At 41.8% G+C, this 114,321-nt stretch overlaps 3 protein-coding genes across 8 annotated transcripts; 1 reads left to right on the top strand and 2 right to left on the bottom strand.

Moving 5' to 3' along the window:
- The first annotated feature begins 5,578 nt into the window (after positions 1-5,578).
- On the top strand, positions 5,579-28,395 carry CHPT1 (choline phosphotransferase 1). Of its 4 annotated transcripts, none has more exons than XM_059681848.1 (9): positions 5,582-5,979; positions 14,920-15,067; positions 15,345-15,486; positions 17,648-17,732; positions 20,163-20,294; positions 22,244-22,402; positions 22,885-23,010; positions 25,688-25,798; positions 28,222-28,395. In XM_059681848.1, the coding sequence occupies exons 1-9, from the start codon at positions 5,707-5,709 to the stop codon at positions 28,264-28,266; spliced, it is 1,221 nt and encodes a 406-aa protein (XP_059537831.1). In that variant the 5' UTR covers positions 5,582-5,706; the 3' UTR covers positions 28,267-28,395. The 4 variants fall into 4 exon arrangements, 2 of the variants coding, with proteins under 2 accessions (XP_059537832.1, XP_059537831.1); XR_009451131.1 differs by having other exon boundaries at positions 5,583-5,979; positions 25,688-25,887; XR_009451132.1 differs by lacking the exon at positions 22,885-23,010 and having other exon boundaries at positions 5,579-5,979; positions 25,688-25,887.
- On the bottom strand, positions 28,248-39,057 carry SYCP3 (synaptonemal complex protein 3). Its single transcript, XM_059681850.1, has 9 exons — positions 38,896-39,057; positions 37,847-38,017; positions 37,091-37,157; positions 36,884-36,918; positions 35,265-35,382; positions 34,364-34,463; positions 29,180-29,278; positions 28,429-28,533; positions 28,248-28,301 (listed from the first exon to the last, which is right to left on the bottom strand). The coding sequence occupies exons 2-9, from the start codon at positions 37,998-38,000 to the stop codon at positions 28,248-28,250; spliced, it is 732 nt and encodes a 243-aa protein (XP_059537833.1). The 5' UTR covers positions 38,001-38,017; positions 38,896-39,057.
- Positions 39,058-48,266: 9,209 nt separating this feature from the next.
- Positions 48,267-108,262, bottom strand: GNPTAB (N-acetylglucosamine-1-phosphate transferase subunits alpha and beta). Of its 3 annotated transcripts, XM_059681845.1 has the most exons (21): positions 107,878-108,262; positions 93,738-93,823; positions 85,969-86,088; positions 83,951-83,992; positions 81,442-81,647; positions 79,957-80,021; positions 79,313-79,447; positions 72,793-72,954; positions 72,228-72,407; positions 71,843-72,013; positions 70,158-70,281; positions 68,871-69,074; positions 66,880-67,985; positions 65,693-65,892; positions 64,330-64,549; positions 63,015-63,128; positions 60,619-60,704; positions 60,272-60,370; positions 59,548-59,715; positions 55,840-55,930; positions 48,267-52,323 (listed from the first exon to the last, which is right to left on the bottom strand). In XM_059681845.1, the coding sequence occupies exons 1-21, from the start codon at positions 107,992-107,994 to the stop codon at positions 52,246-52,248; spliced, it is 3,774 nt and encodes a 1,257-aa protein (XP_059537828.1). In that variant the 5' UTR covers positions 107,995-108,262; the 3' UTR covers positions 48,267-52,245. The 3 variants fall into 3 exon arrangements, with proteins under 3 accessions (XP_059537828.1, XP_059537829.1, XP_059537830.1); XM_059681846.1 differs by lacking the exon at positions 93,738-93,823; XM_059681847.1 differs by lacking the exon at positions 107,878-108,262 and having other exon boundaries at positions 85,969-86,161.
- Between the last annotated feature and the right edge of the window lie 6,059 nt (positions 108,263-114,321).

Here is a 114,321-nt window from a genome sequence, read left to right as displayed (position 1 = left end):
GTCTTCCTCATCCCTTTATTGCCCCAAGTCCTTTCTCTCTTCTTTCTGCCCCTTTCTTTTCCACTTGGGGCTCAAGGGGCTTGCTCAGAGTAGTACCTCCATCCAAGCTTTATAAGACTAGATGCTTCAGGTCCCAAATGTGGCCCGGTGACCAGCAGCAGCACATGGGAGCTTGTTAGAATGAAAACTCTCAGCTCCACTTTCACGCCCCAGCTCCACTGACTCAGACCCTGCATTATAGCAGGATGTCCCGGTGATTCCTGTGCTCATTCTTATTGGAGAGTTGCAGCCCCAGCCTTCTTTCTCTCTAGTTTCTTGTATGAATATGTATATGGAGCCACTCTCTCTCAGCTGTCCCAAAGGGAAGCATTCTCATAAAACACCTCTTACATCCTTGCCAACACTTATATATTTCTTGCCTTATTGGTGATGCCGTTGTAACAGATGTGAGGTATCTTATGGTTTTGATCTGCATTTCCCTAATAATTAGTGATTTTGAAAATCTTTTCATGTGCCTGTTAGTCATCTGTCTGTCTTCCTTGGAACAATGTCTATTTAGATCCTCTGCCCATTTTAAAAATCAGATTGCTTTTTGGTGTTGAGTTGCACGAACTCTTTATAAATTTTGGGCAGTGACCCCTTGTCGGATATATCATTGGCAAATGTCTTCTCCCTTTAGGTTGGTTGCCTTTTTCTTTTGTTGATGGTTGACTTTGCTGTGCAGAAGCTTTTTAGTTTAACTTTGGAGAGGATATGAAGAAAAGGGAACGGTTGTACACTATCTGTGGGATTGTAAATTGGTGCGGCCACTATGGAAAATAGTATGGAGGATCCTCAAAAAATTGAGAATTGACCCAGAAATTTCTTTTCTGGGTATTTATCCAAAGAATATGAAAACACTAATTCAAGAAGACATTTGCACCCCTATGTTCATTGCAGCATTATACATGGTAGCCAAGATATGGAAATAACCTAAGCATCCATCAACAGATAATAAAGAGGATGTGGTATATATATATATATATATATATATATATATATATATATATATATATATATACTAGCGGCCAGGTGCACGAAATTCATGCATGCCGAGGTCCAACCCCAGCAGGTCCAGGGGTCCCCAAAGGTGTGGACGGAGTCGGCGAAGAAGGAAGGACACGGAGGCAGAGTTCAGTTGATCAGCAGCCTAGCCAGGATCTCCAGCCAAGTTCTGGTCTCGATCTCCAGAGAGGTTCTGCTTAGGATCTCCAGCCAGGTTCTGTCCAGGTTCTCCAGGCAGGTCCAGTCACCAGGTTCTAGTCAGGCTCTCCTGCCAATCTCCGCAGTCAGGTTCAGTCCAGGATCCCCTGCCATGCTCTCTCGCCAGGCTTTGCCTCAAAGCTCCGAGGCCAGTCCCTGTCCAGGATCCTCCGGCATGCTCTCTCCAGCGAAGTTCTTCTGTCTCTAGAGAACGTTCTGTGTAGGTTCTGTGCCTAGGCTCTGTCTCTCTTGGTCCTGTCTTCCAAGCCCTGTCTGAGTTCTGTCTCTTGCTGTCTTGTTCTGAGTTCTGTCTCTCTCTGTCTGGTTACATCTATATTTATACCAGTTGATTTTAATCCTGTCAATTTCTATTACAAAGGCTAGGGCGTTTCTTATCTCCATTCCAGGGAGTAAAGATTATGTAGCTTAAGCATGATTGTTTGTAGTGATTAACTACCCGCCTGGCACTTAGTTAAGGAGTTTCATCCCCTCCCTGACTTCAGGGAAAAATTCCTACCTGGGGAAACAACCTTTCTAGGAGAGGTGACCTTGGTTAAAACACACAGTGCTAAGGGGAGCAAACATATTAAGAACAGTATGCCATATATGCCAGGTCCCTTGAAACAGCAAGGATGGACCGGCTCCCGGCACATGCACTCAGGGAGAGGGTCCCTAAGCCCGGATCGCGAGGGGGCACAGGCCAGGCCAAGGGACCCCACTGGTGCACGATCCGGGCTGGCAAGGGACACGGGAGGTTGGCCAGCCTGAGAGGGACCACGGGAGGGATCCAGGGTGTGTCCAGCCTGTCTTGCTCAGTCCTGATTGGCCGGACCCCAGCAGCAAGCTAACCTACCAGTCAGAGCATCTGCCCCCTGGTCAGTGCACGTCATAGCAAAACGGTTGAGCGGCATTAGCATATCATGCTTTGATTGGCTGAACAGCTGACAGGACGATCGGACATTTACCATAATAGGCTTTTATTATATAGGATATATATATATATATATATACCACAATGGAATACAACTCAGCCATAAAAAAGATGAAATAGTGCCATTTGGGACATGGATAAAGCTTGAGGGTATTATGCTAGGTGAAATAAGACAGAAAAGGACAGAAACCATTTGCTTTCATCAATATGTGAAATATAAAGCAAAAAGAAACTAACAAAACAAAAACTGTGATATAGTTAAATTTATTAACCCAGAAAAGGATTTTTCCTTGGATTACTCATGGTACTGAAATTTAAAAAGCAGGTACCTCCAAATTTGCTATCCATAAAACCAGCATAGTTCGAAGTCAGTCTCTGTTATTGTGATTAGTTCCATGCATTTTCAGCATCATTTTTCACATTAAAGATTAAGAAACAGTTTGGCCTGCAGACACCCGCATATGGCTTTAAGGAAGGATTTCCCAAACTTTTTTCTGTAAAGGGCCAGTCAGTAAATACTCTAGGCTTCGCAGGCCATATGGTCTCTGCCACATCATTAAACTTTACCCTTGAAGCACAAAAGCAGTCACAAGCAATATGTAAGGCATACTCATGGCTTTATTCATGGCACTGAAATATGAATTTCATATAATTTTGCATCACAAAAATTTTTATTTTTTTCTCAATCATTTGAAAATGTGAAAACCAGCAACATAGTGCTTACAGTTAACAACATGGTTCTGTGCACTTCAAAATTTATTGAGAAGGTAGATCTCATGTTAAGTGTTCTTACAACGACCACAAAACATAACAAAGGGAAGCAAAGAGAGTTTGCAAGGTGTTGGGTATGTCTGTTATTTTGACTGTGGTGATGCTGTCATGGATGTTTGTTTGCATATGTTCAAACTCATCAAACTGTACACATTAAATATGTGCAATTTGCCCTAGCCGGTTTGACTCAGTGGATAGAACGTCGGCCTGCAGACTGAAGGGTCCCGGGTTCGATTCCGGTCAGGGGCATGTGCCTTGGTTGCGCGGGCACGTCCCTGGCGGGGGGTGTGCAGGAGGCAGCTGATCGATGTTTCTAACTCTCTATCCCTCTCCCTTTCTGTAAAAAAAAAAAAAAAAAAAAAAATCAATAAAATATATCTTAAAATAAATAAATAAATATGTGCAATTCTTTATATGTTCATTATACCTTGCCCGGCTGGCATGGCTCAGTGGCTGAGTGTCAACCTATGAACCAGGAGGTCACGGTTCGATTCCTGGTCAGGGCACATGCCTGGGTTGCAGCTTGATCCTTGGTGCGGGGCATGCAGGAGGCAGCCAATCAATGGTTCTCTCTCATCATTGATGTTTCTGTCTCTCTCTCCCTCTCCTTTTCTCTCTGAAATCAATAAAAATATATTTTAAATATATATATAAATTATACCTTAATAGAGCTATTTACAAAAATAAAAATGTAAAAACCAGGCTTAGCTCATGGGCTGCGTGAAAGCAGGTGGTGGCCCGACCCACCTCCGACGTATTGTGATGAATCCTACGGGACAAACTGCATCTGCTGACAGACACTGCCCAACGCAACTGTCTTGAGCTTATTCTGTGCAGATCAGAGCCATGAAGAGAAAGCAGCCAAGTGGCAGGCTGATCTCAATACAACATGTTTATGGCAGGCCTTCCCTCTCTTAAGTGGGTGCATTGTGAGGTAAGGCCTGTGAACTACCACATGTGGCAAGTGTGATGCGCCATGTGGGGTGGAGGACCCGGCCTGGACCCCCGTCCTCTAGTCCCGCAGAGGGGTATGTGTAAAAGCATCCATTGTTATTGGTATTGTGGTAGGCAGTCAGACAGACATGAGCAGAGAAGGCCAGGTACAGGTGCCAGCAGGGCAGAAAGCCCCAGGTGCCAAGCAACAGGGGAACTGGGAAAACAAGGCCCTCTCCCCCAGGGTAAGCTTTCCTCCCCTAGCCTATGGCCGGTCATGGCATTTTGGCCCCCCTGACCTTTCATACTACTGGTCATGGGGTTTAGAACCCCCCCTCTCCCTCCCTGTCCTCCCCTGGCATGTTGCTAGTCGTGAAGGTTAGACCCCCTTAGAGGGGGAACCATCGAGGGGACCAGAGAATAACCTTCAAGCATTCAGTTCCCAGGAAAATAGGGCTCTGACCTGAATCAAATGAATCTGGGCCTCAGCTGTGTTTCAGCTCCAGGTCCAGGAAAGGAGCAAACCATGGCTGGTATCAGGACCAGCTGTGTTGACCAATGTCTCCCTGGCCTGGCTCGGACCAATCAGTGGAGACCAAGACCCCGAAAGGACACCCCTGGAGAGCTGATGAGTGTTCTCTTGAGATCCTCCCTGGGGCCACCCCTAAGATCCCCACCCTTAAAAGCCCTCAGGACAGGGGACCCAGCAAGCTGTCCCCTTCCAGTTTCCACCAGGAATGTTACCTTTTACCCTTCTCTCTCCTAAGCTCCAAGGGCCCCTTCTTTTGCCTCTGTAACTTGTTTCCTGAGCCCATTTCTTCGACAGCTCACTTATCCTAAATAAACTTTCTCTTACAGTTTGAGCCTTGGTTCTGAATTCTTTCTCAGCCAGGACTCAAGCGCCGAGGTTGCTGGGCCCAGGTCTGGTCAGACTTCACCCAGCACCTGTTGCCGTTTCTGCCGAGGCCAACAGTATCCCATGCCCGGAAAAATGGGCATTGGGTTTCAGGCATTCCGTCTCTGTTCGCGTTTCCAAGTCCTGATTTTGAGTTCCAACACCTTGGTCTCTGAACCCTGACCCCCCTCCCTCCACCCACCCCCCAAAGGGTCCTCCAGAACGAATGTCTGGCAGGGGCCCCTGTCCTGGGGGGTGGGAGGAAGAATTCTCTTGTGTGCTTAGCCCACAGGACCTCTCTTCAGGCTGGCAGATGGGCCATCCTACTGGTGACCCAAGACGTGCAAAGTCAAGTTCTCCCTTCCCGCCCTGCAGGAAGGGCGGGCCTGCGGCGCGCGAGCCAGAGGCCAGAGCAGACCGCACCCTGGAGGCCGGAGCCCTGCACCGACCGCAGGCGAGGAACCAGCTCCTAACTGTCCGGGCAGCCGACTTCCTCCGGGGAACGTGACCAGCCTCCGGAAGAGGAGCTGGACCTGAGCAACATGTGCATCCAGCCCGCGGGGAAGTCAGGGCCCGCGGGGCGCCAATTCCAAAGTGGCCGTGGGCGGGGCCCTCCTGGTGACCCGGTGGCCAGTGGGAGCCCGTCCCGGCCCCCCCGCCGCCTCCCCGGGCTCCCCCACCCTCACCCCTCCCGGCCCCCCCGCCGCCTCCCCGGGCTCCCCCACCCTCACCCGTCCCGGCCCCCCAGGCCCCGCCCCCCGCCTGCCGGCCGCGCCTCGGGGGTGGGCTGAGGGCGGGGGCCCGGGGACCTGGGGCTGCCGGCCTAACCTCGACCTCGGCCGAGCGGCTTCCACCCGGCCGCGAGCCCTCCCTCCCCGTCCCCGCCCTGGCGCCCGGCGCGGGCGGCTCGCAGCGGCGGGGCCCGCAGGCGGCCATGGCGGCGGGCGCGGGGGCCAGGCCGGCGCCGCGCTGGCTGCGGGCGCTGTGGGAGCCGCTGAGCGCGGCGCAGCTGCGGCGGCTGGAGGAGCACCGCTACAGCGCGGCGGGGGTCTCGGTGCTGGAGCCGCCGCTGCAGCGCTACTGGGCCTGGCTGCTCCAGTGGGTGCCGCTGTGGCTCGCCCCCAACTCCATCACCCTGCTGGGCCTCGCCATCAACCTGCTCACCACGCTCCTGCTCATCGCCTACTGCCCCACGGCCACCGAGGAGGTAGGCGTGCCCCCGGGGGCTCCCCCGCGCCCGCCCCCGAGGCTCGGCGGCGGAAGGACCCCCAACTGCTGTCCCGGAGTCCCGCGTCCCCCGCCCGCACCGCCCCGGCTGCAGGCGCCAGGGGAGCGGGAGACCCCCGCGTGGCTGAGCCTCCCGGGGCGGCGGAGGGCGGACCCCGCCACTTCCCCCGCGCCCGCCCGCCCGCCCCGAGCCTCCCCGGCTGCCTAGAGGCGGTCACGCCGCCACCCCAGTCCCGCGTCCGCCCCGAGCCTTGCCCCGGCGGCGGAGGGGCTGTCAAGGTCACTGCGAGCCGGGGGCCCGCCGCCCCGCCGCCCCCCGCCCCGCTGGGCGCTGACACCACCATCCCGGGCGGCCTGGCACCGGGGCTGGTGGTCAGTCAGGTAGGTCATCCCCACGTGCCCTCTGGACACTGACAGGCGTCTGTTTCTCAAGGTTGTGCTCGTGATCCTGAAATGAACCCCCAGAAAGGGTCCTCCAGAACCAGTATCTGTAGCGTTCATCCAAGAGAAGTTACTCTTCTCAGAGGTAACAACTTCCTCTTTGCCTCACTGGCTTTTTCGTGAAACGCCAGCTAAGGTAGCAGCGAGGCGATCATCCTTATCATCACGACCCAGGGAGCATGAAAGCCAGTGGATTTTATTAGCAGCAAGGCGTTGACCTGTGTCCCAAATAAGAGTAAATAATGTGGGCTTGACAGCTGTTCATCGGTAGCACCCCTTGGGCTGTGTGGAGGGTTTTGGAGGCGGGGGTGTGGGGGTGTGTGTGGGGGGACCTCTTCCTATAGCTTTGTAGAGTGCAGGGATAAAGGCTACATTGCACTTTCTATGACATTGTTTTCCTGTCTTTGCCCTCCAAATAGTGAACTCCCTTTATAAACATATTTGAACATAGATCCTGTGGGAGAACGAATGTGATCTGAGGTTGGGTAACATGAATACAGCGGAAATATCTCCTGCTCTCCATATATACATCCATTTAAAAAAATAATAATTAGTGGCTCCTACATTTTCCCCCACTTAGAATGCTTTTTTTTTTTTATTAAAGAAACATTGACCATAGAAATAATACACAGTGGTTTAAAATAATCCACACCCCCCAAAAATCAAAATTAATCCACACAAAATTAAAATACAGTCTTATGAAAAGTGCAAACTCATGTTACAGACTTGATGTGTCAGTTGGACTTAATAATGCTGCAGTTGTGCAGTTATTGCCTTTGTTGCGTAAGGCTTTTTAAAAATTTATCTTTCTTGCTGAAAGTATTATAGCTGTTCCCTTTTTTCCTCCCATTGACTCCCTCAACCCCACTCCCGCTTTAGAGATAAACCAGAGGATTTATATGCATATATGCATAGCCCATGGACAGACAATATAGCGTGGGGAAGGCCTGAGGAGGGAGCCTACATTTTTAAACACATTTTGCTGACTGATAGTTATGTTTATGATAGATGGTTTCTGGGCAGACATTCCTATTGTTATTCATTTCCATATTTTTTGCAAAAAGTAAGTTGTTTTAGTTTTTGGCTAGAATGAGGAAGACTTGGGTTCTACTATGGCTCTCCCACATTAAGAAGAGAACGGCTGGTCTGTTGCCCAGATATAAAATAGAAAGCGCTACCTGCCAAACCAATTTCACAAGGCTGCAGTGAGGACCCAGATAAATCACATGCAGATAAACGTAAAACGTTATAACTTGCTCAACAAATTAAAAATACTACTGTTATTAAAAATGTCCTGAAAATATATAATAAAATGTAGTTCTTCTTTGGCCTAGATTTGGCCCAACGGTATTTGGATGTTTCTGATAATTGCCAGCTAGGTTTTGAACTTTTCAATATTGTTATTAATTTAAGAACCATTTGTTGAGCACTTAGAAAGAACGGGGCATACAAACAAGTCCAAGAGATTCTGTTTAGGGATGTACAGGGAAGGGGAGTGAAGGAAGAGGTCAGAGTATAACTAATTAATTTTTAGGCTCAGCCTCTTTTAAAGGGGGAGGCAATTTTAAAAAAAGTAAAAAAATCAGAATGATCTAAAAAGGGAGGTAAGGGCTAAGATGAAAGCAAGAAGAGTTTCTAAAATATGTCAGTAGATCCTGCACATGCTTCTAAGTGGCTGAAGCAGTGAGGAGAAACACCTTTGCAGGACTCACATGGCCTGTCTGATGATTCCAGCAGCAACATGAAAGAAAAGCACTGTTCTGCTTTCAGATCACAGAGCTAGGATTCTAATCTAAGTCTGCCTGACACCAAAGTTTTTATTTTTTTACATATACTGCCACCTTCTTATCTGGAGTTCCTGCCTTTTTCTATATGGTATGTAGGAAAAAAAACCTTGTATCTTATACAATATTTATTAGGTATGTAAAGTGCTTTCACATCCATTGGTGCATTTGTGTCTTATATCAACCCAAGGACTCTGGCAAATTTTTTCCTTCCTACAGTAGTCTTTCCACCATTTTAATATCCTTCTGTCTATTCATCTTGAAGTAACAGTAGTACTATATATTTTTAGTAGGAGGAAATTGAGGCACAGAGAGTTAAGTGACTTTAATCTGCCTTGGAACTTGTTTTCCTTATGCTTAGACTTAAGAATTCTTCGTGCTTTTTCAGACTTGACAGATTGCTTCCATAAAGGATCAGGAAAAATACATAAGGGTTTTAGATTTAGAGGTTTAGGCTTATCTACCCATATCCTATATAATAAAAGCCTAATATGCAAATTGACTGAACAGTGGAACAACCAGCAGCACGACTGGTCACTATGATGCACACTGACCACCAGGGGGCAGATGCTCAATGCAGGAGCTGCCCCAAGCCCTCAGGCCCCAGGCCAGCCAAGGCGGGTGCCATCAGGGGCCCCCTGATCGCTCTGCAGAGGGAGGCGACCAGTGGTGGCAGCGCCGGGGGGTAGGGCCGGCAAGCAGGTGGCGCCGGGCTGGCCAAGGCAGGTGCCAGCAGGGGGCCCCCTAGATCATCCCACGGGTCCCTCCACAGATCGGCCCTGATTGGCCAGACCTAGGGACTCTACTCATGCACGGATTTTGTGCACCGGGCCTTTACTAAGAAATAATCTTACTCATAGAGGATTACATGTATGTAATGCAGACTACATATCTATATTAATAAGATTTGATCTATTTCTTAATTAGTGTGTTAGTTTTTAGGACATGACTGGGGGATGAAGGGAAATTAATAGGAAAAAGTTAGTGCAAGTACTCTGAATTGCATTTCACACCACCATTTCTGGTAAGGACCTTTCCACTCCAGCCAAATGGAACTGCTTACGATACAGCAAGGCTTTCTCTCCTTGTCCCTCTCTTTTCTCCTTCCTCTTCCGTTCTCCTGTCCCACTGCCATCTTTTAATGCCCAGCTCTAATGCTAACTCCTGATGAAATATTTCTTCCTTCTCTGTAGTCAAATCAACCACTTAATCTTCTAAACTCTAATAATAAGAACTAATGTTGACCAGGTATTGACTATGTTGTACCTGGTGTTATTTGAAGCTGCTTTTGTCTGTTACTTCATTTAATCCTCTCAAGGACTTATGAAAAGGTACTGTTATTATTCTCATTTTATAGATGAGGAAACTGAAGGGAAATTAACCTCTTCAGGGAATATAGCTTTAAACAGAGACCAGGATCCCCAAAATGAAAGCTATGCTTCACCGCAGGACTTTGTTCTCCATTTGGGGAGCCTTTTTTTCTGCCCAAAGCCATTTGGGTATTTATAACATCATTCTCAGGCCATATAGAATTATCAACCTAAAAATTAACCTGTAATATTTGGTCAAGCATTTAATTTACTTAACTCTAATGCCTTGTCAGGGCCAAACCAAATGATATCGTGGGCCTTATGTAGCCTGAGGGCTGGAGGTTCCCTAACCCTGATTTAGGTTATGTGTGTCTTTACTGAGCAGGACAACCTGCCAAATTTTAAATTCAGACAGCGATTGCTCATTTGTCCATTCTCCTCAGCACAGTGCCTTACATAAAGCAAGAGGTTTAGTAAAACTATTTGCTGAATTATTGACTGCACAGATGAGATAACAAAATGTAATCGGGAGATCATGTTTGTCCAACCTTATCCGGTTTTATTAGGTCTTAAATACTTAGCAGTTGTTTGGCCTGGGTAATTTTACCAAGAGTAAGCAGGAGTTGGGGCGAATAGAGAAAACAAGAACTGAATGGCCTCCTCTTTACTTTGATGAAGCAGTTCTATCTTAATGCTGCCTTGTCCTTGGCCCCCATTCCTCGGCTGCCTGATCCTAAGTAGAATCATAGACCCCTAGCGTTTGAAGGGCCTTAGGGCTTATTTAATGTGATTCCTACATTTGCATATGAGAAAACTCAGTGATTCCCATCTAGTTTTTCAAACTCCAGCCTAGTAGCATTTATCTACCATAAAACCCTCATGCACCTGTTTTTGAGTGGTATAAACTGTGGCTCCATTGTTTAAGTTGATTTGAGTAAATGTTTTTGCTTTATCTTTTCGGTCTGTGTACATAAATCCACGTTGGTATCTCTGTTAAGTGTGTTTATAGCAGATGGGTGCCTAGCATAGAGCTAGGTCAAAGGGCACTGAACAATTTCTTTTGTTTATGATAGAAAGTTGAATTGAAAAGCAAGTATATCTGAGAAAGTAAGAAAGACCCTAAGAAATGTTTTATTCCCTGTCTTAATAATTTAGGTTATAGTTGCCTTTGCACTATGAAGAGTTATTTGTTGGGGGAATAAGAAAAGGCAATAATCTGTAGTTTTCAGTTTTTGTATAGATTTGGTTTCTTTGAAATCTGGTCTATTTCCTTTTTTATCCAGCTCAGTAACTTAACAAGTGTCATTTATTAAGGCAGGACTCTTGTAAGGGATTGGCTTCTCCTAAAATAAAATATAAACTCCAAACTTTCAAGAGGTGAAAGGTCTAGAAGCAGGGCAGGGACTTGAGTGAGGCAAGCAGGCACTCAGGCCTCAGAATGTAAGCAGGCAGGTGCACCACCCTGAGAATAAATCGTGCCGCACCCTGATCCCAGCCCTGCCTGGAAGGAACTTCTGCAGGTGATGTGGAAGTAGCTGTGCCGTGGGCTTTGCCCCTTGATTCCTGTGGTTTTCCTGCACTCGATTCCCAGGGACTAAGCTGTTTCTCCTTGAGAATTCTGGTTCAGGTGTGGCTAGAACATGGCATTGTAGTGTGTGGAAAGAGCTTTAAATCAGTGTACACTCCCTGTGTATTTGACCTGGGCATAAGGCTCTGGCCACTTGGAGTTTGTGAAGTTATAAAACCGAGCAGATGTTAGAGCACCAGGTACAGTTGACTTTGATGATAGATCTGACCCCAGGGGTTCTCTTCGCACCCCTCTTCCTTCCTGCTCCCCTTAGCACTGTGGGAGTCTGGCATTTTCAACAAGAACTCTAGTAAGCACTAGAGTTGGGAGTTTTTTAAAAAATGACTTTTCACACAAACTAGAAAAAGAAGCCTACCTCTCAAAGTACAGAAAAAGCCCTGTAGCCCAGAAGTGCTGGCTAACAACGGCATACCTGACTGGCTTCCTTCCCCAGGTGGAGCCTGCCTCACTTCCTGGGAATGGGTGTGCCCTTCTCAAACGCTGGCCCCTAACCAGAGCTGAGGCCACAGAGCCCTGTTGAAGCCAGTTAGCCCCCAGGGCCCTTCCTGAGTGGCTTGAGAACAGTGTTACCCTTCCTGACACCCAAGGCCTCGGGGCCTCCCAGGCATCCTGTGGGAGCCTCCCTGGGTAAACAAGGAAGTACCCCATCCAGCGCAGGTGACCGTGGTAACTACATCACAGGCACATGATATGGGTTAGAACAGGCAGTCTGTTAGAAACCCCAAGAATTTTCTCTCAAAACAATCACTAGAGTCACTCTACTAGGATCAAAGTCCTCCTTTGACACCACACCAGTATTACATTTTTTCACACATGCAAGATCTGTCTTAACAGTTTTCTTTCTCCCTGTTACAAATGCAGTTTCTATTTTTATGGAGAGAGTAGTCAGTTGACGTTTTGGATCATTGAAATGTCCCAGTCGCTACTGGTTATGTAATATCTTGTATATCTGTCAACTATACCCAAGGTTATTTAAAGCCAGGAGGCTTTTTATTTTAAGTATAGAAATTCATACGTATAAATGAGCATTGTATAGTTCCAGTATTTCCTAAATTTTAATTTGGGAAGATTTGCTTTTTGTGTATTACCTATACTATTTTTTATTTACCATTTTTCTTTCATAAACTTTCATTTTTTAAAGACTTAGACTCATTCTAAGCCCTTTAATAACCACATTAAATTTTTCCAAAATACACTAAAATAAAGATGTAAATGTTGAAATGAAAAATTTACCCGTGACGCACCTAAAATTATCTTATGCAGGTAGTACCAGCAATAACAGTTACAATAAATAATTAAAATTTACTGAGCTCCTGCTTTAACGGGTTTGGCTCAGCAGATAGAGCGTTAGCCTGCGGACTCAAGGGTCCCAGGTTCGATTCCGGTCAAGGGCATGTACCTTGGTTGCGGGCACATCCCCAGTGGGGAGTGTGCAGGAGGCAGCTGATCGATATTTCTCATCGATGTTTCTAGCTCTCTGTCCCTCTCCCTTCCTCTCTGTGGAAAATCAATAAAATATATTTTAAAAAAAATTTACTGGGCTCCTTCTGATACCCGTCAGGGAACCTGGCCCTGGGAAGGTCTGCCTAGGGCCAGCTGGTAGTGTGTGGGTTCTTTGTGCAGAAAAGATTTCACAATATGAGTCCAGGTGACTGTGAGGGTATGTTTATTAAAGCTGGGGACAGTAAAATAATGATGGGCGTAGCATAGAAGAAACAACGGGAGAGCCTAGGCTGGACTGCTTTGGTTTCTAAAAGTGTTATAGGAAACAAATGAGCTGAAGCAGGGCTGCTTTGGCTCACTGAGAAGTCAAAAGAGAAAAGAAAGCCTTGGAGACAGATTTGGGGGTAAGCTGGGGACAAGCTGCTCCTGACCACTGCTCCCCTGGTTGCAAGCCTCCTGGGGAGCCTTTGCGTTTAGGAGATGCTTGCCCGAGGGGGAAGAAATGCGATGGGTGCTCCTAGGAGGGAGCGCTTGAGCTGGGTCCTTTGTCTTAAGGGCTTTATTCTCTCTTTTGCCTTTGAGAATCTTAGGGGAGGTCTCAGGGAAGGTTTCAGCAGCATATTCATCTTTCAGGGTCTCTGCTGATTGGTCAGCACCAGGGCAGGGGGTCACTGGTCATTGCAGCTGCTCCTGGCTTCGACCACCTCCTTTTGCAGCTTTTCTGGGCCTGGAGCTGAACTACAACTGAGGCCTAGATGTTATCTCTAGGGAGGTGACCACCTGTATGAAGCTGTAAATTGCTCCGCCAGTTTGTTCAGCTATCTGTCTTGGCTTCCCCATTCCACTTGCCAAGGAATTTTTTTAGCTTACTATCTTGCCTCATTTCTATATGCCAGGTACTTTTCTAAATGCCTTATACGTAATCACCTGAGCACCTTCCTCTTCCGTGCTTTGCCTCACAAATTCTAGCTGCCTTAGCCTTTCTAAACTATGCTATGTTTCTCTTCAACACAGCAAGATCACTGGGCACTGTTCAGGTCCCCCATTTCTTTCCTATGGCCTAGAAACTGCCTCTAGGCCATAAGCTGTTGCAGTCATAGGCTCACCTCATTTGTTTCCCTTCTACAGGGATCACGTCCTGTATTGGCTGCAATTCTGAAAACTGGTGTTTCATTTATTTTATTGCTTTTCTTGTTTTATGAGGTTGGAGAGTAAATCCAATCCCCTGATACTCCATCCTGAATAGAAGCAGGGGTCTGTAATCCATCTTTGTTTGAATAATGTCAAATCTAGTGCCATATATGTATAGTATTGAAAGAATCAAAATCAAGTCCTAATCCTTGCCCAGTGACTTAACTTTGTGCTTCTCACAATGTGGGCTTCTGAGACCTTCTACCCAGATGACTTAGAGCAACTCATTTGATTGCTCAGTTTCATTTTTACCTGTAGAAAGAAGGTTATGAATCTTCTTTATAACATACAGAGGTGATATTAAGTATGAACACAAGAAAATGTATCGATTGGCTTAGATTGAGCTATTGTCAAACAGAAGCTAGCTTACTGTCACTCATTATTATCTATATATATAAAAAGCCAGCGTCTGTAATGACCAGAACGACTGATGATCAGTTGCTGTGATGCCAACCGCCCACAGCCCCTCCCCCTGGCCATCCCTGCCCCCACCACCCTGATTGGCCCATAGCCCCTCCCTCCACCCAGTCCCACCCCAGATCAGCCCCCCCACCCTGATCAGGGGCAGGGCTGGCTGGCCAACCACCCATGGCCCCTCCACCAGGCCACTGGCTCCTGGTCGGCACCCCCAACCCCATTCGGGGGCAAGGACAGCTGGCCCACCGCCCACAGCCCCTCCCCCCCAACCTGCCCCACCCCCGATGGACCCCCACTACCCCAATAGGCCTGCGGCCCCTCCCCCCAGCCAGCTCCACCCCCATCAGCATTTCACACTGATCAGGGGCAGGGCCAGCCAGCCAACCACCAATGGCCCCTCCCCCAGGCCACTGGCCCCCGATTGACCCCCCCACCTCAATCAGCCTGAGGCCTCTCCCCACAGCCAGCTCCACCCCCGATCATCCCCCCCACACCAATCAAAAGTGGGGCTGGCTGGCCTACCACCCACAGCCCCTCCCCATGGCCGGTCTCACCCCCAATTGCCCCCCTACCCCAATCGGGGGCGGGACCCACAAGCCAATCGCCCACGGCCCCTTCCCCCAGCCGGCCTGGCCCTGATCAGCCCCGATTGGGGCTGGGCCGGCCGGACCCCATCTGTGCACAAATTCATGCACTGGGCCTCTAGTTTTATTATAATAGTCTTTATTATTTACATTTATTTTTAGGCACCATACTGGACATACCTACTATGTGCACTCGGGCTCTTTATCTACCAGTCACTGGATGCTATTGACGGGAAACAAGCCAGAAGAACAAATTCTTGTTCTCCTTTAGGAGAACTTTTTGACCATGGTTGTGACTCTCTTTCCACGGGTAAATTAACTAAAGTTGTGTTTGTTTTTTTAATAATGACTTAAACACGAAATGAGCTGTTTGAATGGTTTATTTTTTTTGGATAGGTGTACCTATGGGAGCAATTTTTGCACAGTGTATTTTAAAAGTATCTTCAAGTGTTTATTTTGTTTAGTGTACTTTATTCTAATGCCAATATTATGTTCCTTAAAACTCTGTATTGCTGAATAGTAGATGACGATTTTTTTTCATTAATTATTTCCAATTCTTAATGGTTCTTAAACCTTGTTTCTTTCAGTATTGATGGCAGTTGGAGCTTCAATTGCTGTGCGCTTAGGAACTCATCATGACTGGTTGTTTTTCTGCTGTTTTATTGGGATGTTCTTATTTTATTGTGCTCATTGGCAGACTTATGTTTCGGGTGTGTTGAGGTTTGGAAAGTAAGTATGTATTTTAAGTTGTACATTTAAAAATATAACTGAGTTTATTTTCACTGTCTGTTACAGTTCATATATATGTAATAAGGGGAACAAAGCTTCAATCAGGAATTTAAATTATCTTTTAACTTATTGGAGCATCCATAAATGTTATATCTTAATTTAAATCTTTTAGGTGTTCTGCCGGTTATAAATAATTACATATTTGATAATAACTTTATTTTCTCTGTTTCTCCAACTTATATTAGACAGGAGAAAGAGAAAAATAAGGGACCTGAATAATATAGAAAAAGGACTCATGATCAATGCTCAGTAAATGTTAGTTTTTTCCCCCTTTTCCTCCACAAAGTACCAAACATTTTATTATTATGTTTTCCTTTTCCAACTAACTTGATTATTTCTCCATGAAGCCTGGAGGCCACTGATCTTACTAATACCTGCATGTCATTATTCATATTTTCCTTAATATTCAGTTCACCTTTTCTCCTGTCCCCAAATAACTTAGTTGTGTTTTCTTCCATTTCTGTTTTTTTTGTTGTTGTTTTTTTATCATCTAATCCTCATATTTTTTATATTTGCAGAGCAATAAGTATTCCTTTAGCATCTAGAGCAGCGGTTCTCAACCTGTGGGTCGCGACCATCAGAAAACACATATAGCATATCAGATATTTACATTACGATTCATAACGGTAGCAAAATTACAGTTATGAAGTAGCAACGAAAATAATTTTATGGTTGGGGGTCACCACAGCATGAGGAATTCTATTAAAGGGTCACGGCATCAGGAAGGTTGAGAACCACTGATCTAGAGACTCTGGGGCATCCAACTGGAGATGTAAAGTAGGCTGACAGATATAAAAATCTGGAGCTCAGAAAAGAAGATGGGGATTTAGAGGTCATTAGCATATAGATGATAGTCTTAAGTACAGAGAGAATTGTTCAGAGACTCTAAAAGGAGAAAAGATAGAATTCTGGAAGTAATAGCATTTAAGATGTGGAAGAACAAGCAGTCTAAGAAGGAGCCTGAGAGAAGCTTCCAGCAAGTTAGGAGAATCAGGAAAGAGAATGGAATAAATAAAACCATAGCAAAGCATTTCAAGAAAGAGGGAATGATCAGCATTTTCAGTATTGTAGAGAGGTTATGCAAGATAATAACTAAAATGTATTCCTTAGTTTTGGCAAATTGAAAGACACTGTTTGCATTAAGTAATTTTAGTACAATGGCGCCAAAAATCAGATTAGAGTGGATTAAGCAGCAACTCTGAGGACAGGAGGAAATTAGAAATGTACTACTTTTCAGTTAACCTGTTTATGGAGCAAAGAAGAGAGGAGTCGATAGCTTCAGGGGGTACCGATTAGAGACTGATATTGGCTGGTTTTTAGGGTTGTTTTTTTAAAATTATTTTTATTGATTTCAGAGAGGAAGGGAGAGGGAGAGACAGAAACATCAATGATGAGAGAGAGCCATCGATTAGCTGCCTCCTGCACGCCCCCTTACTGGGGACCAAGCCCACAACCCAGGCATGTGCCCTCCACCGGAACGGAACCATGGATCCTTCAGTCTGCAGGCCGTCACTCTAGCCACTGAGCCAAACCAGCTAGGTCTAGGGGTTGTTTTTTTATACAAAAAATTGAAGCACATTTATATATTAAGAGGAAAATATTTGCATGGGAAAAAAAGGGAACTCTTAGTAACTTAATAAGGAAAACTATTGGAATTTTCCCTGCTTCTTAAGTTAAATTGACTTGAGAATGTTTAAGAATTTGTCTTAAATTATCTGTTGTTTTTATATTTTGTAATTTTTTCTGATTATGAGAGTAATTGTTATAAAAAAATTCAAACTTTACAGAAGTACATAAAATAGAAAGTAAAAAGTCTTCTGCAATCTCAGTGGTAACCACTATTAGCAATTTTATATATGCCATAGAGTTGTCCTCTTCATGCATATACTAATATTTACCTGTATGTGAGCACATGTTGTTCTATAGGTGTGTTTTTTACTTAACCGTGTAGTCATCTGATAATTCAGTGATGGAACTAAAGGTAAAAATAAACTAAGCCTATAGATATTTTTACACCTTTGATATTTAGTATATGGTTAACCTTTACATACAGGAATTTTATTTACAAATATCTTTTCTATTCTTTATCCTTCATCTTTAGAGTGGATGTAAATGAAATTCAAGTAGGTTTAATGATCATCTTTGTGTTGTCTACATTTGGAGGAGCAACAATGTGGGACTATACGGTAAAACTGAATGTTTATATTTACTTTTAAGTACTTTTTAAATATTTAGGAAAAATATTGCATTGTTAATTTTCTTCAGAAATCCTGGGCATTGTACTTAATATTCATTGTATTTCTTAACTTTCTCCTTTTGTTATATAATTTTTTTTTTTATCCTACATACCTTATGACATTTTCCTTTATGCAGGAATATATTAGCACAGAGAAAAAAAAGAACCCCACTTCCCTAATACAAACTTAAACACTAGTTGAACTGCCTTTTCCAGGCCAAAATTTATCTTATACAATAGATGTTTAGAAGAATAAATTCAATAAAATATTTTACATTTGGAACTTGTCCCTCAATATTAGGAAAGAAATGTTGCTAATTTGCATTTTTATACTCTATAATGAGGTGAAGTTTCCCATATTAAGGAGTATTTTCATTTTCTGCTTGGTTGGTAACCTCAGTATTTTGATCAAAACTGACACTCAGAAAGCCACTGTCATACATTCACGCTTTGCAAAGGGAGAAACTAGAAAGAATCAAATTATTGTGTCTCTACAACCTAAGTCCACAACACTGGCTGACTCACAATCTCATTCCCATAGAGTTAAGAAGGATAATATCAATAGCCAACAACTAACGTTTATTCAACACTTATTATGTTCCTAAACATTCTACTATCATTCCTTCACCTGATCCTCAGAACAATCCTATAAAATCGATATCATTAATCTGTTTTATAAATGTTTTAGAATGATTAATTTGTCCAAGAACACATACTAGGTAGCTAGTGAGATCTGGAGCTAGAAATTAAGTAGACTGATTCCAAACTCTATGTTTTTAGTCACTACGCTACATTATACGTCCAGTGAAAATAGTACGAGATACAAAACTAAACATACTCCTACCATAAGATCCCTTGGGATTTATCCAAATAAGTTGAAAACTTATCCACACAGAAACCTGAACATAGATGTTTATAGCAGCTTTATTTATTGTTTCCAATACATGGATGCAACCAAGATGTCATTCAGTAGGTAAATGGATAAACCATGGTACATCCAGACAATGGAATATTAATTACTATTAAAAAGAAAAAGCTACCAAGCTATGAAAAGACGTGGAGAAACTTTAACGGTATATTACTTAGTAGAAAAAGCCAATTTGAAAAGGCTATGTATTATACGACTCATTCGGGAAAAGGCAAACGATGGAGATTGTGAAAAGGTTAGTGATTGCCAGAGTTGGTGGGGAGGAGGGTTAAGTAGACAAAGCACAGAATTTTTATAAGGCAGTGAAACTATTCTGTATGATATAATGCTGGAGGCACTGGGGCCTATGGAGACTCTGTACTTTCTGTACAATTTTGCTGTGAACCTAAAATTGCTCTAAAGGTAATTCTATTAAAAATAGTAATAGGAGACTTCTCTGAGACAATAGTTTCAGAATTGGCTAATTAGAGTTCATATCACTAGGATGAGAAATAGACTTTGAGCATATTTTCTAGTAGTGGTACATTCCCTGAGACATTCATATTTCTTCTCATGTAAGTTTAAATAATAGCATCAAACATATGCTACTATAGGCTTCTAGAATATAGTAGAGGAATGTGATGTGTCTTACTTAGGTGGTAGCAGTTCTGTCAGTACCCATAAGAAGGTGAATGTGGACCTAGAGGCAGTTAGGCATCTCTGGTCATTCAGACGTGGTTGTCTTAAATTAGGAATTCTGATTTAGTTTTAATGGGGAAGAATGTAATTTCATCTTAAAATCATTTCATCCACTCTTTTGGCAATACTGTAGGAAGAAAGCACATCTGCTTATTCTCACCCATAAGGCTATTTATTTTAGATGTAAATTTTCTAAATTAATTGTTAATCTATAGTTTACACAAATTTTGGGACAATATTTCAAAGTCTGTTTTCAGAACACGACAGCCTACAGCTTTTGGCAATTCATTGTTACTGTTTTTTAAATCCTTTGCTGCCTTTGGAAGTTTTCTTGAACAGCATTTGACCAACAGGTAAATATACTGCTAGAGATTTAATCCTGGATCTTAACTACGCAGAATTTTTGCATGGACACACATCATGATTGTCACATTCATGATGCAGATTATGGTGTCTGACTTTCCTGTGATTTACTAAATCCAAGTGACCTATCCTTTTTCATTCATTTAAGTCAGATGAAGGTTTATGAGATTAAATGTCTCACGACAATTATGTAAGTAGACTTAGCTGAATTTGGTGGATTTGTTTTTCACTTAATGAATAAAACCATTAAAAGAGAAAGTTACCACTTCAGGCTACCTTCCAGAAGTTACGGTTTGAGTAAAAGAAAAATGATAACTTATTGTATAGGACCATATTGTAATGTTTCTTTACTATTTAATAGGAAAATAAATTCTATTTTCTTAATGATGTTTCTTTCCTCTACCCCTCAAGATACCCATTCTAGAAGTAAAATTGAAGATCTTCCCAGTTCTTGGAGTTGTAGGTGGAGCAATTTTTTCCTGTTCAAATTATTTCCATGTTATTCTCCATGGTGGAGTTGGCAAGAATGGATCCACTATAGCAGTAAGACATTAATTTTATGCTAAACTTAATTATCACCAGCTACAGAGATACTAAACATATGCTGAAGTTCAAGAATGGGGAAGGGAACAAAATATCTTAAAAGATTCTTTTTAGGTACATAATACAAAAGCATTTTTAAAACAGTGTAGACTGATAATAAAGCACTTTTCCTCTTTGTAGCTTTTCTGAATAGACATTCCTGGCATTTCATTTACTCATCTGTTTCATTACTGTACATAATTAAGAGTTGCCATTTGTTGTCTTGCATTTTGTGCCTTACACTAATAAGGAGAGGAGAGGAGAAAAGGTAGAGACTGAGTTCCTGATTGAATGGCGGGAAAGCTGCCAGAGGTCATTGTTTCACATATGGGGTACTTATTACCAGAGAAGTATATTTCACTGAAATATATATTTTTAAACTATTCTATTTTAAAAGGTAAAATATTTTAACCTTAATTCCTAAACTGAGTGGACAGACCTGGTGCTTTATGAGTCAGAACTCCTGCCAAGATTTTAAATAAATATAACACAGTATCTGTTTCTTAAAAAACATATTGTAATCTTCAAGGTTCTTGAACATAAGGATATAAATACTTACTCCAGTGATGCCATCTTTTATCAAAAACGTTTTTGGAATGTCTTTTTAGAATTACTTTAAGCTGTAAGTCATTCTTGTTAATTTCTTTGGTGTTATAGTTCAATTTTTCTGTCCTTTAAAGGTGGATTTGATTTAGAAAAAAAAGTCATTTGGAGCTTGGTCTAATAAATAAGAGGAGTAATAAACATAAAATACAGCGTTTTTCATTTAAAAAAGTCTTGTCCTCTTAAATGACATGAATGGGCTTTAGGACAATTTCAAAAGAATCCACATAATTCGTAAATTATCCATCTATTAAAATATATTTTATATACATAATTCAAAAGCAAAGTATAAAACTCATTTAGATACATAAGTTCTGATATAGTTGGAAACATTATTTTGATGTTTTTTGAGGTGTTTTGTCTGCTGACCTCAGTACATTACTGTGCTGAGGTGCCTAGGAAGACTAGTTGCTTGACCATGGGTGACAAAATAGAGCACTAGTCCTACTAAAGAAAATATGATTTAGTAAGCGTCAGTGTCCACTTTAGAGAATGTTTTACTAAGAAATAATTGATGGACTGTTTGAAGGAAGGTAAGAAATCAAATATTAGGGCTAAGAAGTAGTTGATTTCAAACTCTTAAACTGGTGGTTTTCCAACATTTTTAGCAGCAGATTTTCTTGAATAAAATCTCCCGAACCATAATACAGATAAAAGCACTATTTTATTAGTGTAAATTTTTATGTTATTACTATATAGTATAATGTTTTATTATATATGGCTTTGTAGTATTGTTACTGTAATTTTATAGTAAGTTATAACATGTAAACTTAAACAAGAATATGTCTGTTTTAATGAACACATTTAAATTGGTGGTTATAGATTTAGTAAGTCTTAAGACCAAATTTATTTCAGTATTTTGTTTAGGATAAGCAATGCTGAGAGAATCCTGATTCACAAAGATAAAAATGTAATGGGTTGGATTTTACAGTGTTACATAAAAGTGCATTTGCAGTCTAAATACGAAAAAAGGCAGGGGAAGGGGGAGTTGGTATTAAGAGAGCGTGGCAGATATTTCTGGACAAAAATATGTTAACTTCGCAGTCCAAGAGTTGATGACCTTTAGCATAGTAAAAGTTGGTATAGAATAAATTATATTATTTTTTAGTGTTTACTAATTGGAATCAAACACCTATAGCACAGAATCTTTGTAACCCTAGAGTTCTGTGAAAGTTTGAAAAGCACAGCCAAGGCCTGTATACTCACTGTTCTTTAGGTCTCTAGTTCAAAACAAAATAGATGCTCAGAAAATGTAATGTAATCAATAGTGTTAAAATGTGATGTTGATTTTCTGCTTTATCCATTAGGGCACCAGTGTCTTGTCACCTGGACTTCACATAGGAATAATTATTATACCGGCAATAATGATCTATAAAAAGTCAGCAACTAATGTGTTTGAAAAGCATCCTTGTCTTTATACCCTAATGTTTGGATGTGTCTTTGCTAAAGTAGCACAAAAATTGGTGGTAAGAAATTATTTTATGATTTATGGTATAATAACCTACTTGGTCCTCAACTCAGAGCTGGAAACTATTTCATACAATGGGTGTTTTGTGTGTGTGTGTGTGTGTGTGTGGTGTTATCATCATAAAATGTAGGTATGTATTTGTCCTCCAAGTAAAATTGTGAATGAGTTAATGTTATATTTAGGGAAACAGATTCTTTACTATATAGCAAGTTCTTTTATTTGTTTAATTATAATTATCAATTATAACTTTCTGATATCAAGAAATTTAAATACTGGAAACTTTAATAAGCTACCCAGTCATCAATCATGAATTTAAGAAATTTTAGATTGAGTATTTCCATATCAAATATGAGATTAAATGGTGTCTTTATCCTTATTTGTCTTAATAGTTAATTAAAGTTATAATCAATTCTGTTCTGCAAGTAAAAGCTAAAATGTTTGAAATTTAATAGTAAAATTATTTTGTTTACTTTTTTATAGATAGCTCACATGACTAAAAGTGAACTGTATCTTCAAGACACTGCCTTTTTGGGCCCAGGTCTTTTATTTTTAGACCAGTACTTTAATAATTTTGTAGACGAATATGTTGTTCTATGGATAGCAATGGTAAGTTCTTTTCTGCTAAGATTTTATTTTTAACAGGTGTCAGATAACACTATTCTTAAGAGTCATTTCAGTGAAATATCAAGTAGTCTTACTACTAGTTTATACCATAAATGTTTCTGTAAAATTACTTATTTAAAGCTGTGAATTGTTTTTTATTAAGTATAGAAACAGCCTACATATCTGGAGATCTTGCTTCCAACCAAATTTTTAAAAATACAACTGTTTACTTAAAAATAACTATATCTTGCCCTAGCTGGTTTGGCTCAGTGGATAGAGCATCAGACTGCGGACCAAAGGGTCCCAGGTTCAATTCCAGTCAAGGGCACATGCCTGGGTTGCAGGCTCGATCACCAGTTGGGGGTGTGCAGGAGGCAGCCGATCAATGATTTTCTCTCATCATTAATGTTTCTATCTCTTGCTCTCTCTCCCTTCCTTTCTGAAATCAATAAAAATATATTAAAAAAAACACTATATCTTTATCCTCTCCCTAAAATACTATTTATACTTAAAGATATCAAAAATGACTTTACTCTGCCAAAGGACTACAGCACTTATTAGTGTCTTTTACTTAATCAAGCTTATTAGAATTAATCCAAGCTTATGGCAGGTTACAGGTAAATTAGATGGAGTTCGTGTTAGCAAAGGTAAGCACTTATTGCTTTAAAAACTGTCAACTAATATTGAGGAAATGAAACAAAACAGTATTACCAAGTACCAGATTTGGGGACCATTTTCTGGTAGCAGTAAGTAACCCTATATATGGCCCTCAAGGATTTATATTCATGATGATGTCTCATCAAGCAAAGGTTAAACTCTTATTGATTACATCCTCCTCAAGAAAGTGATGGATAGTACATATGTTCAAAATATCCAAAATGATTATATAGAATTATGGTACTTAAGAGAGAAGCTTTAGCCATCAAAGGAAAAGAAAATCATTGTTGGTAATAACTTAATCACAAAAATAGATAAAAGAATTATTTTCTTATTTTATTGAGACAACTTTATGGTAGATCTTTAATTATGGTGGTTTCAAACAATTCTGCTATATTTTCTCCTACCTCTGAACCTCACTTGCCTTCAAATTTTTAGCGATATATAAACACATATTAAAGTGTGCTGAAAGAAACCCTGCAGTGAATCTTTTGATAATTTGAATCAACTACCCTATTTGTTAGATTTAGGCACTAAAAAAACTATATCTGTTCTGTGTGGGGTACCACATCTGATAATCCTTTACACTAGGTTCTGGAGTAAATTAATAATATCCATCCGTGGTCCATTCAAAGATTTTCCATTCTTCTAATGGTGGTGAGATCAGAATAATTTCCTTTAATTTGCTGTCCACTTTAAATACTTTTAGAGCTCCAAAACAGTATACATTTAAGAACCGGATGGTTATTCAAAATATCTGAAAATTCAATGTAGGGTTTCTTTTAATGAACTTAAATATTACCAAGTGGAATTGTTTAACATGATTAAAATATCAGGTTAAAAACTCAAGTACCTATTTTGTAATGAGTGAGTTGGCCTGGTTTACACTGATGGTGATTATGGTGAGGAAGTCAAATTCAAAACACTTGTGCCCTTTGGCATCCTTAGGGGAAAGGTTCTTGCTTCAGAGAGAAAAGGATCACACAGAACATTTCAAGTAAATGATGGGGGGTTTTACCTCTCATGGGTGAGAATTCCCTTATACCAACAGAGTTGTGAGGCTCCTATTTCTGAAAGGAAGCATCTGCCTCTGGTCTCTGGGAAAGTTTTTAAATAGTGTGCTTTCCTCAATTTTTTATACAACACAATTTTGTGTATGCCTCCCCTTAACTATGGTATCTTTTCCAGGCCTTTTTGTCCCCCTTGGTCCACACAAGGGACATCTACCTCACTTGCATAGGCCTTTACTTTCTTACAGCTAATCTTAAAGGAGTAAGAAACCTCTATGATGGAATGGTTTTGTTATAATTGATAGCCCCTTCTAGTAGAAATTTGTAGCACAGCAGATAATTGAAAGAATGTGAAGACTTCCATTCTATTACTTTCCAGCTTTTGTGTTTTAGTCTAGGCCAGCTGTGGGCAAACTACGTACGGCCCGCGGGCCGAATCCGGCCCTTTTGAAATGAATAAAACTAAAAAAAAAAAAAAAAAGACCGTACCCTTTTATGTAATGATGTTTACTTTGAATTTATATTAGTTCACACAAACACTACATCCATGCTTTTGTTCCGGTCTAGTTTAAAAACCCATTGTGGCCCTCGAGTCAAAAAGTTTGCCCACCCCTGGTCTAGGCTTTTACCACTGTGCCTCAGATTCTGTAACTGTGAAATATCTTGCATGTTCCAGAGGACTATATGAGGTTCAAATATGAAATACAGTGAGTGGGGCCTTGACTTACGAGTGTCCCGACTAACGAGTTTTTTGAGATACCAGCTGTCTCTCGGCCAATTTTTTGCTTTGAGTTGACAGAGTAATTTGCGTTAACGAGCTCCTTGATGAGCTCTGTCTCGGAACGAATTAAAATTGTAAGTCAAGGCCCACTGTATATTGAAATACTCTAAAATGTATTTTTGTTGAATTTTCAGTTAATTTCGAGATGGGGGGGAGGTCAGGCAGAAAAATAGCTGCTGCTTCAAAAGGGATAGACCATAATCTATCTTATATTTTCTTTTTTGCTTTAAAGGTCATTTCTTCATTTGATATGATTATGTACTTTAGTGCTTTGTGCCTGCAAATTTCAAGACACCTTCATCTAAGTATCTTCAAGATTTCATGTCATCCAGCACCTGAACAGGTTCACAAGCATATTGACTAATAACCCAAGGAAAAAAGGAGAAGCAGTTAGGGGAACCTAGGAGTGAAGGAAATCCCCTTTTGCAGGAGGCTAGTATACTATCAAATAAGGTTATATTTGAATATAAAACATTAAGTCCTGTAAATTCCATTATGTCTATTTCAGTTGTGAAGTCCTCATTGTGTATCAACATTTTTTATAACAGATTACCAGAGTAATACAAATCTATAAATTAGAAATAAAACTAAGAAAGAAATTTAAATTTTCTAGGTACAAGAAAGTGAACCACTATAGTTCTAAATAGCAGTATCTGTCTCAGAAATTCTTATACCCAGGATTTTCATGCCAAATGATTACATAAAAATTCAGAACTGAAAGGATTTTAGCCATGTTGAGGATGATGCTACTTTGCTAAAAATTGATGTGTTCATAATACTGCATAAGTACATGGATTATAATACTGTATTTACTGAGAATGATTTATGATTTTTTTATTAGTCATTTTCAAAAGAGGCATGTTAACCACTATCATATAAAATGAAATACATGCTTTAGTATACCAACTAGAATTTAAAAGCGCTATTGGAATTTTCTATAATTTGTATTAAGTAAAAGCTATTTGTCTTATTAATTCAGAAAAACAAATGAATCTTTATAGTGAGGGCAACTTGTTTCTTGATATTCTGAGTTAAAATTTCATTGTCACAAAAAGATGGGCATTAAACATCCTTTTATGAAAAGTAAAACAGTACTTAAAATACAGTTGACATAAGAAAATCAGTAATTTATGAAAACATGGCAAAACTATCCCCTTTAGAATCCTAGCCAAAGTTACTACAACTACACATTTCATTTGAGGTAAAAGGGGGTTAAAATAAGTATCAGTTACTCAACCACTAAGTGCACTATGTACTGATTCTTATCTTTCTACTCTCATTTTGAAGTATTTTATAGTGTTCATTATGAATAATAGAACTATCACCAGGCTCCTTGGTGATCCAAATCCTCAGACTCCCTCCTCTCTTATCCTACTTTTAATTTTATCCCACAGTTCTGTAGACCATAAGCCATATGATAAAATAAAAAAAATAAAGGAGTAATGAACATGTACTATATCTTAAGCAAGAAAAAGACAATGAAAAAAGTGGAAGTTGATATTCCTTAAAAGGAAAAACTATATACTTACGTGAATTAAGGACACAGAAAACACTCCAGTGTACTTATTTTGTCTCTGTAACACTTGGTAAACTCAAATAAGGACCTTCTCAGACATTTTAGTAGTACCTAAGATTTATATTCCAAAATATACTTTGGCTTACAAGGGAACTCCTCTACAAAATGTAAAAATTTAGGAAGCAAATTGTCCCCCTAATGTCAGTTAGACTATTGTTAGTGGTGGACTAATTTCTTCCTATTTAAGTTATCACAGAAAAAGAGAATTCCCATGGATTTGTTTTTTAAAACTTTGAAAACCTTAAAAGTAAGATAAGAGTGGGTTATGGGGTGGGGGAGGATTAGAATTTAAGACATGGTAAAACAGGAGAAAATCACTTCTAATGGCATGTTTGGGGGGAGATATTTTTTGTTTTGAATGAGTCAATGAAAGCAGTTTGAGCAAAAAAATAGTAAGTTTAGCTGATACTTAAAACAAATGGTGGAACAATTTCTTTATTAAATCAAGTGTTTCATATATTTTGTTTTTAAAATACACATTTTAAAAGACAAGGTATATGAATTAACTGTTCAAGTTTGGAAATGAATGTAAAATCAAACTTCCATATATTTAATCAGTACTACAAGTATGTGCCATTTAATTTTAGACCAAGCTCAATTAAATGGCATTTTATTGTCTTTGTGGAAATGACATTCACAAATCTGTATTTTAAAATCTGTACTTATATCTTGTTCAATCATCTTAATGGTTTTTAGTGGTTTTATTCCACAACACAAATATAAGTTGCTTTTAATACATTTTATAAGTCAATAGATTTTCTTTTGAAATCTTGTCATTGGAATTGGCTATGTAACTTAATGACTTTATACAAAAGGATGTACATATAAAAATAGATTTTTTTTTCTTAAAGAATAACAATGTAACCTACAATACTTGTGCTTTCTACTTTTGGGGACTGATACAGATACACTGAAGTCAAAACTTGAAATTAGATCATCTTTATTATTAAGTTAATTGACAAGTGTCAGAAAAATTCACTATTACTATTAAAAGGCAGAAAGCTTATACATACAATTTAGGAATTGCTGCTACTCACATAACTGTTTAGATTTTATTTGGAGGTTAACAAAGAAGAGGCTTGCACTTAAGCTAATGAGTAACACAATGTAATATTTGAAAATACAATTTTTAAACCACTAAAAATGTATATGCCTCTTAGCTAATGTTATCATTGTATCATATTACTTAGGTTCAAGTTCTCCCTTCAAAGAGTCATCAGAATAACATGGATTGAAGAGACTTTCGAACAATTGCCATCTCCTGCTGCTGCTGTTCATGAAAGGAGATATTAAACATTTGTTTAATTTTTAGATAAGTGTTAACCATATTTCAACAAATAAAATATTTCAATGCTTAAAACATATTAATCCTTTTCAATTGTAATATCATAACTTACAGTATCCATCATAATTTGTTTTTGAAACATAGCCATTTCATTTTTAAGTTCATTTTGTGCATCAGTAACTAGAGTATCACTGTTCTTCTCCAAGTCCTCCATACTCTAAAACACAAAAAACTAGTTTAGTTATAAATCACCATTTTTAATCTCAGGTTCTAAACTTGGGCAATTAATTTTCAAAAGTAGGAACTTTAAAAAATTAAAGAAGTGTACATTATTTATTCTTAATAAAAATATTCTAAGTAATGCATCAAAACCAGAATGCCCACTAGGAATAAAAGGTGCCAGACATGAATCAAATAGTATTACAGGAGGTAACAACTGTAGTGTACTTTGCTTGAAACAGTGGGTTAATGAACTGTTAAGGTTTCAATATTGAACATACTAAAAAAAAAAAAAAAAAAAAAGACTGGAAATCTACCAAGAAATGATTTATGAACTTTCTATTTTCAGTTGAACCGAGAACTATCACAGTGCTTATATTATGTACAAATCTTATGCACAATATATATATTTTTTGGTAAAATTCCCAATTTACCATTTTCTATTTTGAATAATGGCCACAAAAACATTAGAATCTGAAAGAATACATTAGTACTTAAATAAAAAACAACGAATTTAAAATGAATAGTTAAGAATTTTAAATGCGTAAGTAAAATGTTTTTCCTTAAACTTAGAAAAAAAATATATTCTACTTCCAACATAAATTGCTTTATAAGAATATGCTATGTTACCAAATACAACAGACCTTTATGAATTGTTCATATAACTGTTTAATTGTTTTCAGTCTCTGGCTCTGACCAAGTCTAGATTGTTGAAAAATCTGTTGTTGCTGTTGAAATAAATTCTGCAAATGTAAAAGAAAAAAATCATGTGATAATTTGAGTAAACTTTTAAATGTAGCAAAAAAAAAATAAGTTTAAAGGAATAGTTTTAAAGTCAATACTTTTAGGTATTTGTTTTAACAGCTATTACAACAAAATTAGAGAAAATCTGTCTTCACCATGAATATCTATACTAATAAAAGGGTAATATGCTAATTAGACTGCATGTCTTCCAGAGAAGCCACGGTGGCAGGGGCCAAGGCAGAGGTGGTTAGGGGCGATCAGGCCAGCAGGAGAAGGCAGTTAGGGGCAATCAGGGTGGTGGGGTAGGGCAGTTAGGGGTGATCAGGCCAGCAGGGGAGCAGTTAGGGTATCAGGCCAGCAGGCAGAGGTGGTTAGGGGTGATCAGGCAGGGAGGCAAGCAGTTTGCAGCCAGCGGTCCCAGATTGCAAGAGGGATGTCCGACTGCTGGACAGGGGTCAGGCCTAAACCAGCAGTCGGACATCCCCTGAGGGGTCCCAGATTGGAGAGAGTGCAGGCTGGGCTGAGGGACACCCTCCCCCCCCCGTGCATGAATTTCATGCACCAGGCCTCTAGTACAATATAATAATCCTACCAGTCACTGAATAGGAAATCTTAACAATACTCAATATATCTTAATTCTTGGTGCTTTCAATATCAACAGAGATAATCCTTCCGATAATGCTGGTCTTTCAGTTCCTTGGCCTACTTTCTACCCTACTTTAGTCATTCCCTTACATACTTATACCCTAGATCAGGGGTAGGCAAACTTTTTGACTCGAGGGCCACAATGGGTTCTTAAACTGGACGGAGGACCGGAACAAAAGCATAGATGGAGTGTTTGTGTGAACTAATATAAATTCAAAGTAAACATCAACACTAATAAAAGAGAAAAATGGTAATTGGAGTACGACGATACCCTTTTCATTGGCTAATCAGGGCTATATGCAAATTAACTGCCAACAAGATGGCAGTTAATTTGCATATGTAGGCACAATGCAGGGAGGCAAAAGGGAAAGCAGGAAGAAGCCCCCTGCCACTGACAGTGATTGGAAACCCAGGGGGGAGCTAAGAGCTGGGGGGCAGGGCAAAGGCGGCCCCCCAGCCATGATCGGAGAATCAGGTGCCTTTTCCGCCCTGGCCAGTGATAGCAGGAAGTAGGGGTGGAGCCAGCGATGGGAGCTGGGCACGGTCGAAGCTGGCAGTCCCAGGAGCTAGGGGTCCCTTGCCTGGGCCTAAAGCGAAGCCCACGATCATGGGGCTGCTGCAGCTGCAGGTCCCCGCTGCCCAGGCCGGACGCCTCAGCCAGAGGCGTCAGGCCTGGGCAAGGGGCCAATCCTGAGATTGGAGGGTGATGGGGGTCAACGCCTGAGGGCTCCCAGTATGTGAGAGGGGGAAGACTGGGCTGAGGGACACTCCCCCCACACACACACACACACCCAGTGCACGAATTTCGTGCACCGGGTCCCTAGTCATTACATAAAAGGGTATGGTCTTTTTTTTTTTAGTTTTATTCATTTCAAATGGGACGGATCCGGCCCCCGGGCCGTAGTTTGCCCACGGCTGCCCTAGATTCTGTCATTACCAATAACTAGTAACCTGTTTATAGTATGAATAATAGCATACTACTCTGAACTCTTTTAAATAAATTTATCTACACTAATAAAAGACAAAGATGCTAACTGACCATACCTTTGCTATGCCCACCAGCCAATCAGAAGAGTATGCAAATTGACCCAACAAAGATGGCGGTTAATTTGCATACACTGGCGCCCAGTGAAGACTGAAGACAGTATAGAAGGAAGCCAAGCACTGCAGAAGGGAGCCAAGTGGTGGAGAAGGGAACGGATCGGAGGTAGCAGAGATGGAAGTGTAGCAGCGGACACAAGAAGGAGCGAAGTGGCGGAGAAGGGAGGGAGCGAGGCGGTGGACACGGGAGGGAGGCGAGGCAGCGGGAAAGAGAGGGAGCGAGGCAGCAGGGAAGGGAGGGAGCGAGGCAGCAGAGAAGGGAGTGAAGCCCGCCTTGGTGGGCTTTGCTCCCTTCTCTGCTTCACTCCGGTCTCAGGAAGCCCTATTCTTGCAGGAATATTCCTGCAACGGGCCTCTAGTTATATATAAATTTAATCCTCCAAGCAACTCTATGAGATAGGTATTCTTATTTTTCCCCCATTCATAAATGAGGAAACTGAGGGAAAAAGAAAAATAATTTTTCCATAGTTCACAGTTAGCATTTGGTCAAACCAGAATGTGATTCCAAACAGTTATGTTTCTAGGCTCTAACCATTACTCTACTGTTTCTCCATATATCCCTTTGTTCAACCACTCCTCTTTACTGTTCTAGCTCACTCTTTGTAGTATTAAAGCTCAATAATCTCTATCAAGACCTAAAATCGCCCTAGCTGGTTTGGCTCAGTGGATAGAGCATCGGCCTACGGACTGAAGAGTCCCAGGTTCGGTTCCGGCCAAGGGCACATGCCTGGGTTGTAGGCTCGATCCCCATTAGGGGGCGTGCAGGAGGCAGCCAATCAATGATACTCTCTCATCATTGATGTTTCTATCTCTCTACCCCTCTCCCTTCCTCTCTGAAATCAATAAAAATATTTTTAAAAAGACCTAAAATCTATTTATCCTACCTACTTTTCACTGTCCTCTATTCCCATGTCCTCACATTCCTCTTTCCCAGTGTTAATTCTGTGGTCAGTTATTATAATTACTCCTTTCCATCTATATCTTGCTCTCCCTTCTTATTCTGTCACACTTGTTTGCCTTATCTCAACCCTGGAAAATACAACTCTAGCTATCCTGCTTACAATCCTGCAGATGGTCATAGTTCAAGAAAGCAACTACACTAACAGGTCTCTTTAAATCATGATCACTAGCCTAAATTGGACCCTTAGTGGTGTTTGGCAATTATATTTTCTTAGTCTGTTCACTGTCCCACTCTCAAGAAAATATATCTTCTGATTTGACTTCAAAAGGCAACATATTTTCTACCCCCTTATTTTACTAAACAGAAGCAATCCAGAAGAGTTTTCAGTCTATCACCATATCTACATACCCATCTAGATCTCTGTGTGCTCATATACTCTACCTTCTCTCCTATTTTTAAGAATATACTATCCTTACTGAGGCTTTTTCACATGTCCCATCCATTCTCAAGAATTCAGCAACTGTCTCCCCTCTTTCCACTATTTTTTATTTTCCCCTGAAGATTATTTCTATTTGCACACAAACATGCAACTCTTTTATCATTCTTTAAAAAACAACATCAAAACCCCATGCCCTGGCCAATGTAGCAAAATGGTTAGTGTCAGCCCACACACCAAAGGGTTGAGGGTTCAATTCCTGGTTAAGGGCATATTCCTAGTTGCAGGTTGGATCCCTGGCTCTGGCTGGGGCTCCTGTGGATGGCAACCAATCGATGTGTCTGTCTGTCTCCTTTCCTTCCACTCTCTTAACATCAATGGGAAAATGTCCTTGGGTGAGGATTAACAATGCAAAACAAACAACAATATAACCACAGTAACACTTTCTACTCAGGCTACCACCCATTCCCTCCACCCCCATTCTTATACTCATTCTAATTGGGTTTTTGCACTCACTATTCCACCAAAACCACTCTGTTCAAGACTGATCAGAACCATCCTTATCAACACCAATGACCTTCACATCACCAAATCTACCTTATTTGGCCTATAAGCAGCATGTGAAAGTTAATCCTCTCCTTAAAAGGCTTTCTTCACTTTCCTTAAAGTGGTTTTCTTTGTAGCTGTTAGGGCACTCGTTCTCATCTTCTTGAACTCTAAACATTGAAATCTACAGGTCCAGTTCTTAGACTTCTCTTTTACATTTACAATCACTCCCTTGGTGATTTCATCCAACCTAATGGCTTAAATGCTGTCTTTATGGTGAGAGTTCCCAACTTTGTATGTTCAACTCATACCTCTTTCCTGAACTGGCCTCATACCAATGACTTACTCAACATCTCCTCTTGGTATGTTTCATATGCATCTTAACATTTCCAAAACTGAGATGATCAACAAACCCTTAAAATTATTTAATATGAATAGTACCTTAGCTCTTAGATAAGAGATGTGTGATAATTTTATAAACAATGAAAGGATGAAATAAAGATAATGTAGTTTTATTATATAATATATATATATATATATTATATATATATATATATATATATATATATATATATATATATATATATATGGAACTGACTTCCATCTCCCATAGAAATATGCAGGTAACACAAGAGTAAACTATGTTTTGCCCTGGTTGGTTTGGTTCAGTGGATAGAGCATCAGGCTTCAGAATCCGGGTTGGATTCCAGTCAAGGGTCGGTACCTCGGTTGTAGGCTTGATCCCCACGGCCAGTCGTGCAGGAGGCAACCAATCAATGTGTGTCTCTCACATCTATGTTTCTCTCTGTGTCTCTCCCCTCCCTCCCACTTTCTCTAAAAAGCAATGGAAAAATATCCTCGGGTGAGAATTAACAAAAAAAGGGAAGGAAAAAAAAGAGTAAACCATGTTTTGATCATAACTGATTCAATAATGGGCAAATTTTCCAAAGGTATCACTGATATTCCTCCAGAGGACTCTTCTGTCAGGGTTACTAAGAAAAACTCAGTCGACTGGGATTACTAAATTTGTTAAGTCTGGGATTGAAAGAAGCTATCTTGCTTACCACATTGAGAGAGCCTACTAAGAATTGGAGATAGAGCCAAGACTATACTACATGTGCAAACCTCCACCCCCATCCACCTATGCCTGAAGCTAACCTACCCCTGGACTTTTTTTTATATATAAACCAATAGTCCTTTTGTACTTTGGCAAATTTGTGTCACTTGGAACTGAAAGAATCACAACCAATATAGGAAGCAAAGACCATCAGTTTTTATGATTTTGGCATGTGCCTATACTTCTCTGGTTTTCCAATCACCAGGACCAAAGCATAATGCCAGCAATGGATCATGGAACCTGGCCAAATTCTATGGGTCTCCTACAAGGGTAGGCTCTCCATTTCCGCTTGACACTTGGTTAAATAGATTAATTATAATTCTAAGCATGATACTAACAGCTAGTTTTTCTTCTTGTTTCCCAGAATTCTGTATATCTGTCTCCCACTGCTGAAACAAAGTCAGAAACTGCTGAGAATATTCTTGGCTAAGCTTCTGCCTATAAAACATAATAATGATATTGTCATATTTCATACTAGTATGGGAAAAAAACATTCAAAACAAAAGTAACTTTACATACTTCATACTATAATAAAAGAAGGAAATAAAAGCATCTTAAAATTTCAGATATGAAACCAAGAAGTAAAATCATGATTCCAGAAGTGTTTATTTTCCTAACCCTAATAAAAAAAGTCCTTTCACATGCTTTAGCTCTTGTATATATAAAATTTCCAGAAAACCCCATTTTACTGCCAAGCAGTTTATTTTTCATTTATTCTACTGAATATGGGTTCTGATATGATAGATTCAATGAAGTTATTATATTAGTATTTATCATATAAGATTTTCAAATAGACATATTTCACTTAACTTGTGCCCATTTTGGTACGATTTATATAAAAGAATAGTTACTTCAGCTTAAATATACAAATAATTTACAATATCAGATTGATCTTTTTCTACACTGTTAAATAGTTGACTTTCACTAGATTAATGGTTTAATAACATTTACTTTTTATCCAGTTAGTATATTTCTATAACAAATACAAATTACCTTTAGACAAAGAAACCTCAATTTTCATTTAAAAGGAGATAAAGGTAATCTTTATTGATTTCTAGGAAATAGATTTCAAGTCTATGAAGGAATGAAGTTATAGTACTAAAGGACTTAGAGAAAAATCAAGCCAAATATATTTTTTTACTGAAGACCCCAATAAATATAATAGTGTTTTTCATAATTTACACTAATGAATACAATGAAATGATAAAAATGTGGCTGTGAAAGAACCAACAACCATACCTTTGTTCTTGTTGGGTTTTCCAAATATGTTCAATTTTCTGGTTACTGGTTTTGAGAGAAATCTTGGTATACAGTGCTAGTCTTTTTTTCTTTGTATTAAGAGCGTTGCTAATGTTAGCTATGTGGAAAATAAATATTCATTAAAATGTAATATTGAAAAAAATTACATATTTTGTTTCCAAATCCTATATAATAAAAGCCTGATATACAAATTGACCTAACGGGGGAACGACCAGTGGAATAACCAGTTGCTATGACTTGCACTAACCACCAGGGGGCAGACGCTCAATGCAGGAGCTTCCCCAAGCCCATAGGCCCCAGGTCAGACAAGGTGGATGCCAGTGAGGGCCCCAGTTGCCTCACAGAGGGAGGTGACTGGCGGGGGCAGGGCTGGCTGGTGAGTGGGTGGCACCGCCCCCCTATTGCCCCGCTGGCCACCTTCCTCTGTGGGGCGACCGGCGGTGGTGGTGGGGGGCAGGGCCGGCGAGCGGGTAGCACCAGGCCAGCCAAGGCGGGTGCCAGCGGGGCCCCCAGATCACCCCGCCGGTTGCCCCACAGATTGACCCTGATCGCCAGCCTCACCTAGGGACCCTACCCATGCACAAATTTTGTGCACCGTGCCTCTAGTATTGAAATAAATATGAGTAAACGTGGTTCAATAGTTTCAGAAAGACATTTAAAATTAAATTTTAAAATAGGCATATCCAAAAAGAAGGTTATTTGCTCTTTTCTGAGAAAACTTTTCATTATTAATATCCAAGTTCAGATTTTTTAAAAATTTATAGATGATTAAAAAGAGTTAATAAAAGGAAAAAAGGACCTCAAGGACAGGCTTTAATTTCCTCATGAGAAAACACAAAGGCTACATTTTTCTAAATTTATAAAATACCCACCTCACCCCAAATGAAACAACACATTTAGATTAACTGTTATTAGAACTCATTATATGAAACACACAAAACTATTTTTAAATCCAAAAAGGATAAAAATAGTTAAATCAAAGAATAAGAAAATTATTATTTTATTATTTGTTAATCTTCACCTGAAGACATGCTTAGAGAGAGAGAAACACTGATGTGAGAGAGAAACAATTGGTTGCCCTCCACATGCTCCTCAACTGGGGCTCAAACCTGTAATCCAAGTATGTGCCCTCAGCAGGAATCGAACCAGCAACCTCTGGGTGCATGGGAGGATGCTCAACCAACTGAGCTGTTCTAAACGGGCAATTATTTTTTAAAAATATAGTTGGTGATCATTTTAAGCATACACTTTACTAAAACAGACCCATACCAAACATACAAAAATCTTAATTTAAGAAAATATCTAGCCTGGCTGGTGTTGCTCAGTGGTTAAGTGTCAACCTCTGAACTAGGAGGTCACAGTTCAATTCCCCAGTCAGGGCACATGTCCGGGTTGTGGGCTCTATCCCCAGAAGGGGGCGTGCAGGAGGCAGCCCATTAATGATTCTCTCTCATCATTGATGTTTCTCTCTCTCCCTTCCTCTCTGAAATTAATAAAAATATATTAAAAAAAAATGATAGTCTTGCATACACTGATCATTATACAAGTTATTTGGTTTAAAACCATTTTTTTAATACAAAGAATCTTCTAAAACATACCTCCAAATCTTTCCAGTATATTCTGTACTTCACCTCTGTAAAGAAATTACATTTAAATATTTTTAATTAAGGATCCATAAAATATCATGCTTGTTTTGGAAGAAATATCACACCCTTAGTATTTTACATATAATACTCATTTGACAATCAAAATCTACTTTTCTTAAAGTACTATCTAACAGGCAAAACTTATGTTGAGCACTTTACCCCATATCTTCAACTGTTACTGCAGAAGTCCTTTTCTTCCCAAGCTTATCAATTGCTGGAGTCTTTGCTGCATTGACAATAAAAAATCAAAATATTTTTGAAATTAAGTATGCTGTTTGGATAATTTTTAATGAAGTAATATCTTAATTTTGAGATCTTTTAGGCTTTTTGCCAACATGAGTTTTTAAAGTCGATATATAAATGCAATACTTTCTTTGCAGGTCAGGTGGAATTAAATCAAGATCCAGGGCATTTTTTTTTTTTCATTCTTACCTGAGGATATGATTATTGATTTGAGAGAGAGGAAGGGAGAAAGAAGGAGAGAAAGAGAGAGGGGAGGAGAGAAACATCAATGTGAGAAAGAAACATAGATCTACTGCCTCCCGTACCCACTTGGACTGGGAATCGAACCCATAACCTGGGTATGTGCCGTGACCAGGAATGAAACCTGCCACCTTCAAGGTTATGGGAGGACGCTCCGACCCACTGAGCCACACTGGCCAGGGCTCCAGGACCATTTTAAAGGAACAATTTTGCAAGCTTTCCTGTGTTAATGTCATAGCAAAGCCATGCACTATTTATTCGACATTTTGGGAATAATGACTGCAAAGGCAAGATCTGCTATGTAAGCTACTCTAACTCCAAATGAGAAACATGAAGTACATTAAATGCTTGAGGAAGTCTTAATTAAAATGCAGTAGGTTCAAAATAAATGAACTGTAGGACATGGTGACTGCGCAATATGATATACTGTACCGTCAGTAGCATCCTCCTCTGAATCACTCAGATCTCGTTTATCTTCTTTCTCAAAGCCATAGGCAACGACAGCCCGATCCTCCATGGATGTCTTCCTCTCCTTCACTGATGTCTTCCCTGATTTCTTGGTTTGTTTGCTTCCAGGGGGCACCATACTTAGATGCTTTTTTACTTTTAAAAAATAAACATCTCAAACCTTCTGAATCCAAAGATAACATTTAAATAAACTGGTAAATTTCAAACTGAGAAATATCAAATAAAGATGATCTTAGTTGCGTAACATGTAGGAGTCTCCTCCTTTATTTTGATGGAGGGAAAGTTATAACAATGAGAGTAACTGATCTCTGCCCCAGAGGAGGCAACCAATCCATGTGTCCCTCTCACACCGTGTTTCTCTGTCTCTCCCCCTTCCTTCCACTCTCTAAAAAAATAAATAAATAAAAATAAAAATCAATGGAAAAGTATCCTCTAATGAGAATTAACAAACAAACAAAAATGAGAGCATCAACCCTGCTCCCAGGGGTGCTGCTATGGAGAGTTCACACGGGAAGAGCGGGGGTCAGGCTTCTAGTCCGGCCTCTGCCAGAGTCTGGCTAAACGTGGGCAAACCCAGCTTTTGCATTTCTGCCCCAAAGTGAAAACGTGGTTGACAGGATGACCATGAGCGAGCCCGTCAGACCCAGCTCAGCCCCTTTCCGCCCGCCCCACCCGCGGCCTGGCGCCCTCTCCACTCTGCCCGGGGCCCCTCAGCCCGGCCGCCCCCTCAGCCCCGCCGCCCCGTCGGTCCCTCTCCCCTCCGCTGGGTCCCCGCCTCAGCCTCCCCCTTGGTCCCTCAGCCCCAGTCGCCCCCTCGGTCCTCGGCCCCGGTTGCCCCCTCAGCTCTGGTCACCCCCTCGATCCTCACAACCCCAGTCGCCCCCTCAGCCCTGTCCGTCCCCTCGGTCCGGTTGCCCTCGGGCCAGTTCAAGGCCCTGCTAGCCTTTACCTGTCAAAGGCCGCAGGTGGAGCCACTGAGAATGACTTACCTCACAGAGCAAGACCCTCCTCACCTGAAAAAACAACCCGATGGCTGAGGACCACAGCACCGGCCTCCGACGGGTGTTCCGGGCCCTCCAGCTTCCTCTGCTCAGCGCCTCACGGGAGGCGCCCACTTCGCTACCTCGACGCTCCTCGCTCCTCGCTCCCCTGAGGCAGCTGGGAACTGGTGCGCGGAGAAAAAGCTGGCCTCGCAGCACCTCGCCCAGGAGCGTCGCTGATTGGCTGGCCGCAGTGCACGCATGCGTGCCATGGGCCGCTGGGCTCCGCCCCCCTGCGTGCCGGATCACGAGACTGCTGCTGACCCAGAGCACCTTGCGCGCTGGGGCCTGTGGCGAATATATGCTTGAGGCCTGTTGCTTTTAATTTAAATGTTAAAATTTTATTTTATTTGAAAGTTGCAGAAGCATATATAAGTTATGAAAGATGATGAGCACACTATCTAATTTGTGAAGTAAAATTTTACCAGAACCCAAGGAAATCTCCCCCAGGAAATCCTTGCCGACACATTCCCCCATTTTTCACTCAGAGGTAGTTTCCATTATCCTGGATTTTGTGTAAATATTTGCCCCTCCCTCCCTCCCTCCCGTTTCCCAAGTTTTGTTACCACAGATATGTGTCCTTAAACAACCGTGTTGCGTCTCGTTAAGGCAGCACAGGAAATTGTGCCGTATGATTACGCGTAGCCATGGTTCTTTCATAGCCGCGGCTGCATAACGTTCCGTTGTGGCTCTGTCCCAAATGCAGGCACTGACGTGCTTGGCCATGGGCAGGTGGGTTCTTTCAAGAGGCCCAACCGCATACGCCATGCTACTGTGAATGTTCTCATCTCAGGCATGTGTGCTAAGGTTGTTTGCTTTTTGCTTTTCTTTTTCGGTGAATCCTCACCCGAGAGAGCATGGCAAGGAGGGAGGGGCATAGAGAGAAAGAGAAGCATCGGAGTGAGAGGGACACATGGACTGGCTGCCTCCTGCGAGTGTCCTGACTGTGGTTGGGGATCGAACCTGTAACCCAGGCACATGCTTTTTTTTTTTAATTCAATTCTTTATTAAGGAAATCTGATTCTTTTGTGACAACTTTTTAGATGTGTGTTTGCAAACATTTAACATGGGGGTGGGGAGGGGAAACCAAGAACAACCCGCACCACCCTTTTCCCCAGCGTCTGCGGCAGAAGCAGGACCAGAACAGGGCTCCCGATGGGGCTTTCACTGGAACCCGGCCTGGCGCGCGCTCCGGGCCCGAAATGCCGTCATAACCTGGGAACCGGGCTCTGGGTAGCCTTGGGGGAGCTCTGGGTCGCGGCCTCCCGGCCTTTGCCGGGGGAGGCCTGGGCCGCGGCCTCCCGGACTCAGCGGAGAATTCCGGGGCTCGGCCTGCTGGGCAGCGTTCTTCCACGAGCCTTGTGCCCGGAGTTGGCGGTGATGGTGAGCCAAGTTCATGATCACCGTGGATGTCCTTTTGGTAAGAAGGTCGCCCGGATATCAAGATCTCAGCCTCGCCTTCAGGGTCCCGCTGATGCATACGAAGCAGGGTCTGCGACACACACTCGACGTGCGGAATGTGCTCTCCGCCGGGGCCGAAGATCTTCCACCGGCCACGCCTGGAGGTGAACTGTCTTCGGGCTCTTGAGGTTCTCCGTGTGCAACCAGGAGGGCTGCTTCGCGCTGTCACCCAGCACCAGGCACGTGCTCTTGACCGGGAATCGAACCCGAGAGCCTTCAGTGTGCAGGCCCGATGTCTAACCACTGTACCACACCAGCCAGCACAATGCTAAAGGTTTTAGTGTCTAGGTGTGAAGTTGCTAGGTCATAGGTTAGATGATATTCAGGAATGCCAAATTGGTTTCCAATTTATACTCCCACCAACACAGGGAGTGCCCATTGTTCAATATCCTCATCACCTGGTATAGTCAGAGATTCCTTAATTTTGCCGCTTGAATATCTTTAGGGCCTTCTTTTATATTTATCTTAATCACTCATAGGTTTACGATCTTGTTATGCTTATTAGATACTAGGGGCCCAGTGCACGAAATTTGTGCACTGGGTGGGTGGGGGGAATGTCCCTCAGCCCAGCCTGCCCCCTCTCACATACTGGGAGCCCTCAGGCGTTGACCCCCATCACCCTTCAGTCGCAGGATCGGCCCCTTGCCCAGGCCTGACGCCTCTGGCCTAGGCGTCCCGCCCGGGCAGCGGGGACCTGCAGTGGCAGCGGAGGCGCCACGATCGCGCGGGCTCCGCCCCTGCCCCTGCAGGACGTCTCTGGCTGAGGCGTCCGGCTCGGGCAGCGGGGACCCGCAGCTGCAGCGGCCCCGCGATCGTGGGCTCTGCTTTAGGCCCAGGCAAGGGACCCCTAGCTCCTGGGACTGCCAGCTTCGACCATGCCCAGCTCCCATCGCTGGCTCCACCCCTACTTCCTGCTATCACTGGCCAGGGCGGAAAAGGCACCTGATTCTCCGATCATGGCTGGGGGGCAGGGCAAAGGTGGCCCCAGGGCCGCCTTTGCCCTGCCCCCCAGCTCTTAGCTCCCCCCTGGGTTTCTGATCACTGTCAGTGGCAGGGGGCTTCTTCCTGCTTTCCCTTTCGCCTCCCTGCATTGTGCCTACATATGCAAATTAACCGCCATCTTGTTGGCAGTTAACTGCCAATCTTAGTTGGCAGTTAATTTGCATATAGCCCTGATTAGCCAATGAAAAGGGTATCGTCGTACGCCAATTACCATTTTTCTCTTTTATTAGTGTAGATTTGCATTTCCTTTTCACTAAAATATCTATTTTGGCTTTTGCTCATTATTCAATTGGGTACCATGTGTCTCATTGATTTATAGGTCTTTATATATGCTGGATATTAACCTTCATGACCTCTGTATCTTTTAAAAGATATGTATCTTTATTCTGAACTCATAAAAACAAAAAGGTTTTAAAGTTTTTTCATTTTTAAGTCTGTTCATCTAGAATTGATTTTTGTGCATGGTAAGAGGAAGGATTCAATTTTTTTTCTTATATGGAAACCAATTTATTGAATAGTGCATGCTTTCCCTATGATATATGTCATACCTCAAGTTTTTGTATGTTTTTGAGTCTGCTTCTGTAGCCTTTTCCACTGGCCAGTTTGCCTACCCCTATGATAAAACCAGTTTTAATTATTCCAGCTTTATTAACACTTTGGTAACTAACAGGGCAAGTCTCACACCTTGTGTTTTTTTTTTATTCAGGAGTATCCTGTGCACTCTTGACCTTCTGCTTTTCAAATAAAATGTATTTATTTATTTACTTAGGAGTTTTTTTTGTTGATCTGCTGCCTCCTGCACATCCCCCATCAGGATTGAACCCGAAACCCAGGCATGTACCCTGACTGGGAAGTGAACTGGCAACCCTTCAGTGCACTGGACGATGTCCACCAACTGAGTCACGCCAGCCAGGGCATCAAGTAAATTTAGATTCAGTTTTCCAAATTCCATGAAAAAGATATACTGGATTTTGATTGGAATTGCCTTGAATCTATAAATCAATTTGGAGAGAACTGAGTCTTGTACCAAATAACATTTTATTGCTATTTTATTCTAATTGTTGCTGGTATATAGAAATCCAATTGATTTGTAATATTGATCTCATTCTTATACCCAACAACTTGCTAAACACTTTTATTCTAATAATTTTTCTGTTGAGTCACTGGTATACTATTTCCTGAATATCAAACATATGATTGCCTACCAGTGCCAGACACATTTAATAACAAAAACATGAATAAAAATAAGAATTAATGTTATGAACAAATGTGGATTTTTTTAATGGAAAATGTAAGTTCTTTCATATATGAGACTTACTTAGAATATATAAACTGTCACAGGCATTCTGAGTCTTTAAGGAAGCATCAAAAAAGATCTAAGAAATGAATGGCTATTTAATCATGCCGGGGTCCAACCCCAGCAGGTCCAGGGGTTCCCAAAGGTGTGGACGGAATCGGCGAAGAAGGAATGACACGGAGACAGTGTTCAGTTGATCAGCAGCCTAGCCAGGATCTCCAGCCAGGATCTCCAGCCAAGTTCTGGTCTGGATCTCCAGAGAGGTTCTGGTTAGGATATCCAGCCAGGTTCTGTAGCCATGTTCCCTCGCTAGGTTCTCCAGCCAGGTTCTGTCCAGGTTCTCCAGCCAGGTTCAGTCACCAGGTTCTAGTCAGGTTCTCTTGCCAATTTCTGTAGTCAGGTTCAGTCCAGGATCTTTTGCCATGTTCTCTCGCTAGGTTCTGTCTCTAGGTTCTGAGGCCAGTTTCTGTCCAGGATCTTTTGCCATGTTCTCTCCAGCGAAGTTCTTAGGTCTCTAGAGAACGTTCTGTGTAGGTTCTGTGCCTAGGTTCTGAGTGTAGGTTCTGTGTTCTGAGTTCTGTCTCTTGCTGTCTTGTTGCATCTGTATTTATACCAGTTGATTCCAATCCTATCAATCTCTATTCCAAAGGTTAGGGCGTTTCTTATCTCCATTCCAGGGAGTAAAGATTATGTAGCTTAAGCATGATTGTTCGTAGTTAAAATGATTAATTACCCGCCTGGCACTTAGTTAAGAGGTTTTATTCCCTCCCTAACTTCAGGGGAAAATCCCTACCTGGGGATTCAACCTTTCTCGGAGAGGTGACCTTGGTTAAAACACAGCGCCAAGAAGGTGAGCAAACATATTAAGAACAGTATGCCATATATGCCAGGTCCCTTGAAACAGCAAGGATAGACCGGCTCCCGGCATAATCAAAAGGAAAACTGCTTGTAGAGACTGTTGTAGGACCCTGTGGAAAGCACTGCTCTCACAGTCTTGAGGCCAGTCTCTCATATGTTGTCCCATCTAATTTTGCCTGTAACTGGCAAATGATATTGATTTTATTAAAAATACACTCAGGGAACATTTTGCACATCAAACTTTTGTTCTCAATTTCCAAACATCCGTTTAACCAGGGGGCTCTTTCCCTCCAGGTTCCCATAGGAGAGCTTAATAGCAGCTGCCAGTTCTCTCACACTCTCTCTTACTTGCTGGCCTCCCCATTAACACCTCTTCTCTATTTTTGTCTTCTTCCTACTGCGCTGGATCTTCCCTTTTGGGTCACTCTCTCCCTTTCTTCTGTAAACAACATAACTTTCTCATGCTTCTGTTGCATCCCCCCTATAATTCCGCTCACCAACACAAAGGAGCCTCCTTAGAAAGTTTGAAAAGTACAAGATTATACATAACTAGGAGATACTTTTGCCATCACAGTTAGAAAGAATAAAAGTATAATTTGGAAAATTAATCTTTGAGGTAGATGTCCCAAGCAGTCTTGATATCTACCTCTTGGCCTCCTGTCTATTTACTGAACACTTTGGCATCTGGCACAATCTTCTCACCCCAACTCCTGCCCTCAGTTCCTTGATGTCCTCATCTGAAACAACCTGCCTCTACACTCCATTCAAAGTCCCCCAACTTCTATGGCCACATCTGAAGCTGGTCAACCTTCAAAATGCCTCTTTTAGGCATCCTGTCCTCAAACCAGGACCTCCCACCTTTCCCGATCACTTAGTCTCATCTGTCCCCACTCGAACCATTTGCCAGTCTCATCAACTTCCAATCCATGACCTTTTTACTTGTCCTTCTCAGTGAGTCCCCAACCCTGTCTTAGATTCAAATTCCACCCTTTCAGTCAGTTTCTTGTAAATAGAAACCTGCACTTTCATTGCATTTGGCAAAACGTTATTTCTGCAAACATTCAACTGTCTTTCTCTGTGCCCTCCCTAGTGACTCTGGAGAAAATTACCCAAATGAAGCAAACATGTAGCACTTTAAGTTTATGAATTATAGCCTCATCTGGGCCTTTCAACATCATCCCAGATTCTCCCATATCCTTCTAACCAATTCACTCTCCCCAGTTACCATTTTAAGCCTTTGTTACTCTACTCAAACTTCAAACCTGCCTCCCTTTATGCTTAATATTTGACCCTCTTCCTATTTTTTCTGAGGAAGTAGTTCAGACTAAAACTGCCAAGTCTTCTGCCATCAAACCTAGAACCTACCTGCATGTTCATCTAGTCTTTCCTCCTTTAGACTAGGAGAGATGTCCTTCCTCCTTTGTTCTGAGTTCTATGGCTTCTTATCTTTCAAGAATCTTACATTATCCACTATTTTTCTCTCTTTTTCTGCCTCCATTACATTTATAAATACTCAAATCTCTCACAACTTAAAACAGTGCCCGAGTCTTATTTCCAAGAGCTACTGTTCCCCTATGTCTTTCTCTTAGCAGTCAAAGTTTCTAGAAAGAATTATCTAAGCTAGTTGCCTCAATTTCCTCTTCTCCCATGTACTCTTTAAACCACTCTAAACCAACTTTGGCCCTTCCCACTTCAAAACAGTGCTCCCTCTAAAGCAAGCATGTCAAACTTGACACCCACAGGCCACATGTGGCCCACAACGAATAGTTTTGCGGCCCAGCCAATATAACGGCATGTAAGAAACATTTTAATAAAAATTTCATAACTTAATTTTTACAATATCCTGTTATACATAATTATTAATAACGAACTACAATGTTTGCTAATGACTGATTGCTACAATCATGTTGCATTCATTTCCCTTATGTGCCTTACATGTAGGCACACCATTTCTCTCCACTAATACTAGCAGTGAATATTTTAGCAACTGATTGCCATGTCATTCCTCTTGTACTGACTTATTTGGTGTGCGCAACAGGAAATATTTTGCTTTCGGAGAACAAGAAAAATAGGTTTATTTGCGTTACGCTTATTAATTTGTGCAATTATTCAGTGTCTGATAAGTTAATGTTCAAGAAAAAATATTAATTTTATTAAAATGTTCTATTAACGAGAAAAAGTATTAATTTTATTAAAATGTTCTATTAACGATTACTCATTTATTTCAGCCCTTTGTATTCAGCATGTCTCTATCGAAATAAACCAACGTTTCTATGAAAATTGAAGCTTTTGCTTTTTTGCAGCCCACATAAACTTAAACCTTGTTTATTTGGCCCACGTTAGCCTTTGAGTTTGACATGCTTGCTCTAAAGTGACTGGTGACCTCCCTATTGCTAAATCAAGTGAACATTCCCTGGTCCTCATCACATTGGACTCTTGGCAAGAGTCAAAACTGTTGGCCGCTCTTTTTTTCCTCCATTCTGGCTTCCTTTGGCTTCTCTAGCTACACATTCTCATTCTCTTATCATTCAGCTTCCTCCCTCGGGGGCCTCTTGCAGGACTTGCAGTTCCCCAGGACTTGGCTTTATTCCTTTTTATTTCTCATTTTGTATCCTTTCTCTAAATGTTTTAATATATGCACACAGCTTCAAATATCAGAGTTTCTGAAAGTGCGGTTTACAGACCAGCTTGTATCAAGATCACTTGCAGAGAATAAAGTGGGGAAGTCATGTTAAAATTCAGATTCCTAGGCCCCATTCAAGCCTTACCTAATTAACTCTGAAAGTGGGGACTGGGAACCGGCACTTAAATAAATTCTCCAGGTTATTCTCATACCTCCTAAAGTTTGGAACCGCTACCTTCATTTTACATGAACAAGGACAGCTCAACATCTCCCTCTGGTGACTTACTAACACCATCGCCTTATTTTCTCAAATGTTAGGAAACTTAAAAATGTGAAAAACAGAAAGAAAATAAGAAACAAAAGGTATGAATGATCTACCTCAGGAATAATCAAGATTTTTTACTTTTCTAGTTCCAACAGAGAAATCATCTATGTTCAAGTTTCAAATTTTATTCCTCCTCTATCTAAATAAAAACACAAGAATTAGAACGACTATTTCATCATATGGAGTCTATTAAAATGGAGTCAAAGTTTAGCTTTCCTGAGGTTGGCTAACAAAAAACATTCTACTTTCCACTAAAAATTTAATATGGGTTATTAAAATTTCACCTAATATTTACTCTTAAATTGTTATTCTAGTTATAAAAGTAGTAAGTATTCATTGTGAATCAGATTTAGAAGATAAATTTTATGAAGAAAATGAAATTCCCATCATAATCTCATTACCAAGAGATAATACGCAATTTTAAATTTGCTGTATTACCCTTTATTCTTTTTTTTTCTGTGCATGCATGTATTTTCCCCCAAGCAATTAAAAAAAATATATTTTGACTTTTGTTCTGCAAATTTTGTTTCTAATTATATATTTGACCTCTTTTATCTAAGATGTGGCAAGCAAAGCTTCAGCCAGGTGGCTCAGTTGGGTGAGTATTATCCCCATACATCAATAAGGTTGGGGGTTCAATCCCCGGCTAGGGCACATACTTAGGTTTCAGGTTTAACAATGTTTTTCTCCCCCCTCCCTTCTTTTCTCTCTAAAATCAATAAATATATCCTCAGGTGAGGATAAAAAAAAAAAGATGTGGAAAATAAGGGCTTCCGTGTTTTATTGACTTTAATCCTCTCAGACTACCTTGTTCAAGTCTCAGTGCTAATTTTTAGAAGACCACATCATTACTAATCCTTCGTATAGATCATCGCCCATTTATTCTACCTGGATTTCTGATAAAAAGTTTTTTTCATCTTCTTTAGTAACCGGTGGTGTAGAATCTTGCTAAGGTCCTTTGAAAGCCTAAACATTCCATCCCTTATTTCCTTATTCACTGTCTTAAAGAACTCCAGGTGATATAGTCAGTCTCTTAGAAAACTTCTCAGTAGATGAACTACTGGTGATGGACCTTGAGATATGAGAAGATTAACAGATAAAAAGGAAAGGAGAGGTCAAACAATAGTAACAGCATCTGAAAGGATATAGAGGCATAAAAGCAGTGTGTTTGAGAAAATGCAGTGTGGCTGGCACAGTGTGTGGCCGTGGGTGAGACTGGCAGGGGAGGAAAAGTGTAAGATCAGAAAGATAACTTGGAACCAATTGTGAACCACTTACAGAGTATTTATTATGTGGCAGGTAATGTACTGATGCTTTACAAACATTTCTTTGAATCCTTTCAACAATGAAAAATTTATAAGGTCCACTGTATTCTAATCACCAGATTTGATTTTTCTAATTGCTTTCAAGTATGGCAGCTTACCTTCAACTTGAGTAATCCAGAAATTTAGTCTTCCACATGCACCGACTCTTTATTCTGTGAAGCTATAGTGTTTCCGGTCAGCCCAGCATCCTGTCCGCCTTCTTTTGGTAAAAGTCTCCATCCCTCTGGCCACAGAACCAGACTAAGCCAATCAGAGTAACTCCTGCGCACCAGGGAGGACGCTTCCTGCTTCTTGGGGGATGTGAGCCAGGAGCTGCTACAACCCCCCTATGGGGAGAAAAGCTGACGCACGCACGCACGCACCGAGAGGCAAGGATAGGCCATATTGAGTGACAGTCCTGGCAGGGTATCTATCTCCTTCACTCGTCCTTGTTTGTTTTTGTTTGTTTGTTTGTTTGTTTTCCTTAAGCAGGCTACCTTAGATTTGTCCCTTGCAAATCCAAGTGAATCTTAGTGGCTGAGTGTGAATTTTGGAATGATTTAGGTTAAAGGCTGGAGCTGCCACTTAATAATTAGACCTCGGGCAAGGCACTTAAACTAGCTAGGCCTCCATGGTAAAATGGGGATGTGATGAGATGAAATGAGATTATGAACATGAAGCATTTAGCACATAGAATGAGCTCAGTAAGATGTAGCTATGAGCAATGCACATGGGAAGGCGAAATTTGTTGGACAAAAGCCCTTTCATCTCCCAGCAATTGAGGCCCTGTACTCCCGTTTCCAGGAAGTCTGATATTCACTTTAAAATGTATCAACAGCCCTAACCGGTTTGGCTCAGTGGATAGAGCGGACTCAAGGGTCCCAGGTTCGATTCCAGTCAAGGGCATGTACTTGGTTGTGGGCACATACCCAGTAGGGAGTGTGCAGGAGGCAGCTGATCGTGTTTCTCTCTCATCGATGTTTCTAACTCTCTATCCCTCTCCCTTCCTCTCTGTAAAAAATCAATAAAGTATATGTTTTTTAAAAGTATCAACAAATAAATAAATAAAAAGACTAGATAGAGCAAACAAATGTGGCAAAATCTTAGTAAGTGTTGAACAGATGGGAAGTCATTGTGCTAGATTACTTTTAAGTTTTGCCCGGCCAGTGTCGCTCAGTGGTTGAATGTCGACCTGTGTACCAGGAGGTCACGGTTCAATTCAATTCCCGGTCAGGGCACATATCCTGGGTTGCAGGATCGATCTCCAGTGTGGGGTGTGCAGGAGGCAACCAATCAATGATTCTCTCTCATCATTGATGTTTCTCTCTCTCTTCCTCTTCTTTCCTTTCTGAAATCGATAAAAATATATTTTAAAAAAGTTTTATAATAATTTTTTTTTTTAAAGAAAGGTCCGTTGAGATGATCATGAAATTTCTCTTTTCCTGGTCATGTGAATTGCACTGACTTTCCAAGTGCTGGGCCAACCTTGCATTCCTGGAATGGACTCACCTTAATCATAAAGAATTGCTCCTTTGGGGAATATCTGAATTTGGCTTGCTAGTGCTTCGTTTGAGATTCATAGGGTAGATGGCCTATGGTATTCCTTTCTTGTGGTAACTGAGCCAGGTTTTGGTGTGGGGTTGTATTGACCTCAAGGAATAAGTGTGTTTTCCTTCTCTTTTTTATACTCTAGAGGAATTTTTGTGGGGTTGATGCTGTTTCACTCTTAAATGTTTTGATCTGAATTTTGATTAGACTTTCCTTTTAGATCCTTGATTTGTCAGACATTTATTAAAAAATATTTTAATAAAAAAATGTCTCACTTAGCTAAGGGCAATGTAATCATTTTATCCTGACTACACTAAAAACCTCACCTCTGCCCTGGATAACAATCCTTCACACAAATTTTCACATCTTCCATCATCATCACTGACATTTACCAGGCACTGTGCTGGGTATATTACATATGCCATTTCCTTTAGACACCAGTGTTGCCTCCCATGTTTTAAAAGAGAAAACTGAGTCATAGCAAACAATGCCCAGGGTCCAGGACTCAAACCCTGGAAGTCCGACTGCAGACAGTGGGTGTTTTACCTGCTTGTGACATTATGTCATGAGGACTCAACATGGCCTGGAGGGGATGGAAAAAAAGAGACAGACAACCTGGGCACCAACCCACCTTTGCCTCTAACTGGCTGTCAGACCTTGGGCAAGTCACATGATCTTCATGACCCTAGAAGCCTCATGATAAGATGCAGGGCCTGGTCCAGGCAATTTTGAAACTCTGCCTCTGAGGCCTGGGAATTTGGAGGCACCACCTTGGGATCAAGCAACACGAGCAGCTTCCCTTCTTCTGTATTACATACTGGCCTTCAACAGAATGTCATTTGAACTAAAATGATTCTGAGGCTTTAAGAATTTTGAAACCACTTGATTACTCATCAACTTTCAAAGTTCCTCTGTCCTTAGGGATTCTACATAATCATTAGATGAATAATTCTATGAATAATCTATGACCAATCCCATTATCTATTAAACTTTTAATTAGATGTGAATATATCTACCAAACCACAGACATCTCCACCATACCCAAAGGATCATTTCTCTATCTTTCTAGAATAAATTTTTCATTTTTAAAATGATCTCCAGCACGGCTGGTGTGGCGCAGTAGTTGAGTATTGACCTACACACCAAGAAGTCACGGGTTCAATTCCCAGTCAGGGCACATGCCCAGGTTGCAGGCTCAGTACCCAACAGGGGGCATGCAGGAGGCAGCCAATCAATGTTGGTGTTTCTCTCTCATCAATATTTCTATCTCTCCCTCTCCCTTCCTCTCTTTCTAAAATCAATTAAAAAATATTAAAATGATCTCCAGATAGCCCCTAAATTTTTACCATATGATAAATCCCATTTAGAACTTATTTCCCCCCTACAAAATGACATTCTCCAGTATGTTATAATACTACTGTGGCCTTACATTACTTTCTACTTATTTTCACATACCCTGGTACACTGTCCAAGCATTCAAGTGACTACCGAATCTCGATACAATACACTCACTCCTCAAAGATTTAAAAATCAAAGCATCAGACAAAATATAAATTGTTATGAGACTTCAGTTTTTGAAATACATAACTTACAGCACAAACAAAATATTTACATCACAATTTCTTTTTTACAAAATATGTGTCATTTTGAAAGAATACTGTTGAGATCCTGATCTAAAATACCTGCCAGAGTTCAAAAAGACTCATGGAATCTGGTCTCCAGAAATCCACTGCATAATGATATAAATAAAATATGGCTGAATGCCAGGGCTTACCCATACATAAAATACCAATTCTCTATCCCAATGGTCAGCAAACAATGGTCTTTGGGCCAAATCCAGCCAGTGGTCTGGTTTTGCACAGCTGTAAGCTAAACATGGTTATGACATTTTTACAGTTTAAAAAAATGTTTTAAACTAACTAAACTAAACAACAAAAAAGAAACTGCAACAGAGACAGATATGGCCTGAAATATTTACTATGTGGTTTTTTACAGAAACAGTTTGCTCATCCCTGCATTATATAAAATCAACTGGAATATACTGATGGCTATTAAAAAAGACAACACTGTAAGGCCAGTACCATCAGCAGTACTCATTTCTAAAATGAGTCACTTCTGTTCAAATATGTACATTTCCAAAACATAATTACATCTGAAAAGTAGCTCTGCTACTTAAGTCTAGCCCTTTACAATTAGACCTCCACATGAAATCACAGTATTCTTAGGGGACAGAGGAAACAAGGACAAAGTATTCCAGAGGTCAGTCCTTGAGCTTGTCAGTAGTTGTAAGTCATTTAAGACCACTTAATAGTCTTAAACATTAATAAAATAATTTAGATATTGCCAATAGGAGGTGATATTGCTGCATTATTTAAATAACACTGATTAAAAACATGTTTAGATATCCCAATTCATTATTTTCAGAAGCAAGAATTACTAGCTAACTTAGTAGCTAACTTGATTTTAAAAATGATAAATGAAAAAAGAAACACAGACCAAAACTGTAGAACCACAGCAAAGGCTTTGGAATGCAAAAACTAGGGTCTCTCCCAATCACCCAGCAATCCCAAGCTGGCCTAGGCTTCTCATGTTGAAGTTAGTTGATAGTGGTTGCCGTGGGAACTTGGCAGCTGTCTCTTGTCAGTGAGCCTTTACATTAAATGAATGACAGGTCCATGAGCAAATGCTTTTAAAAGTAAAACCAGTTCGGAACTGCTCAACACACAGATGTTCACAATCCCTGGTCAGGAGGCTATACTCACACCACAAAACAAGTATTGTCCTGGATGTTTTTCCTTCTTCAGGCCTGGCTGGCTAAGCTTCACATCATGAAGACATCTCTGTTTTGCCAAGCTTTAAAATGCTCAGTGAATGCCGAGGTAGATGACTTTCGAATGAAGATCTTCTATACCCTGATTCGACTGGGACTTGCTTCTTTCTGTATTCTCCTTCTGGGAAATATCTTCCGCTTAAGGGCAATTAACTGAATGATGAAAGACAGAAAATAAACTTTAATTTCCAAATTGGCAAACTTTAAATTTTCTGAGAGTCATATGACCTTAACTATGTCCACAGTCTTAAACATAAAAGACAGACAACAAATTAGTCTCATTATTCCTCCCTCAAAACAAAACCAACCCCTACTTTTGTTTCACTTTGTAGGGTTAATATACCTAGATGTGTGCCCATAAGATATTTAAATCCATAAGGATTAAAATTATTTTGGTCTGAGCTTCACTTTTTATAGACCTATAGCTACAGATTTTTACACAGCTATTACCAAGCATACTTATTTTCAAGAGGTCTGGCAAGTCTTTCTGTTGAAGGAAAATGGCTCTGTTTAGCCATTAAGACACTGTCTCCAGGCTTGAAAATGACTACAATGCAAGACAGAATTCTTAAAACATTTTTTAAAAACCTAGCTGGTGTGGCTCAGTTGGTTGGGCATTGTCTTGTGCACCGAAAGATTACCGGTTCAATTCCTTGTCAGGGCCATGCCCAGGCTTATGGGGCTCAATACCTGGTGCAAGGGTGGGGGGAGCGTGTGGGAGGCAGCTGATAGATGTTTTGCATTCACATTGAGGTTTCTCTCTCTCCCCCTCTCAAGTCCTTTCTCTCTAAAAATCAATCAATCTTTTTTTAAAAAATATATTTTATTGATTTTTTACAGAGAGGAAGGGAGAGGGATAGAGAATTAGAAACATCGATGAGAGAGAAACATCGATCAGCTGCCTCCTACACATGTCCTACTGGGGATGTGCCCGCAACCAAGGTACATGCCCTTGACCAGAATCGAACATGGGACCTTTCAGTCCGCAGGCTGACACTCTATCCACTGAGCCAAACCGGTGCTGGCAAAAATCAATAAATCTTAAAAAAAAAGAACACCCTACATTATAAAATCTTATCACCATTTCTCCCTATACTTAAACAGAGCAACAATCATTTGAAAATACAGGCAATACCTAATTTATGAATGGGTTACAAGGCAAAAAGTTCATTTGTAATTTACTAGCTTAGAATTGGGATATTTCTTTCTCATCGAAACAGTTTATTCATGTTACATCCGAAATAGAAACTTGACCACTTGATGAGAAAAATAAATGTGTTTTTATGGTTTCAATTTGGAAGTCTACTGTCTACTCCCCCATGTCGAGGTGGAAGCAGAGCTTTACAGAAGCACAGACGTCCATGGTTTGAATGATGAGCTGGGATTCTGGGGCAAAGGAAGAGGCAGGGTTGGCTGGTTTGTTTGTGAGCACGGTACAGGTTAAGGAATTTGATTCAAGTAGGTAAAGAGAAGAGACCCATTTCTCTCATCCCTTTTCCCTCCTCCTCTCTGGTTCCCTTTTCTCTGCTGGTAAAAATGACACGGATAAAAGACCTGAGCCCTTTCACCCACGGTCCCTCTCTGACCTGACCGCTGGCCAGCACAGCAGGCTCACAGTTTCCTCACTGGACTCCTGTTCTAGAAGCAGGTGCAGTCTTTTTAAGATTTTTAAAAAAAGATGTTACCTGCCAGGAAGAATGGCAACAAAAATGAAGAACAAGATTTATATTCCCTATTCTCCTGTCCAATTCTCCATTTCCTGAATTTCCTTCCCTCTGTGGCAGGAAGCCCAGGCGCTGTTTATCCTAAAGCTCTCAGGACTGCGACCTTCTCCTCCATCTCAGTGTAAGTAAACTCAGTGTAAGTTTCCTATAAGTGACGGCTAAAAAGAACTCCACTCAACAGTCACCTGGAAAGCAGGCTGAGACCAGGTTCACTCACCCTGCACAAGTCAGGTCAGTCCAGACACCATTCCCTTCCTTCTCCAGCCCTTTTTCTTCAGAGCATTTCACACCTGTGGCCTAAATAAGGATTCCCTTGTCCCTTTCTTTTTACATCAGAAATCTCCCTTCTACTCCTGGACCCTCGCCTGAAGGAGGTTCTGTGCCTACATGGAGAACTCTTAGCAATTCAAAGGAAATTTAATTGGGAAAAATGAAGATAAGATACTTCAGTCACTTTTAGAAAGGTTATGAGAAGAAAAAAATTGGAGATCCATTTTCAAAAACAATACCAGATGAGAATTCTACTTGGGTTTTGGTTAAAAATATTTAGAGCATTTCAGTTTTAGCTTAAAGTTGGCAAGTTAATCCACTGCGGTCCAGATAAAAAGAATACTGGTAATGGAGCTAAAAGATCTACACTAATAAAAGACAAACATGCAAATTGACCATACCTTTGCTATGCCTTAAGCCACGCCCACCAGCCAATCAGAGCAACTATATGCAAATTAACCCAACCAAGATGGCGGTCAGCAGCCACAGAGCTGGAGCAAGCAGGAGGCTTGCTTGCCCCAGTGATGGAGGAAGCCAAGCTTCCCGCCTGCCGCGGCCGGCTCTGAGCTCCACTGAAGGCAACAAAGTCTCAATTATAGAAGATAAATAAACCCCAGATACCTGCTTTCAGCCAACTGTGGCCACGGAGCTGGAGCGAGCAGGAGGCTTCCCTCCCACCTGCCCTGGCCAGCTCTGAGCTCCACTCAAAGCAACAAAGTTTCAATTACAGAAGGTGAATAAATCCCAGAATGAAAAAAGAAAAAGAAAAAAAGGAGAGGCTGGGAGCTTCTGTCACTGGGTGGTGGGGGGGCTTTGCCAGCCTGAAAACGGCCCTCAGACCCTCACCCAGGCTGGCCAGGCACCCCAGTGGGAACCCCCACCATGAAGGAGGTGTGACCAGCTGCAAACACCCATCAGCCCCTCACCCAGGCTGGCCAGGCACCCCAGCAGGACCCCCACCCTGATCCGGGACACCCTTCAGGGCAAACCAGCAGGCCCCCACCTGTGCACCAGGCCTTTATCCTATATAATAGAAGGGTAATGTGCAAATTGACCCTAACAGTATAACGACTGGGAATGACTGGTCACTATGACACACACTGACCACCAGGGGGCAGATGCTCAATGCCTCAATGCAGGAGCTGTCCCCTGGTGGTCTGTGCGCTACCACAGGGGGAGCTCTGCTTAGCCACAAGCCAGGCTGATGGCTGCCAGCACAGTGGTGGTAGCAGGAGCCTCTCTTGCCTCCTTAGCAGCACTAAGGATGTCCGACTGCAGCTTAGGTCTTCTCCCTGCTGGTAAGTGGACATCCCCCGAGGGCTGCCGGGCTGCCAGAGGGATGTCTGACTGCCAGCTTGGGACTGATCCCCCAGGGAGCGGGCCTAAGCCAGCAGGTGGACATCCTCCGAGGGGTCCCAGAATGCAAGAGGGCATAGGCCGGGCTGAGGGACCCCACCTCCCCGAGCACACAAATTTTTGTGCACCAGGCCTCTAGTAAATGAATAAAAGGCCATTATGTTTGATGCTTGCATATAAGGAAATATACTTGACATATTAGCTATAAACCAATAGGAGAAATTAAAATTTTCTTGTGACTTTATATCATTTTCTAAAAGAATCAGACACTAATATACCAAGAAATACTGTTTGATCCCACATAAGATATAAAACTTACCTGTTCGGCAAAAAACGAGAATATAGTAAACATAATCAATGTTGCTAGTACACAATGAGTCCAAAACTTCAATTTGTCTCGGTATGCTCTCCTGTTCAGAGAGAGAAGAAAGCAATCATGTGTTTTGTGCATGGCTTCACTATATTACTTAGAGTTATTTATATACCAGTTTAGCAAAAACAACCATGGGGTCGAAACCTGTTTTGCTCAGTGGATAGAGCGTCGGCCTGCGGACTGAAGGGTCCCAGGTTTGATTCCAGTCAGGGGCATGTGCCTTGGTTGCGGGCATATCCCCAGTGGGAGATGTGGAGGAGGCAGCTGATCAATGTTTCTCTCTCATCGATGTTTCTGGCTCTCTATCTCTCTCCCTTCCTCTCTGTAAAAACTCAATAAAATATATTTTAAAAAAACAAAAAAACAACACCAACAACAACAAAAAAAACCATGGGAAACCAAAAAACACTGTCTGGAGGCAGTTCTAAAATGTTATTAACATAATACACTTTCCCAACATGAGTTCTGATTTTTCATTATATTTGAATTGGTAAAAGTTATCCAGGCAGAGATGAGGACTTCTAAAGAAAATTACTTCTAGCCCTAACTGGTTTGGCTCGGTGGATAAAGTGTCGACCTGCAGACAAAAGGGTGCCAGGTTCGATTCCGGTCAAGGGCACGTACCTCGGTTGCAGGATCCTTCCTGGCCCTGGTCAGGGCACATGCAGAAGGCAACCAATCAATGTGTTTCTCTCACATCAATGTTTCTCTCTGTCTTTCCTCTCTTTTCCACTCTCTCTAAAAATTAATGGAAAAATATCCTCGAGTGAGGATTTAAAAAAGAAAAAAAAAAGAGCAGTCTGTGAACTTGGAAGGAAGAAAAAAATAAAAAGAAAGAAAATTACTTTTAGCACTTAAACAAAAACACACACTTTCATTCATTTTTATTTATTCATTCATATTCTTTTATCCAGTCGCTCAATAAATACTTCCTGTGGCTACAGAGAGGTGGACAAGATGAATTTCCTGCTCTAAAGTGTTTATAAGCCCAGGAAGTCACCAACATGCAGACAAATAGCCATCACACAAGATGGAGAGAAATGTGTATTATCGAAAGCAAAGTCTTGTAGAAAAACTTAGAGAAATGAGGAAAGCATCTCAGAGATGAGGACATTTCGTTGAAGCCTTGAATGCGGGAGGGAAACTGAGTCCCACAGGACTGAAAGCAGCCAGGGGACGCAGGTGGGCACGGACTTCAGCTGTTCTGAAAAATCATGTAATGGAGTTTGGATGTAATACTCCAGTGGAAAAGGGGATAAAAGGGCATGTGTGTGTGTGTGTGTGTGTGTGTGTGTGTGTGTGTGTGTGTGTGAAAATTGTGATCATTTGAAGGATGATGTCATGAGCAGATGACCAAAGGCATGAAAAAGGATTGAGGGGCAGTGAGAGTGGAAAGAAACTAGCAACAGAAGAGACATTCTGAGAGTACAATCCATTGGCCTCAGAGGCAGGATACTGGGGATAGAGACAGGCAGTATAGCATAGTTCCCTCATCTGTAATTTGGAAATAAATGAATAATTTATTATGAAGCTTAATAAATGCTTAATATAAAGCTTGGAAGATATGCTAATAACTACCACATTTGGGCACTATTGCTGAGTTCCAGACTCTCATTTACTACTGTCTGGTAGTAAATGAATCTACCTCAAGTCACATGTTCATAATGGTGTTCTCTTCCACTCATTTCCTGCTGTACTTCCTATGTCTATTGACCACAACAAGCTCAGTCAGTAGTAATGTCTACAGTGTCATTCAGAAGCTGTATAATTTAAAGCACTAAGAAGCCACAGGCTGTAACACAGCTGATGAGTTGCCCCAGCAACCAGAGAACCCTATAATAGCTGGAGGTGAACCACGTTTCCCTCAGCCACCCATCCACTGAGCACCTACTATGTGCTAGGGAGGTACGGGGGCTCAGACACAAATAAGACACAGTCTCTGCCCCTGAAGAGGGCCCATGGTCTGCCAGCAGAGGTAAGCACACCAGACAGACTGCTGTACGGCGCACAAAGTGCTTTACCCGACAAAGGGGGACAGGAAGAAGCCAATCAAGAAACCGGGGAAAGGAGACAGGGGACTCAGGAGCACAGCGTCATGAGGCGAAAGGTAAATGCAGAAGCAGGATGAGGAAGAAGCAGCCCAGGTCAGGGAGCTGCAAAGAACACCCTCCACCTGATTCATCTCCTTTGTACAACACAGAAATCCAAGCTCTCTCAAAAACTCTTAAGCCCGCTTCTTTCTTATTTAATTGAGCCCTCGAAGGTAAATTTGGTCTCAGACTGGATTTGGGGAGTTAATACTTGAACCCATCCAAGGTCTTTCTCCCATCATCTAAAGGAAATGAAAATGGTGAGAAGCCATTTTTGGAAGACAAGACCCATTATTTAGTAATAGCTTCTCCTTATCAAAATAAAAATAATATAAATATTAGCAATACACATGCTAACTGTCTCACTCAAGAGTTCTGATAATTTCCTCTCTAAAATCTCCCCCAATTCTGTCTACTGCTTTCTCTTTATTCCCTTGGCTGTGTTCATACCTTGACTGTCTATTCCAGGACAACTGAAATGCTATTAGTTGTCTCCCTGCCAGGGGTTTCCAGATAACATTACCTCACTCCAAACAACTTCCTCACCAGTACCACCATTTCACTACTATTAGCTATCTTTCCAAATCATGAAGTCTGATCAAGACAAACATCTAAAAAAAACCTCTCTTGGGGAGTCCCATTCCCTAAAGAAAAAAGTCCAATTGAGACACAACCCTTCACAATCTCTCCAAAGCACTCTCTTTGACATCTGTGCCTTTGTATTCTTAGTACCTGGCGTGGGGGTGGAGCAGGTAAGGGGCCTCTGTAATGTGGCAATAACAGTTCCTTTAGTTGTAAAGAGCAGAGGAAATATATTGCCAGCACAGTGTCTGCCGTATGGTAGGTGCTCAAGAAATAGGGCAAAAAAAAAAAAGAAGAAACAGTGCAGCTACTCTGATGGCAGTGATGACAATGACTAACACTCAGCAGATGTGCTCCTCCAGTGAGCTTAGTAAAAGATATATTTCAACGATTAAGCTCAATAAAAACTACAGTGTATCTTACAAAGAAACAATAGAGCAAACACCACATTAAAGAAATTTCAACCCAGCCAGCATGGCTCAGTGGTTGAGCGTGAACCTATGAACCAGGAGGTCATGGTTCAATTCCTGATCAGGGCACATGCCCAGGTTGCAGGCTCAATCCCCTGCGTGGGGTGTGCAGGAGGCAACCAATCAATGATTCCCTCTCACCATTGATGTTTCTCTCTCTCTCCCCCTCTCCCTTCCTCTCTGAAATTAATAAAAGTATCCTAAATAATAAGAGAGGAATATGCTAATTAGCCATTATGCCCTGAGGTGTAACAACCAAGCGCGTCATGACCAGATCATGGATCAGCAGGAAGGTGGGCCAGAGAGGTATAAGCAGGCTGCGGAGAGCTACAGGAGGGGGCAGGGCAGCAAGCTATGGAGGGCAGGGCAGCGGGCGGAGAGCTACAGGAGGGCAGCAGCGACCTACTGGCCCACGGATTTGTGTGCCCGGCTACTAGCATGTTAATAAAAAGACATTTCATCACTCTGAAACAAAAAATACACACGTACATATACGAACCATGAGCACTTACCATTCCTGCAGCTCATGCATATGAAGAAAACGGTTCCGATACTCTCTTGGCAGCTCAAACTGGGATGGTACAGGAAACATAGATTCATAGAAGTCCCTGAGCACAGCTTTCACTGTCTGGGCATCTTTATGATTATGGTCAATGTTGTCATTCAGGCAAACAAACTTCCTGAAAATAACAGCGACCCAGGGTTACTGATTATCATAAGGATGATTCTGACCTCACAAAACAAGAAAATGTGGATTCCAAATATATTTTAAATAGATTTATGCCGCAAGACAGATGTTTTATTTACTGATAAGGTTCTCTGAGGCAATAATGTTTAATAAATTTTTTCTTTGGATATTCCTCACCTGTATAACAGAACTAGGAAAGATAATCTTGAAAAGTGCCTTCTAACTATGGAATAAATTAATGATTTCCACTTAGCATGTCCCCAATTAACTGTTCAATAAGTGCAGTTTACTAACTCGATCATTTTGTTAACAGACACCAGCATGGTGATTACCAGAGGGAAAGGAGGTAGGGGCAGATAGAAGAGGATAAAGGGGGCAAAAATGAAAGAAGACTAGACTTTGGGTGGTGAACACAAAATACACTACACAGATGATGTGTTATAGAATTGTACACTTGAAACCTATATAATTTTATTAACCAATGTTGTCCCAATGAATCCAATAAAATATATTTTAAAAGTTTATTAATTAAAAAAAAAAAGCAGTACCTAGGGTTTTTTCTTATATCATCCAATTGGCCAACCACATGAGAAACATTGGTACGAATCATTTTAAAAGCAATTTCTTCTTCTCCCATGATTTCAAACCTAATTATCAAACATAAAGAGTATAAATATTTATGTGGATATGACAGATTTTCAATAAGGAAAACATTTTATAAAACCTTAACAGATTCAGCATCCTCAGAATGAGTTAATCTTTCACTGTTACTAAAGAAAACAATCTCACATAAATGTTAAAAAAGAATGCTTAATAAGTCATTGTAAAATGATGAAAATATTAGACTCTTAATTATTTTTAAACTAAACAAAGAGACTATTATATGTCTACTTACCTATATTTGTTTTTGTCCTTATACGCTTTGTGGATTTTATCAGTTACTGGTTTACAGCTGGTTAACAGACTCTTAGTGACGGGTGGCTGAGAGAAAGATAGGCATTAATTACAATAGGGGCCAAGACTAGGGTGAGGCAAGTGAAGCATTCAGCTTGGGTGCAAAATGTAAAAGGGCAACAAAAGACTCAACAGTCAGGATGAATATTTTCAACAATCAAATTGGTACACTATGGCCAGCAGGCAAATTACCTATTTGTATAAATAAAATTTTAAGTGGCACATATCTGTATACTAACCCATGTCATATGCTAACCAGAGGTGGGGAACCTTTTTTTCTGTCAAGGGCCATTTGGATATTTATAACAAACATCATTCTCGGGCCACACAAAATTATAAACTTAAAAATTAGCCTGCTATATTTGACCAAACATTTAATTAACTCACTCCTAATGCCTTGGCAGGGCTAGACCAAATGCTTTCACGGGCCTTATATGGCAACTCGGGCCAGACCATCTGTTCCTCACCCCTGCTAACCAAAGCATGATTGGCAATACCTATAGTCTGTCTCTGGATTCCCAGAGTTCCTTGCTGACCTGTCTCACCACAGCTGCTGCTCATGCCTGAACAGGAGTGAGGAGCACAGTGTCCGGCATGCACAAGGAGTGAGGAGCACAGTCTGGTGTGCACAAGGAGTGAGGAGCACAGTGTCTGGCGTGCACAAGGAGTGAGGAGCACAGTCTGGCATGCACAAGGAGTGAGGAGCACAGTGTCTGGCGTGCACAAGGAGTGAGGAGCACAGTCTGGCGTGCACAAGGAGTGAGGAGCACAGTGTCTGGCGTGCACAAGGAGTGAGGAGCACAGTGTCTGGCATGCACAAGGAGTGAGGAGCACAGTCTGGCGTGCACAAGGAGTGAGGAGCACAGTGTCTGGCGTGCACAAGGAGTGAGGATCACAGTGTCTGGCGTGCACAAGGAGTGGGGAGCACAGTGTCTGGCGTGCACAAGGAGTGGGGAGCACAGTGTCTGGCGTGCACAAGGAGTGAGGAGCAGTGTCTGGCATGCACAAGGAGTGAGGAGCACAGTGTCTGGCGTGCACAAAGAGTGAGGAGCACAGTGTCTGGCGTGCACAAGGAGTGAGGAGCAGTGTCTGGCATGCACAAGGAGTGAGGAGCACAGTGTCTGGCGTGCACAAGGAGTGAGGAGCAGTGTCTGGCATGCACAAGGAGTGAGGAGCACAGTGTCTGGCATGCACAAGGAGTGAGGAGCACAGTGTCTGGTGTGCACAAGGAGTGAGGAGCACAGTGTCTGGTGTGCACAAGGATTGCTAAATGATTTCCTTCTGTCAGGAATCAGATTTTTAACCGATTTATTACTGTTCTCTATATTCATCTAAAAATGCTTATCTGCAGCTAGGTATAAATATTTATATATGGCTTGAACTTTTGCAAGATAGTAAATTGTTTAACATTTTATTCTAATTATGAAATTAAAAGCTAATTATAGAAAATATAAGTATGAAAAAAGGAAATTAAAACACCTATGATTTAACCTATTGTCATTTCCATTACTTTTTGTGGGGTGTGTGTGTGTGTGTGTGTGTGTGTGTGTGTGTGTGTGTGAAGATATTTGGGACTTTTCTATAGTTTAAATCATACTGTGTACATGGTACTACCTATTTCCCCCCACATTTTATTTTGTAAACCTTTTTCCATACAGCAGTAAATATCTGTAAGCATCACATTAATAATTATATTAAACCCTTTTCCCTTGATTCTAAACGCATATTTTCTCCCACTTCTCTGAAAATGAGATGCATCTTACAAACAACAGAGAATTCCAATCGTTTCAACCAAGTGGCATTCCAATATCATTGTGCGTGAATCTTCCACATTCCTACTGGTAAGAGCAAGAAAGGGCCAACATCAAAGCTACTTAGCTTTTTTTTTTCTTTATTGATTAAGGTATTACATATGTGTCCTTATCGCCCCATTGCCTCCCCCACGACCCCCACTCAAAGCCACTTAGCTTTGATGAAAGATTGTATTCTACTTGATGAATATTTCCTTGGTTAACGTTTAACCTTCAGACTGTTCTCCCAAGCCAATGAGAATACTCTGGGGCTATCTTCTGCCATCCTTAGTGAATAGGAGTCTGCTTATAGAATATAAACAACTAATCCTAATATCAGCTTAAAATCCATTAAGGAGAAGAAAAGATATTCCAAGGCAAGATATAAAATATTCTGGATTATCTGTGCTACTACTTTCCACCAAAGATAAATACACATAGAGTCCGCTTCTAGTTTTTGAAATGCCATACAGAAATGGTGTACTAGTAAATAACACCTGATAAAGATATACTTTCTGATTTACATAAAAGAACCCATGCCACTTACCAGATTGGGGTCATAGTATGCTTCCTGAGTTGGTGGAATGTTGCTTAGTTGAGTGATATTAGCAGGGAGCATTTTTGAGCAATTTATTAACATGTGTTCCAGACCTGTTAAATCCTAACAAAGCAAAATAAAAGAATAAACTTTCTAGGTATACTACAAGTAATGATTGTAGCTTTAAATAGAAAAACTACATAAACGTCTCCAAAATTTTTTAAAATGCTATCTTTAAAGACAGTTTGACTATATGATTCTTAAGGTAAAGAGAACAGAATGAGACAATACGAACATGAATATTTCATCTTTGTTTCAAAGTGAAACATCCTGAACCGTGAGGCACCATTTTACACAAGATGGGCCGGGGGATCACCAGACAGATGTCCTGCAGTTAGAGTCATCTTGGCACTCTCCATTAGTGAGCGTCCTACTGCTGGGACTGGAGAGGCCACGGCAGAGGGGCTGCTGTACCACGGGCCTGGCCGATATCTACTCGGCCACACCTGAAGCCCCTGAGTGAACCTGACATGCAGATGTGTGCCGGAGACCAATTCCAGCATGTCATAATTTCAAGAGTTTCATCAAAAGGTTGATGAGACTTGGGGACTCAACAGGGTTGAGTCACACATGTAGTCACCTGTTGGGAATGGCTGAAGGCACTTCCCCAAACCTGAAAAGGGGTTATTGCTTGGCTCCCAGACAGCTAAAAGGCATCTTAATCTACACGTTATCGCCTCCTACTGGCCAAACACCTGAACAGCCTTAGGCTAATTCCCCCATTCTGACAATGGACCCTGTAGAAACCCTGACCCTTTGAAGTGTATATCACTGCCTTGCCTCAGGACAAGTTGTGTTAATAAAAAGCATGGGTCCTGGGGATGGAGAGAACCTCAGACCTTAGATTTAAGACCTTAGAACTTAGCTCCTTTAGCTAAGCTCCTCTGACCCCCCAAATGCCTTTCAAAATTATATTTAGTCTCTGGACTCCTCTTATTTAACATCTACGCACAGCCTTCTCCAGATTCCTGAACCCTTCTTGATGCTGGGACAAGAATTCGGCAGATGTGGTCTGGCTCTTCTCCAGACAATACAATGGCAATCCCCACTGCAAGCCTAAAAGAAGGAATCTCAGAAAATATGAACTTCAAATTTGGTTTTCATTCTGGTACTAAAAATGGACTAGCTGTTGAATACCCTCATTAACTATTAAGAATTACTCTTTCTTGCATTACAGTGAAATATGTAGGGGGAAAAGAGGAAGTATCAACATTAAAAGTTTCATTTAAAACTGCTGCAAAGCGTAGGGGGAAAAATACAACACCTGCAAACTTAAAGGCAGGTCATGAATTCTGGTAGCCAGTGTTCGGATTTCTCTGTCAGATAAGACACCAGATTGGTCGGTATCAACTTCATCAAAAACTTGAGATATATTCAGCGGCTGAACTGCACTCATGAGGTAGTAAAAATAAGAAAAAGCAAACTGCATATCTTCAGAGTGGCGCACTTTGTGAAATGATGTCTTGTCAAATTCTTCAGGGAACCTGTACAAATATAACACATAATGAGCTCGGGATATTTAAAATATAAAAAAGTACCTAACATTTGTAGAGTTAGCATCTCTTTCCTTTCCATTAGCAGCGGTTCTCAACCTGTGGGTTGCGACCCCTTTGGCAGTCGAACGACCCTTTCACAGGGGTCGCCTAAGACCATCCTGCATATCAGATATTTACATTACGATTCATAACAGTAGCAACATTACAGTTATGAAGTAGCAACGAAAATAATTTTATGGTTGGGTCACAACATGAGGAACCGTATTTAAAGGGCCAGAAGGATGAGAACCACTGCATTAGAGCCATAAATTTAGCACAGCACAGATGTAAATTTCTTTTTCCATTTTTGTTATTTATTTTTATTGAATTTATTGAGGTGATATTGGTTAATAAAATTAAACAGGTTTCAGGTGTACATTCTGTAATACATCATCTATATATATATATATTGTATTGTGTATTCCCCACCCCAAGTCAAATCTTCCACCACCATTTATCTGCCCTTTACCCTCTTCTACCACCCTCATCCCCCCTTTCCCTCTAGTAATCATACTGTTCTCTGTGTCTACAAGTTGGTTTTCAATTTTTTTTTCTTTTTCTTAATCCCTTCACCTTTTTCTTTTTTCTTTTTTTTAAAATATATTTTATTGATTTTTTACAGAGAGGAAGGGAGAGAGATAGAGAGTTAGAAACATCGATGAGAGAGAAACATCGATCAGCTGCCTCCTGCACATCTCCTACTGGGGATGTGCCCGCAACCCAGGTACATGCCCTTGACCGGAATCGAACCTGGGACCTTTCAGTCCGCAGGCCAATGCTCTATCCACTGAGCCAAACCAGTTCCGGCATCCCTTCACCTTTTTCACCCAGCCCTGAAACCCCCTCCCCTCTGACAGCTGTCAGTCTGTTTTCTGTATCTACGAGTTTGTCTCTATTTTGTTAATTTATTTTGTTCATTAGATTCCACATATGCATGAAATCATATGGGACTTGTCCTTCTCTGACTGGCTTATTTCACTTAGCATAATACTCTCCAGGTCCATCCCTGCTGCTGCAAAGGATAAAGATGTAAATTTCCAGCAGCTGTGGCTCTGAGCACATGCAAGCAACCCAAACACAAGCCAGACTTACATGTCCTGCAGTTCTTGCATAACTATTCGGTCGATCATGTGAGGCATGTGCGCAGGGACTTTCCTCGATGTGAATCCGAACTTGCTGTTTAGAATTTTGTTTACATATCGGAGGGAATCTGCAAATGTATCTTTCAGTTGCCTCCCAGTATGCTTGCTGTCAGTAAAGTACGCCAACTGCATCTTCAATGACTCTTCTTCCTAAAAAGAGAATTCCACGTAATACAGCATTAGGTTTAGTGCAAAAGCATACTTGGTCAACAAGAGATAAAGGCATCCTTTTATATAACTTAGTAACTAGTCACTAACGATCCATGAGGGGCAAATGACATGAGGACCCTAAGAGCAGGACTAAACTGGATTTCAGAGAAAGTGTCACCGGCATTGGCTTGAGGACAACAGTTGTGTGGTGAAGAGGGGGGCGGAGGGGTGTGTGTGTGGAAAAAGTGAGGAAATAAACCTAGACAAGAACTCTGCTATCCTCACTCAACATCAGCCACTGCCCACCGCACTAGGTACAAGATACTTCCTGAATACACTGACCGGAGTAACACACAGTTCCCTCTTCATCCTCCTTTCTCCCAGTCTGACATCGCTCATGGCTGTGCTTTGTTCACAGTCCGGCCTAGACCACAGGGTTTTCTTGGTCTATCAACGCTGACCCCCCCCGCAGAGGTCAGCCCACAGGATACTTCAAGGATGCCTTCCCCGATACCTCCAGGCCAGTGATGGCGAACCTCTGACACGCGTGTCAGAGGTGACACGCGAACTCATTTTTTTGGTTGATTTTTCTTTGTTACATGGCATTTAAATATATAAAATAAATATCAAAAATATAAGTCTTTGTTTTACTATGGTTGCAAAGATCAAAAAATTTCTATATGTGACACGGCACCAGAGTTAAGTTCGGGTTTTTCAAAATGCTGACACGCCAAGCTCAAAAGGTTCGCCATCACTGCAGGCAAAGGTGAGGAGGTTTCCCTTTGGACTCCTTACCCACACCTCAACAGAGACACTTGTCAGTTAGGGTTATGGAGATAATTAAATGAAACCATGTAAGAAAAAGCATTTAATTCAGTGGCTGGCGCAGGGAAGTGAATAACTGGTGGCTACTGTTATATTATCATCACTTACAGGGTTATTTATTGTTCCTGAGCATGGGAAGGAATAAGGTTAGATGTAACTTACATCAAGAAGATCTTGGAAATACTTTTTTTTCTCCCAGGGCAAAAAGCCCGGGTAACTGTCTGTATAATGTTGCAGCTTTCTTCCAGGCAATACTTCATTAACACCTCTGTGATTTTCAGCATTGTCCTCTATTCTGTTTTCCTCTTGTTCTTTCCCGATGATTTTCTTTTCTCTGGGCACCTGGTTTTTCTGTGGAACAATCAGAGATGAGAGCTTTTCTTTGGACACACTTCCACCTCCCACTTTTTGGGTCCGACTTTCAGATCGAAAGCTTGCTTTGGTTCCCAAGTGCTGGGGTGGAGTCTGACGCTGGTAGTGGCCATTCACTTTTATTGTCTCTGCTGGGAAAGTCGACCTCTGTAATCTCTCAGGTGCTCTTAAGCTGTTCCGCCAGGTGCTTCTGTGAGCCCGTTTGGCCAGTGGGGCCGCCACACTCTCATTTCTTTCCTCTGTGATGTCAGCCTGGTTTATTTTTACTCCAGCATCCTGTGAGTTCATCAGAAACGATGTCAGCAAGGCTGACTTTGATAGGTTGTATCCCTTCATAGTGATATCTCCACGTTCTAGTTGCAAATCCAAGTGAGAGAGACGCAACTGGGCCTCTTTTGGAAGAAGCGAAATATTTACCAGGGGAATTTTCACCTCCTCTTGGGATCTCCCTGTTGTGTTAACATTGTGTCTCTTGAACTTTGGGAAGCGTTTTTCTTCGGGAATATCCTCAAATGGGATTTCCACCTCTGGAAGAAGTGTTACAGGGCTAACCAATGTCTGGTAAGACCTCTGGGTGGTGGAGTTCAATTTCGGTTCTTCTCTTGTGTCAACCTCAACTGAGATCTGGATTTTGAACTCCTTGTCGTCCCTACTTTGAAGTGTGAGATTAAAATGTATTGTAGTTGCATTCATTCCACTGTGCATTATGAGGTGGATGGTTTTCCACTTATTGGCTATGGAAGCATGTCGAATTATGGGGTTGTCACTGTAGGCGCCTTCGATTCCCCTTTTGGCTATTTCTGCGAAGCTGAAATAAGGCAGGCATTCACCTTTTGGGATAACATAGTGAGTCTGGTTTGGGAGAAGAGTTACTTTATATAATTCATGAAAATGATCTAGAGGAGAAAACACAAAAATGACTTTTTAAAAGCTAGCCATTTCCCCCCTTTTCCTTTAATTATTAGAGTTTTGAGTTTTCACTTTCTAACAGTGACTCTAAATGGACTTTAAAATAATCAGAAATTCTAACACAGAAGCTACTGGTATAGGGCTCCTTTACTGTGAAGCCGCCAGCCATTGACATGGAATGCTGCTGTGTCTGACTTGCTACCGAGATAGGACACAATTCTGACAGCAAGTTCCAATGATCGACTTCCACCTTTTGTCCATGTGAAAAAATACAACTGTCTGCAAAAACAACCTCTGTTAATAAGCTATCAACAAGATCCAGTATCAAAACTGTCTTTCTTGCCGAAACCGGTTTGGCTCAGTGGATAGAGCGTCGGCCTGCGGACTGAAAGGTCCTGGGTTCGATTCCGGTCAAGGGCATGTACCTGGGTTGTGGGCACTTCCCCAGTGGGGGATGTGCAGGAGGCAGCTGATCGATGTTTCTCTCTCATCGATGTTTCTAACTCTCTATCTCTCTCTCTTCCTCTCTGTAAAAAATCAATAAAATATATTAAAAAAACTGTCTTTCTTTAATAAATGTCTTTTATTATTTCCAAATTAAGCCATCACCATATATTTTCAACTAAGGGGAATCAGCTTAGTGAAAAAGACAAGACACTGGAATAATACAGGAAAAGATGCAGCCTTAGTATTTACTGTTCTCTAAAGATCTGTGTCCTTCTCTTATTTTTAACTTACAACTAGCATGGCTGCAAGGCTGGGAAAAGGATACACAGAGAATAATGACTTTAAATAACAACAATGAGCTCTAATGCCCAAGGACTTTTATCCCCTTATTCCTTTTCAATAGATTATTATGACAATATATATACCTTGCCCACAGTCGCCAGCATCAAACCCGCAGGACAAGACGTTGCAGGCCTGGTCACAGAACTTATCAGCGAGCCAGGAGTTTGCACACCCTTGATTACAGTAAGAGACACTGTTTATTCCTCCGCCAAAGTGCCAGGGCTGGACAGCTCCCAAGTTCCCGGTTCCCCCGCCTCCGGCACCGTAGCGACTCCCTCCACTGTTACCTGTAGAGGGAGGGGGAAACAGAATCTTGCTCGTTTTACAATGTTGAAAAAAGGTCCTTATTTCTTCACAGCGTTTTCAAGATTGATGCCTGAGTCTTAGGCAGGAAGGGCTCCCTCTTTCCTTAGTAGAACAGTTCGTGTAGCTAAGAAGAAAACAAACTGAAAAGGGGACATCAGCTGATAGTGGGCTGGGCACCTACTAGCTGTGCCACCGGGAAGGACCTCAAACTGTCTCAAGGGGGCGCCTATAGATGTGGATGGAGGAGCAGGAGAACAGGGAGAGGTCTTCCAAACACTGACTGTTAGAACTGCCCAAACATGCCCGAACACAGGTGCTGCCCTCATTGCCAAGTGAGAATGTCCTATCAGGGCCCTCTCTGCTCGTCTGTGTTCTCCCCCTTCAGCTGACCGTATTTCTCAGAAGTGCCTCTGACAGATCCGAGTGAAACACAACTTGAGGTTTTGTTTCCTCCCATACTTAACACTTTTCCAAATCTGTTTCCCCACATGGAATACAAGGTGCCATCTGTGCATGCAAGCTCTCTTTCCTAGGTGACTAAGAAATTAAGATGGATAATGTTTCATAAAAGTTTAAATTCTTTGTCCACTGAAGGGCAATAAATAAAACTAAAAAAAATGTTATCGACAAGTCCAAATATGAGCGTCTAAGAAAAGGAGAAGAGATGCTGAGGAGAAAAGACATTTTATTTCATTTCTCTCTTTTTCATTCACCGACCTAAGACATCTGCTGCTGGAAGCCACCAGCCAGGAGCTCCTACGAGAACCAGTTAGAGTTGTTCTTGCTCTTGAATGTACATAATTAAGGGCAGTCCCTGTTTTCATATTTTCAATAATAAGAAAAGGCCTGTGCAAGTGCAGGGCCCATGTGGGAAAATGCCCTCAGCAATGGATAATATGAATAAACTGGACCACAGCAGGACACTTGTCATCACCTCCAAAGAGTCTACGGATTACTCGTTATTTTAATACAGGAAAATGTTACTTCATGGTGCATGTTCAGTAACGATTAGGAATGAGAACCTTCCATAAACAGAAGCAAATTACCCTCGAATGCATCCTTACCAGAGCAATCCCCACCATCCCAATCACAGGCCGAGTTATTGCAAGCCTTGTCACAATAGCCGTCTTTAATCCAGGAACCTGGGCAGCCCTCAGCACAGTTGGGTACCGGCCATGTCAAATAAACCTATGACAAAACCAGAGAGAATATAGAACAGTTTCTGACAGTCTCCTTCTCAAATTAGAATTCTTTAAAACAAAACTGAGCCTCTGGAAAAAGGTTAATATTTCCCACGGGCTGATTGCACTCATGGGGGGTATTTTGCTTTAAGTTTGCCTGGACCTGAAGGCATTTCCCCAGTTCTGCTCTCCTGATGGTGCTGAGCACATTTACTCTGTTCGTTACATGAGGAAAGCAGAGAAGGACTCAGCTCACGGATCAGTTTCTCACACCGTGGTCTTAGAATATATTCTGAAATAAAATAGCAACAGGTCAGGCTTAACTTGGAGTACAAGTGCATGCCAAAGTAGGTGGAATATAGTCCACACGAGCCACTGCTTCTCCGTGACAACTGTCACTAGCTCCTGAGTGTATCTGAGCATAATCTTGTATCATGGCTGAGAAAAGCAGATGAACTCTGCACATCCTTCTCTGCCAGCGTAAGTTCTGTGGCAAACTAACCAGCCCAGCAACCTGAGCTGGGAGCCCTCCTGCTTTCACAGGCGTGATATGGTACATGGTGACTTCTGAAACTAAAATCCTTACAAAAACATGCTCCCCTTTGACAGTCTACATGCCTTCGCACATTCCATCTGTTTGGGATCTAGTGAACTCCGGACTTGTTCTTCAAAGTTCATCTCAATTCAGATGGGCATCCTTCCCTGTTTCTGTCTGATTTCACCCTCTCGTGTACCCACTGTTTAGCAGCCGGGCACACCTGCCAGCATGGAAGTCACTGCGTGGAGTCACTGATTTGTGTGTCTTCCCTGTTAAGCCACAGCTCAACTCTGCAGCCGTACAAGCTAACACAAGGGAGGCCAGTGAGCAGGGGCACAGGGCGGTGAGCACACTGGAGTGACACAAACAGCAACAGGAAAAGCAGCTTTGTGCACTTAGCACTTACAGTTGCAGGGTTCATTACAAGCTTATGGTGATAAGTCTCCAGCTTATCGATGACTCCTTCTAACAACGCTACCTGGGTATTCCTATTTCCCGCACTGGGCAGACAGGGAACATAAAGGTCAGGTCATTGCTGAGGACCATAAGTAGCTGGCTCCTGGTCTGTGCTTCTCCATCCTGCCTCTCAAAGCCAGAGTGAGACCGGCCTCGATGAAATTTCACCCACCCCTTTAAGCAGAAAATTGAGCTAACTTTCTACGCTGGTCATTCTGCTGACATTGTAACCATGATTTTGTGTTTCACGGTGATTTTGCTTTTTCTGCTGTTGTTGTAGTAGAACATTTAAAGGGTCGGGGGAAAGAGCGGGTTCTGGGTGTCTGAGAATGTAGGCAAGCGAAAAACTACCAATCAACTAAAAGTTCCAATCAACTCAAGTCCTCTTCCTTCTTCTAACATAGCAACTTAAAAATCTTTAAGTAGTTTTCTTTCTCCCAAACAGTTAACTCTCCTGATCAAATGCTAATTTGATCAAATCTGAACACAATTGTACACATATTGATTCCTGATTTCCCGCTAATAACTTCCAAGTGACTTCCGAGCCAGGAATCCCTTCCTCTTAGGTACCCACCTTTTGACCTTTGGAGTGACTATAAAAATCATCTGGCCAGACATCCTTCCCAAACATGACATCGTCATTCAGGTAAATAAACTTCTGGGACAGCCCTTCGATGCGATGAATGTGACTTTCAATAGCTGGTGAACTAAAGGTAGGCAAGTGGCTCAGATTTCGAAAAACATCCTTCGAACAGAAAAATACAAGAGAGAAAGACGGTGGGTGAGAGGGTGTTTTTCTTTTATTTTTGGTTTTGGAAGGAAGGCAGGCAAATGGAAGAAGTAAAGGAAGGTGGACATGGAGGTGAGGAGGGTGAAGGCAATGAAATCAGGGGAAAGTAAAAGGACAGAAAAGACAGAACAGAAAACCACAGCCTCGTGATATACAGAAAGCCACATGCCTGGTGTGTTACTATTGTCACTCGCGGATTATCAAGGTTCAGCCAGGACGGAATCTGCCCATTGGTGACTATGAAAATATTCCGAACCCACGGCGCGTGCCTCTCGATAGATCGCAGTGAGTACCTCAGTTCTTCGTTGTCTTCAAAACGGCTGGCAGAAACATCTTCATCCTGCTTGGACTGAGAAAAACACCTGGTGCTCGGAGATGTAAAATAGCCCCGAAGTCGCGCCTCCCCATGTCTCCCTGGGCCTCTCTGCTCTCAGGGTACTCTGGCAGAATTTTAAAGACCCAGTCTTACTTCGAAACATTACGAAAACTGCAAAAGACGCAGCTCAGTTACAACAGCAACACAGATACACAGCATTTCTTCAACACACTTTTTTAGAAAAGGTTCTTGGATCTGATTCTCGGTCACTTCGGGTAATATTAACCAATGGCAGGGACTGGAACATTAGAAAAGTCCCAGTCAACTCAAGTCCTCTTCCTTCTTCTAACATAGCAACCTATAAATCTTTAACAACCTAAACCGACTCAGGTTTTGAAAGGATCTCTGCATCCCTTACCTGGCTGATGGCACTCAGATCCCATAATAAATACGCAGGACTTAGGGTCAGTTCTCTCCCATCAATGGTCATGTTCTTCTTAGTCTGCTTATTCAGTTCTTGGAAATCTTTGGGGTTGTTCAATTTTAGGAGTGCTACACTGGCCTCTGAGTACAGGTGCAACTATAAAATGACAACAGGGTTACGGGGGAAAACCTGAGCCCTAATGAAGAGACACCTTGAAATTCCCAGTTTAACCTTTAAACTTTAAATATAAATATAAAACATAGGCTATGTATTATATATAGTATACATCTAAATATATATTATACGTATAAATGTCTCATATGTATACAAAGGAATATTGCAAGCCAATATCACAAAAAAAAAAAAGAAGAAGAAGAAGAAGAAGAAGAAAGAAAGAAAGAAAACCTAAACAGGTCAGATGCTTTTCCCAAATGAACAGAATTAAGGCCAGGAATTAAGAACAAGAGGGAGTGGCAGGGCCCTGGCGAAAGGGACATCTCAGGCCCCATCTGAAAGCTGCAGCCACTACTCAATGCCACCCAGTGCTGCCAGATCTAAGAGGACAGGAAATCTCCCAATTTCCTTTTTAAAAAGTATTTAAAATTTTTTAGTTAAAGTTGGCATTCAATAGAAATCTCTCAACTTTCAATGCTGGCTCAAATGATTTTGATTGTCATACGTTCCAACACAGCACATCTGGTCACCGGTCTCTGACCTGTGTTCTAAAATACTCTGCGTTCTGCTTACTCTGGGGGAAAGCCCTGCAGTGTAACCTCGCTATAATTGGTGGGACCACATCTGCTGGCAGGGCGTCCGGATGGCTTTTGTGCCCACACGTAAGATGAATGAGTGTCTTTGGCAGAGCTGACTGCCGTGCTTCCAAAAGCACGTTTGGGGGCAAAGCGTTAGAAGTAATCACAAATTTTTAAGAAGGAATATCCTAAGCATTAACACGTTTTTTGTAATCGATGTGAGAGACACACTGATCAGTTGCTTCCTGTACATGCCCTGAGCTGAGCCGTGATTGGGCCTGCAACCCAGGTAAATGTCCTTGACCAAGAATCCAACCCTGACCCTTCAGTCCATGGGCCCATGCTCTAACCATTGAGCAAATGGGCTAGAGCTTAACACATTTTATAAATAGGCTTCCCTACCTCTACCCAAGTCCATAACACCCTTGATGTTTATGTTCTAAGCCTATAATACATTTTCCCATGAAAGAGGCCTTTCAGAGCTTAAAAAGCCAGAAGAGGATTGAAAACCACTAACTGAGGACAGCAAAATCCTTCTGCCGAAATGACTCTTTCTAACGGAGCCTGGGCTTTGTTTTAAATTTATAAACCAGAAGCAAACACAAATTACTATGGCCTCCGATTAAGCTCTTGTATTTGTGACATGACTATACTTAGCCCATCTTTCAAAGGTTTCTGAGTTTATGTAGGCCCCAAAACTAAAAGTTAGAGTTAGAATTTTATTTCTCTTTTCCCCTTTTTATTATGTGGGCCGTTCACTCTTACCAGAAATGCTTGCATGTGTAATGTCTTCCTAACGAATTACGTTCTTTCACCTTGGCAGTGCCTGGCATACACTAAGCACTCACTGAAGGTCAGCTCTCATTGCTGCCACCATCCTGCCTCAGGGCGAATATTCTTCTACCTGGGAACCTACAGAGCCTCACTATCCACCCTAGGCCTCTGCTGCTCCTTCTCTACCTCCCACCGAGGCCCTCACAGCACCTCTTTGGGCTCCCTGGAGTATAAAAATCACTACTCGAGAATACACCAATATAGTGTTATCATATCCTAATTTAATTTTAAAATTACTGGGGAAATAGCCTTATCTTGACCTCTCCTTCCAAACTGCTTTTATTCTGGAAAACTATTTTGAAATTTCACAGACACTTTCCTAAGGTAAGTACACAATACTTGGAAAGAGATGAAAAGTAAAAAACATAAGGGAATATTTGTGTATGAAAAAGAATTTCTGCCACTGTAACCAACCAGGTTTTGAGTAGTGAAAAAGGGTGGGAAGAAAGTATCCTGGGCTAGCCACTAGGTGGCTCTCCAGTCCTGGACACAGTAATTACTATTCCTGAAGAGACAGGAGTGGTACTGAAGCGTGGTTGTAGTGAGTGCCAAAGGCTGGGGTTCTCAGCTTGGGCAACTGCTTCCATATGTAGCTTCTTACTTGAAATTCTAAGTTTATCTAAATTCTTTAAATCATAAGTTTCTCAAAGAGAGAACAACTGGACATCTACCCCCTGCAGACCCAAGAAGGGACAAGTTAGAATGACAGAGAGATAAAGCGTGCTATCTTTTAAGTCACTAACACTTCCATATGTTTGTTACTGTGGCATTTGCAAGAATGATGTGCCTCCCCTGGCTGATCTGGCTCAGTGGATAGAGCATTGGCCTGCGGACTAAAGGGTCCTGGGTTCGATTCCAGTCAAGGGCACATGCCCGGGTTGTGGGCTCGATCCCCAGTGTGGGGCATGCAGGAGGTAGCCGATCAATGATTCTCTCTCATCACTGATGTTTCTATCTCTCCCTCTCCTTTCCTCTCTGAAATCAATAAAAAAATATTTAAAAAAAGGAATGATGTGCTTGATATGTCCATATATGAGATAATATATGGTTAGGGAAAAAACATACCAGCTAATAAAACTGAAAAACAAATTAGCTCCTTCTAGTGATCCAACAACTCAAACCTACTACATCTTAATATGTGCTGGTGGTTTTCTAAAACTTAAATCAATTCCAGAGTTGTTTAACCTGCTTATGTCTTTATTTTAGGAATAAAACCAAGAGAGGGTATCGTGCTTTAAGAGAGCAGGTGCATAACCAATTGAAGGGAAGTCACTAAAAGAAGGGGCATGAATACAATATGCTGTGACCTTGAACATGCCCTGAACAGAGGTCCAGGCAGGACAATATGGTGTTCCCACTGTGCCCGCACTGTCCTTCCTGCTGAACCATACAACTTGGTCAGCCTTCAAGGATCCCGGGCAGCCCCTTTCTCTTTGAAAATGTCCCCCATGTTTCTGATCCACACAGACCTCTCCTGTATCTAAATGCCAACCTCAACTCTAGACTACTCTTCTCGTTTTGCTACTTGAACACTTACTATGCAAACATACTGCCTCCCAAAAGAGATTACGAATAGCATGAGGACAGCCCCATGTCCTCCACTTCTTCTGCACACCCACCCAGCAACCACTATCATGGAACTGAACCAAATGTGAGAATGCACTTGAGAGCGTTGGGAAGATTTTCCACCTGCTCTAACCTATGCTAAAGAAGTGAACAAGAACAAATATCAACAAGCAAAAACCCACCATAAATGAACATGTCTAAGAAAGCAGGAGGATTTAGAACGAGTGAGCTGAAAATAAAGACCAATAGACAATCTAGTTTCTCAAAAGGTGAATTCTGTGTCCAGCACATACAAAAATTCTACAGATCATAAAAGAATTCACCTCAAGGTATCTCAAACTAGATAGCCTTTAATAGAAAAGATTGATTTCTAAGACTATAGTCCTCAGTAAAGTTTTTATGAATTCAAATCTATTACCTGGTAAAAAGAAACCATTTTCCTCAAGTCCCACCTCCCCTCCAGAGGGTGTAGGAGTGTAGATTTTGGCTTTGATCTAACCAGAATAATAAAGGCAAAGTAATGTTGCATGAATATAGCCCTGGTGCCATAGTGAGGCCTATGGATAATCGTACTGGCTGACCCGTTTCCCTTTGTAGTCCAAGACAGTGTATGTGGTGGTGATGGGGGGGCGGGGGGGCGGGCAGGTTATAGTCACAGCCTTTCTTCTTGCTCATTCTTCAACAACCATTTCTTGAGTGGCCCTCTAAATGCCAGGCCCCAAGATAATCACCAGGGGTACAAAGGTGAACAGGCAGAATATCAGTGAGGGGTCTGGGGCAGACAGAGCTCTCGATGGCCAGGCCCCTGGAGGAACTGAGAGGGCAAAATGGTTAGGCTGCCGAGGCCCCAAAGTCCATGTCTAACGGCCCTTTCCCCCCACAGGCCACAAGGCACCTCTAAGGAAACATCACCCACACAGAGCCCAGCGTTTCCTTCCTGAAAAAGCTTGCTTCTCCCGCTGAAGCTCTGAGTGTGGCTAACGCCATCGCTCCCATCTTCTCTAGAAACACCCACTTCCCCTTTCATTTTTCCTTCCCTCTCCCCCAGCTAAGTCACCAGGTCATGCTGAGGGGCTCTCTCTGATGTTTCTGGCACTATTCTCATCCTTGCACCACTGACAAGGCACTTGCTGAACCCAAATGTCTTGCTGGGCTCAGGCAGCAGTGGCTAAACTGGTTTTCCTGCCTCCAAAGTCATCTTGTCTAATCCCTAACTGCTACACCTTTTCCTGCTGTGTTTCTCTGCCCTGGCTGGTATGGATCAATGGTTAGAGTGTCAGTCCATGCACCAAAGGGTCTCGGGTTCGATTACAGGCAAGGGTGAGTACCAGGTTTGCAAGTTAGATTCCTGGCACCCGTTGGGGTGTGTGCGGGAGGCAGGCAATCAATGTGTCTCTCTCACATCAATGTTTCTCTCTCTCTCTCTCCCCTTCCTCCAGTCTCATTTCCACTCTCTGAAAATCAAAGGGGAAAAAAGAAATCCTCAGGTGAGGATTTAAAAAAAAAAAGTACAGATATACCTGTTTCTGTAATTCTGTAACCAATAGCTAGGAAGCCAAGAAGCCAAATAAACATGGCTGGAATCAATGTTAATCTATGGTTTTATCTACCCAAATCAATAGCAAAAATAGTTCAGGGGAAAGAGGAATGTAACATATATTTTAAAAGAACTGCAGATTAAGAAAGAATTTAACCCTAATCTAGCTGGGCACTACCATATTTCCAAGTACCATTAAAAAAGTAATCAAGGAAAATATGAAAAAAAAACACATATAAATGTCATTCATGTTATCATTATTTACAAAGATTGTACAATGTATCTTAAAACAGTGAAACACGTGGGAAAAGAGAAACAAGCTGGGGAGAAGAATATAAAAAACACGGTCAAAACAGGTACCTAAGTAAGACCTCCCCAACTCTCAGCTCTCCCCCACCACCTCCAGGTCCATCCTTCACCTCCAAATTGTTCAATGACATCAACAGGAACAAGAAGTAAGAACCAGTAAGCTAAACACAGTGGCAGAATTTAACACTTCTTTGTAATACCAAGAAAACCAGGGCCTAACAAATTCTGAGCCAAGAACCTTATGCCCTCTCTTTTAAGAGAAAAGACATCCACGTTTTACAACCTGGAAGGCTTCCGACGGACAGCAGGCATCCTGACATAAGGTCAAATGGAAGGTATACCCACAGGAACTGTGCCCTAAATCAACAAGGCAATTGGCTATGAAAACAATACAAACTCAGTTTCTCCAACGCCTCCCTTCCCCAACAATTCAGTTCTCCACCAAGTTATTCACAGAAAAAAAATGTCTAAACTAAACTTCCATTTTCAAACTGACAACACTTTCAAGCTGACACCTCAGCACGACAAAAAGCATCTCTCAGGCAACAAACAAAGGAGAGAATGCTTTCCTTGCTGGCGATTAGCACAATTTTAAAACATGAAGAGGCCATCAACAGTGCTAATGTTGCTAAGGGTGTGAAAGAAACCATGATCACAGACAATTGAAGAGGTAGAAAAACTGTTGTTCATGTGAATAAAAGAGGAGCAGTTAGCCGGTGACAGCCAATTCGGAGACAGTGATATATGAACAAGCTAAGATGCTGCATGCTGACCTGAAAGACATCCCTAGACCTAGACTGAATGCTAAAAGTGATTCGTTTAGGGCTAGTAAAGGGTGGTTCGATAAATTTAAGAAGTGTTTACTTATAGATTAAACAGTACATTAGACATGTACTGTATGTGAGAGAGGTTAAAAGAAAATCATTTGTGGGTCTGGAACGGATTAATTCAATTTGCATTATTTCTAACAGGAAAAAAGGATTCTTTTTTTCTAACAAATCACTTCTGCAACAGTCTTCCAGAAAGAATTAAGTTCGAGAACCGAGGTTCCACTGTAAATGTGACGGAAAAGGAATGTCACAGGGCAGCCTCCATAGTCAACTCTAACAAATGGCATCCCTGGTCAAGCGTGAGGAGTTAATAAATATAAATCCTAAATATGATAATGGATCAATTAGCTATTAATGAAGGGAGGTTTCACATTATCAAATGTTACAAATATCTGAAGCACATTCCCTTTGAGTAACAGCACCTGACACATAGAATTCATTTGTTAAATAAATGATCCTGCTTCTGAGAAACCTGCAACCAAATAAGACCCTTAAGATTTTACCCAAATGAAGAGTAAGGAGTGAGGATCTCCTATAAACAAAGGTCTGTCTCCATACTGGCAGAATAGAGACCCACTTTGTTTCTTACGATTGCCAGCTCTCCTACGAAAGAAACGGGCCACAAGAGAAGAGTCATGCATTCAATGAGATGTTTGTACTGGGCGCTCTATTGTCTAGGTTCTTACCAGTTTTATTTTAGAAGAAAGATTTTCTGGCAATTTTGCTTTTAGTTGATGTGTCTCCTTGAAGGTCGGTGGAAACCCACTCAGGAAAGCCAAATCTTGCATTAGCACTAGCCCAGGGACTTCTTTATCTGTGGTCTAAAATAAGAGGGGAAAAATACAAGTCCCTTTCCACATCACCAGGCTGGTGAAATCTTACAGCTGAGAAAACCAGCAAAGATCTAGTGTATCAAACAAGCTTCAAAGTCAGAGTTAAGATTACTTAGATCAGTGACAGCGAACCTATGACATGCGTGTCAGAGGTGACATGCGAACTCATTTTTTTGGTTGATTTTTCTTTGTTGAATGGCATTTAAATATATAAAATAAATATCAAAAATATAAGTCTTTGTTTTGCCATGGTTGCAAATATCAAAACATTTCTATATGTGACACGGCGCCAGAGTTAAGTTAGGGTTTTTCAAAATGCTGACACGCCGAGCTCAAAAGGTTCGCCATCACTGACTTAGATCAACATTCATTAATACTAGCAAGCTAGCCTCAGAGAAAAAGTAAACATTAAAAAGTCTCTCAGAGTAAACCAGCTTTATTACTCATACTTGTATTCTAGTCTACTGCAAGGACAAAATTAATTTAAAATAACATACCAAATAGCCCCTCCAAACTGTCTGTTTGCTGTTTCCCTTAAAGGTTTCCGCATGGGCGTCTTCAACTACAATAAAGAATACAACAAACAAGCCAATTTTCAATGAATACTTAACTATCACATCTGACAGGACACTGTACAAAGCATTCTGAGAGCTGATAAAACAGTATAATACATGGTCTCAAAGAAGGTCGTTAAGGGAGACAAAACCATCCAACAAAAGTGGAACGATGCAATGCAGTGTGGAATTGATGTTAAATGTTGCAATAGAAAAGGAGAGATTCATGCGGGCAGCAGAGACATGGAAATGACAATTGACAGAAATCACAGCTGTAGGAGCAAACAGAAGGGAGCTCCTGGAAGCCAGGCCAGTGGCGTTTAAACTAACAGTGGGGACCCACTGTAGATCCTAGGGTTCCTCAAGCGTCACAACGAACTGAGGGAATGCTGAATAGATTAGCTTTTTAAAAGGCTAAATGATAAATTCTTATATAACTACCTATACCGTATTGGTCATTTGGGCTCTGGCTCCCCCTTTTATTTCTTTTTTTGCCTCTGGCTCTTTAAGAAACGATCTGCCATTCCTGACCGAGATAACTGAGGATGGATGATAAAGAGTGAGCCTGTGTCCCACTATAAATGTAATCTCCACGAAGGCAGGAATGTGTCTTTTTGGTTCTCTGCTGTATCCCTATTACCTAGAACAGTGGTCGGCAAACTGCGGCTCGCGAGCCACATGCGGCTCTTTGGCCCCTTGAGTGTGGCTCTTCCACAAAATACCGACTTCTGCGCATGGGCCATGAAGTTTCAATCGCACTGTATGTGCGTGCCTGCACGTGGTATTTTGTGGAAGAGCCACACTCAAGGGGCCAAAGAGCCGCATGTGGCTCACGAGCCGCAGTTTGCCGACCACTGACCAAGAACAACAACCAACTCAGAGCAGTGGCTCAATGAACCTTTACTTAATGAATATAATAAGTAGAGCAGTCAAACAGAAACCCAAGTGGGAATTCAAAAAACAGCTTTTAGAAGACTGCAGTTTAATGCACATTTTACTAATTAAAATCAAGTCTTTGCTATTCTATAAAATTAGTGGAGGAAAATCCAAGATTCTCTCCATAGGTGTTACAACTGAGTCATAACTGTTAACATATTGTCATTTTTTTCTTCTTCAGGTGAAATGTTTTCAGAGTACCTTAATTTAAGGACATCTTCATTTAAAAAACAAACAAAGCTAACTTTAACCAAATAATAAATCAGATAACTTGCTATAATTTGTCAAAGATTATCCCTTTACTTTCCCTATATATTTAAAATACAACAAATAGAAAAACCTAGGTTATTTATACTGAGTAAATAGTGCTCGTCGAAGCGAGCACAAAAACTGAATTTCTTTAAAACTGCATCATTTCTGTTCCACTCAGAATTTTTAAATTCAAACATCCAATGGTAACATGACTTTGAAATACCCACAAGAAGACCTTACCATTCTTAGTACTATCAAAAACAACCACTGAAACATTAGTCGAAGGGTTTTTTGGTTTTGCAACATTGAATACGTCGCTGGCAAGATGAAAAGAAGGGTAAAGAGATGGCAGGTCCTTCAGTGTGACGTTGGCCGGAAGGGCTGGGTCCAGGACAAGCATTGGCACCTTAATGCAGTGTGTCAGCAAGCATTCCAGCTGCTTCTCACTGGAAAGAAACACCAACACCCTCACAACAACATTCTTGAAAAAATCAATCAACACTAAAAAGCTGGTTGGTACCACTACATTTCCCAGATGTTTGTCTAATAGCCTATTAAAAATTATATATATATATATGTGTGTGTGTGTGTGTGTGTGTGTGTGTGTGTGTGTGTATATATATATATATATATATATATATATATATATATATATATGCCTAATATGCAAATTGCCCACTCAGGAGTTTGACCAGGACACGGGGAGTTCAATTGCCCACTATGCAATGACATGCGGTGACCACCAGGGGGCGGCATGGAACGAAGGGAGGCCCTGGCCAGCAGCCGGAAGGCCCCAATCGGCCCTGATCGCTTCCAGGCCTAGGGATGCTACTCGTGCACGAATTTTGTGCACCGGGCCTCTAGTATTTTAATAAACAAGGAATTTTATCTAAAAAAATAAAACTTAGTAACTTAGAAGTATGATATATAAAATCTTTAAACAAGTGCAAATCTAAAGATAGAGTTTTCGAATTTCTATTAATGACTGCCACCAAAATGTAATAACTCAAAGTAGCGCCAAAAAATAGCATTTGATTACTATCATTTTAAACATCACTCATAATTCCAGTAAAGCCCATTAGGCTGAATAGAAAGTTGATAAATTCTGTTTGATAGAATGTCATCATACTACTCACAACTTACCAAGTTCAATTAGAATACAATCAAATATATTGGATATGATACAACACTGATGCAAACAAAAGTAAATGATACAAGGTTCTAAGATAATTTCATATGAGACATTTCTATCTACACCTAAAAAATACCTAGAATAAACACATTATCTAAACAAACGAACAGGCAAAAGACAGAGCTAGAGAATTCACAAAGTGATAGCAATGACTCTAAATAAAATTGTCCAACCTAATAATTAAAGAAATGCAAAAGAAAACAGTGTTTACTAAATTAGCACCCTTCAAAAAATAGTGACTCAATGTTAGCGCAAGCACAGTAAACCTGTTCCTCTCCAAAACTGTTAGTATCACCATAAATGTTCACCATTTCCTATTTGGAAATACATATACTATATATCCATATAGTAAAAAAACATACACATGCTTCTTCCTCAGTAGTATACTTCCATGAATCTAGTCCAAGTAGGTGAAGAGAAATAGGAAGAATAAATAAACCCACACACAGAAAATGCCAGACCCCCAAAAAATATCTAAAGTATTGACAACAGTAAAAATATGTAAGTGTCCAACATTTAGTAAATTATAGTACAGTTACTTTATGGGGTATTATACAACTATTAAAATTGCAAAGAAAGAAGCATGAAGATAATTTATCAACACAGAAATATTTAGGATGGTATAACATTTTAAAAATAGGATAGGATACAAAATTGTACATAGATGAAAAATTAGAAGTATAAAAGCATGCATGAAAAGAGAAAAATGATCATAGTTGTTTAATGAAGACCACAGAATTCTGCATATTCTTTTCCCTTTCCTCTCAACTTTTCTGTAATGTTGCATCATTACTTTAAATAATTTAAAAAGCATTTAAAAATAATAGTATTAACAGTAGTATATATAAGTAAATATAAGTAACATAAACAGATGATTCAGAAGGTACTTCTGGATCTCAAAATTGCTCAGGATCATATGAATAATTATTTCATTTTTAAGTCTAATGGTTAAGTGGGGAAGTGGCCATTAACAGAGATTTCCACTTCTCAGTGAGACAGTCTTGTTTTAAGGATCTAAGTCAGGTATGATTCAAATCAAGATAGATGTCTCAGATTTTTGTCACTGAGCTAAATTCCCTTCCTAGTCCTCAAATATAAGACATACAACTTCAAAAAAAAAAAAAAAAAGACATATAACTTCGACAGAATTTAAAGGTAAGAAAATATACATTAAGTACATAATTAAATAATGGATATAAATGAAACACTGGAGTTAGAGTTTAAGTGGACCAAGAGAATAGTACACCAAGACAGATTAATGTGAATGACAGAGAAGAAAAACCTTTCTAACCCTTCCAAAAAGTGATAAAGCTTTGGTTAGTTAGCTACAACCCAAATAACCAGATTCCTCAATCAACTACACCTTTGACACTAAAAAATTTCCCATCTAATGAATGCACAGTAATTTGGGGGTCAAAAACTGGCCGAAGAGGGATTGAATAGAAGTAAAAGAGTTAACACAAAATACTGTGTTCCCAGCAGAAATGGGTGTGAACCTGGAAGTTTCACTTCAGTCCTTCAATTTTTCATTCCTGAGAGAAAAATCAAACTGCTTACCTCCTCTTAGTTGGTTCTGTTGTGTTCTTCCCAAGGATTTCTCTAATGAAAGCAAACACATTTCATTACATATGCATGGACCAGTGCTGGCCCTAAATGTGAATAAGAGATGACTTACAACATTGATTTTTCTTGGTTACCCTACTGGAACTAACCAGTAGGAAGTGCTATAATGCTTGCAACATTTAAGGTACATTATAAATTACACATTTCAATGACATATGATCAACAAATATTGTCAGGTACCTTCCACAGTTATGACAGATTACTTAAAATAGAAGCTTTTACATCTTACTAAAGGGTGTCCCAAAATTCACGCAAGATTTGAATTTTACGCCATTTGTGCCATAAAGTGTTGCCAACAGGAAAAAAAAAGATAGCGTGACAGCTGACAGTTCAGGGTTATTAAAAATGGAGCGCTACATGAAAGAACAACACGTTTTCATTGTTGAGCAATATTTTAAAAATAATGAAGGTTTGGCAGCTACAGTTCGCAATTTTCGTGCAAAATATGGTCGGAATGGTGATTTAACTTCATCAACTGTGAAGAGATTAATTTAAAAATTTAGGGAGACAGGATCAATTAGTGATCTTAAACACTCTGGCCGTCCTTCACCAAGTCGTTCAACACAAAACATCGAAGCAGTTCGTGAGAGTGTTGCTGAGAGTCCAGGGACATCCATTCGGCACCGTGGTCAAGAATTGGACATTTTGAGAAGCTCTCTACAGCGTATTCTCACGAAAGATTTGCATCTTCCTGCTTACAAAGTTCAACTGACTCAAGAACTGAAGCCTACTGACCACGCACAGCGAAGAGAGTTCGTTGACTGGATTATGGAACAACAACAAGTGGATGTTGATTTTTCGAACAAAATCATCTTCAGCGATGAGGCTCACTTTCACCTTGATGGCTCGGTTAATCGACAAAATTGTTGCATTTGGGGTCCAGAAAATCCACAAGTGATTGTTGAGAAACAAATGCATCCACAACGTGTCACTGTTTGGTGTGGACTTTGGGCTGGAGGCATCATCGGACCATTCTTCTTCGAAAATGCGGCTGCTCAGGCAGTAACAGTTAATGGTGCTCGCTATCGCGACATGATAATCCATTTACCCGATATGCTATTCCATACATAACCCTATACTGTATACTTTATGAATCAATAAAAAAATTACAATTTTTAATTATAAAGCTGTGTTTTCTATCAAAATTACTTCTTGCGTGAATTTTGGGACACCCTTCGTAAAACATGGTACCAGGCTGTCCAAGCTGTTTTCATGCCCTGGGAAGGTCGTCCATCATTCTCTAACACCGAGAGAAAGACTATTTGTTGCAGTTTAACCTGGCCAATGACCTGCGACTGGGTGGCACCCATTACATTCACAAAGGAGTGAATGGAGAAGTTCTCAGCAAACACTCCTGAGGAATCAGAGGGGAAGTTACATCAGCGAGGTCCCTAGCTCAGAAGGCTCTCCAGAAGCCCACTGTACCCACCTTTCCCAGACAAAGTAAATGAAAGGAAATTCCACATTAAAAAGAATTACCAAGTTTTTAGTTCCATAGTATATTAATTGATATTAAAAGGGAATATATTTTTTACTGTCTTTACTGAATGGAAAACATTTAAATCTGTAGGCCTGTTTTCTTTTTCAAGGGAACAATCTAACTTACTGTATAAAATGTAATGAGACCTCATTTCCTGAGGATGCCTGGGACTCAGATTGAGCAGGAAGTCCAGATCTCCTCTGGGAGGCCCCTCAGAGACCAAGGCCACCATGGAGTGCCACAGTCTAAAATGATCATCTAACAAAGTGAGGCCAGGATCTCACCAAAGTGGCTGAGTCCCCTTTGGGCACCAAGAAACCAGGTTCAGACATATGGCTGCCAACATCTTGCAATGGCATGAATTTGAGATGCAGATTTTTGTTTGGATGGCTTTGTAAATGTCACCTTACCCTTCTGAGCTGTACTGTTACTTGTAGAATGTTGTGTTTTGCTTTTCAAACCTCAGCTTTACCTCATAGCTTTCTGCTCCTCTTCCATCTGTTCCCTGACTTGATGCAGTTCCTTCAGTAGTTCAAGGTCGGTGCCATTCACCCAGGTGTATACCACGTCGATGGGCATGGGCAGACAGAGCCTAGGGCAGACCCACAAGTCCTCAAGCTCATATGCATTTTTCCAATATATTTGAAGAGTATGTCAGGTTTAAACTTAGAGGTCATGAAAAATTAACGAGAAGGTAATTCCAGCATGACATATATCACAGATTTGCACATTTCAAACTGGAGCTGAGGGACAAATACATGCTGGAGAACTTTATGCAGTTGATCTACTTTATGTAGTTGGCATCATTTGGTCCTCTCAACCACCTTGTAAAGAGGCTACTATCACTCCACATTTAAGATTGGGGTGGGGGGGGGGGGGAGGAGGTCTTAGAAGTGCCCATCAAACTGATACATTCTCAGTTTAGTGAAAATTGGTATTCAAATGCAGCTAAACATAGAAAAGAATTAGAAGCTTAAAATGACTGAAGAGTTATCAAGCAGTCCAGAATGAAGACCTAGCTCTATTGAATGCTTAGCCTTCCTGTTCCTTGCTGCCCCCAAGTCCTAGAAAGTCCCTCCCCTAGAATGCAAGCTCCAACAAAGCAGGAAACTTCCGTTTTATTCCCTGAAATACCCAATAGATTAGAAGAGTGTCTGGCACATAGGAGCTGAGTACATATTTGCTGAGTGAGCCAATTATTTCTATGAGACACTAGCACAGAACTTCCCAAACATGCTCAACTTTTTTCCTCATTATCCTCAAAATAAGAGGCAGACAGGCTTTTAATTCTTTGTTTTGTTATTGTTGTTGTTTTTTTGCTCTTTGTGTGTGCGTGTGTGTGTGTGTGTGTGTGTGGCGGGGGGGGGAGGGGGGGCGGTGTTGCTTTTAATTCTTGAGTATCCTTTCTAAGCCTCATCTTAGTGTTTCTGTTCAGGTTGTACCTCTGATAAAAGCTTTCTTTCCCTTTCTTTCATCAACTTACCCAATTCTACCCATCTTTCAGGGTCTGCTCTAGACATATGACACAGGAGTTCACAGTGACATATGATATATACTTTGGATGGTTCTGTGTATAGTTTGGTCTTTTCCAAGTAATGGTAATGGTACAACTTCTTCCCCTCCCCTTCCCCTTCCCTTTCCCGTTTCCTTTCCTTTCCTTTCCTTTCCTTTCCTTTCCTTTCCTTTCCTTTCCTTTCCTTTCCTTTCCTTTCCTTTCCTTTCCTTTCCTTTCCTTTCCTTTCTGGCCAAGGATCAAAGCTTACTCTCCTTTTGTTTTCCTCACAGGCAGGCTCCGGTTAAGGCCCACAACAGTACAAAGGGCTCAAGAGCCTAACCAACCAAAACATCACGTCTTTGCTTGTGGCTACAATCATACCTTGCAGCGCAGGGTTAATTATCTCATGGAAAATAAATGTGGTTTGGTGGGTAAATCTTTCCTATTAAAAAAGGAAGAAAAATAGAAGTGACAACAAGTTTTAGCTTAAAAGAAGCAAGTGAGCCCTAGCTGGTTTGGCTCAGTGGTAGAGCGTCGGCCTATCAACTGAATGGTCCCGGATTTGATTCTGGCTAAGGGCACATGCCCGGGTTGTGGGCTCAGTCCCCAGTGGGGGGCATGCAGGAGGCAGCCAGTCAATGATTCTCTCTCATCATTAATGTTTCAATGTCTCTCTCCCTCTCCCTTCCTCTCTGAAATCAATAAAAATATCTTAAAAAAAAAAAAAGAAGCAAGTGAGATGAGGAGAGAAAAGGAGTGTCTACTCATTCAGTGAATAAGTGTTTACTGAGCACTAAGTATGTGCTAGGCACTGTTCTAGATGCTGGGGATTCAGCAGTAAGTAAAACAAAACTCAAATCTGTGCTTTCATGGAGCTTACATTCTGGAAAGGTGAAGACGTGAACTAAACCAAATATAGTCAGATGATGGCCAGTGTTATTACGGAGAAAACGCAGAAAATGCGGATACAAAGTGTGCCTACATGGGAGGTCAGTGTTAAACGGGGAAATCAGAAATGGCCTCACTGGAAGATGGCATTTCAGCAAAGATGGGAAGGGAGGGAGGAAGTAAGCCATGTGGATATCTGGGGGAAGAATGGTCCAGAGGAAGGGAATGCCCTGTGCAAATGTCCCGAGGCAGACACCTGTTGGGCACGGTCAGAGGCCAGTGTGGCAGAAGCAACGGGACAAAGGGAAGAACAGAAGAGGAGGTGGAGTTAAAGAGGTACCAGGGGACGAAGGGCTTCATGGGAAAATAAGGAGTCACCTCACACTCAGGCCTGTGTGATGGCTAGACTAGCACCTACCAACCCTCCTGAGTCAAGGTTCACCGCTGCCTGCAAATTAAAATCTAAACTCCTACACACTCTGCACCCTGTTTTCTAGACACTCCAGCTGTATGGCCTTACCCAAACAGGGTAAGACCTTGCAGGCTTTTGTGCTTCCTCCTCTGCCTGAAATATCCTTTCTTTCATGCTTCTTTCAACCACTTCCTCCTTCCCCATCGCCCTCTTCCCACTGCTCCCACGGAGAGCATGTACTGCTCCACATGCAGCTCCCACCGTGCTCTGTACACTGAAGAATCCTTAGCACAGTGAGTTGGACTGTTTCTTAGTGTCCATCTTCCCAGTCCAGTTGCAGTATCTCTGGGCCGAGATGTTATGCATTCTGTGCCCTGCTTCATTATTTCCTCTCTGTCCTTTATCTTCAGGCTCTCTCTTCCATCGTCATGGTGTGCAAAACGCTTCCTCATGTGGGGTTTTTCTCTGCTCGTATCCATATCAATGGTTCTCAAATGCTTGTAGGAATCACAATCTCCTGTAGGACTTGTAAAACAGACTGCTGGGCTCTATCCCCAAAATGCCTAATTCACTAGGTCTGGCCTGGGGCCCCAGAATTCACATTTCTAACAAGGTCCCAGATAAAGCCAATGCTGCTGGTCTGGAAGTTAATTTTGAAAAGTGCTGATTTATATGTCGATTTTAGTTCACATTTTTAAGTAAAAACAAAAACAAAAAACTGCCCCCCTAAGATGTCAGTTCTATATGAGTTCTGCTTATTCACCACTGCATGCTTAGGAACAGTGCCTGGTACATGAATAGGGTTTAATATATACTTGTTAACTAAATAAATATTAGTTCATTCCCTCAACATATTGTTCTTTTCCATTTAAAAAAAAAATGCCTCACATTACTCTCATGTAAATTATCTGAGGTCATCCCACTCCAACTTCTTGAGTTGCTCAGACTGAAAATTTAAAAAAAACTGCTTAAGTAATTTATTTTTAAAAGATTTTAAAAAGAAAAAAAAAGAATTTTATATTCCAAAGCTTTCCTGTAAAAGTACTTATCTGCTATTGAAGATTTCTAAAGTAGAATCAAGAGATAACCATACATATTCAAATGAGGAAAACAATATAAGTACATAATGCATTTATGTACTGCTTCTTCTAAGGCTGTATTATAAGATCAATTTAATTCTTTGGTGTTAAACTAACAAGCCTAAGGAGACCATGTGACCTGCTCTGGGTCAGTGAGTCAATTGTTTTTCTATTAGACACGGTCGCAGTGAGTGTGAGTCTTTCATTCTAACCACGAGACCACTATCTTAGTTTCCAGACGAGATGGGAGTCTTTATCTTAGCCTGCAGACTATCAGTCACCTATGACTCAAAACAAAAGCTGTGGTGACAGTGACACAACTTTTATTTTAATCAATTTAGCTTAAATGAAAAGTAGGTAAAAAAAAAAACAAAAAACTTAGAACTTAAATAGTAGCTTAGAACCAAAAAGTTGGAAGAGATTTTATACTTAATATCTACAATTTAGAAAAGACAAAACTGAGCCCCAAACAGACATAAGGCCTCACAATTTGCAGTAAATAATTTATATATTCACTTGTTACTGACATGTAGAATGGGATTTTTTTTCCCATTCAGGGCAAACAACATAAAAAAGACATAGAAAAACTAGCAAAATCATGAAACTTCCTATAAACATTATGATATTCTAAAATATATTATTAGAACATGTGATATGTTATATATGAACCATTTACTTGTCATCATCAAAATTAGGCAATTTTAAAATACCCCTGCTTAAAAATCAAACTACATTTTAATGCAATCAAAAAGCAGGAAAAGAAATATTTAACACACACAAAAAAAATTTCTTCAGAAAGAGAACAAGAGTTTGATTAAAACTTCGGACCTCAATAGTTGTATTTTCTAAGCTAGTTTTCCTTCTAAAGGCTGTGAAGCGCTTGGGGCAGGGATTTATACAGCTGCACCCTCAGCACCCAGCACAGCAGAAGGCACAGTAGGTTGACTGGGTACTCAATAAATGGTTGAGTAAGAAAAAAGACAGCCCATTTTGAGCTTTCCTTAGAAAACTCAGCGTTACTAAAATGAAAATTGGAGAAGCAGGGAAATTCTATTTCATTAAGAATTCATTAATGCAATGGTTCTCAAAGTGTGGTCATCAGACCAGCAGCACAGTATCATCAGTGAACATGTTAGAAATAAAAATTCCCTGAGCCCCTCTGAGACCTATGGACCCAGACACTTCTGGGCCCGGGAGAAAGCCTGTTTCTCATCCTTCCATGAGATTCTGGTGCATAATAAAGTGTGAGAACTGCTATATTAAGGAAATGGTTCTCAAACTTTTTAGTCTCAGACCTTTCACACTCTTAAAAATTATGAAGGCCCCACAAAAAGCTTTTGCTTATAGGTTATAACTATGCACACCTAACATATTTTAAGGTAAGTTTTATAATATTAATTCATTTCAAAACAAAATAAAGCACTTCACATGTTAACTGTTCGTATTAATTTTTTTAATGAAAATAACTATTTCCCAAAACAACAAAAAAATTTAGTGAGAAGAGAGGCACTGTTTTACCTCCAATCTCCTGTATTCAGTCTGTCCCCCTTATGTTGTTTTGGTTGAAGTACATGAAAAAAGCCCAGGCTCAAACAGATATGAAATTGGAAAGAGGAGTATTTTAGTACCCTTTTCAGATAATAGTGGATATTCTTCTTTGCTGCCGCACCAAAAAAAGTGGTAGTTTCTTAAAAATTAGTTGCAATGTGGAATCTGAAACATATTAACTTTTTGTGCTTTTATGTTCAAATCCATTGGTCTTTCTTTCTCTTTGTAAAATGGCTCTTTCACCCATGCACGAGTCTGTAACATCAATGTCTTAGTTATCTGTAGAATAACGGCATACTGAGTTTTGTAGATCGGCTGAGTGGTGACACACTGCCTTAATTTTCTTATATAACATTAAGAAAGGTGATTGCTTTGGATAATCACAAATATAATCAGAGAAGCCTACAATATTGTGAAGCCGGCTAAGCTCACAGTGGTGGAAACATGTTTTCCAAAATTCTAATTTCCACTTGAAAGTTCAAGCTATATCATTGGCAACAAATACTATTACTATTTTTCCTTCAAGAGACAGGATCGCTTGTTCATTGTCAAGAAAATCTTTGCCAAATAACCAAGTCTGAGTAATCATTCTTGAATTTGTCCTTTCAAGTTATAACAATGGTGTTCCATGAACAGAAGAGCTAGTTCAGACCACAACTCAATCACCACGTGGCTTCTCCTCAAGACAATTCCCATGCAGTCAGGTCTTTAGGCCTGCTTCCCCTTTCCTCAGACACATTAAAGGCACACTTACTCAAAGGGCCAAGATACAATCAAACTAATAATTTTTTACTGCTTCATCATGAACATTTTCAAGTAAATTAAGTTCTTCTTGCCCCTGCAAATATGTGGTGGTGGAGAATACAATGACTCATGCTAAGGTGTGGCAACGTTACTCACACTGCTTTTATACCATCAATGCTAATGTCAACATAGTAAAAGAGCAAATAGCACCTTCGTATGATTATAAAAATAGTTTTGATTTCACGTGGACACCCAGGATCTTTGAAAATTGCTGTTTTAAGAGATCCTAAGAGAAAGATCTAGAGTTTCCCTATTCCACTAGTTACTTGGCTATAAGTTACCTCCCCTACTAGACTACAAAATTCTTTACAGCAAATAGTTATATCTCAGGATCTAAAACAGAGTAAGACTCAAAGATTCCATCTTCATTGAAGGAGCAAATTCAGAGTGTCATTTATTTAAGGACCACAGCAAAGAGTAAAGCTTTAGGTCAACTCAAGAAATCCCACAAACCCTCTTCATTGAAATGGTGTGGACTGTAATAGTGCATACATCTAGCCTGGCCAATGTGACTACATGGTTGAACATCAGCCCATGCACCAAGAGGTCACTGGTTCGATTCCTGGTCAGGGTACATGCCCAGAGTGTGGGCTCAATCCCCAGGAGGGGGAATGCAGAAGGCAGCTGATCAATGTTTCTCTCTCATCGATGTTTTTATCTCTCTTCCTCTCCCTTCTTCTCTCTCTAATAATCAACAAAAATGTATTTTTTTTAAAATAGTGCATACACCTAATTAGCAATTATCTTCAAAACTACTTACTTAATAGAAATCACTAGGTACTCATAAGAAGAGAGCAGAGGGACAGGAAGTGCTTCTAAGCTGGGGACAAGGGATCCGGAGGAATCAGTGCTGCAGTCTAGAGGTTCTTAGAAAACTGTCCAAGTGTGCCAATGAACACCAATTATTACTTGTAGTTTCATTAGACTTTCTGGTTCAGTGAGAGCAGCGGGAAGGATTTATGGGTTCTATCCTCAGGGGAGAATGACAGTCAGGATCTCTGGTTACGGCCTCTGACATTTAGACCAAGGTCTTTGGGGAAGTTAAGTACCTCGGTAGCTACCTCCCATTTGTTTTGGTTGCCTCCTGCTCCTTCCCCTGTATTGATTTGCCGTGTGTCATTACAATGAAAAGGAGAGTCAATAGATACTGTACAAAGTGAATCAATCAAAAAGAAAAGGACTTCAATTTTTAAAGATGGAATGATCACCAGAAGAATCCAAAACAAAAATTCATTTAACAGTGATTCCTGAGAGTGGGAAAATCCAGAATGGAACAGAGAGAGGCTTTACTTTTTATTTTTCGGTATTGCTGAACTGTTTTCACCAGAGACATCTATCACTTTTATGATATAAGACAATATAAATAATAGCTTTATAAACAAACACCGAAAAGAGCCTGTGCAATTCATTTTAGCTGCAAGAAGGAAAGGAAGACATTGGTAAAGACTGCTCCCAATGTCTTGTGAGAGAGGAAAACTCTCCAAGAAAAGGAAAGGTTGAAGTCAGCATTCAAGAATGGCTGCACCAAGAAGCTTGTCCTTAAGGAGCCAAAGATCCAATCTGTGAGGTTGCTTGCTCCTTCGCATAGCAAGACAGCAAGATGTGGTGGCCACAGGGGCAGGTGAGGTCCAGTCCTGGTGGCTACCATAGGAATGGCCCTGGTTAACAGAGTGACATCAACCAAAGAATACTGGTCAGGGCTCAGAACAGCTGCAGAGTAGCCACTCAGGGGGATGAAATTACCTTTACCTCATGGAACTGGGGCAGCATAAAATGAGATCATGTAACAAAGTACTCAATAAACTGCAAGGCAGCATTACTCTTTGGGAGTCAGATTTTCCATCTAAAAAATGTGATGATGGTCTACAAGGTCCCTTCAGATGGGAGTAGTCTTGAATATGTTCAACCATATCTACAACTTGGAAAGATCCCTTACTTGCTATATTTAAACATGGGCGATTTCATGACTTATCATTTAAGTCAAAATAAACTCTCCAAAATTTATCTTTTCTCACCGATTCTGAAAGGACTTTCCAGCAACATTGTCTCTGTAGGAATCAAACAAAACGTGGTATTGATCCCGGCTCCATTCCAGAACCACCTAGGGAAAAGAAGACGAAGAAAAAAACAACAATTTTTTTTTGTGTGTGTGTGTGTGTGTGTGGTTTTTTTGTTTTTTTTTAATCTTCACCAAAGGAAATATTTTATTGATTATTTAGAGAGAGGAGGAGGGAGGAAGGGAGGGGGGTAAAAAGGGGAAAGAGAGAAAAAGAGAAACATCAATTGGGGTTGCCTCCCATATGCGCCCCAACTGGGAATCTAACCCACAACCTTTCGGTGTATGGGATAATGCTCCAACTGAGCCACACGGGCCAGGGCAAGAAATAATGTTTTATTTGCATCAAATAGTAAGAGTTTACAACTTTCATTTCATTAACAATTGCTAAAAGAACAGGTAAAGCAATGAAAATCCATCTATTACTCAGTGCCTGCCATATGCCAGACACTGCTCAATCCAGATGAATAAATTACAAGATAAGAATAGTCTCATACATATGAAATCAAAGAGATTTAAAAGGCTGTGATATGAGAATTGGGTCTGGGAGAATGAGGTCACCAGGCAGGGAGAAAGGACAGTGCCAGGAGAGCATGCTCAAAGGCTGAAAGCAGCAAGGGCAGTTGTTCCAGGACAACTCTACAGTTGGTTTTGGCTGGAGCACAAGCAGGTAGGAACTGGAGAGAAATGCGGCTGGGAAAGGAAAGTGGGCCTGGACTGTGATGTGCCTTGTGTGCCAGGGGAAGCAGAGGTACTGAGGATTTTAAGGTGGCTACATGATCCATTCAAAACTTGGAAAAGGCACGGCTGGGGTAGCTCAGTGGTTGAGCACTGACCTATGAACCAGAAGGTCACAGTTCGATTCCCAGTCAGGGCACATGACCAGGTTTCAAGCTCAATCCCCAGTAGGGGATGTGCAGGAGGCAGCCAATCAATGATTCTCTCTCATCATTGATGTTTCTAACTCTTCCTCTCTGAAATCAATAAAAATATATATTTTTAAAAATTCTTACTTACCATTTTGAACTATTCCACCCACCCCCACCTCACATGAATGTACACACATACACACCCCTCCTCTCTACACTCTACTACTAAGGATAGTTTGTTAGTAAAACTTAAAAAACAATGAACTAAATTACTATTTATTAAAATACTACATGAGCTATGAAATACGTCATAAACCATGTTACTAAGAATTATTGCCCAGCCAGTGTGGCTCAATGGTTGAATGAGATGCAAAGCCCATAATTCTTTGCCTCAGAGGAATTCCCCAGCTAAGAAAAGGAGGAAGGTAATTATTAAGAAGAGAACGGGTATACTAGTATAGCGCAAAGTCCATAAGATTTACGATCAGAAGACATGAGTTTAAATCTGGGACTTGTTGATAAAATCTAGAGCATTTCTCAATTCTCAGTTTCTTCTTCCGTAGAATGAGGATATTAATGCCACATAATTTCACAAGACTGTTTTGATGAGTAAATGAGATATGCCAGTCATACAGGGCTGTACAATACTTACATGGAAATTGTTCACATGTCTCTTAAAGACAGCATTTACAGTGCTGCAGTATAACTTACCGGTTTAAATATGTGTCTACACCTCTGTGAGCAATCAAAGCCAGGAAGTTGACCTCTTTTTATTTTTATTCCCAGATCCTTGGACAATGCCTGACAAAATCAATCAACATTCTTTTTTTTTTTTTAAATCCTCACTGGAGGATATTTTTCCCACTGATTTTTAAAGAGAGTGGAAGGAAGGGAGGGAGGAGAAGGGAGAAGGAGAGGGAGAGGGGGAGAGAGAGAGAGAAACATTGATGTAAAAGACACCAATTGGTTGCCTCCCAAATATGCCCTGGCCAGGGCTGTGGCTGGAACCTGCAATCCAGGTATGTGCCTTTGACCAGGAATCAAAACCAAGACCCTTCGCTGCTCCTGCAAACACTGGCCAAGGCATAAACATCCTAGAATGAATGAATATGGCTACTAGTTTTACAAACAAACAACTTGGAACAGCTTACCACTCCATAGTTTCCCTCCAGAACTTTCTGCTTTCAGATCCATTCCCAAACAGTCAGGTAAAAACTAAAGGGCTAGCCCGGCCGGTGTGGCTCAGTGGTTGGGCGTCGACCTATGGACCAGGAGGTCACAGTTTGATTCCCGGTCATGGCACATGCATGGCACATGCCTGGGTTGTGGGCTCGATCCCCAGTAAAGGAGGGGGGGTGCATACAGGAGGCAGCTGATCAATGATTCTCATCACTGATGTTTCTATCTCTCTCCCTCTCCCTCTCTGAAATCAATAAAAATATATTTAAAACATGAAAATAAAATAAAAAAAGACTAAAGGGCTAGAGTTATGAAGACACAACAGCAGACCTACTAGGCACACAAGGGTATAGAACTCTGTAAAAGCACATGTCGCTTTCTCAATTTTTCAAAGGAATGTAACATGTTATCCTGTAAAACTTAAGGTGTTGGAGCTCTAACCTCAAGTAGTAAGAACTCTAACACTGACAGAGCTTCTCACACATTGACAATCAGAAGTCTACATTATTCTTATATTATAAAGCTTCTGCATAGTTTCTAAAACAAAATTTAGTTTGCAAAAAAAAAAAATTTTAGTATGCATTGAGTTTTAGTTTGAAGTGTACTAAGGGAGACCAAGATCCCTATCTTAAAGATATTCTAAGCTTTATCTTTTTTACTAACCCTCCTCCTCCTCCTTAGATAGCAATCCGGAAGTGCTATCTGCTTGTCACCAGAAGAATTCTCTAATCACATCTGATTAAGCACGTTCATTTTGTTTTCCTGTTTTAGCCCGTAGCTTATAAACAACAGAAATTTATACCTCACAGTCTGGAGGCTGGAAATACCAAGGCACCGGCATATTTGGTGCGTGGTGAGAGCCAGCGTCCAGATTCATAGCCAGCTGTCCTCTCCTGTGTCGCCTCGCATGGCGGCAGGGGTCCAGGAGCTCTCCGGACCCCTGGGAGTTATGAGCGCACTATTCCATTCATGACCCAATCACCTCCTAAAGGCCTCACCTCCTAATACCATCACATGGGGGATAAATAAAAAGACTTGCCCAAAGCCAAGCAATAAATCAGCAAGAGGTAATGCCAGTTTCCAAAAACAGATACACCTTTCTTTCAGGCCTCTGTATAATTATAAAAATCAGTATTGAAAGCCTAGTGATTCTGAAGCATTGCACTCAGTGTGATATTTTCACCTGGATTCCTACTGCCTGACGGCCCCCTGCTACCCTTCTCTTCCACCTGTGATTCACCTCCCATTATTACCTCTAGAGCAGTGGTTCTCAACCTTCCTAATGCCGCGACCCTTTAGTACAGTTCCTCATGTTGTGGTGACCCAACCATAAAACTATTTTCGTTGCTACTTCGTAACTGTAATTCTGCTACTGTAAACAATATGTAATTATATATGTGTTTTCTGATGGTCTTAGGCGACCCCTGTGAAAGGGTCGTTCGATCCCCAAAGGGGTCGCAACCCACAGGTTGAGAACCCCTGCTCTAGAGCAGGGATCAGCAAACTGCGGCCCCTTGAGTGTGGCTCTTCCACAAAATACCACGTGTGACTGAAACTTCATGGCCACACTCAAGGGGCCAAAGAGCCACATGTGGCTCGCAAGCCGCAGTTTGCCGACCACTGCTCTAGAGCAATCGTTCTAAACAGAGACCGAATTCATCCTTCTCTTGCTTTAAATAGTTTGCACGATCCCCGTTTTCTTCAGGAAGAACTGAACTGTGTTAGCCTCACTCAGTAGGCAAGTCCTAAAGTGGCCGCCGCCTCCCTCTGCAGCTTCAGTCCTGGGTATGCTGCAGCCCTTCGGCACTACCTGAGTCCCTAGATTTACAGTGATGGCGAACCTATGACACGCGAACTCATTTTTTTGGTTGATTTTTCTTTGTTAAATGGCACTTAAATATATAAAACAAATATCAAAAATATAAATCTTTGTTTTACTATGGTTGCAAATATCAAAAAATTTCTGTATGTGACACGGCACCAGAGTTAAGTTAGGGTTTTTCAAAATGCTGACACGCCGAGCTCAGAAGGTTCGCCATCACTGGCCTAGAAGGTGAGAGTGCCTCCCACACCTATACCTTTACACCTATGGCATCCTTCACTAAAGGGGAGAGGGGAGACTCTCTCTCCCCCTTTCTCTATCTCTCTGCCCACCATGTGAGGACACAGCAAGGCGGTCATTTGTAAACCAGGAAGAGAGCTCTCACCAGAAACCAACCATGCTGGGCGCACTGATCTTGGACTTCCAATCTCCCGAATCAGGAGAAAATAAACGTGCTGTTTAAGCCAAAAAAGGGGGAAGGACACCTCCCCTTTCTTCCCTCAGCCGTCTTCTTCAAGATCAAGCTCACATGTCACTCTGTCTGAAAAACTGCTCAACACCCACCCTCTGTCTTCAACTGAGTTTATCACAATACATCTTAAGATCGTCTATCTGCCTGTCCATCTCTCTGTCCGGAGAGTGAGTTCCTCAAGAGCAGAAAGAAACTGAACCATCGTTGTGTCTCTAGTCAGCAGTAGAGTATCACCTCCATAAATCTCTGTCAGCCCTGACCTGTTTGGCTCAGTGGATAGAGCGTCAGCCTGTGGACTGAAGGGTCCTGGGTTCGATTCCGGTCAAGGGTATGTACCTTGGTTGCAGGCACATCCCCAGTAGGGGGTGTGCAGGAGGCAGCTGATGGATGTTTCTCTCTCATCGATGTTTCTAACTCTCTATTCCTCTCTGTAAAAAAATCAATAAAATATATTTTAAAAAATCTCTGTCAAATGAATACTTTGTGAAATTTTGGTAAAGAAGCTTTATCCAATTTGGAATTAATCAGAGACAGAAATGAAGTTAATGGAATGAAGGGGGGGGAAGCAAGGTATTTCAAGGGGGAAAGAACACTAGAACCCTCTTAAAAGAAGAAACAATTTTAAATTGTTTAAATGTATTTATTCATTTGAAAGAAAGACAGACAGACAGAGAGAGAGAGAGAGAGAGAGAGAAGGAGGGAGGGAAGAAGAAAGGAAGAGAGGGAGAGGGAGAGGGGAAAAAGGAAAGAGAGAGAGAGAAAGAGAGAGAATGAGATTATGCATTCATTGGTTGATTCTTGTACGTGCCCTAACTGGAGATAGAACCCCAAACCTTAGCGTATCAGGACGACACTCTAACCCAGTGGTTGCCAACCTTTCGGACCTCACGGACCACCAGTGGTCCGCAGACCACCGGTTGGCGACCGCTGCTCTAACCAGCTGAGCTACCTACCTGGCCAGGGCAAGAAGAAAGAATTTTAGAATGCAATTTTACAGTGGGCAATATGTTTTTTAGCCAATTGTAGAATTCATTTGGCTCTCCCTGCACAAGTGTGACTTAATCTGTAACGTTTTTGAAAGATCACATTTTTTCCTGCTTCATTTCGTGCACGTATGAATCACACACAGGCTGACTAGTCAGTCACCCGTTTAAGATACTGCGTGTGGATCATAAGATTGGAACAATCAATCTAAAGAACAGTAAGAACTTCAAAAGAAAGATTGTGAATATATAACCTTTTATAGCTACACTTGTTTGTTACATTTTACTAGAATAACATATGGTATTATACGGTCCCGGCTGTATTAAATTAATAAACTCACTCCCTCTGCTTTCGTATCAACCGTAATAAAGCAGCCAGGTGAAGAAGTCACTGTGAACTTTTCCGCTCTGTCTCTAAGGAAAGATGAATATACTCTTCAGCGTGGCCTTGGCACCAGCCCAGACGTAAGGTCTCCTGCGGCTGCCTTCACAAGCATCACAGCCAACGGAAGAACGGTCCTGGGACAGGACACTTGGCATTTAATTAGCATTTACTGAACCCTGCACCAGGCACCATGCAAGGTGTCTTACAAACATGAAGCATCTCATTTAAACCATCTTTCCTCACTAGGCCCAATCACAATCAGTGAGCAAAAATAAATTTTTATGTGCATTTATTCAACAAATATTCACTCAGCACCTATAGTTGGGTCTGAGTGAGCAAATGAGCTTGTCCGTCTTGCTCATTTTTGTATCTCAAAAAGTCAGCAGTGTTTGGCACATAAAGGCCAGGTTATCTTGCACCCTAAATCTCTCAAATCGGTTCATTTCCCTTAAATGCCCTCTATGGGCCTAGCCCAGGGGTGGGCAAACTTTTTGACTCGAGGGCCACAATGGGTTCTTAAACTGGACGGAGGGCCGGCACAAAAGCATGGATGGAGTGTTTGTGTGAACTAATATAAATTCAAAGTAAACATCATTACATAAAAGGGTACGGTCTTTTTTTTCAATAATTTTATTCATTTCAAACGTGCCGTAGTTTGCCCACGGCTCCCAACTAACTGTCCTAATGGACGGTTTCTCAACTTTGGCTGTAATGACATTTAGGGCCTGGTAACTTTGTTATGGGGGTGTCCTGTGCATCACGGGACGGTCAGCAGCATCCGCCTTCTACATGCCAGTACATACCAACCTTGAAGGTTATCCCACTGTTCTCAGGACAAACACCCAAACCCTGAACACCTATTCTACCAAGGGCTGGGAGCAGGGCACCCACCACACCAATCTCTCCTACATCCACACTTTCTCTTGCTCTCCATCTTCCAGCCACATGGACTTCTCACATGTACCCCATCTTCAAGACCTTCTCATGGTCCCAGGGCTGCATAATCTTCGCTGTGAGGGCGGCGCTGTGCATTGCAGGATTTTTTGCGGAATTTCTGGCCTCCACCCACTAATTGCTAGTAACACCAATCCCACACTGCTGGTACACCCCAATCATGACAACCGACAATGTCTCCAAACGTTGGCAAATGCCTCTGGGGGCGGGGGTGGGAAGGGGGGCAAAATACCTCCCAGATGAGAACCTTCAGTAGGCCAACCCTCCTCTATCCCCTGCCTCAGAAATTCTGACCCTTTCAAGTTGAGCTCAAACTGCATCAAGAATGCCTCCCCCAGCATGGCTCTGTGGTTGAGCGTTAACCTATGAATCGGGAGGTCACGGTTTGATTCCCAGTCAAGGCACATGCCTGGGTTGTGGACTCGATCCCCAGTGGGGGACATGTAGCAGGCAGCCAATCAATGATTCTCTCTCATCATTGATGTTTCTATCTCTCACTCCCTCTCCCTTCCTTTCCAAAATCCCCCTGACCCAGCCACCAGACAATTCTCCCTGCAGGTCTCTCCCACAACACCCTCTCTTTCTTTGCAGCATTTCTCACAACTCTTCACTAAGTAGCATTTAATGTCTGAATGCACAACAGGAATATAAACTCCTTGTCTGTGGGAACCTGTCTGCTCTGTTCACTACTCTGTGCCCAGGGGCCTGGCACTGCACTCAAACATAGAATGTACCAACTGAAAAGTGATTCAGGTGCTCTGCTGGGACACAGGGATTCCAAGTAAGAAAGAGAACATCTCTATGATCAGCATGCTGAGTATAGAAGTGGCAAATCATCATTGAGAAGCTGTGCATGGAGAAATAAGTCTCATCTAAGGCACCAAAATACCAGATACCACATTTCCAAAAGAAGTGTGGGACCAAGATGTCAAGTTTCCTAAAGAGGTGGTTGAAAACTCATCCAAATCACAGTACAAAGGTCCAGAGGAGGGTTTTTTGGAAGCTGCCGCTGGCATTCTGTAAATCCTGCTCCACCTCAGCTGAAGGGGAGGGGTGGAACTCTTCCCATCACCTCAAGCCCAGGAAAAGGACTCCGTGGTATGACCTAGGGAGCCCATGACAGGTCCCTGCAATGGGGTGGACGCCACATCTGTCTCACGCCTGAGAAATAGAAAGGACTGGCTGCTACCTGCTCTGAGGACAAGGGAGAGGTGATTGCTATGCAGAATCAGCTCACACTCCCCCACTCTGAGCTGACAAGGATCAGGATACGTGCCCCTAAAATACGGCAGCTTGGCATAATGAATATTTCAAGCTGAAGAAATTTGAGAAAGAGCAGGCATGGGAAGGATGTTCTGACCTACCCCTGAAGCAGGTCATATGACAGCGGTTCTCAACCTGTGGGTCGCGAACCCTTTGGCGGTCTCAACCTGTGGGTCGCCTAAGACCATCCTGCATATCAGATATTTACATTACGATTCATAACAGTAGCAACATTATAGTTATGAAGTAGCAACAAAAATAATTTTGTGGTTGGGTCACATGAGCAACTGTATTTCAAGGGCCAGAAGGTTGAGAACCACTGTCATATGACTTTCTGTGAAAGGCGCCCTCTCCATAACTGGAGGAAAGGGGCATCCTTGTCATCAGCCTTGTCTGCTTAAAGGAATGCTGAACCAGCAGGCCTGTGTTTCCCCAACTCGTGAAACTCAGCTCATACCCTTTCTGTCCTATCGCAATGCTCCACTCATCAAGCCTTGCATTAAAACATTCAGGTTTAAGCACTTCTTTGGGTCTTCATCTCCTTATGAAGGCTCCCACGTCATGTAAAACTCAAATTAAAATGCTCCCCGGTGTGACTCAGTGGTTGACACAGCATCATTGATTGGCTGCCTCTGCACCCCTCACACTGGGGATCAAGCCTGCAACCTGGGCATGTGCCCTAACCGGGAATTGAACCGTGACCTCCTGGTTCATAAGTCAACACTCACTCAACCACTGAGCCATGCTGGCTGGGCCAACAAGCTAAATTTCATTAACATGATCAACAAATTAAGACCTCAAGAGTAAGTCAAACCAAACACAACTATCAAATTACCACATTAAGTTAAGGATATATATTGAATCGTTACTGAAAGATTTATGAGGACACACTTGAGCTGTGTTTAACAAAAATAACTCCCTATTAATACGTCCACCTAAGAAGACTAGATTCACAGATAGAGAAATTAACAAGATATTACAAATGGAAACAACCCACTTTTACATCTTCTACAAGTAAAGGGCTAACAGCTATCACAGTCACAATGTCAACGTTCAGGAAAGGAAATGGGTTTTGACTCAAGCAGTGTGTAGGATATCTGTTGCCCTGGCCCTTCTTTTGATAACAACCTCATGATTTCCCTCTAGGGAACCCCTCTCAGATCACATGGTTCACTAGAGACTACAGCTGCTCACAGCCGTAGCTCTAGGGATGATCCAGGTGGCTAATGAGGGAACAGCAAGGGCACGCATTCCCTGGTTAGGCAGGCCACCTGGGTCCAGCTGGCACTCTGAGGAAGGAAGCTCTCCTTTTGCTGGGCTTTCTAAAATGGTAGATCAGAAGCTAGAGTTGCTGGCAGCAATCTTTGCTTCCACATGGGAAGAGCTCGCCTGAGAACCAAACCAACAGAAGGGAAGAACAGGGACAGGAAGAGATTCCTGATGACATCATTTGGGCACCTTGATCCAACCCTGCCAAAGTTTTACCCTATAATTTTTCAAATACACCAGTCAAAAAGCGACCTTTTCTTTTAAGCCACATCTGAGTTGGGATTCTGTCGCAACCAAGCGCTGCTAATACTAGCAGCAATTTTAAACCACAATAATCCAAAAACTAAAAAAAAAAAAAGCTCCTGCCTCCATGTAAAAGTCTCAACTTCCTCTAGGATGCTTCAGCCTATAATTTCCTTCCCATCCTCTGATTTTCTAAGCGATTATTGGGTACCTACCCAGGTATTCAATTACCTACCCTCTTTGTTGTTACTCAGTCCTCAAGGCCTCATCCCAACTATACAAAGATGGTCAAGGAGGAGCTAAAATTCTTTCTATCTTTGACAGCATCTTCCACCCTACAAAGTACAAGTAGACAAATCATGTATGAGAAAGAAAAGGTAACTACAGATGGTCTGCATCAAAGCAGAAAACTTGCCCTAGCTGGTTTGGCTCAGAGGATAGAGTGGACTAAAGGGTCATGGGTTCGATTCCGGTCAAGGTACGTACCTTGGTTGCAGGCTTGATCCCCGGCCCTGGTCGGGGTGCATGCAGGAGGCAACCAATTGATGTATCTCTCTCACATCGATGTTTCTCTCTCTGTCTCTCCCCTGCTCCCTTCCACTCTCTCTTAAAAAACAAAAAACAACAAAAAAAAACCTCAATGGGAAAATATCCTCAGGTGAGGATTCACACACACACAAAAGAAAACTTATACTTTTACTGGAATTGAGCTTGAAGGGATGTTGGTTAAGGTCATCTCTATCCATTCATTCAAACGCTAATAATACACCAGGGAATACGACAAGGTCCCCACTTTAACAGTTAGCTGGGCTGTGGATCTCTCCCAAACCCCTCCAAAAAGAGATCACTGGTATCTAAAGACTTAACCACTGAGCCACGCTGGCTGGGCTGGACTCAGTTTTCACTGAACAAGAATCTCACTCATCCAAAATGGCAGCAGAAGGCGGGTGAGCAAAAGGAACCAGGAGGCCAAGGACAGTTACTACCCACTACAGCAGCTTCTGTCTGAACCTAATCGACTTCCTCATGGAAGTACATTTTTGAATATTTGTTCCCATACTTAGTGCATGTAAGGAAGTGATGTATTTTACACACATACACACCCAGCAGTGATCTACAATCCTCTATTTGAAATACTGAAATCCAAAAAGCTCTCAATAGTGACAACCTTTCTGTTTATTATTTGGCAGCAAAACTTGACCTGAACTGAACTTATTTAGTGGCAAAACTTGGCCTAAACTTACTGGAAGTTATTTATAGTCTTTATTTTCCTCACTGAGTGTGAACAGTCATATGTTCCGCTGTAAAAGATACTGGTATTTAATTATAAGGTCATTCAGTAGTTCCAGAAGTTTCAGATATGGGAATATAGATTTGTGTATAAATAATTCAACTAAGTAATAATGGTCCTGGAATAATACATTTTTTACTTCAAAAGCATATACAATATCAACTAACAAAGGACAAATATTTAAAATCAGGACTTTCTAAGCTAAAATGAATCTTGAGAGCATAGTTAAGCTCGTGCCCTCATTTGTAGATGAGGACACTAGACTCCCAAGGGCACATGACTTGCCCAAGAAAACCAGTTTTCAACAGACAAGTTCCCACCTGCTACCCTCACCCCAAGGCAATGAACTTCAGTGAACTTTAGATCCCAGCTTGAGGGTCCTCACTGTGGATTAGGATCCAGCTCTGCTTTTGTTGATCACAGTGCCCATGGGTTCTCCAGAAAATACCTGGTTGAATTTAAGGGAAAAGTAAAAAAATACTTGAAAATATACTTCCCTCCCTCATTTCCACTTCTGTCTCAGAATCTGGATGCATGTACAGCCAATACCACTTATTCTAAGAGGGAAGGTTTGGTTCAGTGGATAGAGTGTCAGCCTGTGGACTGAGGGGGTCTCAGGTTTGATTCCAATCAAGGGCACATACCCGAGTTGCAGGCTCAATCCCCAGGAGGGGGCCTGTGAGAGGCAGCTGATCAATGATTCTCTCTCATCATTGATGTTTCTAACTCTCTCTCCCACTGCCTTCCTCTCTGAAGTCAATAAAAATATACTTACCAAAAAAAAAAGAGGGAAGGAAAAAATATTCTGAATTCAGTTAACAATTAGTGAAATTATTAACAAGTTGGTAATATTAACTGTATGATCACAGCATTCATATTTCAAGAGCTTATTTCAAAATAAGGATTAAAGATATTAATCAGTTGATGATGATAATAATAGTAGCAGCAGTTACTATCTTTTAAGGAGAGTCTGTTAAGTGCCAGGAACTATGTGTGGTACTTTACATACAGGTCTTACTTGGTTCTATCAAACCTGCAAGGAAGGTATTCTTGCCTCCACTTTAAAGACGAGGAAGTTGAGAGGTTCAGAGAGCTTACTAAGTATCCTTTCCAAGATCACACAAAGGACAGTCTGGGCTGTGTGAGAGACCATGAAGAGATGTGCTTACCAGTACAGCTCTGGAGCCATATACTGCCCTTGAACCCAGCTCTGCCACGGACTGGCTAGATTAACTTGTGCAAGTGCCTTAGTTTCATCACCTATAAAATGGGTGTAATAACAGTACCCATCTCACAGGGGTGTTGTAAGTATTAAATGAGTGAATGTGAAAGCAGTTAAGAGAAAGCCTGGAACTTGTGTTAACTATGTATTAACTATTATCACAGTCATGCTCTATGTATTAACTATTACCATGATCACGAACACTGGCACCAGCATTCAAACCCAGATCTGCTGTACAGATTAACAACATGAGCGGTACTGAGTCTCTCCCACGCCACCAGTTGACGTTGTTTGCCTCTCATTTCTTTTGTTTGTTCCAAACTCTAAGATCTGTGGTCATCTCAAGACTGACACAAGTCTTTCTTTTGGTAAATAAATTACCAGGCCCTGAATATATAAAATAAAAAATTCCAACAACTGATGCCTCTAAGTCACCTTCACACTGTAGGGGTTTTAATAAACAGTTAATTTAAATAACTCAGGGCCAAAAAATAAATCTTATCAATAAGACACAACTATACATAGATACATTCACTGTATTTCGTTGCAACACATGAAACAAAGATAGAACAGCAGGTGGTATATCAGTTACATTTTCCACTTACAAGTCTGGGGCACTTTCTCACCCTCACTTACAAAATGTATTGTTATTAGCCCCTAGACCAGTGATGGAGAACCTCTGACACGCGTGTCAGAGATGACACGCAAACTCATTTTTTTGGTTGATTTTTCTTTGTTAAATGGCATTTAAATATATAAAATAAATATCAAAAATATAAGTCTTTGTTTTACCATGGTTGCAAAGATCAAAAAATTTCTATATGTGACACGGCACCAGAGTTAAGTTAGGGTTTTTCAAAATGCTGGCACGCCGAGCTCAAAAGGTTCGCCATCACTCCCCTAGACCAACCTTTCACCTGGCTGGTGTGGTTCAGTGATTGAGCTTGACCTATGAACCATGAGGTCACCCTCAGATTCCCAGTCAGAGGACATGCCTGGGTTTGGGCTCAATCCCCAGTAGGGGGCGTGCAGGAAGCAGCTGAACAATGTTTCTCGCTTAGATGTTTCTCTCTCTCCCTCCCTCTTTCTATAAATCAATAAAAACATATTTAAAAAAGAAAAGAAAAGAATACCGTATGAGACCCAACCCGAACCAAAAGGGCTGTTTCAGTCATGAAAATGTTTAAAAAGTGTCTATCCCGAGCGCACAAAAATCAATTAAACCCGTGCTTCCACCTCCCAAACCTGTTGCTTGGACCCTCTGAGGAGTTCACAGCCTGACCCAACTACCTTACTGTACTGTTAACTAAAAGCAGAGTCACAACAGCAGGGCTTGTGTGACCTGGGACCTAAATTATTAGCCTATCCCATGACCCAAGGGCTTGTGCTGGCTCCCAAGAGGTTAAGCGATGGAGTCGAAAATCATTAAGGTGCCCTGGTCACGTGGGTCACGTGAGGGTGATCTCGGGACAGGGAAAAGTGGAGGTGCCAAGAGATCGCTCACATCAGTGTGTGCACACCGGCCAGCAGGGCTACCTGACGGTGTACAGTTGTCCCAAATGACAGAGCAAACGTGCAAAAGGGTCCCCTTGCACACCGAGTCCTTTCAATGTTGAGCCAGTACACTATTCCCACTGCAAATCCATGGGCAAGGACACACGCGCCCTTGGATAAAGTTTTGAGAACCGGGAAGAAACTAAGTTAAGAAGATTAAAGTGCCTTTGTCAAAGGGGAAATGGTTATAAGGGTGACACCCGAGGGGCAACACTGTAGGAGGGGCCAGGGATCAGAATTTAGGAACAGAAAGACACCAACTCTGGGTTCCAGGAGGGGGTTCCTGGAGGTTAAGGCCCGAGGGAGAAAGTCAAGTGACTTGGGGACCCCGAAGAATGCACCCGGTGGAAAAGGGAATCCGCAAAACGAGCTCCTATTCCCCCCCAAACCATTAGGGGGGACGAAATGTCAACCCCAGACGCTGAAAGCCGGTCTGAGTCCTCCGCGCCTCCGGGGAAAGGGCAGGCGCTGGGACGGGTCCTCGCGGCGTCAGGGAGGATGGGGGCGCAGGGGTCACGCGCGCCCGGAATCGGGGGCCGCGGGGCCGTGCGGGTTCAGGGCGCCTTGGCCGGGGATCCCGAGCCGCTACTCACCTCGCCGAACTGGAAGGCGGAGACGATGGTGACAACGACGCCCACGAAGCAGACGTAGAGCCCATACCTGTGGGACAGGCAGGTATAGGTCTGTCTCTGCAGGAGCTTGAGCAGCATCACCCCGGCCGCCGCCACGCCACGCCCCGAGGAGCCAGAGCCGGAGCCGGAGCCTCAGTGCGCCGCCATGCAGCGGCCCCCACCAGGCCGCCCGCTCAGATCACGGCCTCCGGCCGCCGCGCATGGCAGCTCCGGCGATGGACGCCGGCTCGGCTCCGCGCCGCGGCCGCCGCTTCCGGGAGCCGGGAGCCCACGCCTTCGGCGCGGCGGAGGCGGACCTGCACCCCGCGAGGCAGCCAGCGCCGCCCTGGTCTGGCCGGGCGAGAGGCGGCGGCGGCGGCGGGGTCGGCAGCGCCCCCTGGAGGGCGGAGGGGCGGAGGCAGGCGCGCGCCCTCCCGGTCTGCGCGTGCGCGGCGGCCCTCCAGACTGGGCGGGGGACCCCGAAGCCGCGTGGGGCAGCCCAGCTGAGATAAGATCGGTCCCTGCAAGGACTCTGTGTCACAGGCCGCGCTGTTATGCCACGAATACTTCTGTGCTCACATCCCTTTCTTCATCTACAACAACTGGGAAATATGGTTCACAGGGCTCCTTCCCCCTCTGGCTCTCTTACCATATTGCTTGAATGAGGAAACTTTGGAGCTAAATGTGCCCAAAACTAAATTAATTCATTTATTGATTTAAAATGTAGTTAGTGTCCCGTGCCTAGCTTAGTGTTTGGTGTCAGGTATTCAGAAATTAACTAGACCTGGGCACCTTCCCAGAGAGCCTAGTTGGGGAAATAAACACGTTAAAGCATCAAGTGCAAAACAATTATGATAGAAACGGGGTGGTCAGATATTTTCACTTTGGCTCCAGGTGATGTTGAGGATGGCCTACCCTCCGCGCCTCTTATTGGTGAGAGATTTTGTTTTCTCTGAATATACCCTAGTTCATATGATTTTTGTCTTAAATTGAGCCACCTTGGGAAACAATCCACTTACCCAGTGTTGCCATCATTCATAGCATTTTTAGAATTATCTTCACAACCAGTTTCAGGGATATACTCAAAATATGCACTCAACTGGAAGGTCAAATGCAATTAACAGATTTGCAAAAGGGAGTGACTACCTTTGCTCCAATCTAAAGTGAAGTGTTGACACTTCTCAGTCCTTTTAATCCTTTAGGAGAACCTGATGCGTGATCTGTACATACATGGCAAAATTATGGCAGTTGTGCAAGACACTCATAAAGTGTTATGGGCAGAAATTGAACATTGGGGACTAGCTATAGTTATAAGAAACATTAATCATTTTCTGTTAACCTTGATTGTTTTGTTCTAATTAAATAAACACTTTCTAACCTGGCCATATGCCCCAAGGACCTGGGAGTTAACCTTGGAATGCGTCCATTCTCATTTGAGAACTGCCTATTATCATGGAGAGATTAACAACCTTATTGCCGAAACAATGGAGTCCTACCCCACCCTGCATTCCTATCCTCCTATATAATCCTATATAATAATCCTATATAATAAAAGGCTAATAAGCAAATCAACCAAATGGCAGAACAACTGGTTGCGAGGAGGTGCACTGACCACCACTGGGAGGACGCTCAATGCAGGAGCTGCCCCCTGGTGGTCAGTGCGCTCCCACAGAGGGAGCACTGCTCAGCCAGAAGCCAGGCTCATGGCTGGCGAGCTCCTGCCTCCACAGGAGTGGGACATCCCTCCAGGGCTTGAGGACTGTGAGAGGGCGCAGGCCAGGCTGAGGGACCCCCTCCCACACCCCCATCTCATGCACTGGGCCTGTAATCCAATATAAGTAGCTGGTTTATGTGAGGGTGCAGAGCAGTTTTTCGTGAATGGCTGCTCACCTATACTGCCGGCATTTTTGGAATAAAGCTCATATATGATTCAACCCTGTCTCTGCTTAATTGGCTTAAGTAGTGACCGGCAGCCTGGACCCATTTGTTGTCTGGTTTCAAAAGTTTCAAGGTCTTTTCAAGCATGGTAACAGATATAAAACCATCTATCATTCACAAAACTCTCTTAAAAAGTTTGTTTCCACAATAATGATGACCAACATTTACTGTGGGCTGAGTCATCTAATTCCTCACAACAACCTTCTAAGGTAGATATCATTACTATGGCCATTCTACAAATGATGAAACTGAGGTACCAAGATGTTAAATAACTGTCTAATATCACACAACCAGTAAATGACAGAATTGAGATTTGAGCAGGGTGGCTAAGTGGTTGAGTGTCAACCTATGAGGCAGGAGGTCATGGTTCAATTCCTGGTGAAGGCACATGCCCTGGATTTGGGCTTGATCCCCAGTAGGGGGTGTGCAGGAGGTAGCTGATCAATGATTCTCTTTCATCATTGATGTTTCTATCTCTCTCTCTCCCTCTCCCTTCCTCTCTCTGAAATCAATAAAAAATATATTTTAAAAGTCAATAAAAACATATCTTTAAAAAAATGTTTGATATTTTGTCCTTTTTGTTAGGTATGCGCCAAAAGGAGCCAGGCCAAGAGACGTTGTGAGAGTTTAAGAAATTTTATTACATTCTCTCACAGTGGACTGAGGCCAGTGTGTCGGTGTCAGCCCCAAGGGGGTGGCTAGGTTCTCTTATTTAGGGTAGAAGTATGCAATATAGGGTCAGGGTGTGGGTGCATGAGTTGGTCAAGTGGAGGGGAGGGCATGAGTAGGTCAAGGGAGTCAGGGGAGGAAAGTGCAGAGGTTGGTCAAGTGAAGGGGGATTCATCTTATCTTGCTTCTGCAGGCGCCAGCCATCTGTCTAAGCTATGGGAAAAGGTTATAACAATATATATTTCAGAAAACATGTCCAAGGAGGAGAGATTAGGGGTAGTTCATCCTAACACTTTTTACATTAACATGAAAGCTTCAGCCCTAGCTGGTTTGGTGCAGTGGATAGAGCAATGGCCCATGGACTGAAGGGTCTTGGGTTTGATTGTGGTCAAGAGCACATACCTTGGTTGCAGGTTCCTTCCCCAGTCCCAGGTATGGGAGGTAACCAATCGATCAGTCTCTCTCGCATTGATGTTTCTCATGTTTCTCTTTCTCTGTCTCTCCCCAGCCCCCCCCAGCCCCCCCCCCCCCCCCCCCCCCCCCCGCTCCCCTTCCCTTCCAGTCTCTCTAAAAGTCAATGCGAAAATATCCTCAGGTGGGGATTAACAAAAAAAAAAAAAAAGAAAAAAAGAAAACTTCAAATATAACAAAAGCTCTCTGATTTGTTTTTAAAGTTAATCTTTTGCTAGAGGATAAGAAAAAAGAGCTATTTAAACATAAATCACACATAATAAACTGTGGACTAAGGCAAGTTCTTTTTTTGGCTGGAAAGAGAAATCATATAAAGGTTATTTCTGTCCCTTCATCAGCAGGTTCTTAAAAATATTTTAAAATTGTGAGATTTCACTGAAAATCCTAACCCTAATGCCCATTTTCTTATTTGTTTATTTGATTGATTGAATTTAGAGAGAAAGAGAAAGAGAGAGAAGCCTCAATCTGTTGTTTCACTTATGTATGCCTTCATTGGGTGATTCTTGTATGTAACCTGACTGGGGATTGAACCCGAGCAACCTTGGCATATGGGACGACACTCCAACTGTGCTACCCAGACAGGGACAGTTTTTTGTGTGTTTTTTTAATAAATGGAAAATCTAGTCATACTGGGGCCACATTTCCACGTGGCAACAATCTGCTGTGGCTAAGTAGGGACTGCCTGCCCACTGTGTATGATAGTGATTCGTTTCATTGTTTCACCTCCTCATCCTTGAGGGTTACAGTCAACTGATATTTATCATAATGCTTGCACTGTAATTTACAGGTGAGAACTATTTCTTTACACACACTTTATGAAAATGTAAATAGAAGGCAGAGAGAGGCACACGATTCAAGCAAAAAGGGAGGTGAGTTTTGCACGTGTGTAGAAATGAAGATATTCTTCCGTGTATTGGGGACACCCAGCCTGAGTCACCCAGTTACATTACCTGCGTCAATGACATTATCTGCCTGGGACTTGAGTATGTGATGCCCTAATTAAAGCAACAGCTAAGATTGTTGACTGACAGTTTGAATTTTGTTGAGATTAAAACCAAGGTAAGATTGGTTATAAACAAGATTTATTCTTTCTTCCCCCATCCCTCTGCACTTCTAAGTTCCTTGCTCCCAGGGGACAAATCGTGAGAGGATGAGTAGGATCTTTTCAAAATCAGTTAGAATGCTACAAAGAGTCCCTCTGAAATGTTAATAGCCCACTTGAGACAAAGAGACAAACTGTAGTGTACTTCAGGGCCTTCAGGTAGAGGAGAGGATTTCACCTGATGGACTAAAACCAGAGGGCTTTTGTCTCAAGGGTTTTGCAATAACTATATTTCAAGAAGCACTTTTTTCTTTCAATATTTTTAAAAATATGTTTTTATTGATTTCAGAGAGAGGAAGGGATAGGGAGAGGGAGCTAGAAACATCAATGATGAAAGAGAATTATCCATCAGTGCCTCCTGCGTGCCCCACACTGGGGATCGAGCCTACTATCCGGGCATGTGCCCTTGACCAGAAATGAACTGTGACCCTCCCCCCCCCTCCGGTTCATAGCTTAATACTCAACCACTGAGCCACACTCTTTCAATATTTTATTAACACTCCTGGTCTGTCTTGCCACCTCTCACCCCAGAAGATGGGGAATGTACCTGACTGGTGAGGTTGAGAGGAACTGAGCAGGTCTGCAGATAGGAGTTCTGATACTCTACCTTCCAGACACAGGAGATTCAGCACCAAGGCCTGGGCAGGGCCAGTGCCTGGAAAGTCTGTCTCAGTCAGGGATGAAGTATGGGCTGCCCACTTGCTCCCAGAAGTAAAACATTCTCCACTTCACTTTATCAGCACAAAAGCTGACGCTTTGATCTCCATCTGTCTGTACCTTGAACAGCCTTTTCAATTGGTTCAAAACTCAGAAGCCAAGGAGAAATGCTTTTATTGGACCCTAAAATACCAACCATCTTTGGGTCTCCTTTGGCTCAGCCTGGATGGAAAAATGAATACCCAAAGCAAACAGTCCTGCACAAAAAGGAACCTCTTGTCCCAGGCCGACAAAACATATGCCGTGTATAGAGATGGTGTGCTTGGAAGGCCTTACCTTCCAAGGGAGCTGATAAGAAAACTGAACTTAAACAAAGAGCTTTCACTAGCAGAGTAAGCAAAATTGAAATAACTCCTGATAAATCTGTATTTAATGAGTCCTTGCTTTATTCAGGTAAAAAGAGAGAATGTCCACATTGTGAAATGCTTTCACTGTTCAGCTTTAGGCTTGAAAACTTGCTTGTTGCCAAGAAGCACATTTTGATTTTGTACCCCCCTCTTTTCAGGATAAACACTGTGTGTTCATAATACATATGCCTGTGACAAGTGACCTCAACCCTTTCTTTCTTAATTCTAAAGTAAGAAAGCCAGGAGAGCTTTTAGGTTTTTTTCAAAAATAGTAAATAAAACAGAATTATTAAGAGATTTGATTGCTTCTGATAGAATGCCGAGAGCCAAAATATAACATGTCCTACTCTTTATAGTTATTTATTTATTTATTTATTGGAAAAGATGGAAATTTATTGAGAAACAAGCACAGACTCCCACGTGGGGAGGGGGAGAGAGTCCCCTGTCCTACTCTTTATTTAAAAAAGTTATTTTTAATATATTTTTATTAGGAGATATATGTAATAATTTTCAACAATAAAGATTTTAAATGTATATGTATATATATATATATGTATATATATATATATATATATTGATTTCAAAGAGAGAGAGAGAGAGAGAGAGAGAGAGAGAGAGAGAGAAAGAGAGAGAGAGATAAGCATGCATGATGAGGGAAGAATCATTGATCGGCTGCCTTCTGCACACCCACTACTGGGGATCAGGTCCACCACCTGGGCAGGTGCCCTGACCAGGAATTGAACTGTGACCTCCTGGTTCATAGGTTGACCCTCAACCACTGAGCCACATCTGCCAGGCTTTATTTTGTTGTGATTTCAAAGACATCATGCATGTATAAACAAATATACATACTTTTACATACTTTATTCATTTGATACTTAGGGTGGTTGTTTTTTTTTAAAATCATTGAATTGTACATTTTCTTTATTTTTAATCCTCACCAGAGGATATATTTCCACTGATTTTTAGAGAGTGAGTGGGAGAAAGAGGGAAGGAAAGACAAACAGAAATATTTATGTGAGAGAAACACATCAATTGGTTGCCTCCTGCACGAGCCCTGACCAGGGCCCAGGCCAGGAAGGAGTCTGCAACCGAGGTACATGTCCTTGACCAGGAATCAAACCTGGGACTCTTCAGTCCACAGGCCAACGCTCTATCCACTGAGTCAAGCCAGCTAGGGCA

Source organism: Myotis daubentonii, chromosome 2, assembly GCF_963259705.1.
Source record: "Myotis daubentonii chromosome 2, mMyoDau2.1, whole genome shotgun sequence".
Taxonomy (NCBI): Eukaryota; Metazoa; Chordata; class Mammalia; order Chiroptera; family Vespertilionidae; genus Myotis; species Myotis daubentonii.
The sequence above is the reverse complement of the archived record's forward strand: the minus strand, read 5'-3'. Positions and strand labels throughout refer to the sequence as shown.

Coding starts and splice junctions, on each gene's coding strand:
- SYCP3 (XM_059681850.1), bottom strand. CDS start 38,000: ATGGTGCCCCCTGGAAGCAAACAAACCAAGAAATCAGGGAAGACATCA. Junction 36,919..37,090: donor GTAACAGTTGAAGATATGGG/GTAAAGTGCTCA, acceptor ATTTCTTTACAG/AGGTGAAGTACAGAATATAC. Junction 28,534..29,179: donor TATATGAACAATTCATAAAG/GTCTGTTGTATT, acceptor TTTGTGTTTTAG/AGTATGGAGGACTTGGAGAA.
- CHPT1 (XM_059681848.1), top strand. CDS start 5,707: ATGGCGGCGGGCGCGGGGGCCAGGCCGGCGCCGCGCTGGCTGCGGGCG. Junction 5,980..14,919: donor GCCCCACGGCCACCGAGGAG/GTAGGCGTGCCC, acceptor ATTTATTTTTAG/GCACCATACTGGACATACCT. Junction 22,403..22,884: donor AAGTAGCACAAAAATTGGTG/GTAAGAAATTAT, acceptor ACTTTTTTATAG/ATAGCTCACATGACTAAAAG.
- GNPTAB (XM_059681845.1), bottom strand. CDS start 107,994: ATGCTGCTCAAGCTCCTGCAGAGACAGACCTATACCTGCCTGTCCCAC. Junction 60,705..63,014: donor CATACTATGACCCCAATCTG/GTAAGTGGCATG, acceptor TCTTTCTCTCAG/CCACCCGTCACTAAGAGTCT. Junction 55,931..59,547: donor ATGCATGAGCTGCAGGAATG/GTAAGTGCTCAT, acceptor CTCTCTGAACAG/GAGAGCATACCGAGACAAAT.